This window comes from Bufo gargarizans, chromosome 1 (assembly GCF_014858855.1).
Source record: "Bufo gargarizans isolate SCDJY-AF-19 chromosome 1, ASM1485885v1, whole genome shotgun sequence".
NCBI classification, from domain to species: Eukaryota; Metazoa; Chordata; class Amphibia; order Anura; family Bufonidae; genus Bufo; species Bufo gargarizans.
In genome coordinates this window covers 541,421,929-541,566,107 of record NC_058080.1, presented here as the reverse complement: position 1 = coordinate 541,566,107, position 144,179 = coordinate 541,421,929, and the positions used below count along the sequence as shown (strand labels likewise).

At 44.1% G+C, this 144,179-nt stretch overlaps 3 protein-coding genes across 3 annotated transcripts; 2 read left to right on the top strand and 1 right to left on the bottom strand.

Annotated features, from left to right (window-relative positions):
- Positions 1 to 5,457: 5,457 nt before the first annotated feature.
- Positions 5,458 to 19,556, top strand: C1H22orf15 (chromosome 1 C22orf15 homolog). The gene is made up of 5 exons (XM_044289796.1): positions 5,458 to 5,599; positions 5,883 to 5,969; positions 14,925 to 15,047; positions 17,554 to 17,628; positions 19,228 to 19,556. Exons 1-5 carry the CDS (start codon positions 5,551 to 5,553, stop codon positions 19,371 to 19,373), a joined length of 480 nt encoding a protein of 159 aa, XP_044145731.1. The 5' UTR covers positions 5,458 to 5,550; the 3' UTR covers positions 19,374 to 19,556.
- A 5,028-nt stretch (positions 19,557 to 24,584) lies between these two features.
- On the bottom strand, positions 24,585 to 35,855 carry LOC122934370 (coiled-coil-helix-coiled-coil-helix domain-containing protein 10, mitochondrial-like). The gene is made up of 4 exons (XM_044289785.1): positions 35,656 to 35,855; positions 33,849 to 34,059; positions 25,842 to 26,001; positions 24,585 to 24,745 (listed from the first exon to the last, which is right to left on the bottom strand). Exons 1-4 carry the CDS (start codon positions 35,838 to 35,840, stop codon positions 24,726 to 24,728), a joined length of 576 nt encoding a protein of 191 aa, XP_044145720.1. The 5' UTR covers positions 35,841 to 35,855; the 3' UTR covers positions 24,585 to 24,725.
- A 35,173-nt stretch (positions 35,856 to 71,028) lies between these two features.
- On the top strand, positions 71,029 to 116,136 carry MMP11 (matrix metallopeptidase 11). The gene is made up of 8 exons (XM_044289772.1): positions 71,029 to 71,210; positions 88,947 to 89,152; positions 96,948 to 97,091; positions 100,748 to 100,881; positions 101,013 to 101,257; positions 102,747 to 102,951; positions 106,594 to 106,854; positions 115,997 to 116,136. Exons 1-8 carry the CDS (start codon positions 71,121 to 71,123, stop codon positions 116,134 to 116,136), a joined length of 1,425 nt encoding a protein of 474 aa, XP_044145707.1. The 5' UTR covers positions 71,029 to 71,120.
- Positions 116,137 to 144,179: the final 28,043 nt, after the last annotated feature.

Sequence of the window (144,179 nt, the reverse complement as noted above, 5' to 3'; positions counted from 1 at the left end):
TTCTTCCTGTCTTTCTGCAGCAAACCAATCAGTTCATGACTAAAGGGACCCTAACCCTTTACTTGAATGTGCAGGAAGAGCTTCTTAGAGCAGTCTGCCCCTCCTTGCATCTGCTCAACCCTGTTTTTCCAGCATGTTCAGTAAGGATCCGTACTATGCAAGCTGGAAAAGCAGAGACCATGCAAGCTGAAAAGGGGCTGCTGCACCTTCTGAGTCCCACAAAAATATTCTACACTTTTCAAACCAACACCTGGATGTGAACACTTTTGTAATTGCCTGTAATTAGAAATGCAGTATAGCCACTGAGCTATTCAGTAAAATGTATCTGTATAGCGCCACCTGCTGTTTGTTCTTTTCATTATTTCTCCATCTACCTCAGGCATGTTCAATCTGCGGCCCTCCAGCTGTTGCAAAACTACAACTCCTATCATTCCCAGACAGCCTACAGCTATCAGCCTACAGAAGGGCATGGTGGGAGTTGTAGTTTTACAACAGCTGGAGGGCCGCAGGTTGAGCATCCCTGATCTACCTCATTGAGGTGATCGCATGCGCTCAGTTTAACCACCTCTGGACCGCCGTACGCAGGATTGCGTCCTGCCGGCGGTCCTGCTCTTCTGGGTGGACGCATATACGCGTCCTCCCGCGAGAGCCGAGATTTCCTGTGAACGCGCGCACACAGGCGCGCGCGCTCACAGGAACGGAAGGTAAGCGAGTGGATCTCCAGCCTGCCAGCGGCGTCCGCATGTGTTTTGTGGATCCGATCCATGTATCCATGGATCCGTAAAAATCATGCGGATGTCTGAATGGAGCCTTACAGGGGGGGTGATCAGTGACAGGGGGGTGATCACCCTGATCACCCCCTGTCATTGATAACCCCCCTGTAAGGCTCCATTCAGACGTCCGCATGTGTTTTGCGGATCCGATCCATGGATCCGTAAAAATTATACGGACGTCTGAATGGAGCCTTACAGGGGGGTGATCAATGACAGGGGGGTGATCAGGGAGTCTATATGGGTGATCACCCCCCTTTCATTGATCACCCCCCCCCTGGTAAGGCTCCATTCAGACATTTTTTTTGGCACAAGTTAGCGGAAATTTTTTGTTTGTTTTTGTTTTTTCTTACAAAGTCTCATATTCCACTAACTTGTGTCAAAAAATAAAATCTCACATGGACGCACCATACCCCTCACGGAATCCAAATGCGTAAACATTTTTAGACATTTATATTCCAGACTTCTTCTCACGCTTTAGGGCCCCTAAAAAGCCAGGGCAGTATAAATACCCCACATGTGACCCCATTTCGGAAAGAAGACACCCCAAGGTATTCCGTGAGGGGCATATTGAGTCCATGAAAGATTGAAATTTTTGTCCTAAGTTAGCGGAAAGTGAGACTTTGTGAGAAAAAAAAAAAATCAATATCCGCTAACTTATGCAAAAAAAAAAAAATTCGAGGAACTCGCCATGCCCCTCATTGAATACCTTGGGGTGTCTTCTTTCCAAAGTGGGGTCACATGTGGGGTATTTATACTGCCCTGGCTTTTTAGGGGCCCGAAAGTGTGAGAAGAAGTCTGGGATCCAAATGTCTAAAAATGCCCTCCTAAAAGGAATTTGGGCCCCTTTGCGCATCTAGGCTGCAAAAAAGTGTCACACATGTGGTATCGCCGTACTCAGGAGAAGTTAGGGAATGTGTTTTGGGGTGTCATTTTACATATACCCATGCTGGGTGAGAAAAATATCTTGGTCAAATGCCAACTTTGTATAAAAAAATGGGAGAAGTTGTCTTTTGCCAAGATATTTCTCTCACCCAGCATGGGTATATGTAAAATGACCCCCCAAAACACATTGCCCAACTTCTCCTGAGTACGGCGATACCACATGTGTGACACTTTTTTGCAGCCAAGGTGGGCAAAGGGGCCCACATTCCAAAGTGCACCTTTCGGATTTCGCAGGCCATTTTTTACACATTTTGATTGCAAGGTACTTCTTACACATTTGGGCCCCTAAATTGCCAGGGCAGTATAACTACGTCACAAGTGACCCCATTTTGGAAAGAAGACACCCCAAGGTATTCCGTGAGGGGCACGGCGAGTTCCTAGAGTTTTTTATTTTTTGTCGCAAGTTAGTGGAATATGAGACTTTGTAAGAAAAAATAAAAAAAATAAAATCATCATCATTTTCCGCTAACTTGTGACAAAAAATAAAAAGTTCTATGAACTCACTATGCCCATCAGCGAATACCTTAGGGTGTCTACTTTCCGAAATGGGGTCATTTGTGGGGGTTTTCTACTGTTTGGGCATTGTAGAACCTCAGGAATCATGACAGGTGCTCAGAAAGTCAGAGCTGCTTCAAAAAGCGGAAATTCACATTTTTGTACCATAGTTTGTAAATGCTATAACTTTTACCCAAACCATTTTTTTTTTTTCCCAAACATTTTTTTTTTATCAAAGACATGTAGAACAATAAATTTGGCAAAAAAATTATATATGGATGTCGTTTTTTTTGCAAAATTTTACAGCTGAAAGTGAAAAATGTCATTTTTTTGCAAACAAATCGTTACATTTTGATTAATAACAAAAAAAGTAAAAATGTCAGCAGCAATAAAATACCACCAAATGAAAGCTCCATTAGTGAGAAGAAAAGGAGGTAAAATTCATTTGGGTGGTAAGTTGCATGACCGAGCGATAAACGGTGAAAGTAGTGTAGTGCCGAAGTGTAAAAAGTGCTCTGGTCATGAAGGGGGTTTCACCTAGCGGGGCTGAAGTGGTTAAATCTTCAACTGTCACCAGTCATGTTGAGCAAATGGAGCTTCAGATTCAAGATCAAAAGTCGATTTATTTATTTTTTTCAAAATTTCGTTTTAATGCTGTACGGAGACGCGTCTCCGTACAGCATTCAAATGTATGGCCTCCAGCGAGGTGACATTCATTATCACTGAAGTCTCGTGAGACTTTGTAATTAACTTCGTCTATAGATTTTTAATTAAAAACCTTTTTAAAACTTTGGATCCAAGTTTTAAAATGGTTTTCAAGTTTACAATTCAAAGTCCGAAGTGATTCACCGAAGTCCCGTGAGACTTCGGTGATAACGAATTTCCCTCGCCAGAACATTTGAATGTTGTACAGACACAAATCTCCATACAGCATTCAAACAAAATTTTGAACAAATTAATTTCGGATCTTGGATCTCAACACTAGTCACCAGCCATATCTTCTATTATAAGCTGTGACAGTTACAGGGAAAGAGTACAGCAGAAAGGACACGCCCATGCGCTGTGATAGCACAAGAACTGCAGTAGAAAGGACACGCCCCTGAGCTGTGATAGGAAAAGAGCTGCAGCAGAAAGGGCTTGCTCCCTGAGCTGTGATAAGAATAGAGCTGCAGCAGAAAGTACACACCACCTGATCTTTCAGCTTGATATAAATCTAGCAGAGCAATGAATGGAGAGATCTCTGGCTCCATGTGAGGTACAGGGCTGGTTCTAGCGTTGTTAGAAATAGATTGTCGTATACTATATGATGTCTGATTTGTATTTTGTACATCAATCATGGTGTCAGGAGAAGGCTCTTATTAAAGTGAAGTTTTCATATAAAAAAAGGACAGTGCATACAAACAATAGGGTTATCATAGAAAATATGACATAAAATACACAGACATATACATACAGTGCAAAATAACTGTTTGTAAACTAAAAGGGATAAAAACAGAACTTAATACATTACGTGACGGTAAAAGGGATTCTGTCACCCCGTTTTAGGTTATAGAGCTGCGGACATGCACGGCTAGATCGCCGCTAGCATGTCCGCAATATACCTGTCCCATAGTGCTGTGTGCTTTTATTGTGTTTATAAAATCATTTTTTAGATATGTAAATGAGCCTGTAAGGAGCCCAAGGGGCTGTACTAACCTTCTTAGGGCCCAGCCCCGCCTCCTGTAAAGGAGCCCAGAACCGCCTGCGTCCTCTGACTCTCCTCCTTGCTCACAGTTAGATTGCTGAAATCTCGCGATGCGCGAGCTCACACATGCGCAATGCCGGCATAGTGTTCCTTCCCTTTGCTGGAGCAGGTACGGCGGGCTCTCCTCTAGGACGGAGATGTGAGGAGGCTCCCCAGCGTGAACAAGATTGGGTCCGGGCTGCTGCTAGTCAGGTGGCTAGGTCCAGCAGGCCGTCATCCGCTTCACAGCGGCGGGAAGTTGACTCCGCCCCCTCAGGAACAGTGAACATGGAGAACAGCTTTAGCGTCCCTGGCTTCATGGCAGCTGGGGGACAGTTACAGGCCATTCCTTCCACTTGATCTTCGAGGGCAACGCAGAGGACCAGGCAGCGGGATTCCGGAGTGACGGCTGATGGGGTCACAGCATCCAGGCAGCCAGATGAGATGATGTGAGGACCTTTTTCACTGTTATTTGCAGGATCGGAGATGGGGGGATTGGGCCCCCCTTAGCGGTTTTAGGTAGGGGTTTTGGACTGTTATTGGCAAGCTTGGTGGGCTTATTAGCAGGTGGGGGTACGGAGGGGACGTCACCAGTGCAGGCGTGGGGGGTTAACGGGGGTGCCAGCAGGCCTGCGGGCCAGGGGTGGGCTGCGGTAGGTGGAGGTGGTATAATAGCATCTGTTCGGACGCAGGCGGGGGTTTCGGCGGAGGAAGATATCGTGAGGTTGGATGATAAGGCAAAGGGGGAAGTGTTTGTATGTTTCGAAGACCCTTTAGGGGCGCATTTAAAACAGGAGGTTAGAGAGCGTATTTGGAAAGGGGAGTATGTGAAAAAATAGAAGTAAAAAGGATGAGGGAAAGAGAGATGGCGAGGAAAAGCGCAGATGAAGGCCATTATGGGGGACATTATTACTGCTGGGGTCACTATAGGGGACATTATTACTGTTGGGGTCATTGTGGGGGACATAATTACTGCTGGGGGACCACTATGGGGGTATTATTACTGCTGGGGGCCACATTATGTATACTGCAGGGATTGAGATTTTATTTTAAAAAGTCAATGAAATTCATCTGCCTTTAACGGCCATGAAAAATGGATGCAAAACGGCCATTAAAAAGAGATAGATGGTCAGAAAATAGATACAAACAAAATGCTAGAAAATGGTCATGAAAAACTGACAGTGTGTATGGTGTGAATGTTGCCTTACCCCTGTGTATAGGAGGATACGGAAAACGGCTTCATATCACAATTTGGTAAGTAAAATAATATAGACAGCCATTTTGTTTTGTCATAACTAGTGTTGTTAGGGCAGAGGAAGAAGTGTTGTCATTTGAGCCTCATACATTCCTGGACTAGAAGTCTGTTGGTTGTGATTTGGTGACAGGAGCAACGTCTTCCAGCCACTGTGTCATTGCAAAACTCCACAGGGGATAATTATATGCCTCTTGGCACAAGCTTTTGTTGCCTCTTAGATACCAAGACAAAAGGCCTAACTGTTAACAATGAGCGGGAAGAAGCAGCCCTGTAGTTTTCACACTCTCCCAGAACCTTAGAAGGAGTACGGTGACACAAGAGTCTGGTCACAGAAACATGTCACGGATGTAAAATTAGCATTAATGAAGATTAAAACAGTGTGGAAAATGTTTATTACTGTGAAATTTGGAGGTAAGTCACTTCATTTTAATTTGTGCTTTTTCTTAAGGCATCTTCACAAAGCAATTCTGGCACGATATTGTAGGGCCTTGAGGGAGAGAAGAAGCAAAGAATGGGGACAGAAATGAGTACAGTAAAATAGTTACATGACCATGTGTCCTAGGTTTTATACTTGAGCTTCTCCTCTGGAGCTTATATTAAGGAACTGAAATAATAGCAATCACATCAAAGCCTTTGGAGACCAAAATAATGCAAAATACTGTGTTTAACCCTAAGTTGTTGTTGTTTTTTGTAGCTGATGATCAGATTTTATTGAATCCCAACTGCAAGGTTGTCAATTTAGCAGAAAGCTTGAGGGATAAATGCCAATGTGGACCTGAGGGTGAGTAATGTTACTGTTTATTTCAAAGAAGGATTAGGAGGTTCAGAGTTTGTAGGCTATTCCAAGGAAGCTGCATGACTATCAAGGAACTCAGACATTATACATAAATAGCTATGGAGAATTAGCTAAATAATTTTGCCTCTCAAAAACAGCACCCCATATGACTATGTCTGGTATTGCAGCTTACTAGACAGTTCATGGACAGGCATGGTGCTGATACTGTAAACAGCAGACCCCTTTTTTGATTCTGGACAATACCTTTAAGGGACGTTCACAAGTCCCTTCACGGCGTGGCCGAGGTTATAAGCCGCAGCTCCATGATCTACAGCTTTGCCTCCTGTTCAGTTTTATGGGAGGCAGAAAGGATGTGACAGCCAGTGGCTTTTAGGTGCAATTCCAGCATGGCTGACCGCGCCAAAATTTCACTGAAAAAGCTGTCGTGTGAACGTCCCCTTAGGCTTTAATCTAGGACTGGTTCATAATGAACTGATACTAGTTGTTACAGTGATGACTGTCCCACATATCACTGTCTTCTTCTTTGCGGGTTTGTCCGCAGAGTGCAGCCTGCTTGCTGGCAAGGCGTTTCTTCCTCTGGCTGTAGGGTGTGCATGTGCATGCTCCCTCTGGCTCTTAGAGGGTCAGCGGCACACCCTAACCTTCAACAGCAAATGTCTGGCCATCCTGACAAAAGGCCCCTTCACATGTGGGAGAGTGTTTGAGCAATAAGATGTCTAGCTTGCTAGTTCTCTGCAAAGGTGTGCTGTATTCTGCTGTCTGCCCGTGTTCTGAATTGCTACCCATTTACTGGATTCTGACCCCCTCTGTCTGATGTGACATGTGCCTGACCACCTAACTGACCCTTCGCCGCCTGTCCTGTTTACCGTATAAGCACATAGCCAGCCCTGACATCAGCCTGATTTTGCCTATACACTCTGTCTCTGACCCCCATAGGTCAGGTGTCAATCCACCAGAGGTACTGACCTGGTGGTTCTCCTGCAGCAAAGTCCAGATCCCTGTGCAGGGGTTACAGGGTCAATACCAGGGGACTGACAAGATAACGCCCTTAGGTTTAACCCAATATCAAATCTGTTGGTTGACACAATGGGTCCACACCTATTGCCTCGACACTAATATTAATTCCAACTAGGGATGAGCAAATCGACTTCGGATGCTTCATCCAAAGTCGATTCGCATAAAACTTCATTTGAATACTATACGGAGCAAGCGCTCCATACAGTATTAGAATTTATTGGCTCTGATGAACCGAAGTTGTTACTTCGTGAAGTCTCGCAAGACTTCGGGTAATAACTTCGTAAATTAATTTCTACTGTAAAAAACCTTGGCACCACCTGGAACCGAACCCAAGTTAGATACAAAGGTTTTTTACAGTAGAAATTTATTTCTGAAGTTATTACCCGAAGTCTAACAAGACTTCGCAAAGTAATAGCTTAGGCTCATCGGTTCCTGCTCCGTACTGTATTCAAATTAAGTTTTACTGCGAATCGACTTCGGGTAAAGCACCCGAAGTTGATTCACTCATCCCTCATTCCAACCGTAAAACTACTGTCTCCAATAGATAGGATTCACACTAGGCGTATGCATTTTATACGTATACTGTAGCTGACCAGGAAAATACTGACTTACCCTATTAGGTAGACTCAATCTAGAGCAGGGCTGGCCAACCTGCGGCTCTCCAGCTGTTGTAAAACTGCAATTCCCACCATGTCCTGCTGTAGGCTGATAGCTGTAGGCAGTCTAGGCATGCTGGGAGTTGTAGTTTTGCAACATCTGGAGAGCCGCAGGTTGGCCAGCCCTGATCTAGAGATTTCCTATGTGCTTATACACTGATGGCACTGCCAAATTTGTGAAGCAGTTCAGTAAATATTAGGCAAAGCATGTTCAACAGCATGTACATACACCAACATATCATAAACCCAATGTGCTGAAATCTGACATATATATCCATGGGAACAAAATCACATTACCTTAGGGAATGTGCAAATCACTCCAGCAAAACCGAATTGTTGAACAACAGGCAGCTGCACATTCCTGCCATTAGGGACATTTGTGTTTTATTATTCATTTTATTTCACCATTAATTTAAGTGCATTGCACATATGAAAAAGGTCCACATACATAATATAACACAAAGCAAGTACAATAAACATGGACTAACTTATTGACAGACTGGTACAATAAAAAAGGGATAAGTCTACAATGAAAGGGAGACGGAGGAAGCAGGGTTATTGTAGGTTTTCGTTAAAAGGGTTTGAGGTTGCTTTTAAAAATTTCGTGCCACAGCCTTTGCTGTGTGCGCCGTGACATGGCTGCCACGCATGCTGTTGCCTGTGCTAATGTGTTGCTTGTTGGCTGGTGTGTGCACTGTCTGGTGCTGTAAGGGTTAACGCCCTGACTGGGTGTGGTAACTTGGCTTTTATCTCCTGTGGCTTCCTGGCTAGAGTCAGTTGTACTTCAGCTGTCATTGGTGCTTGAGCTCTGCTCCAGTCCCGGATGTTCTATCTGCCCAGTCCTTGAGGGCCACCTTGTAAGACATCAAAGTCATTCCTTGGTCTCCCTTGTATTATCTATGTACCTTACCTCACTTGTTGTATGTTTGGTGTGGGTTTATGTTCAGGGTTTGTTGTACGTCTTGTTGGTTGTTACATGTCTGGGCTGTTGTTGGTGTTAGTCCCTGCATGTATGCAAGACATTTTCCCTGTGTGTGTTGTACCTCTGTGAGGGGGCTGGTTTCCCAGAGGGGTGAACCATAAGTCTGTATGCAGTGCTGCCTGGTGCTGCCGAGACTCCTTTTCCTCCGTGTTGTGTATGAACAGGTCGTCTCTCCCCTGCTCCTATGTGAGGAATTTCCAGGGCGACTCAGGATATTAGATATCCAGGGTATGAGCCGTCCTACCATCAGGGTCCGCTCATACGGTTAGGAGTTAGGGCGAGGATTAGGGACGCAATAGGAGGTGACCTGCTCCCTTATTCCGGCGTACTGGCTTAGTAGCTACCCTTTTACATTGTACAGTGGAGGGTTTCCCCCACTCCCCACCGTGACATTTGGATGTTGTGGGAAAATCTGATATGCTGGAGTAGTGAGTATGGGAGAGGCACATGAGATATCCTTTAGATTATTGTGTGAGGAGCAAAGAAGGTGGTTTTATGAGGATCAGAGATTACGTGTTTTTCAGAAGAGTAGGTCAGAAGTGTATGAGATTGTAGATGGCCTTGTATGTGGTTGTTAGTGTTTTGAACTGAATTAGTGTTAGGCAATAGGAAGCCAGTGAAGGGATTGGCAGAGGGGAGAGACACAGGAAAAATGAGGGAAGAGGTGGATTTACAGGGCAGGAGAGACGAGGATTGATTGGAGGGCACAAGAGTGTTAAATGGGAGGTCACAAAGTAAAATGTTCCAGTAGTCTAGGAAGGAGATGAGGGCATGCACTAACATTTTAGTTGATTCAGGATTGAGGAAGGAGATGACACAAGAAATTGCTTCGAGTTAGAGGCAGCAAGAAGTGATAAGGGCTTAGATGTGTTATCACAATGCAGCAGACATGTAAGACTGGAGAAAGTGTGGAGCCACTAACTGTGATTGATAGGTCTGGTAGGGGAACTGGTGTCATAACGGTAACATGATGAAGTTGTTTTTTTCCATGTTGATATTTAAAAAGTGGGAGAAGTAGGACATAACTGCTAGACACCATAGGATTCTCAATATCAGGGAAGTGACATCTAGGCCAGAGGGTAGATTTGAGTGCCATCAGCACAGAGGTGGTACTGAAAGCCAAAGGTATACATGGAAAGTAGGGGTCAAAAGACAGAGCCTTGAGGGAAAACAACAGAGAGGGCAGGATCAGGATGTGCTGTGTGATTGGTAGACACAATAGATGATAATGATGGATTTTATAACTGGAGGGTGGTTGACTGTGTGAAAAGCAGAGGAAAGGGCTAGAGGGAGGAGCACAGAGTAATGAAGTTTAGATATGGCAGCTAGCAGATCATTAGTAATTTTGGTTAGGGCGGTTGTAGGGGAGTGATTGGGTCGTAAGCCAGGTTGTAGTTGGTCAAGGTGGACATGTTCTAGTTGTTTTGATGCAGGCTGATTATCCCTAAGCCTTTTCTCCAAGCATATATAAGTGTAACTCTCTTCTGGAAAATAGCCACATTAATGGGTGATGTTAACATTGGAATACCAAATCTTTATTTATTTTATTCAGTTATAGAGGGAGTCATTTATTAAGGCCGGTGTTTTAGACACTAGTAGATCTCCCTAATTTATGTAGAGGCACCAGTTTTCTTGCTGGTTTACATTTAGACCATTTTCTACACCTAAAAGAGACGTAGAAAATGATGAATGAGACGGGCCTGCCAGAACGTCCCTTTCCCCACCCACGCCGTCTTTTATAGACCTTTGTGCCACAATCTGCGTCAGAAATACACCTGATATAGGCATATTTCTGATCGTAAATTACCCCCACAGTGTTTACATATATGCAATGAGCAGGACACGGTACAGTGGGTCAGCTATGCAGTGGGTCAGGATATATGTGTAGTAGTTTGTGACGCCAATTGCAGCTTGCGCAGGTACTGTAACAGGGCCCTTTAAGATGTTATAACTCACGTACCAGGTGAGGAATGCCAGAGGGAGATAATGTCTCTGTGTAGTGTCAACGGTGTCTCCTACTATGGTACGGCTGGAATCCTGGCTCACTTGCAATAAATTGAGTGTTGTTAATAGGAGTAATTGAGGAATGATTGAGATCCAGACAGGAGATATAATCCAACTTATCTTTACTGAATGGCAACAGAAATCCCTACGAGTTACAGCAGTAGTCTTTAGGTCCCAGCAGGTATTGGCAATGTATGGAAGGGATTAATATCTCTTCTGCTCCTATACTATATGCCTGTAGAATCTGGCAGGTATTTACCTTCTGCTCTGTCTGTCTTCTGCTTAGTATGGGCCTGACTAGCTGAGGAGGAATTTGGCTTCTCCTGGACTCTGAAAAAGTACTCACAGGACTGCTCGCAGGGAAGGATTCTTCCTGGAGATCTGTAGTTCTGGAGGTGTTGCTTGGTTGTCCACAGTTGAGGCTGAAGGGCTCAGACTGGGAGAATGGATCATTGTCCTCAGCCGAGGCTGGATCCTAGGTTTGGATCCCTGTAACTGGGAGCTCCTTCTAACACAGCCTACCCCTAGCCGGGGTAGCTGGTACACTAACTAGAACTTTCTTTTCCTCCCCATGAGGCAGGAAGTGGGAACATTTCACACCTCCTCAAAGAGGGGGGGAGCTAGATTGGAATGTACAATTCCAGTCTAGATATGCTAAACTGAACTAAACACATTGCTGTCACCTGCTGGTGTACATGAAAATTACAGAAAATTTATGAAACAGGTATAGAAAATGCACATAATGGAGAATGCAGTGTTAGTTTACACAAGATGACAATAAATATACACCTGACATGTTGTAGCAGGGAAACAGAGTTTAGTAACATACTGTGGGATGTTACATACCCCCTTACTTTAAGTTAAGCCGTCCTCGGCTTACGCTAGGAGGGTGTAGGAATCAGCTCTGGGTACCCAATAAATACAAAGTGCTGCATGAAATACATATAAAGACATACTTAGACAAAACACATAACGGCTTTCCCACGGTTCCTGCCCGCTAGAGTAAGGTTTCCAACACACAGTTTCCTTCTCTTGGTATAACCAGGTAACCTAATACTGCACTAAGCAAACATCACTGACTGTCTTTGTATGTCCTGAGCTCTGTAGACACCAAAGAAAGCATGGGGGTGTCTTTACTCCGTAATCCCACCATTATGTAATGAAATACTGGCAAACGGAAGGGTGGCTTTATCCTGTATTCCCTTCCCTGCACCAAAGCCTGAGAAATTTGGCTTGTAGCATGATCACTATGATGACTGAGGGGAAGCTAAAATATGGCTCTAAGGCTTGAGGTACCATACCTTAGGCAAAAGCTCAGAAGGGGAGGTATTTATCGTCTCCTTAGACTTCTGGCACTGTCACAGGAGGAGGGTAGTATAATCCCGTTGCTCTCCTGGAAATGAGACACCTCAGGATGGGAACAATCCTGAACATTTAACAAGCGGGAAGGAGCAGCCTAGGGCTTCTAACGTTTCCCGAAGCAGCAGGGGTACCTGTGAAGTTACTGGATCTGCCTGGACTTACCACTTGGTCCTACCCTGGGTACCTATGGGTATATATCACCGGGTGTAGGCCATTAGTATACAACGTCCCTATGGAGACAGTCCGTAAAAGGAGGGGAGAGAACAAGAGCTATAAAAAGGCACACTTAAAGTAAGTTGCTACATTTTTGTTAAGTGCAATGGTTAAGTGCAATCATGGCAAACAGTGCATAAATTCACATTGTGGCACCTAGAAGGAGAATACACACAATGGGCAAGTTATCTTGAATGTTACATAACTTGTAAGCTTGAAAAACAAGTGCAAAAACGTTATATAAATATCAGTGTAATAATACGCTCAAACATGACTTGAGTCTTTTTTCTTGAAGTGCTTGACTGTGGACAGGAACAATAATAGTTAATTGTTATCCACACAAGGTAGTGGGTAATTTGCACAATGGGTAGTTTTCCTCACAGGAAAGTCTGGAAATCTTCCTCCTGGATCCCATGTTTGAGGAGGCAAAAGTTCTTCTTTAACCTGGGTGCTCTCTGCAGCTGTAGTGGTGCACCACTGCCCTCTTGTGGTGTCTTTTGGAATTGGCTGAGCAGTAAGCCTGGTGAATGCAGCGGTGACGTGCTGCAAGCCCGGATCCCTTGCCGGTGCAGAGATGGACAAAACCTCTGGCTGAAGTGGCTCTGGTAGGCAAACTGAGGGTGCCTGTGGCAGCTTCCAGGGCAGAATGTAGGGTTGCACTCTGGGATTGAAAGTCAGGACAGAGTTATTTATGTGACCCACCTGTAGAGTTGAAGCCAAAGGGATTTCAGGGCTCACTATGGGGACCTCAGGATTGAGGCGTCCCGCTCTGGCAGTAGTAGCAGCACTGGGCGGCGGAGTGGAAACACCAGCTGCCTCCGCCGCACCAGTAGGTGTCCTTGGTGGAGCAGGCCTAGGCCTGTTTGGGCTATCAGGACGCTCAGGGAGCGGTGCAGGGGCAGGTACGGACCGGGCCTGGGCCTCAGGGAGCGCGTCTGCTCCTACCTGATGTCACGGCCGGGCGGCCAGTTCTGGTGCCTCCTGGTGGTCATCGCAGGGTCCAATCACTGTCAGGCTGGTTCAAAGCCTGGGCGACTGTATCAGCGGCATCCTCCGCGGGAGCAGGCTCAGCATCGGCGGCCATCTTATTTTCCCTCATGGTGCATGCAGGAGGTGAGGGTGGAGCCCAGAGGGAGGAGTCTGTACTGCCTTGGTTCACAATACAAAGTTCATGGTGGGCAGTCTTTAGTTTTCCCGCTTCTAGGGGGGCGTATTCGACATCTTTGCGCTCTTGAGAGGGCGTTCTTATCTTTTCCCGCCTCCGACAAGCATGGAGAGGCGGCGCCATTTTGCGAATATGGCGAATTGACCCTTTGAGTATTCGTGGGCACCGCATGGTGCTTTCTGGCATGGCAATGACACAATAAAGTCAATTTTCAGATCTTCTAGTACTGTGAAACATGCAGTTGGATCCGGTTAAGCACACAATTGGATCCGGTTCTGTTGTCAGGGATAGGCACACAATTCGATCCGATCCTGTTCGTGACGCCACTTAATGCAATGAGCAGGACACGGTACAGTGGGTCAGCTATGCAGTGGGTCAGGATATATGTGTAGTAGTTCGTGACGCCAATTGCAGCTTGCGCAGGTACTGTAACAGGGCCCTTTAAGATGTTATAACTAACGTACCAGGTGAGGAATGCCAGAGGGGGATAATGTCTCTGTGTAGTGTCAACGGTGTCTCCTACCTTGGTACGGCTGGAATCCTGCATCCTGGCTCACTTGCAATAAATTGAGTGTTGTTAATAGGAGTAATTGAGGAATGATTGAGATCCAGACAGGAGATATAATCCAACTTATCTTTACTGAATGGCAACAGAAATCCACACGAGTTACAGCAGTAGTCTTTAGGTCCCAGCAGGTATTGGCAATGTATGGCAGGGATTAATATCTCTTCTGCTCCTATACTATATGCCTGTAGAATCTGGCAGGTATTTATCTTCTGCTCTGTCTGTCTTCTGCTTGATATGGGCCTGACTAGCTGAGGAGGAATTTGGCTTCTCCTGGACTCTGGATAAGTACTCACAGGACTGCTCGCAGGGAAGGATTCTTCCTGGAGATTTGTAGTTCTGGAGGTGTTGCTTGGTTGTCCACAGTTGAGGCTGAAGGGCTCAGACTGGGAGAATAGATCCTTGTCCTTAGCCGAGGCTGGATCCTAGGTTGGGATCCCTGTAACTGGGAGCTCCTACTAACACAGTCTACCCCTAGCCGGGGTAGCTGGTACACTAACTAGAACTTTCTTTTCCTCCCCATGAGGCAGGAAGTGGGAACATTCCACACCTCCTCAAAAAGGGGGGGAGCTAGATTGGAATGTACTATTCCAGTCTAGATATGCTAAACTGAACTAAACACATTGCTGCCACCTGCTGGTGAACATGAAAATTACAGCAAATTTATGAAACAGGTATAGAAAATGTACATAATGGAGAATGTAGTGTTAGATTACACAAGATGACAATAAATATACACCTGACATGTTGTAGCAGGGAAACAGAGTTTAGTAACATACTCTGGGATGTTACATATACTACAGCAGTGTAGGTTTGGAGAGTAAGTTGTCCGCAGTAATTATAATAATTCTTTAACTTGATTAGATTTAATAGAAAAAACTTCCATATATTCAAGCAGGATAGGACACTTGTGTAGATATATCGTTTTGTGTACTGTTCTATATTCTGTAATACATTTTTGCATATGTTTATCTAGTTTCCATTGATCTTCTGGATGAGACTGGAAATCTAATAAATCTCAGTGATCTTGAAGGATCCCAAGACATTGCTACTAACTACCTGAAGGAACGACAGTCCTATATTCTTGTCAAAATTATCCGTAAGTAGAATTTTGCAGAGTATCTCTTCATGTAATTCTCATGTTAAACAGTTCTCATTTAAAATATAATATCAAACTGTTAACATGATAATATAATAAATGATAAATGTATACTTTGATAGGTGCAAAGAAAAGTGGTCTATCCATTATTTTCAGAGTTTATTTCATTTACCATTAGCTGCAAATTTTCTATGCATTTACAATATGAATGGTGAACTGTATGCCCACCAGAGGAAATTATAATTGCGGTCCAACCCCTATATCATCAATAAAGCTTAATTGATTTTGAATAAAAAATAGACCCTGGTCGAAAGTGATTGGTTCCAAAGGCAACTAAATGATTTTTTTTTCCTGTATTTTTGGGGACCACTGTGGTATTAGAGCCTGGGCCCACCAGAGGATCCTCTGGTACTCTGGTGGGCCAGTCCGACCTTGTATGCTTGTGCAAAAGTCCAAAGAATCCAGCAGAGTGAAGAACTTAATGTTAGTGATATATATTCTTAAAAATCTGTAGGATATTACTACACAAAGGCAGCAATGGCAAAGAGGTTTAAAGTGTAACTGCCATTTCACTACCACAAATGAAATTCCTAACATATGTGATGCTGTAGGGAAGGTAATTATGAAGCTTTATTTTTCAGGTAATTTTACCTTTCTGATGTCTGTATTCAGCCCTTAGCAACCCTATTTCTCTGTGCCTCTATTTCAGCATCGTCCTAGGATGGCCTCTGCTGCACTTCCTGTGCTGATCTTTGCCCTGTATTTAAGGCCATCCTGTATTTCCCTCACTTCCCATAACCCCTTGCTCTCCTTACATGAACTAGCAGGACCAATCAGAATGCAGATAACCACCTGCACTACCCCAGAGAAGTGTGTATCCTCTCACATACAGCTAACCAGAGATAGAAAAGACCAATCAGAATGCAGATAACTTCCCCCACTATCCCAGAGCAGTGTGTATCCTCTCACATACAGCTAACCAGAGATAGACAAGACCAATCAGAATGCAGATAACCTCCCCAACTACCCCAGAGCAGTGTGTATCCTCTTGCATACAGCTAACCAGAGACAAGCCCTGCAATTACATGAAATCAGTAAGCATTTGTTTTAAGTATCACATTAAAAGATTTTTTAGGGACCATTTTGGGGTATATATAGTGTATTAAATAACTTTTATTAATGTATTTTTAGGGGGAAAGATTAAAAAAACTGAAATTTTTACATTATTATGTGGAATTTTTTTATGCCGTTCACTGTGTGGTAAAAATTATGCAATTTTATTATGTGTGGGTCACTATATTGATGATAATGTCACACACATTTCCATATATTTTTCTCAACTTCTTCATCCTGTCTGCTCTGCAGCTGCTCCCTCATTCTCCTCCACACTGACAGGGAGGGGGGGACTGCTGCTCATATATATGGTTTGGTACCAGCTAGAGATATGGGATTTCAAACTTTTATACAATACCAGAATTACAGCAATGTGTTCAGTACAGGGGAAGATATCACTGATAGAAATCTGGATGCTGTGAATTAAGTTGAAAATGAAAGTAAAAGCAGGTTTTGCCAGGGATTATTCCCGACTTGATTTTTAATAGTGATTATCCTCTGTTGCTTGGACTAATTCTGTCATTCTGGTTATTGTATGAAAGCCTGGAATGTCAGCTTCAAAACAAGACTAGTTGCATGTTTCTAGCTGCTACCATTCAGGAGATATTACCATCTAAAGCAGCCCTCCCCCTCCACTTTCTACCCGAGCCCAGGCACTCAGGGCTGAGCTCCTCCTACCAGTGCTCTCCCAAGCACCCAGGGCTGTGCTCCTCCTCCCAGTGCTCTTCCCAGCACTCAGGGCTGTGCTCCTCCTCCCAGTGCTCTCCCTAGCACTCAGGGCTGAGCTCCTCTTCCCAGTTCTCTCCCCAGCACTCAGGGCTGTGCTCCTCCTCCCAGTGCTCTGCTCAGCACTCAGGGCTGTGCTCCTCCCAGTGCTGTTCCCAGCACTCATGGCTGTGCTCCTCCTCCCAGTGCTCTCCCCAGTATTCAGGGCTGTGCTCCTCCTCCCAGTGCTCTCCCCAGCATGCAGGGCTGTGCCCCTCCTCCAAGTGCTCTTCCCAGCACGCAGGGCTGTGCCCCTCCTACTAGTGCTCTCCCCAGCACTCAGGGCTGTGCTCCTCCTCCCAGTGCTCTCCCCAGCACTCAGGACTTTGCTCCTCCTCCCAGTGCTCTCCCTAGCACTCAGGGCTAAGCTCCTCCTCCCAGTGCTCTCCCCAGCACTCAGGGCTGAGCTGCAGAATAGGAAAGTAGCAGACATTTGTGGGAGCTATTATCAGGTAAAACTCAAAATGTTTACATTTTAAAGAACAAAAGCATTTATACATCAGGGTGTACTATACCATTAGGGCATAAAAAATGAAATGGCAGTTAAACTTTAAGATCAGTAAATATGAGATGATCAATCCTAGACACATAGCAACTCAGATCTTAACTTTTTTTTCTTACTTTGCAGGTGGTGAGGGATCTGAGGTAGCACGCTACGAGTCTTTGCTGCAGAATCTATGGAAACGTCATCCAGAATTAGCAGGTAAGGAAACATCCACTCCATTAGTTGTACCATTATGCAGGGTTTGGGTGAGGGATAAATGAGTTATCCGCTTTTTTAATACTGATGAGCTATCCTCAGGATAGGTCATCAATATCAGATATTAGCAGGTATAATTACAGCTTATCTGTCCCCACTAACTTCAATGGAATGACTCCTTTCTGTTCAAGTGAGTAGGATGGCGCCGTCGCAACTGGGTAAACAATGAAGAGAAGACAGCGTTCATACCAGTTCTCCGGTCTCTTCAAACAGCTGATTAGTGTGGTTTCCGAAAGTTGATCCTCCTCCAAACTGACATTGATGACCTATCCTTAGGATAGGTCATCAATATAAAAAAAGTGGACAACCCCTTTAAAGCACCACTGCAGAGGAAGTGATACAATTTATAGACTACAAATAATAAAACAATGGGGACATTTGTTAAGACTGCTGTAATCTGTGACCTGCTGGTGTCAGATGTGTCACAATTACTAAGAGGAGCACAAGAGATATGCTACAACTAGTATGCCTCGTAATAATGGTGGTGCATGTCTGGGCTGTCCATACACCAGAACTGAAATTAGGTATAATTTAAAGGACAGCTGATTTGTACCTATGAAATTGGCTGACCTGTTACAAGTTCACTTGGCAGCTGAAGACATCTGTGTTGGTCCCATGTTCACATGTGTCTGCAATGTTGAGAAAAATCATGTATTAATATGTGCAAATGAGCCTCTAGGAGCAATGGGGGCGTTGTCATTACACCTAGAGGCTCTGCTCTCTCTGCAACTGCCACGCCTTCTGCACTTTATTGACAGGGCTAGACAGGCATGATCACATTTACACTGCCTGGCCCTGTCAAGATTTCCTTTAATTTTATTCTCTGTATTCCAGTTATATTAAGTTACCCTCTACACACAAGTTAGGGGCCACATACCCTGTGTTGCCCCCCTGAGATGAATGGTGCCAGTCAGGCATGCGTGCAGTTGCTCTATTCATTTCTATGGGATTTCTGGATGTAGCAGAGTACAGTTCTTGGAGCTCTGGAACTCCTATAGAAACCGGCCGCTCTGTTCATTTCAGGGGGCTCCAAAGTGTATGGGGACCCCGTTCTCATGATCAGTGGGGGTCCCAGAGGTAGGACCCCCACCTAGTCTAGTAGTTATCCCCTATTCTGTGGATAGGGGATAACTTAATATAACTGGAATGCCTCATTAAAGAGTTTGTCCAGTAAATCGGTTGAGTTTCATGAACGTATCCAGTTCACATTAGACAAACCTACCACTTTAATTCATTATCTAGATGTGGAAGTTAATGGGGTTTAATAACTTATCCTTATGTCAATATTCGATCAGTAGGGGTCAAATTCATGGCACGCAGAAGGTCAGCTGATATAAGAAGCGGCGCGCCAGAACTAGAACAGTTCTAAGCACTATGTAGTGGCTGAAGGATGGCTTCTATATAGGGAAACAAGGGTCAGGAAGCAGGATTTTAACTTGTCTAGTCTTATGCGTTTCCTGGTATATTACTAAAATAAGCACACACAATAAAACAACCAAATAGATATACTGAATTAAACATAACAAATATTTTCTCATTTAGAACGTCTGCAGAAGCTCTCTAATCCCCATGTACGAGATAAGTGGCGAAATTCTGTTCCTAAGAAGGTTCGAACCCCCAAAGAAACACCTTTTTCTTCTCCAACCAAAGCAAGAGCAACTTCACAGCAAAAGAACAGGCTGGCCTGAAGAACTGATCCAGCCACGAAATAAATATGAAGCAACAAAGAGTAGATCAAATAGCAAATCTGCACAATGCACTTCTGCTGAGCTATTTATTGTGCAGATCACTTCATACGACCATCAGATTGGAAGTAGAACAGGAACGATTTGTTCTGCAAAATGACTGGAAACCTATTCCTCATTGCTGAACTTCTGTAACACAAGCAAACATTGATTTACTTAACAGATGCATTTTTTTTCATTGCTGTCTTGTAAATCGTCAGTTTGAATAGATAAATTCATTGTCATTACTCAATATCTGTTTGACTCACAAACTTTAAAGCTCATATTTGGTTGCTAACTATAAGGTCATCAAATATAGAATGTAAGCAACAAAAGAAGTTGTAGAAGACATGAGCATACCTATAAAATGCATATACCGTATATTTCATGTACATTATACCGTAGCTCCTGTTTCCATAGTTTAGTTCTTTAGTAGGATATTTATCAGAAATATAATCAGTTGCAATCTGAGACGTTTGGACAGTTGTAACTAACTCATCTGTGAGAACTATCTACTGGATTCGGCCTCATGATATCTTGAAAATTGTGAAAAGTTAAAGCATAACTTTTCATTTATATAATGGTTAAGCTTTAACATTTTGTTACATGCAGATTTGTCACAGATTCTTCTGTCTATTTGCTGTAATTTCCACCTTATTGCAAAGAGAGAAATCCACAGCAAAAACTGACACGCTACGGATTTAAAATCTCTCTTGCAAATTTTTTTCCTCCGCATGAAGATGACATTTTGTAAAATGTCATCCATTTTTGCTATTACTGTTGGTAGAAAATCTGCAGTTTAGCCACCACATTACTTATACATACCCTAAAAGTCACGATACCAATCAAATATCTGTACTGCAGGCAGCTTTAAGAGTCTGACAGACCCACCAAAGTATCAGATGAGTATTCCATGTGCCCAAGCTGTAAGGGCTCATGCCCACGAGCATAAGGGCACGGGCACTGGCCCTGTGCACTCCTTGTACGGATGTGGACCCATTGACTTGAATGAGTCCCCAATTCGCTAGATATGGCAAAATATAGAACATGTTCTATCTTTTTGTGGCGCTGAGGCACGGACCCGAAAGCCCACGAAAGCGCTTTGTTGTACTTCCATGGGCTTCCGATCCGTGCCTCTGCTCCTGCAAAGATAGGACTTTACCTATCTTCGGTTGTATGTTGCAGATAGTGGACCCATTCAAGTTAATGCACCACGGAGTGCACACGGCTGGTGTCTTGTCTGTTTGCAATCCGCAATATGGGCACCACAGCCATACGGTCGTGTGCATGAGCCCTAACACATTAATGGAACCATTATAAACAGGCTCAGACTGGCCCACAGAGGAATAGGTGAATCCCCCGGCCCTCAGTCCTGGAATCATCTTAACCAGCCTATATCCATATAAAAATCTGGGTAGAATAATTAAAAACTACCAAGTTTATTATTATATTGCATCCGGTGGCGGAGATGACTTCTAGATACATAGGCAGGCCAACCTGTATTCTTTTTTCCAAGGGACTTACCTTCTCAACGTTGTTGCAGGGACCCCCATAATCACTTATCCTGAGAGTCTTATTGCTGCCGGCCATTATATGAGCAGGTAGTATTTGCATGTAGCTGTATAGTGGGCCCCCAGAATAAATTTTAATTGTGGGCCCTAGGCACCCCAGTCCGACACGGATTATAAACCAAGGCCCCTAAGGTCTACTAAGGGATAAACTGGAGCTAACATTGGAACCAATAACCACCAGATATCAGATTGAACCTTACTGATGATAAACCCTGAATGTGCAATAATAACAAAGCTTTCTTAAAAGTGAACGTACTGTACATATGCCCTAAATCTTGGTAGATGTACTTAAAGGGAACATGTCACCTGGAATTTGGCAATAGAGCTGAGGACATGGGTTGCTAGATGGCCGCTAGCACGTCCGCAATATCCAGTCCCCATAGCTCTGTGTGTTTTTATTGTGTCCAAAAAACGATTTGATAGATATGCAAATTAACCTGAGATGAGTCCTGTCCCTGAGATGAGCCCAGCTCCGCCCCGCATCATCCGAATCTCCTCCTTGCTGCCCGACGTCACAAAGCTAAAGCCGTAATCTCGCAATGCGCGAGCTAGCACATGCGCAGTTCGTTCCCTGAGGCTGATGCCAGCACAGGGAAGGAACACTATGCTGACACTGCGCATGCGCTAGCTCGCGCATTGTGAGATTACGGCGCTCTAGCTTTGTGACGTCGGGGAGCAAGGAAGAGATTCGGAGGATGCGAGGCAGTACTGGGCTCCTTTGCGCTGGACTCATCTCAGGTTAAATTGCATATCTATCAAATCGTTTTTTGGACACAAGAAAAGCACACAGAGCTATGGGGACTGGGTATTGTGGATGTGCTAGCGGCCATCTAGCAACCCATGTCCTCAGCTCTATTGCCAAATTCCAGGTGATAGGTTTCATTTAAGAAAAATAAATTATATTGTATACTGAATGATTATCATCTGGGAAATCCTACAACGCACTGTATTTTTATTGCAGCAATTTGTAGTAAAAGTGCTGCAGTTTTTTCTAAGTGTTCCTCGGCCATGCAGCTCAAACCGATACACCATATTTTTCGCTTTATAAGACGCACTTTTTTTCCTCAAAAGTGGGGGAAAATTTAATGCACTTTATAGCGCAAATAGAGTGAATCTTGCGGCAGCAACATGGCCGACACATCACAGACCGTGCTGGCTAGGGGTTTGAAGGTGGCATCCTTCTGCAGTCCGGCATACAGCCTGTAGCTGTAGAGGAGGAGAGCTGCAGAGGCCGATTGGAGCAGACCGAATGTGGCAGGAGGACATGCCGAGGAGTGCAGGAGTGTCTGGGAGGCCTGTGTGATTAGGTGTGGTGCCTGTAGCTGGAGACACCCACCGTCCACTTTATACGTGGCCCAGACAGAGCAGCCTGAATGGAGAAAGGTGAAAACTGCACAGGGACAGAAGTGCCACAGCTGAAGTATTGCAGAGCAGTTTGATAAGATTAGAATAGATTAGAACAAGGTATTTCAGCCTGGTGATTATAGGGGTTTTCCAGGTATTTTTCACTGATGACTTATGCTCTGGAGAGGTCATCAGTATCTGATCGGTGTGGGTCCGACAACTGGGACCCCCACTGATTATCTGTTTGAGAAGGCTCCATCACTCGCAGTAGCTTCTCTCATCTTAGCCTAGGCCATGTGATGTTCATCGGTCACATGGCCTAGGCACAGCCCAGCCCCATAGAAGTGAATGGGGCTGAGCTGCGATACCAAGCACAGCCGCTATGCAATGTACAGTGCTGTGCTTTGTGAGCAGGGAGCTGATCAAACAGCTGATCAATGAGGGTCCTGGGCGTCGGACCCCCACCAATCAGATGCTGATTTTTTTGTTTTTCGAAAGCCCAAAGTACGTGCTTATATCACCCGTATCGTGCAGCGTGCCACACAAAAAATGTGCACTAAGTTGCTGTCCATCGCAGGCCCTCTCCATAAGAGAAGAGCCCCCCATAAACCATTCCCTATCCCTCCGGGCCTATGGCTCCTGCAAGGGACTGGGGCAAGTGGCAACCCTCAGCCGAAGTCAAGGGTACGCACACCTATGCTCCTGGCTTTCGCCTCGGCTGCCACCCAAGGTGTCAGCCAGGAGCTCAACAAGGTCTGGACTCTCCCCGGAGGGAGAGCCCAAGGGGTTTGGCAGAGGGGTGCGGAACCAGGATGCCCCCCCTAGACCTCAGTGACAAATAACGTGTAAAGTGCATACACAGTGAAAACATACAAATAAATAAAGTGAATGTGTGCCATTACAGCCCGGACATTCGACCAGAATTATAAAAATTCCTCATCTTGTCATGGCCGAAGCTGGACAAAGAGGTGTGTGCCCTAAAAATATGAGAAAGAAAGTTCTGTGACAATGTGCCGTCTATTAGTGGGATCCCACACCCAGTGAGTTCAGGCACCCCAGGGTCACTACTCCGGAGGCACTTGCACAACTCAGCCTAATGGCTTTGATCCAGCAGCCCAGGCCACCTCACACAGGACATCTCTGCCCTGATGCTGTACACCCTTCGTGGGTCACTGTGTGGTTCTCTGTTCTCCTCACATCCCATGGCTCAGCCTGCCGCTGAGTATCTGCATGGATTCTCTTAAAGGGCTTCTGTCACCCCACTAAACGCATTATTTTTTTTTGTCTACTTAGAATCCCTATCCTGCCATATTGCTATACATTATGTTATTAATAATTTTCGTTCAGTAGATTTAGCCAAAAACTTACTTTTATGATATGCTAATTACCTTTCTACCAGCAAGTAGGGCATCTACTTGCTGGTAGCAGCCGCAGAAAACCGCCCCCTCCTTGTGTTGATTGACAGGGCCAGTCGCGATCTCCTCCTCCGGCCGGCCCTGTCAGCATTTCAAAAATAGCGCACCTGTGTTGATTCGGCGCAGGCGCTCTGAGATAAGGAGGCTCGCCTCCTCAGCACTCCCTCAGTGCGCCTGCGCCGATGAAGTCTTCTCTTTCGGTGACGTCATCGCTACCAAAACCAGATTTATAATTTACTAGTAAGGATCCATTCACACGTCCGCAAAACACGGACGCCTTTTCTTGTTTGAGTCTGCGGACAAAAAAATCCCCTTGTGCTGCAATCTGCGACTTCTCCCAGCTCTCGCCAGGTGTAAAAAAGTGGGAGAGGTGCCGGCGGGACTGGCCGGTAGGCCCGTCTTATTTACCATTTTCTATGCCTGGTTTAGATGTAAAAAATGGTCTAAATGTAAGACAGCTAGGAAGCGCCTCTTCATAACTCCAGTGGCGCCTAATCTGGAAAATAATATGCATTATGCTTCATGCAAACGGCCATACCTGCATTTCGGTCCATAGACAACAAGTCCACAAAATATGGATACCTCCCATCAATAGAAATGGCTCTTCTCATCTGCAATCTGGACAGTTATATGATTTGTTCTATAATTTGCAGAACAGCCACATGGATCTGTGAAAATAATGGATCTGTGTATGGCTCCATAGAAATGAATGGGTCAAAAAATGCAGATAGCACACAGATGAAAAACACGGTCATGTGCCTAAGGCCTAATATATACAGTAATATACTAAATATATTGTGTTGCTAAAAACAGGTCAAATGTTAAAACAAGACACAAACACAGTATTGCAGGAAAATATAAATACATCTAGATTTATTATTTTAATCAATTTTAAGATATAACATGAAAAGCAGATAACAGAAATGCATTATGATGAAAAAGTGGCTTCTCCTGGGTATGCTCGCCAGCTGGGCAACTGACAGATATCACAAAAGAGCGGTGACACCTGCAAAAGACAAAAAACTACAGTTACAATGTATCAAATATTTAACACTCTAAGGCAGGCATCCTCAAACTGCGGCCCTCCAGCTGTTGTAAAACTACAACTCCCACAATGCCCTACTGTAGACTGATACCTGTAGGCTGTTCGGGCATGCTGGGAGTTGTAGTTTTGCAACAGCTGGAGGGCCGCAGTTTGAGGATGCCTGCTCTAAGGGCTCATACAAAAGGCCGTATGCTCTCCGCAAAAATGCGGATCCGTTTTTTGGGCGGATTAGAAGCCCTTTTTTTCCGTTCTACGGCTACAGAAAACAAATAAAACAAACATGTCCTATACTTGTCAGTCAAAATCAGTACGTAGCCCCCATTGAAGTCTATGGGTCCGCAAAAATGCGGAATGCAATCTGTTTTTTTGCGGACATACTGAACTGTCCGCACAAAAACAGGTCCACGTTTTTTAAGACAGCATACGGCCGTCCGAATGAGCCCTAAAGCAGAAGTCCATCTATAGGGATTACATAAATAGCAGAACACCTAAGCCCTGGAGCTTCAGGAGGTCCAAAGACCCCATAATCACATAGGCAGACATCAGTGTTGGCCCAGGGTAAGTGGGGGTTCTGTCACACATTTTACACTGGGGCCCAGAAGCTAAAAGTTACAACTCTATATTGGAAGGACTTAAAAGGGTATTCTCATGAGGATATTTATGGAATAACCACTGGACCAGATAAGTGCGGGTCCCACCTATCACCTTGAGAACAGAGGCCCCTGTCTCGCACTCGCTGTGAATGAAGAAGTGGCCGTGCGTGAGTGGCTCCTCATTTCGATTAAGTCAATTCAATGAAGTGAATGGAGAGAAATGTGCATGTGTGCCCACCTCTCCATTCCCAGAGACTGCAGGACATCCCCCCCCCCCCCCAATGGACTGCTGATGACCCAGCAATGTGGTAATGTATAAAGCCACTCCAATGGTCAGTGAGACCTGGGCCCACATTTGTAGTAGCAGTTACATGGAGTAATGACCCTTATAGCAGACGTGTAGTTCACCTTGTGGAAAGTCCTTCAGACCGGTGGCCCTAGACCACATTGTATCATGCACTCACCATAGTTGTGTTTGCACTGCTTTAACACTTCACTGAACCCTTCACACAGAAGAAGGTCAGTCTGGGTGGTAGCGCAGTCCAAGAATTGCTTCATTTCATAGTGACAGGGACCATATTGTGACTGAGGCTGCGGGGAGACAGCAGGGGGCTTTGGAGTCTCCTACAGGAAAAACATAGATATTATTATTAGAAAAAAAACTGAACTAAAAAGTAATAGTTAATAAGAATTAAAGGGGTTGTCTCATCATGGACAATGGGGGCATATCGCTAGGATATGCCCCCATTGTCTTATAGGTGTGGGTCCCACCGCTGGGACCGGCACCTATATCGAGAACGGGCCCTGCAAGTGAAGGAGGGCGCACTGCGCATGCGCAGCTGCCCTCCATTCATTTTCTATGGGGCCGGTGAAAATAGCCGAGCTCTGGCTTGACTATTTCCGTCGGCCCCATAGAAATGAATGGGAGCGGGGGCTGCACATCCCATTCACTTCTATGGGGAGCCGGCTTGGTGGTGGCCGGACCGGAGTCCTCCAGCCACCACCTTGCCGATCTCCGTTCTCGATATAGGTGTGGGTCCCAGCGGTGGGACCCGCACCTATAAGACATTGTCCATGATGAGGCAACCCCTTTAAGAACAGAATGAAACGCGTACTGTATGACTGGCTGGTTTCTCCTGACATGTCTGTTTTACCAACTCCCCATGTAGAATTTCTGAAGCATCTTTTTATATAGCATTATGTTGTGCCATCCCTCTGTAATTCCTACTAGAAGTTTATGAATTAACTGCAAGCAGTCTGCAATAAAGGTCCAACTGGGAGTAACCAGTCAGGGGGTGTCCCTGCACAGACTGCCAACGATTAGATAGTCCTAGACTGTGATGGGCCAACTCCCAAATGGTAACACCCAGATGGCCTTTTATTCATCGACTTCTGTAGTAATAATAAAGGAATGGCACATCAGAGAGTTATAATAATAGATGCTACAGAATTGTTATTACATGGGGAATGCAAGTAATTATTAAACCTGACATGTCAGGAGTGTGAAAGGTCCTCTTTAACCCCTTAGCGCCATCTAATACACATTTACTGTGTTATACAAAGTAGCTAGTGCCAAGTGCCATAAAATTACACTGCGGTACTAGGGCGGGGACAGGAGCTGTGCCTGCACCATATGCAGCCGGCATGCACTGTATATTACAGCTGACACTTACTAACTGCAGACTGCTGAAACACCCAACACTAATTCTGGCCCATTGACTCCTCAGATGCCGCAGTCAATTGACTTGGCATCTAAGCAGTTAGACAGATGTGGGGACATACTCTGTCACCTATCAGAATCCATCTTTACACTGATGGGCATAGTGCACAATGCATTGAATTATTAAAGCAATCAAGTGACTGCATATACAAGCTCCCTAGAGGGACCGAAAAAGTAAACAAAAAAATAAATAAATTGTGCAACAAAAAGTACAAGAATAGAACAGTGCCTTTTTTATATTTTAATACTTTTGCACGGTAAAGGTAGAACATTCAAGGGTGCTATAAAAAAAAAAAAAATGCTATTTATTTAGTTTTATAAGTTCTTTTTATCCTGCATGGTGAAATACTTGATTTCAACAGATGTATGATCACAGAGGTATTAAAAAAGGCAACACACTAATAACACTTGTCTAGTGGGTGCAACCGTACTGATTGGAGGCTATGGAAGCGCCTACATCTCTTTTATATGACACACAATCACCTGGCAGGCTCCATGGCACCTATCCTGAGAAGAACCCCTCTAAGGACCTCTCAGAAGATCTTTGAACCATATCAGGTTCCTATTATAGGTCATCCAGTAAGTCCGTCACGAGTCAATCTATTCACTTGTCACTTGTTTGATACCAGGCTAATATTTAACTGTTGTAGAATTGGACACCATGTTACTGGCACTTTCTGCACAGTTGCTCAACTGACATTTTAATAGGGGAGCACAACTTTTGCAACCAATTATTTTATTGCTGTGATGCATCTCAAATAAAATAATAAAGCAACTCTAAAAACTGTGTTGACTGGTCTCCGTGGTAACAGACTACAAACCACGTGTAGTCTCATCCGGCAGTCACATGTCACTCTATTCCATCTGTCAGCACTGCTGACCTTGGGTGAAAAGAGGATGGATAGATGAAAGACGGGTGTCTGGTAGCTAGAGGTGGACGGCCATCACCAAAGTCAATGTCCTCGATGTCACAAGCATAGCCTGAGCTTCTAGAGCAGGGATCAGCAACCTTCGTCACGCCAGCTGCTGTCAGACTACAACTCCCAGAATGCAAACATGCTTGGCTGTTCTTCTAACACCCACAGAAGTGAATGAAGCATTCTGGGAGTTGTAGTTTCTGAACAGCTGGAGGTTGCTGGTCCCTGTTCTAGCTTGTGATGAAATGCTAGATAACAGATACAGCACGTGACAAGATAATGTCTATATGAATGAATGAACAAACTGCCATATTTGACAAATATCTTTATGTTGAAAAATACTACTCACAAACTAAAAGAGCATTAACGCCCCACTAGTGACCCAACCTTCTTCTGATGAGCTATTAAAATGCATACTTTTATTTCATCATTTAAAATAATATTTGTCAGAGTCAAAAATGTGACTTTAACCTCTTCACGATATGCGCCATACATGTAAGGTGGATGTCAGGGACTAAATGTTTGAGATCGGCAAAAATTGTCAATTGTGACCATGGCGGCATCTATTGAGGCTTTCCCTGGGAGCGCTGTGCTGCTGGGGCCAAAACAGCTTGATCGGTGCATGTGGGAGCCGCTAGTGTGGGTCTCTATGAAGAAACCCAGTTGTAGATCTTACAGAGGCCTGAACATGGCAAACTCATCCTTCATTGCAATGAGAATTCAGGCAAATGAGAAGAAATATAGATGATAGGCATCACCGCATCCCTAAATGCTTGAATCATTAAAATATTAATGTAATTATCCTGTAACATTATGAAAGGTTATTTTTGATGATTTTACATTTTCCATGTCAATATCTATATAAAAAAATTAATAATTAAATCCTGCAGTTTTTACACCGGCCACTAGGCCTAATAATAAGCTCTACTTCTCTGTACGGACCACTTTTCAGCATTATCTCCTTATCATCACAGGCAGAGTTACAATGGCAGATATCATCTCTATACAGAGAAAACACAGGATTCACACTGAGAAACTGTCTTATCGGCTGCTTGCTTGTACAATGACCTCTGCACAGAGCACGCCTAGAAAACTCTCCCATAGAAGCCAATGACCTCCCCCCAGACCAGTGTGTCTAGGGTTCATGGTGGCCGCTGTAAAGCATATCTCTAAATGCTGCTAATCCTTTCAAGACCGGTGATTTTTCCAGTTTTTGTTTCCATTTTTTACTCCCAGCTCTCCCAAAGCCATAGCTTTTTATATTTTCATTCACATACAGACGTGGACAAAATTGTTGGTACCCTTTGGTCAATGAAAGAAAAAGTCACAATGGTCACAGAAATAACTTTAATCTGACAAAAGTAATAATAAATTAAAATTCTATAAATGTTAACCAATGAAAGTCAGACATTGTTTTTCAACCATGCTTCAACAGAATTATGTAAAAAAATAAACTCATGAAACAGGCATGGACAAAAATGATGGTACCCCTAGAAAACACAGAACATAATGTGACCAAAGGGACATGTTAATTCAAGGTGTGTCCACTAATTAGCATCACAGGTGTCTACAACCTTGTAATCAGCCATTGGGCCTATATATATGGCTCCAGGTAATCACTGTGTTGTTTGGTGATATGGTGTGTACCACACTCGACATGGACCAGAGGAAGCAAAGGAAAGAGCTGTCTCAAGAGATCAGAAAGAAAATTATAGACAAGCATGTTAAAGGTAAAGGCTATAAGACCATCTCCAAGCAACTAGATGTTCCTGTGAGTACAGTTGCACATATTATTCATAAGTTTAAGATCCATGGGACTGTAGCCAACCTCCCTGGACGTGGCCGCAGGAGGAAAATTGATGACAAATCTAAGAGACGGATAATCCGAATGGTAACAAAAGAGCCTAGAAAGACTTCTAAAGAGATTCAAGGTGAACTTCATGCTCAAGGAACATCAGTGTCAGATCGCACCATCCGTCGTTGTTTGAGCCAAAGTGGACTACATGGGAGACGACCAAGGAGGACACCATTGTTGAAAACGAATCATAAAAAAGCAAGACTGGAATATGCCAAACTACATGTTGACAAGCCACAAAGCTTCTGGGAGAATGTCCTGTGGACAGATGAGACAAAAATCGAAGTTTTTGCCAAGGCACATCAGCTGTATGTTCACAGACGAAAAAATGAAGCATATCAAGAAAAGAACACTGTCCCTACTGTGAAACATGGAGGAGGCTCTGTTATGTTCTGGGGCTGCTTTGCTGCGTCTGGCACAGGGTGTCTTGAATCTGTGCAGGGTACAATGAAATCTCAAGACTATCAAGGAATTCTAGAGAGAAATGTACTAGCCAGTGTCAGAAAGCTTGGTCTCAGTCGCAGGTCATGGGTCTTGCAACAGGACAATGACCCAAAACACACCGCTAAAAACACCCAAGAATGGCTAAGAGGAAAAAATTGGACTATTCTAAAGTGGCCTTCTATGAGCCCTGACCTCAATCCTATTGAGCATCTTTGGAAGGAGCTGAAACATGCAGTCTGGAAAAGGCACCCTTCAAACCGGACACAACTGGAGCAGTTTGCTCATGAGGAGTGGGCCAAAATACCTGCTGAGAGGTGCAGATGTCTCATTGACAGTTACAGGAAGCGTTTGATTGCAGTGATTGCCTCAAAAGGTTGCGCAACAAAATATTAAGTTAGGGGTACCATCATTTTTGTCCATGCCTGTTTCATGAGTTTATTTTTTTACATAATTCTGTTGAAGCATGGTTGAAAAACAATGTCTGACTTTCATTGGTTAACATTTATAGAATTTTAATTTATTATTACTTTTGTCAGATTAAAGTTATTTCTGTGACCATTGTGACTTTTTCTTTCATTGACCAAAGGGTACCAACAATTTTGTCCACGTCTGTAGCTGTATAAGGGCTTGTTTTTTTTTGAGGGGCAAGATTAACTTTCTAATGGCACTATTTACGGTGCCAGAGGCAGGCTCTCCATAGGAACTAGTGTGCGGCAGCCATGTACTAGTCCTGACTACAGAAGCTGCGGCACACTGCATCCAGCTCCCCCCCGATCCTCGCTCAAGGGAGCCAGAGCACGGCATGGAGCGTGCGCTCCCCGTCTTTAAAGGGGTTGTCTCACTTCAGTAAGTGCCATTTATCATGTAGTGAGTTAATACAAGGCACTTACTAATGTATTGTTATTATCCATATTGCTTCCTTTGCTGGCTGGATTAATTTTACCATCACATTATACACTTCTCGTTTCCATGGTTACAGACCACCAGTGGCGGTCCTGCTTGAAGAATGTAGGAAAAAGCACCAGCCTAAGGCCTCATGCACACGGACGTTTTTTTTCACGGTCCGCAAAACGGGGTTCCGTTGGTCCGTGATCCGTGACCGTTTTTCCGTCCGTGGGTCTTCCTTGATTTTTGGAGGATCCACGGACATGAAAAAAAAGTCATTTTGGTGTCCGCCTGGCCGTGCGGAGCCAAACGGATCCGTCCTGAATTACAATGCAAGTCAATGGGGACGGATCCGTTTGATGTTGACACAATATGGTGCCATTTCAAACGGATCCGTCCCCATTGACTTTCAATGTAAAGTCTGGAGTTCTGTTATACCATCGGATTGGAGTTTTCTCCAATCCGATGGTATATTTTAACTTGTAGCGTCCCCATCACCATGGGAACGCCTCTATGTTAGAATATACTGTCGGATATGAGCTACATCGTGAAACTCATTTCCGACAGTATATTCTAACACAGAGGCGTTCCCATGGTGATGGAGACGCTTCAGGTTAGAATATACAAAAAAACTGTGTACATGACTGTCCCCTGCTGCCTGGCAGGTGCTGCCAGGCAGCAGGGGGCAGACCCCCCCCCCCCCCTGTTTTTAACTCATTGGTGGCCAGTGGGCCCCCCCTCCCCTGTTGTTAACTCGTTGGTGGCCAGTGTGCGCACCCCCTCCCTCCCTCCCTCCCTCTATTGTTTTAATACATTGGGGCCAGTGTGCGCGCCCCCCCAACCCCCCCTCCCTCCCTCTATTGTTTTAATACATTGGGGCCAGTGTGCGCGCGCCCCCCCAACCCCCCCTCCCTCCCTCTATTGTTTTAATACATTGGGGCCAGTGTGCGCGCGCCCCCCCAACCCCCCCCCCCCCCCCCCCCCTCCCTCCCTCTATTGTAATCATCATCGGTGGCAGCGGAGTGGAAGATTTTCATACTTACCTGGCTGCTGGCTGCTGCGATCTCTGTGTCCGGCCGGGAGCTCCTCCTACTGGTAAGTGACAGGTCTGTGCGGCGCATTGCTGTCACTTACCAGTAGGAGGAGCTCCCGGCCGGACGCAGACATCGCAGCAGCCAGCAGCCAGGTAAGTATGAAAATCTTCCACTCCGCTGCCACCGATGATGATTACAATAGAGGGAGGGAGGGGGGGGGGGGGGGGGGGGGTTGGGGGGGCGCGCGCACACTGGCCCCAATGTATTAAAACAATAGAGGGAGGGAGGGAGGGCGCGCGCACACTGGCCCCAATGTATTCAAACAATAGAGGGAGGGAGGGAGGGGGTGCGCACACTGGCCACCAACGAGTTAACAACAGGGGGAGGGGGCCGCACAATGATATTCAAACTGGGGAGGGGGGGGGGGGGGTCTGCCCCCTGCTGCCTGGCAGCCCTGATCTCTTACAGGGGGATATGATGGGGTTAATTGTACTATCATATCCCCCTGTAAGAGATCGGGTGCTGCCAGGCAGCAGGGGGCAGTCTTGTACAAAGTTTGCAGTGTATTCTAACTAGAAGCGTCCCCATCACCATGGGAACGCTTCTGTGTTAGAATATACTGTCGGAAATGAGTTTTCACGAAGTGAAAACTTAGATCAGAAAAAGCTTTTATGCAGACGGATCTTCGGATCCGTCTGTATAAAAAGCAACCTACGGCCACGGATCACGGACACGGATGCCAATCTTGTGTGCATCCGTGTTCTTTCACGGACCCATTGACTTGAATGGGCCCGTGAACCGTTGGCCGTGAAAAAAATAGGACAGGTCATATTTTTTTCACGGCCAGGAAACACGGCTCACGGATGCGGCTGCCAAACGGTGCATTTTCCGATTTTTCCACGGACCCATTGAAAGTCAATGGGTCCGTGAAAAAAAACGGAAAACGGCACAACGGCCACGGATGCACACAACGGTCGTGTGCATGAGGCCTAAGTGAGCTCCTATGGTCCCGGCCACCAGAGAGGTTAACGCTTTTTCCTTTAGTGTGCAAGCACGACCACCACTGATGGATTGCAGGGTGGTCTGTAACCACAGTGTATAATGTGATAGAAAAATGAATCCAGCCAGCAAAGGAAGCAATATGGATACTCACAATACATTAGTAAGTGCCTTGTAATAACTTTCTCTACATGATAAATGCCACTTACTGAAGTGAGACAGCCCCGTTAACGTCTCAGATGCTGTGGTCACATTTGACCAAGGCATCTTAGGGGTTACATTTGTGCGACTGCCGTTATCATCAATTGCATACATTAGTCCCGGGTGCCTGCTGTTCAAAACAGCAGGTACCCAGCGACGATGGAGCCCACTCCGCGTGCGCCATTCTTAAATGCTCGACCGATGACGTAAATTTACCTTGGGCCATGGGAAAAGGGGTTAAGAACAGCTCAGGCAAGAAGGCAGCCTCAATAATAATGTTCAGGAAACAGAATTAAAAAAATAAAAATAAAAACAGATTAGAAAAAAAGCTGTGTGTTCCTATCTAGTTATAACTGGCAGAAAACATTATAGATGACCCCCTTCTCTTTAGTGCATATATCTATGCTGATACTGACCTGTACAGGAGCTGGCTTTGCAGGCTCAGAGCTGCCACCGCTAAAGGCACCAGTCAGTGCTCCACCAAGGACATGTCCAACCGCTGACCCCACCGCCACACCAGCTGCTGTAGTAGCCATCTGAGCCATTAATCCGGGCCCCTGGGAAGGGGCCGTGGATACAGCAGAAGGGGGTGGATGGGCAGGAGCTGGGACATTAGAGGGAGCAGGGCTGCCAAAACAAAGGAAACAGAAATTAACATATTTTACAAAAATTCTAATAAACTGCAAGCATATTGAGTATTGTTTGGTATGTGACATCAGATGTCGTATGTACTGCGGACACATGGCACCACGTGCACGCCATATGCATGAGTCCTCAGGTTTCACTCTCACAACGCATCTTGTGGGGCAGATTTACTAAACCTAGAAATGGTGTAAGCTCAGACCGCTTATCCAGACCTGCACCTGATGTACCAAATTCCCCAAATTCCTGACAGGTTCCGATACCTTTTTTGGCATAATATATAAGCCAATCACAGTAAATCTAGCATTTTAAGTTACAACATGGCAAGTCACTAGAGTGAAAGTTCAATCTGCTGATGGGCAATTTCCATATAAGACAAAAGAGAACGAAACAGGATCTGTAGTAAAACCTTTCATCCTCCATTACCCATCATATAAAAGAGAAATATGGCTCCATCAGAGGAATAATCACTCGTGGGTGAAACACCGCCAGATCAACTTCCACAGATTTACTCACTTTTACCTGCTGCAGTATACAATATATGTCTCACTGGATAGGACGCATGATCTGAATGATATTATCAGGCTTTACAAAAAAACATAAGTGAATTAATGAGGTTTTCCCACTTTTCTATTGGTCCCAGTGCATACATGGTGGCATATGGGTGGTCACTCTCCTTCAATGGGAAATGACCTCCAGGGGGTACAAGGGGGAAGGCTATAGAAAATGACCTTTAGGAGGAACAGCAGGGAAGTTTATGGAAAATGGCCTCTAGGAGGTACAAGAGGGGGGGGGGGTCTATGGAAGATGGCCTCTAGGAGGTACGGGGGGGAAGTCTATGGAAAATGGCCTCTGGGGGGGAAGTCTATGGAAAATGGCCTCTGGGGGGGGAGTCTATGGAAAATGGCCTCTGGGGGGGGAGTCTATGGAAAATGGCCTCTGGGGGGGGGGGGGAGTCTATGGAAAATGGCCTCTGGGGGGGGAAGTCTATGGAAAATGGCCTCTGGGGGGGAAGTCTATGGAAAATGGCCTCTGGGGGGGGAGTCTATGGAAAATGGCCTCTGGGGGGGGGGGGGGGGGGAGTCTATGGAAAATGGCCTCTGGGGGGGGGGGGGGGAGTCTATGGAAAATGGCCTCTGGGGGGGGGAGTCTATGGAAAATGGCCTCTAGGGGGGACAGGGAAATAACCTCTAGGATGTACAGGGGGAAATTCTATGGGAAATATCATATGGGGTAGAGGGAAATAACCTCTAGGAGATACAGGTGGAATTGTATTGGAAATAACCTCTAGAAAGTACAGGTCAATAGTCTCTATGGGGGGGATATGTGACAGATCACTTACTTGCACAGACCACTACTCCTATAATGCTGTGTGCATGAGCTGAAAGGTCTGTAGGACCTGTCCCATGGGACATCAGAGTCTACAAGATCACATAGGAATGTACAAAATACACAGAAATGTTCTCCAATATCCCATTTTTAGCAGGAGCCCTGCACGTTCTCAGCGGTCACACACGTCTACAGTTACACCATGACTTTATCCAAAGGGTATGCGGTGACCTTGTCTGTAGATCCTCTTACCTGGGCGCAGTGCGGGAAGTGCTGCGGCTACCTCGCGGCATGATGACCTCCAGGAGTCCCACTCTGCTGGCCACAATGACAGCTCTCGTCCAGATCTCGGGAAACTTCGCACTTGTCAGTCCCAGAATCCTCCAATCGGCGCTTCCTAGTGACGTCACGACCTGCAAGTGCTCTATCTCCAGCATGACTGGTTATATAAGCCGCTGCAGGCTGTCCGTAAATGTACAGGATGGAGTCCGTGCAACTGCTGGTTATGGTCTCCACTACTACCTGCAGATCTGGCCCATTGTCTCATTATCCTTGTACCTATCTATATGTCCTATATGATATCTATATGCTTCCCGTACATTTCCAATATATATGTCATGTATGGTACCTATTGATATGTATCCGGTATGTTCCCTATGTAAAACCTATATGCGCTTTCATGTATGTTTCCTATATGGTATATATATGCGCTTTCATGTATGTTTCCTATATGGTATATATATGCGCTTTCATGTATGTTTCCTATATGGTACTTATATGCGCCCAATATGTTTCCTATATCACACGCTTATTCACTCTATTTATTTATTGATTTGTCCCCTATGTGTGTGGCAAGTGACTGTTTAGTCATGTATCCTGTATGGCGTGTGCCGCTATGTGTCTGGGTATCTTCTCTGACATATAGTATGTGCTTGTGTATACACGTGACAATGTATATATGTAGCGTTGGTGAGCACCGGTAAGTGTGTAATACGTATATGCCTGTGGGAGCGTATCTGCGACTACCCGACCTTTCATGGGACCTTTTACATATTAACCCCTTAGTGAGTCTTAGTAACAAAGCTATTTTTTTTCCAAGCGCTATAACTTCTGTTTCTGCCTATATAGCCGTAGGAAAGCTTGTTTTTATGTGGGACAAGTTGTAGTTTTTAAGGGCATTATTTTTCAGTGTAAATAACATTCTCTGGGTCATTACAATGATAGCAATACCAAATACATATCATTCTTTTTTTAAAGATTACTATTTTTGCTAAATAAAAACCCATTAAAAAAATGTTTTTGCATCACCACATCCCAACACCCATAACTTTTTACATTTTCCTTCAGGAGCTATGTGAGGGCTTGATTTTTGCCGGAAGACTTCTAGTGTCGGGGTGCCGATGCCTGAGAGAGGGAGCCTCCGCCCTCCAAGCTACTTAGATGCCATGGTCGCTATTGACTGCAGTATCTAAGGAGTTAATTAACCCGGATTGGCACTTCTTTACGAAGGAGTTAATTAACAATCAGCAGCAGGAAATAGGAGGCAAGAGTCAGCCATTCCTAAAGGCGTCTTTACGCTGCTCAATGGAACAGATGATTGTTAGGAAGGAAATGTTCCTTCCCGTCAATCACCTGCTCGTCAGAGGAGAAGACCACTACATTTACATGCAGAGAACTCCTCCATGGTATGGGGAGGAGCAATCACTAATGCCATCGCTCTTTCCCATACAGAATTATTATTTGCCGGCAGCAGATGCTGTTTAGGCGGCACGATCTGCTGCCGGCAAATTATGATTTAGGTGTCTGCACCAACGATCTTATTTACCTGATGAATGAGCATTTTGCACGTTCATTGGGTAATCGGTGGCATCTTTACGAACATTCGTTAGTGATTATCTGGCTCATGCTTGGCCAGTGTAAGGTTCTTTTAAGTGGAAACGTGTGTGTCTGTATATGTATGTGATTGTGTAAACATGTATGTGCGCCTGTATATATACACCGATCTGCTGCCTAATATTACGTAAATCCACGTAGTGCTGCCAAAACTACTTTGACTTATTAAGGTGTAGACTTAAAGGGGTTGTGCATATATATTGATGACCTATTGTCAGGATAAGGGTACTTTCACACTAGCATTATTCTTTTCCGGCACTGATTTTCGTCACAGGGGCTTAATATCGGAAAATAACTGATTAGTTTCATACCCATGCATTCTGAATGGAGAGAAATCCGTTCAGGATGTCTTCAGTTCAGTCACCAATAGGCGTTTTGGACGGAAGAAATACAGCAGTATGCTATAGTATTATCTCCGTCCAAAATTCCGGATCAGATGCCATTCATTTACATTGAAATGTATTAGTGTCGGATGTGGCATTAAAAATACTGGAATGCCGGATCCGTCCTATGCGCAGACCGGTAAAAATATGAAAAAAAAAATATAGAAACAGATCCGTTTGTCCATATGACAAACGGAGAGACGGATCCGTTCTTGCAATGCATTTGTGAGAAGAGCCACATCTGGATCCGTCTACAAATGCTGTCCGTTTGCATGCAGATTGCCTGATCCGGCAGGCAGTTCCGGCGATGGAACTGCTTGCCGGATCACTCCACCGCAAGTGTGAAAGTAGCCTAAGTCATCAATATCTGATTGGCAGGGTTCTGATCAGCTGTTTGAAGAGGAGGCGATGCTCCATGCAAACGCTGCTTCCTGGTCCTAACGCTACAAGTCGTCTTCTGTAGAGCGGCGGCAAAGTGTAATTACAAGTACTCGGTCAATTCAAGTGGATGGAGCCAATACTCGTCCAAACTGCACTTCTGAGACGAAGGGCAGTGTAATGAAGAGGAAGCAGCGCTCGCATGGAGCACTGCTGATTAGACCCCTGCCGATCAGATATTGACAACCTATCCTGACGATAGGTCATCAATATATATGGCTAGAGATGAGCGAACTTCATGTTATGAAATTAGTTTACTCTTAATTTGGTGGTAAAAGCAGAATTGCGTTATGGATTCCGGTACCACGGATCATAACGCAATTCTGTGATGGAATGCATAACGGAATGCCTTTAGAGGCATTCCGTTATTCATTCCGTCATAATAGAAGTCTATGGGCTGCAAAACGGATCCGTCCCATTTCCGTTATGCAGGAGAGGACTCCCCTGCATAACGGAAACGGGAAGGATCCGTTTTGCAACCCATAGACTCATATTATGATGGAATGAATAACGGAATACCTCTAAAGGCATTCCGTTATGCATTCCATCAGAGAATTGCGTTATGGTTATGGTATAATCCATAACGCAATTCTGCTTTTACCACCAAACGAAGCATGAACGAATTTCGAAATATGAAATTCGCTCATCTCTATATATGGCCTGCACAACCCCTTTAAGAAAGCCTCTAAATTTGTCCTGTGGTATCAGTAGGGTACGACTATATGGTCAGGTGTCTGCATGCAGGTTTGGAAGCCGAAACCAGGAGTGAATAAAAAAAAAAGAGGTCATTTCTCTCCTTCTATGATCCACTCCTGATTCTGGCTTCCAAAACTGTATCTGGAAACCTGAATGTGTGGCCATACCCTTAGGCCCCTTTGCAGACGAGCGTGTCCGGATTATGTCCGGATGCGTTCAGTGAAAACTGTGCGATTTTGCAAACAAAACCATTTGGTTTTGTTTGCGATCGCGTTCAGTTTTTATCGCGCGGGTGCAATGCGATTTACTGTGTTTTGCACGCGCGTGATAAAAAACTGAATGTTTACAAACAACATCTCTTAGCAACCATCTGTGAAAATCGCATCAGCACTTGCTTGCGGATGCGATTTTCACGCAGCCCCATTCACTTCTATGAAAATCGCAGAATATAGAACATGCTGCGATTTTCACGGAACGCAAAAAAGTGTGAAAACCACCGCTGATGTACACAGACCCATTTGGTCCGGATTCCGTGCGGGCGCAATGCGTTCACATCATGCATTTCACCCGCACGGAATTCTCGCTCTTGTGAAAGGGGCCTTAGGGCTAGCTCCCACAAAGTTTTTTTACCCACAATATTTGGTGCCAGTTATGCACCAAAGTCTGGGGGGCACAAATCGGGTCCGGATTCCGTGCGGGCGCAATGCGTTCACATCGCGCATTGCACCCGCGCGGAATTCTCGCTCGTGTGAAAGGGGCCTTAGCGCTAGCTCCCACAAAGTTTTTTGCCCACAATATTTGGTGCCAATTACGCACCAAATTCTGGGGGCACAAATCCACTCCTCTCTTGAGACTAGAAGTGGCCTCAGTGGTCATGTGTGTAAGAATGGCACATCAGTAGTGGTATCTTTTGTGGCAGTTCAGTGGAATCGGAACAGATGAGCTAGCCTTTATTCCCATTGGGTGCACATAACCCTGCCATGTTGCTGGATCATTGGTGTGATCTCCCTCAAGCACTCGTGTTAGGTACTAAACACTGCATACCACAAACAATCCACGAGACATGCCAGTTTAATACCATCAGTTATGGCTAGGGCTTCACGGCAAAATGTCTTGCACAACATGAAGAATGTCATGTCCACTGAGACATCGTGGCTAATGATCATTAATGGGGTTGTATTGACACCCAGTAATCCAACTCCTGGATTTTTGGTTGAAGGTCACAAGTCGCACATGATGCTGCACTCGACTGTCACCCCCATGGAGCTTGATTGGAGCAGCAGCTCGCATTGTTGCCCAGAACTTCATTCAATGTCCTCTTCCAGTAGATATGTAATAAATGTTTGTGGCTGAAGTATCCCTTTAAAGGGATTGTCTCGGGATACACATTGGTGGCATGTTGTTAGGATTTCCCAGTAATATCTAATCGATAGACGTCCACCACTTTGTCTCTTTTTGGCACCACTTTTGGTGGCAGCATGGACATCATCAGCTGTAGGTGACAACAGTCCCCAGCATCAGCCATGATCAGAGTTACCTCCGATCCCAGCAGTCTAAATTAGTAGACGCTACAACGGCATCAGAAGATTTTGTGAGCCCGTCAGCACCACACAATGCGATTACAGTGTGCAGATGGGTTTACATGGCAGTCGGGGCTTGACGAAGGCTCCCATGTCTGCCAGAGGCGTCTGACTATTAGGCCGTGTCTAGTGGAACAAAAGTAAAAAAAAAAAAAAGCTAAATTAAAGGGGTTGTCCAAGATAAGTAAAAATCGTGGCCAACCCTTTGCCCTATATCCAGTGGCGTTCTCTGTGGTGCTGGTCCGCTCATTCTGCTATTGTATATTTGCAAGTAGCAACGGTGATGTGCAGATATATAGCATGCGGCTGCTGCAGCCAATTACTGTCCTCAGCAAAAAATATTTTAAAAAAAGATGGTTTCATTTACCATGTAAAATAAATGTAACAAAAGGGAAACAATGAAGAATGTGTACCGTACACAAAAATCAGTCTTTAGCATGTCACTTCACCATATTTACCAGCAGATGGCGGTGTGATATAGTCTCTGGTCAGTGCAACATGCAGAAATGGTGTCGAAACAGCTATTTTAGTCATACTTCTGTATGGACAAGTATTTTGACTGTCATTTGGAGAATAACCAGGATATTTTCATAGCTTAAAGAAAGAAGAGGCACTGTTGGCATGCCAAGGCCTCCTTCTGTTAGCAGAGCCATATGCAATGTTGTGTCCAGCAGACCCCTCAGCATGCCATTGATATTCCGTAGACATAAATAAATGTACACGTATGTATTTATATTGGCTTTACCACAACATACCAAACTGATACATCACAAAGACCTCCCTGCTGCGGCCTGAACATCTGCATGTTCAAAGAGAGCCCCCCACATAAAAGACCCTCGCTCACATACATATACTAGGGATGTATACACATGTATCTGTAGGCCATGACCTGCGTTTCTAAAAGTGACCTCAAAAAGCCTCCAGAAACCACATCTGAGAAAATGGCAGCTCTGTGCATGCGTTCTCACTGCCGCGCAGCTGTGGCGTATTCATTCACTGTGGTTTGCTCTGCTAGATATATCCTTCTCTTACATATTTTTATGCAGAGCTGGGGGTTTGATTAATATAGACAGATACATGGCATTATCAGATACAGACCCCAAAAACCACAGCGTTGACAAGAAGAAAGGAACATTAAACTATATATAACTTTAAGGCACATGATACAGGACTGTAAATGGCATTTATTCCCAAACCATTCTTAAAGAGGTTCTCCGCTCTGCATCACCATCCTTTAAGGCTACATTCACACTAGCGTTTTTGCTAGTAACGCTTCTGTTACTGATAATACAACTATCTGCATCTGTTATGAACGGATCCGGTTGTATTATCTTTGTCATAGCCAAGACGGATCCGTCATGAACTCTACAGAAAGTCAGTGGGGGACATCCGTTTTCGATTGTGTCAGAGAAAACGGATCTGTTTTTTCCCGGTATTGAGACCCTATGACGGATCTCAATACCGGAAAATATTAACGCTAGTGTGAAAGTAGCCTAAAATAATCATTTATGAAGCTAGCTGTAATTATGTAATGTATTTATTTTATCTTTATTGCTCCTATCTTATGTTCTGGGCTGTGGTCCCATGACCGTGTCCATGTAGCTCTTTCCTGTGATGTTATGTCCATGGGCGTGTCAGTGCTAGGGGGAGTGTCTATGTAACTAGCTGGGTGGGAGTTAGCTATAAGCTGGGTGTTGTTAGGGGCGGTACTGGAGCTATGACAGAGAAAGGAGAAGTGCATCATGGGTTTGGTTGGATACAGCAACAGGAAGTGCCACATATAGGATGTAATAAACCAAAGGGATTTGTCTACATGGTGAAAACTGGTCAGGAGAATCCATACTGAAAAAGCATGGGGAAGATATACATGAGGTAAGCAATTACATGAGGATATCTGTAGTAATACCGGAAAACCCTTTAAGATTTTTGCTGTACCTCCAATTTAACAAATGGTGAGAAGTATTGAATGCTGTGTCTTCCCCATAAATGTGTCTGTTTGGCTTATTTCACTTTGATGTGTGAGATAAGCTGCTGTCATACACCTTTCGTGCCGATCCCCCTCCCTTTAAAACAAAAGGAAGGACAGTTTTGAACCCAACACATTAGACCTTTGCTTCTTCCAGTAGGGGATCCAATACACATAAGGAATCATGCACACTGCCGTGTTTTGTGGTCTGCAAATCGCGGATCCGAAAAACACAGATGCCAAGCGAGTGCATGCTGCCATTTATTTTTTTACTTCTGTAGAAATGTCCTATCCTTGTCCGCAAAATGGACAAGAAGAGGACATGTTCTAATTTTTTTGCAGGGCTGCGGAATGGACGTGCGATTAGCACAGGATGTGCTCTCTGCATCTTTTGCGGCCCCATAGAAAACAATGGTTCCGCATCTGATCCGAAAAAATGTGGATCGGATGCGGACAGAAACTAGTAGGGTTATGTGCTTGAGGCCTAAGAATGAAGATTTCAGTGGAACCTGCAGACATGCCTATAGATATGTGTGGCCTATATAAAGTTAGGTCCATATATATTTGGACACTGACACAGATTTTGTTTGTATTACCCGTTTACTAAAACATATTCAAGTTCTAGTTATATAATGGACATAAAGTCCAGACTTTTAGCTTTCATTTGAGGGTATCCACATTCAAATTGGAGGAAGGGTTTAGGAGTTTCAGCTCCTTTACATGTGGCACCATGTTTTTAAAGGGACCAAAAGTAATTGGGCAATTGACTCAAATGCTGTTTCATGGGCAGGTGTGGGCAATTCCTTCATTTTTTCATTCTCAATTAAGCACATAAAAGGCCTGGAGTTGATGTGAGGTTTGCTGAGAAGTAAACATGTGGTCAAATGAGCTCTCCATGAAGGTAAAACAAGTCATCCTTTATCTGCAAAAACAGAAAAAAACCATCCGAGAAATTGCTACACTATTAGGAGTGGCAAAATTTACAGTTTGGTACATCCTGAAAAAGAAAGAAAGCAATGGTGACCTCAACAATGCAAAAAGACCTGGACGCCCCCGGAAGACAACAGTGGTGGATGATCGCAGAATAATTACCATGATGAAGAGAAACCCCTTCACAACAGCCAAACAAGTGAACACCACTCTCCAGGATATAGGCGTATGAATATCCAAATCTACCATAAAGAGAAGACTGCATGAAAGTAAATACAGAGGGTTCACTGCACGGTGCAAGCCACTATAAGCCTCAAGAATAAGAAGGCTAGATTGTACTTTGCTAAAAAAAAATCTTAAAAAAACAGCACATTTCTGGAAGAACATTCTTTGGACAGATGAAATCAAGATCAACCTCTAAAAGAAGGATGGAAAGAAAAAAGTATGGCGAAGGCATGGAACAGCTCATGATCCAAAGCATACCACGTCAACTATAAAACACTGCGGAGGCAGTGTGATGGTTCGGGCATGTATGGCTGCCAGTGGCACTGGGTCCCTAGTGTTTATTGATGATGTGACACAGGATAGAAGCAGCCGGAAGAATTCTGGGGTTTTTAGAGACATAATGTGTGCTCACATCCAGCCAAACTGGTCGGCGTTTCAGAATACAGATGGACAATGACTCAAAACATGAAGCCAAAGCAACCCAGGAGTTTATTAAAGCAAAGAAGTGGAATATTCTTCAATTGCCAAGTCGGTCACCTGATCTGAACCCAATAGAGCATTTCACTTGTTAAAGACAACTTCAGACAGAAAGGCCCACAAACAAACAGCAACTGAAAACCGCTGCAGTAAAGGCCGGCAGAGCATTAAAAACGGAGGAAACGCAGCGTCTGGTGATGTCCAGGAGTTCAAGACTTCAGGCAGTCATTTCCAATCAAAGTATTAGAAATTAACATTTTATTTACAATTATTTAATTTGTCCAATTACTTTTGAGCCCCTGAAATGAAGGAATTTTTATGCAATCATTTTGTTCAACCCATTGAATTAAAGCTGAAAGTCTGAACTGAATCTGAATTAGGGTTGTTGCGATACCAAAATTTGTATTCGATTTCGATACCATAAAAAACGATTGCGATACTCTATACCATTCGATACCACGCGAAACAAATAAAGCACCAAAAAAGCAGCGTGCATTCCTTTTTTTTGGAACGTCCGGCCCATAATCGAACAGTCCGAGCCTATTTTTTGGGGGGACAAGGTCACAAAAAAATGGCGAATTGCGTGTTTTTTTATATATTTAGTTTCTGTTCACTGCATAGGAGATATTGTTCTATATTTTAACAGTTCACACTTTTTTGGCTGTGGCGTTATGTTTATTTATTTATTGTTTATATATTTTATATGTAAAATTGGGAAAGGGGGTGATGTATACTTAATATTTTGTTGTTGTTTTTTCAACTTTTTTTCAACTTTTTATTTAATAACTATTTCCCCCCTTAGGGACTAGAACCTAGGATATTTTTCATCCCTTGTCCTATTCACCCTGATAGAGCTCTATTAGGGTGAATAAGACTTCACACTCTCCCTGCTGCCCTGTGCTTTGTACACACAGAAGCAGGGAGATTACCATGGCAGCCAGGGCTTCAGTAGCGTCCTGGCTGCCATGGTAACTGATCGGAGCCCCAGGATTACACTGCTGGGGCTCCGATCAGAAGCTGCAACTGCACCAAAAATGAATGAAGAGGAGGGGAGGGGACCCTGTGGCCACTGCCACCAAGGATTATAATACTGGGGGGGTTGGGGGGAATTTTCTACCAATGACTTTAATACTGAGGGGGAGGGAGGGTGCACTGCGCCACCAATGTTTTTAGTATAGGGGGGGGGGGGGGGGGCGCAGTGCACCACCAATAAAGATAATTAACGTTTTAATACAAATACAGGAGGCGGGTGCTGGCGGCAGATTCACATAGCCAGCACCCGACCTCTATGACAGGGTGCTGTGATCCGTGGCAGTTAACCCCTCAGGTGCCGGAGTAGTGAGTAATACTAGTGCTAGCAGTGCTATACTATGCTGCTCTTGTGTACTAATGAGCACTCCCATGGGTCCACACTGCAATACGGCGTGCACATGGTCAGTATCTGCGTTTTTTGGATCCATGGTTTGCAGTCCGTAAAACAGACACAGTTGTGTTAACGGACTCTTAGATATAATGGGGGTCATTTACTAAATACTTGCGTTTCACACTTCAGTCTTAGTAAAAAGCCCATTGGTGAAAGATGCAACCAGTTCATTAAAGGGTTTCTGTCACCAGATTTAACCCTATTAAACTGGCTGACATTAGCGATGTGCTAAGGTCAGCAGACCCTAACTCTCCTAATCTCATGCATATAGATGCCCCCATTACTGCACAATTTTAACTTTTATAATATGCTAATTAGCCTCTAGGAGTGGGGGGGGGGGACATTGCTCCTGCTCCTAGAAGCTCAGTTCGCCCATCTCAAGTCACGCCTTGCCGTCCTTGATTGACAGGGCCAGCATTAGTCTTCTGAGGTCAGCCCTGTATGCTGGATAAATCTTGTGCATGTGCAGTCCCAGCACACAGGGCCGGCCGGAGAAGACGAGCGCTGCCTGGCCCTGTCAATCAAGGACAGCAGGGCGTGACTTGAGGTGGGCGAACAGAGCCTCTAGGAGCAGGAGCAATCCCCCCCCCCCCCCCCCCCCCTGCTCCTAGAGGCTAATTAGAATATTATAAAAGTTAAAATTGTGCAGTAATGGGGCATCCATAAGCATAAGTTTAGGATCTGCTGACATTAGCAGATCGCTAATGTCAGCCAGTTTAATAGGGTTAAATCTGGTTACAGAGACCCTTTAAGAGGTGTAGACTTCTTAATAAATTTGTTGCATCTATTATTAGGTCTATGCATTTTCACCAAACTTTGCCGCTTTTTATGACATAAAACAGGCGTAAAGCCTTTGTAAATGAATCCCAATGCTTTAAGTGGAGAATACCTTCATACACGCATAGCCTAGTGGAGTAGTCGTGATTTTTTTATGTCTTCTTATGAATTGGAGGTGTACTATGGTTGTAGACAATACAGCAGTGCACATTAGACCTAAATCTGTATCTACTCCAGCTTTAGCCTCACAAACAACATGTTTTATTTGGTCATCAAGGCTACTTCTAAATTGTGCAACTTTCTGATTGGGGTGTAGTAAGTGGGCACATGATTTTGGATCATTGATTTCCATTCCAGTTTACTTTTATAGGTTCAATGTCTATAACTTCAACTAGACACTATGGGGCACATTTATTAAGACCTGCGTTTTAGATGCCGGTCTTAATAAACCCTTGAGCTGGCGGTGGATCGCCTAAGTTGTGTAGAGCTGCCAGCCTCTCCATAACTTTGGCGGGTCCTCCGCTGCTTCCAAATGTCAGACAACCTTCGAGCTGTCTTACATTTAGACCATGATGAATGAGACGGTCCTGCCGACGCATCCCGAGTCACCTGGAGAGTAATGTAGACTTTCATTCCAGAACAGCTTGCAAGACCCTGAATGGTCCCCAAATCCCCTTGACTCTGCTGCTGGAAAAAAAAAACGTGAGATACAGTCCCATCATTCATGACCGTACTTCAGATACACAATGGGACAGTATTTCCCTCTTATAACGTTCCCTTCTGCTCACATTAAAAGCGACATATAATTCCATGAAGAATGGTAATTCTGCCTTATGGCCAAAGTGCGGTCATTTTTTTTTTTTCATATATATATATGTGTATGTGAAAAATGTAATCTACACCAAATCTAAAGTGTAAGGAAACACTGGGAGACCTGTATGGACATCAGTTTAGAGACAGCGGTGTAGAATGGGTTGTCTTATTGTTAGCATTGCCGCCTTGCAGTGCACTGATGCTATACACCAGCAGGGGTCACTCCGCCACACAAGAGGATCTGGGCTGGGGGACTGAACTACTGGCCATTTGGTGGCCACCAGCACTGGACACGCTAGATGGATGTTCTGAGTGGGAATCAAAATAACACCAGGGGGCGCAATAACACTAGGAGCTTTTTTATTTATACTGTCAGATCTGAAGCTAGCATAAACTGGTGACAGAGGCACTGGGCAAATCACTGGGTAACTTACTTCAACTTAGTTATGTTTTGCAGAAATTAGTATTGAGGAGCCCTAGCACAAAACAGTTGCTGGAGTGCAGGCGCCAAATACTTATAGTCGCAGCTTCTGGGCAGGGCCGGTTCTACGTGAAATGGGTCCCTGGGGCGAAAAACAATAAGGGGGTCCCCGCCGCCACACTGTCCTGTCCGTCCCAATCCCACACAGAAAAGAATTATAGAATAGTAGATGCGTAGGGTGGCGTCACCCCAGAAAGCCGGACCTCTCTGACCACGCCCCCCAAACCGATAAACCACGCCAACTTCCATGAAGCCACACCCTCATTCAGTGAAGGGGGGAATGCTGGGGTTAATAAATACTGTGACTGGGGGACTGCTGAAAGGAGTTAATAACTACTGTGAAGGGCCTTCACAGTAGTTATTCCCCCCTTTCAGCAGTCCCCCAGTCACAGTATTTATTAACCCCTTTTAGTCCCCTCTTCAGTGCAGTTATTTATTCCCCCCCCTTTTGCTCCCACAGTATTTATAATTAACCCCTTCAGTAGCCATTCACAGACTGTCTTTCCCCCCTTTCAACTTGAGGTTTCACAGCAGACTTCCCCCCCTCTCAGTTTCTGCAATCCATTTCCATTCCCTCCACGGCCCGACCACAGTAACAGCACAGTCTTCGCCAGTAAGATACGACTACCTGCGCAGCTGCGGTCGCATTCGGCTGGCAGTGGCAGGGCTCCTCAGAAGCTGTCTTCCACTTCCCTTCCCGCTGTGCCTGAAGTTACTGGCGCGAATCTGCAGGGCAGCGCTGCGTGTGACGTCAGTACGCTGAGCGCTCTGCGCTATTGGCAGTGATCCGGATCATGTGACATAGACTGTGAGTGATTTAAAGTGCCCCTCACCACGGAGTCGCCAATAACCGCAAAAAAGGAGGACTTCTGGTCGTCCGTTCTGGTCTTGAGCCGGACGGAGGACCAGGAGTCTAAAAACCGGACGTCTTGCTGGCCACCCTAAGTTGGGGGCCCCTAAGGAATCGGGGGCCCGGGGGCAATTGCCCCCCTTGCCTCTATGGATGCGCCGGCCCTGCTTCTGGGTCTATCCCTCTCTCTCCACCGCTGATTGCTGTAGTGGGGTTGGGGGGGGGGGGGAATAGGACAGCATAAACCTGGTGACATTGCCTTTGAGGGGACGGCCCATTTAACATAGGAAACTTTGACGATGCATTTTTGGCAGATGGTGACGCGGAAGACACTTCATGGGCATGTCAAAGCAGATACAGTGATAGGGGAGTGTCTATGTAACTGGGTGGGAGGAGCTATAAACTAGCTGGGTGTTAGGGGCAGTGATAGGGAAGTGTCTATGTAACTGGGTGGGAGGAGCTATAAACTAGCTGGGTGTTAGGGGCAGTGATAGGGGAGTGTCTATGTAACTAGCTGGTGGGAGGAGCTATAAACTAGCTGTGTGTTGTTAGGGGCAGTGATAGGGGAGTGGCTATGTAACTGTGTGGGAGGAGCTATAAACTAGCTGGGTGATAGGGGAGTGTCTATGTTACAAGCTGGTGGGAGGAGCTATAAACTAGCTGGGTGTTATGGGAAGTAATAGGGGAGTGTCTATGTTACAAGCTGGTGGGAGGAGCTATAAACTAGCTGGATGTTAGGGGCAATGATAGGGGATTGTCTATGTAACTGGGTGGGAGGAGCTATAAACTAGCTGGGTGATAGGGGAGTGTCTATGTAACTAGCTGGTGGGAGGAGCTATAAACTAGCTGGGTGTTATGGGCAGTAATAGGGGAGTGTCTATGTAACTAGCTGGTGAGAGGAGCTATAAACTAGTTGGGTTTTAGAGGCAGTGATAGGGGAGTGTCTATTTAACTAGCTAGTGGGAGGAGCTATAAACTAGCTGGGTGATAGGGGAGTGTCTATGTAACTAGCTGGTGGATGGGAAGAGCTATAAACTAGCTGGGTGTTGTTATGGGCAGTGATAGGGGAGTGTCTAACTAGCTGGTGAGAGGAGCTATAAACTAGTTGGGTTTTAGGGGAAGTGATAGGTGAGTGTCTATCTAACTAGCTGGTGAGAGGAGCTATAAACTAGTTGGGTTTTAGGGGCAGTGATAGGGGAGTGTCTATCTAACTAGCTAGTGGGAGGAGCTATAAACTAGTTGGGTTTTAGGGGCAGTGATAGGGGAGTGTCTATCTAACTAGCTAGTGGGAGGAGCTATAAACTAGCTTAGTGTTAGGGGCAGTGATAGGGGAGTGTCTATCTAACTAGCTGGTGGGAGGACGGTGCTCGAGCTGTGGTGGAGAAAGAAGAAGTGCATTATGGGTTTGGTTGAAAAAAGAAAGCATAGGGAAGATGTACACAAGCATATCTGTTAAATGCCACAGTTATCCCAGAAAACCCCTTTTAATGTCTGCTCTGGGCGATTCTGTTCTTTTTCAGTTGCATTAGTTTTTATAACTCTCATTGCTTGTAAAAAATGAGAACGTTAAAGAAAAAATATGGTATAATAGAGGTTAAGGCACCGTAGACAGACTTCCTCCTACACTTGCAATTAATCTACCACTTATCTATATCCGAGACAAGACTAAATCGCTCTCATGACTCTTGTGTCTACTACGGTGCCATTCACTAGAGATCCTGCAAGTAATCATGTCTGTGGCATCACATCTAAATCTACATATAGAATATATTTATTCATATATGTTGCGCTCTACGGCGTTCTAGTGACTACGGCCAGCATAAAATCTATCTCGCTCCCTAATTTTTATTTGCTTTTTTGTTTTTTATAAGCCTATTTGTTAGGGTGCTGTCTGATGCAGCTTTTGAAGCCAAAACTAGGAGTGGATAAAAAAAAAAAAGGAGAAGTCTATCCTTTATATTTACTCTCCTTTTATGATTCACTCCAGATTTAGGCTTCAAAAACTATTAAAAAAAATAAAATAAAAAAACACAAATTTTGACAGAGCCAAGCAATAGGCAGGGTGAGATTGTTGCTTGTAATGTGCGGGTCAAGTGCTGCTACTCTCTGTAATAATTCCCCCTTCTGTCAAAGGTCTGCTGAGTCTGCAGAAGTAAGTGCATGCAAGTTATTAGTCCTGAGCTTCCCGCCTCCCACCCCCTCTACAAGGCCATCATTCACCTCCTTTTTACCCTGAGGCACGGTCCGGATAGATGAAGTGACCCTTTCTTTGCTGGAACTGACTTTTATTGTATTACATTAGTAAAGTGCACACCAGATAGCATTTTTAGTGATAACTATTTATTAACTATTGATTTACATAGTTTATTGCTTGTTTTATATTTCGTTAAAAACTTTAGTAAAATAAATAATCCAGCGGGACATGATCTTCACTTGATCCCTGAGCTTTATTGTACATAGATTTATTTTCTTACCATGTGCCATAATAAACTCCTTTGTCCTTCTGTATATATTAATGCTAGAATTCCATCCGTCTTCAGCCTACCCCAAGTGCAACATGGTAAATTTCTTCATGCCAAAAATGATACCTCCAATTTAACAAACCGATCATTGTTTGCATCAAGGGAGTGATTCCGTTGAATGGTAGAGAAGGCTTGAGGGTATACTAAAGCGAAAAGAAACCCAAGTGTACGTTTTCAGCAATGTCAGGGCCTGGGGCAGAATTCCCAGCCAGTGTGTTAAATAAACTCTGCCCTGGCAATGATTAATCCACACTGAATCCAAAGGATTCATTCACACTCACTTTTTCTGTAGCTCTAATAGACTTTAAGGGCTCACGCACACAAACGTAGTTTTGTTCTACATCCAATCTGCATATTGTGTGGGTCGGATGCGGACCCGTTCATTTTAATGGGGACGCAAAAGATACGGACAGCACACTGTGTCCTTTCCGTGACACCTGCAAAAAAATAGAACATATCCATTTTACGGACAAGGATAGGACTGTTCTATAGAGGGCAGGACGTTCCGTTCTGCAAAATGCAGAACGCACACACCGTTACCTGTGTTCTGAATATCCGCAATCTGAAGACCACAAAACAGGCTACGGTTTTGTGCATAAGCCCTATTAGAGAAACTGAATGAAACTGATTTTCAGTCGTGGAAAATTCTGCAATAAAATCTACAGCGTCTGAAGGTACCCTAAGGCCTCTTTCACACGGGCGTGTGCGCCCTGTTGCCGTATTGTGGACCGCATTTGCGGATCCGCAATATATGGGTGCCGTTCCGTGGGCACTACGGAGTGCTTCCGTGGGGTTTCCCGTACTTCTGTTCCGCAAAAAGATAGAACATGTCCTATCTTTTTGCGGAACAGCCGGATGGTGGACCCATTAAAGTGAATAGGTCCACTATCCACTGTGGCCGCCCCACGGATTGTGCTCGTGCATTGCGGCCCGCAGCACGACCACGGGGCGCACAAGCCTGTGTGAAAGAGGCCTAAGGAAAAAACTGCAGTGGAAATCGATTGCATAAATTGACCTGCTAAGGATGTGAAATCTGCATCACAGGTCAGTTTCTGTGATGATTCCACTTGGATTTCATTTCATCCACTTTGCTGGTACTTTAGCATATACACTGTGAATCCTTCCCCTTCATGCTCAGTTTTACTGTAGGACCTTGACACACAAGGACAAACTTTAGCCAGTGTTTAGAAAAAAATTACATTTTTACAATACTAAAATATTAGAAAAGGAAAAAAAAATAATTTGTATGCTCAGTCAACTTATCAGTCCTTTATAATATGACCTGTTAAGGCATAAGCGGTTTATAGAGGGTGTTCTATCGCCTAAGGCTACAGCCACATCTTCAGGTTTTTTAATGCAGTTCAGAATCACCTGTGGATCATAAAAGAAGAGAAAGAGTAGGTTGACACAACGGTTTTAGCACAGGTTTCAGAGCAGATTTGTGCCGAAGACAGCGCCAAATCTGCACTGAACCAACCTCTCATTGTTTTCAGTGGAAGAATGTACATGCCCATTCTTGGTTCAGTTATGGCATGGAGACCTTGGAAAGCCGCAACCTTGAATAGCACATAGTTTAGCACCATTCTGTGAAAACCCATGTCGGAAACCAAAGAGGTTTCTGCCGTGGGATACGCAGTGGATTTTGATGCGGCCATGTGAACCTACCCACAGTATAAAGTTCAGATATTATTTCTCCTTTTTTAATTCATTCCTTGTTTTGGTTTCAAAAACTGAATTAAGAAAACCCCAACATGTGGACAAACCCAAAGGTGTGCAGAAAATGATCTTTTTGAGTATCCAAAATCTCAAGAGTATGGCCAGCTTTATGCAGTCATAGCTGAGCCTACAACCAACAGTTCAGCCATTCAGCCCAAGATAGGTGTCAACAATCACTTTTCAACAAATGGTGGAAATAGTTGCAAGAACGGTGAATCATCAAGGAGCAATCGTGTTATTAAAAAGCATCTTCAAAGCTCACAAAAATGTTGCCTGGCCTCAAGAGTACTATCTTTGGTTTCCAGATGCAGAGTACAGATGCAGCCCGGCATTTAGAAGTAACCATGGTATGGTATTCGCAGCTCAAGCTGCATATTTAATGGTACCCTTAAGCAAAAGCATGTGGTGCGTAGCTTCATAGGGGCTTCCAAACCTGGTAAGTGTGTTACCAATTATGTAGCTATGAATGGGCATAGATGGATCTATGTGGCATAGACCAAGAAAAATGTCTATCCATTGCTCTCTGAAATCACATCCTTGCCATGACCATTAGTCTTCATACACATAAATATAAGCCATTGGTGTGATTTATTGGTGGGTCCAGATGCATTTAGTTCCCTGAAAATGGAAACAAATATGCAGCCATTTCCCTTAAATGTATATTCCTAAATGTTTTTGTTCCCATATTGCTATATTTAGTGCTAAAAAATGAGACAGCTTAAAATGAGGATTTCGGAAGTTTATACAAAAGGAGCAATGCTTTATGGTCCTTGCTGGCAGGGTAGAGGTTAAGGCAGGTCTCAAGTGCTCTTAGAATAATACTGTCTAGACAACCCCCGCCTAGCCTAGGCTGAGGTGTTAGGACCCTTCTGATTCTCAGAAATTTACAGGCTCCAAGCTGATAGCGATCTTTGGGGCATTGAGGTTGCTGTCATGTGGGTGGGTGCTGGGATTGTCGGCCTGTCTGCAAGGAGACTTTCTGGCTGTACTTAGAAACCAAGGGAACGTAATGTGGATGAAGAAGAGACAACAGCAGTATCAGATTGCTCTGAGCTCAATGGTGGTCTGTAGACTGAAGATGGTTCTTAATTCATTTTATCTGTCGCACTCAATCATCACTATCATCCTTCTGTATTTGTAACCTACAGATAGGACAGAACACTAAACATACAAACCCATACTAAATCACAAGTGGTCATGTCTAGATATGTCAACAAAGAAGAGCAAGTGATCAGACCCATATCCTGATCATTTTTTAGCAAGAGCTCTGGAATGACATGAAGACTGGGGTAGATGACACTAGGCTGTCATGTTTTGCAAAGAGAAATTTATGGAATCGCCCAGCAGATTTGTCATGATGCTCATTTTTTTCTAATTACCATAAAACATTAAATCATGAATGATATGTGTAACATAGAAATTTGAACTCATTGCTCAAGGTCCTTTTACACGGGCCAGTGATCGGGATAATTATCGGGATGGAGCATTCCTAGGAATGGTCATTCCCAGTAAGTGCCCTGTCTGAAGATGCCGCTGATAACCCAATGAATAAGCAAACGCTCCTGCATCGAGTGAATGCATCATTAATGCGGACACCAAAATCATCAGTTCTGGACAGAACATTGCCCTGTGTAATCAGGGATCTGCTGCCAGAAATAATGATTCTTTGAAGGATTAGTCATACAAGATATTTGCTACATGCAAATATAGCTTTCACTTCCTCTAACGAGCAGGCAATTAAGGGCTGTATTACAGCAACAGATTGTTTGGCAAATTTCCATCCAATCAGACCAATAGTTTGTGTGTATAACAAAAGATCTGTGTGTGTAAACGGCTATCTGACCAATGATTGGTCAGATAATCTGTTGGTGTAATGCAGCCCCAGGGGCGGATTGGCCATAGACACTACAGGGAAATTTCCTGGTGGGCTGATGCACCAGGACACCACCCAAGTCCTTCTCTCTGCCGCTGACTGGGTATATAATGAGCTCTCAACAGTAATTAGCGGTGTGAGAATCAGTTACTCAAGAGCCTAGCCACTGACCCGACATGCTCTCCTGAATTCAACTGCTATGGCTCACATCACACCTCCTAAGCCCCCTGCTCCATTGACAACTGGAGGAGGAGGACAGAAGATGGTAGCTATTGATGGCCACCACAGAGGGCCAGCTTTTGGGCAGTATATTGTGCTACACTGTGGTGTTTGTTTCTACTGGGATGGTATTTTGCATTATGGTATTGTTGTCCATGCCTACTTTTGTTGCCTAGCCTTCTGTTAATTTGGACCTTTCCCTGCAAAATGGGGCCACTTACTTTTTTTTTTTCCAGGACCACTTAAGCTCCCAGTCCACCCCTGTACAGCCCTAAAGGGTATTTTCTTTCTTGTCTGCTGATTAGTGGAGTGTTTAGACAGGTTGATTGGCCAAATGAATGTTCCTACCAACATTCATTCCTAGTCATCAACCCATGTAAAATGCTGCACTATTATCATGAGTTTTCGCAGCAGAGTCTTTCTTTCAGAGTCATATTGCAATTCCCTGCATAGCATGTAGATAAAAGTTCTACTGGGCAGATAGAAGTACTACTGTGCAGGGGAGGAAAAAAAAGCAGGTGGTTCTGCCTCTTTATTCAGGAGATTGACGGGGTACCAGAGGCTGAACTTTATTTCATCTTCTCAAGTTCCTTCCATCTACAGCAGGAAATGTGTGGAGGTTTGGTTAACTCAAGGGGTCTTTGTGTTATAGCATACTGCTTCACAACCATCAGCTCCCTGCTTCACCATCCATTCTGAAACCAGTGGTTTGGCGCAGGCACGAAGAAGTCACGTCATCAGTGTACCTGCTTCGCCTGTCTACTGGACAAACTGGAGCAGATCTGCTGCATTCATTGTGGGTTAGGTGAGTATGCCCTATGTGGGGACACAACAGGGGGCCCAGGGCTTTATACTGTATTAGAGGCACATGTAGGGGATATTATAGAGTATGAGGGACACATGGAATGGGCATTATACTGTATGAGGGGTAAATTTAGGGGGCATTATACTGTAGGCGGGACACATGTAGGGGGCATTATACTGTATGAGGAATTGTAGGGGCATTATACTGTATGAGGAGGACATGTAGGGCATTATACTGTATGAAGAGGACATGTAAGCGGCATTATATTGTATGAGGAGGACATGTTAGCAGCATACTGTATGAGGAGCACACGTAGGGAGCATTATACTGTTTGAGGAACACATGTAGGGGGCATTATACTGTATGAGGGACACATGTAGGGGGCATTATACTGTTTAAGGACAATTACAGAGAATTATACTGTATGAAGAGGACATGTAGGGCATTATACTGTATGAGGAACACAGGTATTGTAGGCATTATACTTATATATAAGGGATCACCATATTAGCAGTGTCATGTGGCAGAGCTTATTAGTGTTACTGGGGCCCCTAGATACAACTTTTTTTGGGGCCCCAGAAAATCAATCCCTAAGGGCCCAGTGCCACTTTAAAAGACGCTAGCCACTTACATTGCAAATATTGTGAATTTCATAGTGCACAATTACGGGTAGATAGAAATAAGGGGCGTCTCCTTAATGATCTTTTAGAGAGCAAGGGACCCATATGCTCAACCTGGACAGGGGTTTATTGTTGTGTTTGTCCACCCCTGAATGAAGCTTTAATATAAATATAGTTCATGTTAATTTCGCTTACTTTCTACATATTACAGCTGCCAATCTAATACTCGTTCCCTGCTCTATTTGAGCTAGCTTTCTCCAAACAATCTATTTCCTAAATATCCTCCAATCTAATTGTGAGAAATAGAATTGAGAACCATAATGGAGGATATTTAGGAAATAGATTGTTTGGAGAAAGCTAACTCAAATTGAGCAGGTAACGAGTATTAGAACGAGGGAACTAGTGTCAGCTGTGATATCTAGAAAGTAAGTGAAATTAAGTGAGCCGAACAGTGTAACAAACTATCTTACTAATAATAAATAATGTTGCCAACAGAGAGCAACTGATTAGTAGAGCTTTTCAGTACACTCAGGAAATAAGCAGAACGTTTAGATAATACATAAAAGGTGTTCTAACAAAGCAGCTGCTAATAACTGATAAAAAAAAGACATCTCCTTATTATTGTGGCAGTGGTGTGTGAAAGCTAACCATAATATATCTATACCTAAATAATTATACCATTAAAACATACAGAAGATTTGAAAAAAAAAACACACTAATGTTTTTTTTATTATTATTATTATTACTAAAGTCTTTTGAAAAAATATAACACAAGACAATATAAAGATATATTGTCTTGTCTTGTGTTTATTTTAAAAGAATATAATAAAGGTTATTATTATTTTTTTTTAAAGAAAGAGAATAAATAATTAGGCCTAAAAAAATAGAATTGGTATAGCCCGCGGCTATTGGTTTACTTGCACAACTCCAACAGGTGAGGAGATCTAAACTTGTAAGACACCTCCAAACCTTCCATGATCATCCTATGAGCGTCATCTTTTCTTTTGCCATTTGCACAAAATTGAAATTGAAGAAATTGAAGCTTGATTTAGTCGGCAGTCTATACCTGAAGCCCACAAACTTTAGAAGAAACCATGTACAATGTGACAGACTCCTTTTAAACATCATCTACAGTTATCAGTAGTATTGGGATTGCAGACCTTATTAAAATAGTTCTGGCTGTGATGCAAGTTGCAAAATATATAATCTTGGCCTAGATAAAGGACTGACATGGTTTCTACTAGGGCTGCAGCAAAGATTATTTAAATAATCGATTAGTTGCCGATAATTTCATCGATTAATCGGGAAAAACACCAAAATGAAAAAAAATGGGGTTTATATGATTTTACTTAAAAAATTATGTTCAAAGGCCATATTAAAACAAATTGTGGATGGCATGTTTTGGGGGGATCTGTGGATGGCGCTGTTATAGGGGATCTGTGGATGGCGCTGTTATAGGGGATCTGTGGATGGCGCTGTTATGGGGGGATCTGTGGATGGCGCTGTTATTGGGGGATCTGTGGATGGCACTGTTATGGAGGGGATCTGTGGATGACACTGTTATGAGGGGGATCTGTGGATGGCGCTGTTATGGGGGGATCTGTGGATGGCGCTGTTATGGGGGGATCTGTGGATGGCGCTGTTATGGGGGATCTGTGGATGGCACTGTTATGAGCAGGGCTGTGGAGTCGGTAGATAAATGCTCCGACTCCGACTCCGACTCCTCAGTATTTTGTACTTCCGACTCCGACTCCGACTCCCCGACTCCGACTCCTCTGTATTTAATATGCGAATGTATTTTATACATTCCTTGAAGGAAAGAAAGAAGTTCTTCTAAGCTCTTCTAGCACAGAGAGGTAGTTGGGCAGAAGCTGCTACCTTCTCCTTTGTGTGCTGATCTTCTGCTGAAGATAGGGCAGTGGGAGGATCCAGGAAGGGACATTTATTTTAAAACATGATTTCCCTAGAATAATCCCATAGTCATGTTTAAAGTTTAAGATAACATTCTGAGTTTACACGTTTTATAGCCTTAGGCCCCATGCACACGGCCGTGTGCGGGCCGTGGAACCGCGGCCTGGATCCCTCCTGAGAGCAGGAGCGCACGGCGTCACTGGTTGCTATGACGCCGTGCGCTCCCTGCTGCCGGCACAGTACAGTAATACACTGGTATAGATCATACCAGTGTATTACTGTACTGTGCCGGCAGCAGGGAGCGCACGGCGTCATAGCAACCAGTGACGCCGTGCGCTCCTGCTCTCAGGAGGGATCCAGGCCGCGGTTCCACGGCCCGCACACGGCCGTGAAACACGGCCCGCACACGGCCGTGAAACACGGCCGTGTGCATGGGGCCTTAGCTGAATGACAGCAGTTTTTCCAATGGTTTACAGCTTCAGTCTTGAACTATTGACCCTCCATTCCCTTCACTTATACAAGTGTCTCTAGTCCTGCAAAACACATATTTACTTAATCCCTTATCAGTGAGAGGCGAGGTAAACCATGGGCATTGTGTTCCCTGTAACATCAGAACACAACACAATGGAAAGTATATGTATTGCCACTCCAAATTGTGCATTGCGTGCCATATAGTGAAGCATATGAAAAGCATGCTTCTTCACATCACTGAACACGTTTGTTTTGCGGTTACATGAGGCATGCATTGGCCTTTATTCTTACAGTAGAGAAGTCATTAATTATAACTGTTTATGAATTCGGACATTTAAACTTGCTTTTTTTTTTTTTTTATTCCAATTTAAATTTAGTAGGAGTCGGAGTCGGAGTCGGTTCATTTTTTGCCGACTCCGACTCCGACTCCAGGTACCCAAAATTGACTCCGACTCCGACTCCTCGACTCCGACTCCGACTCCGACTCCACAGCCCTGGTTATGAGGGGGATCTGTGGATGGCGCTATTATGGGGGGGGATCTGTGGATGGCACTGTTATGGAGGGGATCTGTGGATGACACTGTTATGGAGGGGATCTAATGATGGCACTGTTATGAAGGGGATCTGTGGATGGCACTGTTATGGGGATCTGTGGATGGCACTGTTATGGGGATCTGTGGATGGCACTGTTATAGGGGGGATCTGTGGATTGCGCTGTTATGGGGGGGATCTGCGGATGGCACTGTTATGGGGGAATCTGTGGATGGCACTGTTATGGAAGAGATCTGTGGATAACACTGTTATGGGGGGGTCTGTGGATGGCACTGTTATGGAGGGGATCTATGGATGGCGCTGTTATGGAGGGGATCTGTGGATGGCACTGTTATGGAGGGATCTGTGGATGGCACTGTTATGGAGGGGATCTGTGGATGGCACTGTTATGGAGTAGATCTGTGGATGGCACTGTTATGGGGGGATCTGTGGATGGCACTGTTATGGAGGGGATCTGTGGATGGCACTGTTATGGGGAGGGGGATCTGTGCACTGTTACCTTACAATGAAGCTCCGGTAACAGGCAGAGCGGGCGGCGGCGTAACGTCAGTCACTCACGTGACGCGCCTGCTTCGCCCACTTTATAAATGAAGCAGGCGGAGCAGGCGTGTCACGTGAGTAAGTGACTTTACGCTGCCACCTGCTCTGCCTGTTACTGCAGCTTTGAGGTAAGGTAATAATGATGCGCTGATTTAAAGTTCAAGGGCCCGCAGGCATAGCGCCTGACCGCCCTCTCCCACCCGCATAGCAACGAATCGGCCGATTATTCGATAACGGGATTTGTCAACAACGAATCCCGTTATCGAATATTATCGATAACTTCGATTAATCGTTGCAGCCCTAGTTTCTACCCTGGTGACATATTTGAAATTAAATTCAACATGCTTAATTATTGTTTGTCCTCAAGCAAATGTCAGGAAAGTCAGGCGTCCTAGTCAGTTATGAATTTTACTGAACAAACAATGGCTGACACAGGACCACGGCAAGTGGTAGAAGAGGAAAATCATTGGACGCAGTATAGAGGAGGTGCTGTTAGTATACAAAACCAGCCAAACAATAATTGATATTTCCACACACTCCAAACCAGTGTGGAATATGTTTTTATTGGTTTCTCATCTTTGAAGGGTCAAATATTATATGCAACGAATGTTATCAGTCAGCAGACCTTCTTCAGGCCTTCTGATTGCCCAGACATGAGTAAAGACATGACATGAGGAACACATGGTGATGTTATCAGCTCACCACAGCTGAAAATAGGAACTGGGCACGGACTCAAACATATCCAATACAACAGCAAAGAGTAGCCCCTATGAATACAGCCAGTCCGCTGTTGTAACTCAACACGTTCCAGTAAACTGTTCAGCATCATTCTATCAGTATAGCCAAAGGCCATCCAGACCTGCACTAACCCACAGACTTTCGTCAGAAGTAGTTTCAACCAAGACAAAATTCTTTGTTGTTTTATTAGACTAATTTCATCCTATTCAGATGGGGTCCTGTGTACAAACAGGCACCTTTACTGGAGAATTTATGGAGCTGACTCAGCCGCTTTGGAGAGATCTTTAGCCTCAGAGTTGGTGGCTCTACTATGTAATGAATTTACACTAAGCAATTACAGTGTCTACAGTGGAAAATATATACTCAGCATTTTATAAATATATATGAAAAAGAAAACCAGTTCAGCACATAGTGAGTAGGGAAGTCATATGACATTGTTGTGAACTACAACATCCTAATGCGCAGGTGCATGCTGCCATGGCTAGAAACACGAAGAAAAAAATGTAAGTGTGGGCTTAGCATGCATGTTGGTACCTGCATTCCCTGGATTTAATGGAGGCCATTATGGCACCAAAAATGGTCAAAGGCAGAGTGGACCCAGCATGCATGTGGAACCTGCAATCCCTGAATTTTATGGCGGCCAGTATGGCACATACCAGGCAGTATTTAGTGTTAGGTCCCCGTCTTATAGAGATCGCTTTGACGTTTGGCAGACGGCCCAAATAATTTTGTACAAAATGTATTTGCCAAGAATCTCAAATGTACAAAATATCCGTAGCATTAGCACCAGAATGTTTTCTATAACTATGGCATTATTGTATGCCATTTGTGTTTGCAGAGTGCTGCTGCACTGTTGTGAACTACACACAACCACAGACGGTATGTGCTTTCTATGACTGGGCTTCTTAGTACATAAGGCTAGTTGCACACTAGTGTCAGAGATCCGGCAGGCTGTTCCTGGAGGGAGATCAGGAGCTGTTCTGTGATAAATCTGACCTTTGGCCATTTCTGTCACTGTTTTGTCCAATCTGTGATTTTTATTCTTAAAAGGCTGATCAAAGTCTATTATGATTTCGGCATGATACATTTTTATGTATAATAATCACCGGTCAGCACTGCGGTTCTAATGGTAGCATGGTGGTGCACGTGTCCAAGGGCTGGCGTCCCGGATAACAGTCATGAAGAAAGGACCGGCACTCACATGAAGTAGCTTTTAAGATGCTTGATTTATTTGTCACGTATCAGTGACGCGTTTCGGCACCGAACACGCCTTCATCAGACTGCACTCTGATGAAGGCACACTGTGCCAAAACGCTTCACTAATATGTGACAAATAAATCAAGCATCTTAAAAGCTACTTCATGTGAGTGCCGGTCCTTTCTTCATTACATTTTTTATGTAGTCTTCAGACATACGGTACTGTTTTAGGCTACTTTCACAATTGCGATTTGGGTGGATCCATCATGGATCTGCAAAAACGGATCCGTTACAATAATACAACTGCATGCATCCGTCATGAACGTATCCGTTTGTATTATCTGTAACATAGCCAAAACGGATCCGTCATGAACTCCATTGTAAGTCAATGGGAGACGGATCCGTTTTCAATTGTGCCAGATTGTGTCAGAGAAAAAGGATCCATACCCATTGACTTACATTGTGTGTCAGGACGGATCCATTTGGCTCAGTTTCGTTAAGTGGACACTAAAACACTGCAGGCAGCGTTTTGGTGTCCGCCTCCAGAGCGGAATGGAGACGGATCAGAGGCAAACTGATGCATTCTGAGCGGATCCTTTTCCATTCAGAATGCATTAGGGCAAAACTGATCCGTTTTGGACCGCTTGTGAGAGCCCTGAACGGATCTCACAAACTGAAAGCCAAAACGCTAGTGTGGAAGTAGCCTTATACAGTGTTCCTAACTTTATGGAATACATTTTAGACATATCTTTGGAATGCGTTTCTCTAATTACAGGTAGAAGTCTGCCTATATGATAATTCTTATCTGATGCAGCAGTTGAGAATGCTATAATTGTAAATTATGGACAAAAAGACTTGACATTTCAGTGTTGGCACCTTTCTGTGTATCTGATATCAGAATCTGAGAACTCAAGTCGATATAAGATTCTTAATGCAAGAATTAAGCCTAGGCGAACATTCTTCTTTCTCAGTGATCAGTTTAACCGTATAATTTAATTATTATGGCATGTGAGTGGCAATCTGGCACCTACTTGGTGAAAAACACGGATCCGCAAAATACTTAGTTGTGTGTATATGCCCTTGAACTGTATTTTAAAATCTATAGAGCAGATCTACCAAGTAAGAAGATGGAGCTTAAACTTTGTAATATGCATATGTACGGTGCCTTGAAAAAGTATTCATTCCCCTTGAACTTTTGCACTTTATTTTTTTACGATCTGAATGTCTGGTAGAGACAAACCCCAAAAGACTTGCAGCTGTAATTACAGCAAACAGTGGCCCTACAGGGGAGATTGAATACAAACGCACACCACACTATTTAGATTATTATTTATTAAAACTTTTGAAAACCATATATAATTTTCTTCTCACTTCACACATACTTGCGACTTTGTGTTGGTCTATCACATAAAATCCCAATAAAATACATTTAAGGGCTCTTGCACATGACCGTATGTATTTTGCGGTCCGCAAAAAACAGATCTGGAAAAAATACGTATGACGTCCGTGTGCGTTTCGTATTTTGCGGAACGGAACAGCTGTCCCCTAATAGAACACTATTATCCTCGTCCGTAATGCAGACAATAATAGGAAATGTTCTATTTTTTTGCGGAAATACGGACATACGGAAATGCACACGGAGTAACTTCAGTTTTTTTTGTGGACCCCTTGAAATGAATGGTTCCGCATACTGTCCGCAAAAGAAAACGGAACGGACACGGAAAGAAAATATGTTCATGTGCATGAGCCCTAAGTTTGTGAATGTAACGTGAAAAAATTTGGAAGTCCAACGGATATGAAAACTTTTTCAAGACACTAGTTTTGCTATAGGAAGTGGCTACAAACGAGAGGATGCAAGGACGTGTTCACTGGCACCAACAATTCTGCTGTAACGTGCAAATTTGACTGCTCTCAAATATGTGCAGAATTTTTTTATGGCGTCTATCCTTGCTGGTAGTTTTTTTTTATAATTATTATTAAAATAGGCGGTAGACCTGTTTAATTCAGGAATAATGAATGAATAAAATAAATGAAGCAGCTTGCCTGTTCCATCAGTTCACTCGCTCATAGAATGCAGGCGAAGAAGAGAACTGACAAAAGCTTATCTCAAGCCTAATATATCAATTTCTAATGACCTAATAGAACAAAAATAAATGTCTAATCATTATTACTACCTTTTTATAATTTAAACAACATATCAGGCCCTCTTTAAACTGCAGATTATAGGGGTTCTCTGGGAACAATCTTAAAAAAAGAGGTAGGCAGAAACCGTTAAAAATCAAAAACCTTCGACTTGATTACGCAAATTACTGGTCTCCAAGTGACCCCATCTCCCACCGGCTTTCTCAGAGGTGATTCAAGTCCTGAACGCTACGTGTAGATATGAGAAACTCCTCCCTGACTCAGTGTTGAACTTGACCCTTAGGGATAAAACTTGGTCCCCTTGGACATTGCATTCTCAATACAAGCCATGAATAAACACTATACTCATGAGTTTGGTTAGGATGCTGTGTTGCTCAATTGACCTCCCACTTCTCTTCCCCTTCCCCTTGAATTTTATGTTTTATACCCTAATAATGGAACATAAGTTCATTGTTATTCCGGTTACTGCTCCGCAACCTGACTGATTGTTACTTCTTTGAGGCTCGCTGAGGGTCCTGTGCCTCACCCTCATATAATCATATAGTTTATAGTGTAATAACAGTTCTTTATCCTTCAGTACGCTTTGTGCTGTAATTTCTGTTACTGTACCATTTATACGCTTTATTATTAAATTAATAAAAATGATTATTCATAAAAATCTAAACGATTACTTCTTTCCACCGATCACCCGCTGCTGCTGATCTAACTCCGCTCTTGTCCCTGCTGTCCTCTACTTCCCTTTCCTGGCTTGAAAAATGCCCACTCAGACTGGGAAACCCCTTTGAATATTGTGCAGTACAGATTGGCTACTTATCAACGTCTCTAAGGCTGGGTTCACACGGGCGAGATTTCCGCGCGGGTGCAATGCGTGAAGTGAACACATTGCACCCGCACTGAATCCGGACCCATTCACTTCTATGGGGCTGTGCAAATGAGCTGTGATTTTCACGCATTACTTGTGCGTTGCGTGACAATCGCAGCATGCTCTTTATTGTGCGTTTATCACGCAACGCAGGCCCCATAGAAGTGAATGGGGTTGCGTGAAAATCGCAAGCAAGTGCGGATGCGGTGCGATTTTCACGCATGGTTGCTAAGATGACAGTCTATTCACTGTATTATTTTCCCTTATAACATGGTTATAAGGGAAAATAATAGCATTCTTTAATACAGAATGCTTAGTAGAAGGTCAAATGAGGGTGAAAAAAAATATATATATTAACTCACCTCCTCCTCTTGATCGCGTAGTTGCTGATCTCTTCTTACTTGTTTAATCATGAGCTGCCGGCTAAAGGACCTGTGGTGACGTCACATCACTTATCACATGGTCCAATCACATGATCCATCACCATGATGATGGACCATGTGATTAGACCATGTGATGAGCTCAGTGACGTCACCACAGGTCCTTTGACAGGTCCTGAAGAAAGAACAGGAGACCAGCAGCTACGCTATTAATTGGAGGAGGTGAGTTCATTTTTATTTTATTTTTTAACCCTCAATTGACCTTGTACTAAGCATTCTGTATTAAACAATGCTATTATTTTCCCTTATAACCAGGTTATAAGGGAAAATAATTACATCTACACAACACCGAACCCAAACCTGAACTTCAGTGAAGAAGTTCGGGTCTGGGTACCACATTCAGTTTTTTATCACGCACGTGCAAAACGCATTGCACCCGCGCAATAAAAACGGACTGCAATTGGGTACCTACTCGCGCAGGTTTGCCGCAATGCATCCGGGACGCATCCTGAGCCAAAACGTGACGCCGGTGTGAACCCAGCCTAATAGGTACAACCTCTGTTCTAATGGCCAATTTATAACAACATTCACCAAGCATAAGCAACAGAAGTCCCTGTAACCACATAAGGGTGTATTCATAGATTGTGGTTGAGAGTGCTTAAAACCACACCAAAACTACATCTGAAAAACTACACACAGTTTTGCTGCAGTTTTTTGACATGGTAACTTGCTTTTACAGTTGAGCATGTAAAACATTTTACAGCTACTAGTGTTTTTCTTTTTTTTTTGGGGGGGGGGGATTCTTTTTCGATAATTAAAACAAATTCAATAGTTTACTGCCTAAAAAAGATTGCACATGGAGTTTGACCTAATTATGGATTCTGTGCATTTATGCTGTCCTATAAACACAGGCAGTTTTATGCTGCTGAGAGTGGCAGCCTGTATTCTGCTGAAGGATGTGATGGGCAGGAATTTTTTATTCAATGCAGCCTTCTATGCTTCCTGTAATGCCCCTACTAATTCCAAAAAGAACGTTAGGGAATTTCTGTTTAAGCAATATCCTGTTGTGTTAGCTTAGGTTTAGTGAAGATGAAAATGTTTTCGGGACATCTGTTTGTGATGGATGTATTTATGTTATAGTGAAACCCACGTGTCCGGAGAATGACACACACATAGACCTGCACATAGGCATGGTGGTCTGTAAACACGTGCACAAGCAGGTGTCAGGTGAATGGACACCTGGTGTTTGAATCTGCGCTATGTTTTCTTTCAGGCCGGATTCTTTTTATGGACCTCAAAAGGATACGTTTTAGTCTGTCTCCTTCAGGAACATGTATCAGTCTGAATGAATTCCTACAGCTAGGTGTGAGTCTGTTTGTTTGTACATAGGATGCAGCTGAGTGTCTGCAGTGATGGATGAACCTTCTGAACTTCTCTTAGGGCACTTTCACACTTGCGTTTTGGCTTTCCGTTTCTGAGATCCGCCATTGCCTCTCACAAGCGGTCCAAAACGGATCAGCTTTGCCCTAATGCATTCTGAATGGAAAAGGATCTGCTCAGAATCCATAAGTTTGCCTCCGTTCAGTCTCCATTCCACCCTGGAGGAAGGCACCAAAAGGCTGACTGCAGCGTTTTGCTGTCCGCTTGACTAAACTGAGCCAAACACATCCGTCCTGGCACACAATGTAAGTCAATGGGGAAGGATCTGTTTTCTCTGACACAATCTGGCACAATAGAAAAGGGATCCGTCTCCCATTGACTTTCAATGGAGTTCATGACGGATCCGTCTTGGCTATGTTACAGATATTACAAACGGATCCGTTCATGACAGCTGCATGCGGTTGTATTGTTGTAACAGATCCGTTTTTGCAGATCCATGACGGATCCGCCCAAAACGCGTAAGATGCATGATCTTAAATCGGACCCGTCACCTCTTCTGATATGCCCATTTTAGTAAATAACTATTCAATGTGTTATAGTTCTGGAGGATTTATTCTTATGCCTCTGTGTTGGGCATTCCTCTCTTGTTCCTGCTAGAACAGGCATGCTCAACCTGCAACATGACGGATCGGCCCAAAACGCGAGTGCGAAAGTAGCCTTACCTGTGAGGATATATTCACACATAGCAGATTTGTTGCGGCGGAAAATTAAATCTCTGCATCACACTGGCTTCTGCAGCATGAGCATGGATTTCTGCAAACCCCTTCAGATGAATGGGACAATCGCAGAACTTTCACAAATAAATCCAAGGGTTCTCATACACAGGGAGATTTTTTTGCACCTGCTTTATTTCTGTAAAACACCAGGAGCAGATTTTAGCCAGTAGGGTGGCGAAACGCGCGTTGGGGCATAGGCATCACTTTTGCCTCGGGTACTTCGCTCATCATGGGTAATTAACAATGTTATTTACAGCAATGGTTGTGTGGTTTGTGGGTTTACCATTGGGCCATAATATAGGATCTGGTGACTGGATATTTGTCTGACAGACCACTTGTTGCCCCAAACCACCTGCATGCAGTTGTATTTTCTCTGTATGTTCATTGACATATTCACTGCGGCCACATGTTGTTGTATTTTGCACTAGTGTTTATTGCAGCTCCCTTTTTATACACACTTTGACATGCGGACCCTTTGATCTATTTTGTGCCATTTTTTGACTGGACATGGTTCCGGCCTGATATTGGTCCCCATTCATCATGTGTATATTTCAGTTGTACCATCAATTATTATCCTTTTGCACAGACATAGGGCCAGATTTATCATTAGCTCAGGTCAGAATAATGGAGTGAAAAAGTCCCCAAAAAGTCCCAAACGCTAAAACTGCGCACAAATTTGCGACTTTTTTCTGCTCTGCACTATGCTCGCCAGTTTTCTGAAAGTGGGCGTGTTTTCTTATGTAAATGAATCTCTAGACAGATTTACTATTGGGACTATTTAAAAAGTCGCAAAAAAGTCTCAATTTCACTCCAGTGAGGACCATGCTTATCTTATGAGACTTTTTAATAGAACATGCGACTTTCTCATAAAAACGTGCGACTTTTTCGTAAAGATGTGCGACTTTTGTAAAGCTGCTTACTGACGGATGAACTGCTACTGTGAAACCACTTTTATTACAGTCTTAAAGGGCCGATCATAAATCTGACTTGGCTAAAACTGACTTTAGACATATGTGAAAGTGGAGTGAGCTGTCAGAGTCATGATAAATCTGGCCCATAGTGTTTCGCATTCACACTGTGCATTGTGGGAGCGATCTATACATGTTTTACCCGGGATATTTTACATCATTATTATATTCAGCTAAGTACCTGTGCGATTCCCTCTATCAGGGGTATCAGGAGTGAGGAGATCTAGTTATCTCCTTCCCCTTTTTCTTCTGTTTTCACCTTGTCCATAATTTTTTTGTAATAATAAAGATTTATGCTATAGTACATGAGCATATTTTGGTTATATTCATGGGGGCTATTGGGTTGGTTTGGGTAGGCGTTGCATATTGTATGTCTAGGCCCCTCTGTTATTTACATTGATTTATCTGAGGTACATGTCGGTTGTAGTATTCTTATCTCAGACATTGATGGCATATTGCTAGGAAGTGAGGGAGAGTGCACGACGCAACCACGGCCGCCCTTCATTCTTTGCTATGGGAGTTCCAAAAGTCGCATAGCAGTAAATGGAGAGGTGGCCGTGCATGTGTGGTGCACGCCAGGCAAAATTTGTGTGTAGGGACCCTAAAAAAGGCTAGGGCTGAGGTGCAGCTCTTTCCTGGTGTAAAATAATCTTCATGTAAAAAAATCGGGAATAGATTAATTGTACATTATTATATTACTCAATTTTGAAATATGACACAACATTCGGAGTACAAAGTATAGCTTCTGCTTCGGCAGAGATTCGTGCCTACCGGCCTTGGTGTTATGTATCTAGTCCTGCTCTCAGGACAGGATATTGGGTAGCGTTCAACTTTATGGCAAGAGCAGTCAAGTTGGTCATTCATGGCTCCAAATTTGCAGCTTCAAGGGTAAATCTTGCCACTGTATGATGCTTCTTTTTTCCTATTTCTCACAGTGCCTGCTGGAAGAGAAGAAGAAAGATTCTGGCTACCTGCAGCCCCTGTTAGGTGGAGCTCGCCGCATATGGATATCTACAGTTATTATTGGTGTCAATGAATTTATGCCATTGTAAATTATAGCTCTAAAACTGGCTTATGCGCAAAAAGAAGCCAAGGCAGAACTCAAGTATCCGTGTTATTAACCCATGTGATACCAGCAACGTTTCAGCTCACTCCATGGAGCCTTTATCAAGCCATAATCAAGCGCATAGACTGCTAGAAGATGTGCTAAATTTATTACAGGGCGTGAGCCTCTTAATACATTTGGTGCATTTTAATCCAGCATACTTACAGTGGCGTCGGAGATGCCAGTCTCAGTAAATCTGCTCAAATCTGACAGTCCTCTCCTAGTGGCAGTCCCAACCAAATGCTATGTGTAACTACATGCCGTTCAGCTAGGGGCCAACTCTCACCACAGGCTCCATAGCACTCAGGTATGCTGGTATTATCATATTACACTGTACATGGTAATCTTTGTCTGTGTGATAATTCTAAGTTATGGGAGTACTGTATACAGCACAGTCCATTTGTTGCGAAAATGTCTGCTACTGAAAATCAGTTCTGTTCATCTGAATGGGCTTGATTACTTCTGTAATATAAATGGAACAGCTGCATATATTTCTGCAGTAAATCTGCTGTGTGAATATACACTAAAAGGACTGCTTGCTGCTTGACTTATTTCAATGAGGCACCTCTCCAACATACTCAGGTTCTGCGGGGGAAGGGGATGTCTAATCAGGGCCATAACTATAATTCATAGTGTTCCATAGTAAAATAAGATGGGGCCCCCACCACCTAGTGGAAGAAAATTAAAACTGCAGCATAAGTAGCAATAATTATAACCATGTATAATAGCACCACATATCAGAAAACCCACATTATAGCAAAATAAGGCTACTTTCACATCTGCGTCTTTATTGGATCCTTCATGGATCAGCAAAACCACTTCCATTAGGATAATGCAACAAACTGCATCCGTTATGAATGGATCCGGTTGTATTATCTCTAAAATAGCCATGACGCATCCATCGCTAAAACCATTGTAAGTCAATGGATACCAGATCCGTTTCCTTTTGTGCTCCGTATCCCATGATGCACTCAAAAACGCTGTGTGCATCATGGGAACGCAACATTCTGGTGCACTCCGTTCTGTTCATTTCCGTTTTGTCCCCATTGACAATGAACGGGGACAAAACTAAAGCGTTTTCCTCAAGTATTAAAATCCTATGACGGGTCTCAATACCGGAAAGGAAAAGCGAAGATGTGAAAGTAGCCTTAGACGCCATGCTGTTATTCCCCACAAAAAGGTACCTTGTTCTTGCACCTGATTGGGCCCCCTCAACCTCTGGGCTATAGTTATGCCCATGGATCTAAACATGATAGTCAGTCCATGGAAAGCCCTGACAATAAATCAATGTCTTGTTACACGCAGTGTTTCTTGTATTTCCCTATGCTAACTTTCAAACTACTGGTTGGGAGAAGTTACTTGTTGGAATAAAGAGTCCATAATGACAAGAGGTGATTTCCTCCTGTGGCCAACCGGTTTTATAAATATACAATTGGACGTACTGTATATATTCTGTAGCTGTTAAGTAAATCCATAAATATTCTTGGTGTTGATAGCAAATTCAGTGGTCCAATATCTAGTGAGTATCTTGATAGTTCCTGAAATTCCATCAAAGATTTCTGTGCTACCCTTGTGTTATTAAGTATCTGGAGCCCCCACGTTACAGGAACACATCACAGTGTAAACTTTCAGTAAGTCTTTAAGACTTCTTTCTTCATTTATATTTTTTGTTTATTGGAAGGAGATTATGCATCTGCCTCCTCCTCTCCAAATGAACCCCTCTCCTTAGTCAACCCCTCTGTCTCCCTCTCCTTCCCAAACATTTAGCACGTGATGCTGTTCAGATGTGTCACTTCAGGCCATAAAAGTGAAGAGAGAGAACAAAAGGCACCGAGGAGTATAAATCCCCGGCAGGGATTCTCTGCTCACTGACACAGGCACCAGGCAGCTCCTCCACACAGAGGAGAGAACCAGCCAAAGAAGAAAAGAAAGACAAAGAAAGGACAAAGGGTCTGCTGCACATACAGAAGCACTACCTCCAGCAGACCACCTGTGCCCTACCCTGAGGATGCATCTCCTCATTATCCTACCTGCCCTGTGCCTACTAGGGGCACAAACAGCACCTTTACCTCAGAGGAACTCCAAGCAGAAAAGCCAGGTGAGCTACAGATCTACAAGTTACTTTCTCCACTTTTATGTCCTTCAGTCTTTATTCCCTCATGTGCTCAGTATGGGAGCGAATGCATTGGCACAATTCACGTCTGTAGGATGAGTTAATCCTTGGTGCTATGTGCTGAGACAGCAGTTTATTTGCATGAGTTGTCTTCTTGCCCTTGTACGTTTTGTTCTAGATTATCTTGGTATAGTAGGCATTCTCACATATCCAAATCTATCCAGAAATATTATGTCAGCACTGTCTCGGGCATCTGTTGCACTTCATGTTTGTACTGGCAGATTCTCCTGAATGGATGGCATGGGGGATTAGTAGTTGGCAGAGCTGTACCTTTCCTGAAAATGCCCTGCAATATCTGCAATATTTACCACGCCACCCATAGTACAGTCCGACACCCTATGTAGGTGGCAATAGGTGCCAAGGGTGCTCCGTTGTGCAACTTTGATTATAGAAAGGTGTACGTCTGTCCTGCACATGTTTCCACCTGGGAAGAATGTGCTGCAGGCCTTTAGCAGTTCAAGGGGGAGGATTTTCTGATTGGGTGAGTGTGACAGCCACAGGATGACTCTGGCAGACCCTGTTTGTATAAGGGACGTCGTGTTTCTGTGCTGTCAGCTGCCTGGGATTTGGAATCTGCAGGCTGGCGGTTTTTCTATATCAGGGTAAAGCACATTTATGTAATGACGGCTTGTAGCACGTACAGAAAGTAGTATTTCAGCTGTACATCTTTATGCCACCATATAACTTGGCCATGTGATGAATGTTGTCACCAAGCCGGTTGACTTGTATAATGTATCAGCCCATACTTAAAGAATATGAAAGATTATTTGAAGCTTACACAGCAGGAGTCGGAGCATTTAATATTGCCTACCGTCATTACATTACATGTGGTTGTGTGTGCCAAGGCTCTGTCTAGAACAAAGGACGGCACCTTGATGCCTATGAAGTCCAGTAAGCAGAGAAGTAGCCGTGGGAGGAGACACAACACCAGCCTGATGGAATGGGCTGGACCAATTGCCAGGACAAAGAGAATAGTCCTCTGCTAAAGTGCGGTATAGCGGTACCCAGGACTGCTGTGTCACCGCCTGCAAGTCCTTGACATTTCTGTCACTGCCTAGAAAGTAGAACACCAGTTGGCAATGTGGTGCCGGCAAGAGGAGCCAAAGCAGAACTTAGCCAGATGGATTCTGCTTCTTGTTCAGAGTTATTTCCGATCTTTTGAAATGTTTATCCCCTGTATAAACAGGATCTAAAAACATTGCACAGATTGAACGCTCAGTGCCGAGGATTAGAAAGGCGAGGGTGACGGCGAGAGGACAAAGTTATGTTAAAGGGTACAGCTCTAATATAAAAGAAAAAAAATGGCTGCAAACAAAGCTAGAAGATTTTAATGACTTTGTGGTCTGCTGGAATAACTAGTATTAGTAGAGGTATGCAATAGTGAATGGTAATGTAGTTAAATTGTCAGAAAATTCACAGATAAACCAGACACAAAGCCTTGTAGGGCTAGCTCAGCAGAATGTAATGATACCTTTCACTAAGCTATCTGTTACATCATTCTGGAGAAAGTGAACTTTAATCTATATGCAAATGAGCAGTTAAGTGCACTGTGGGCAGGTCCAAGCTACTGATTGCACCCTTGCTCCTCTTTCTTCCTCTGCCTGCCCCTCCCTCTCCTTCTTCCCTGCACAGTCATCTCCCTGGCCCTGTCAACCTGGCCACCCATATACATGGATGATCAGCTTGGCCGAGCATGCATGTGTTTCTCAATGGGGAAAGTGGAATAAGCAGCTTCCGGGCATTAGCTCTACCAGGAGGTTATCTCCTGTAAGAACAAAGAATCAGGTCCCTGCCGGATTATTACAGAATGAGAAGGAAAGGAATGAGACTGAACTACATAAGTTTTATCAACCAGTTGGAGAACACAGCTAATTTGGGGAAAGTAAGATATCTACTGTTAAGGTGAATTTACACGGCACGATTTTGGGACAGATTATTGGGAACGAACGCTCTTTCACGACCATCTGTCCATCTAAATGTGCAGCTGATCAACAGATGAACGAGTGAAACGCTCATTCATCAGGTGATCCTGTCATTCATGCAGGTATGTCATTCATCATTTCTGGACAGCAGATTGTGCGGTCTAAGCATCAATCTGTTGTCCAGAAACAGTGATTCTGTGTGGGGACAAGGGATCACTATAGCAATCCCTCGTCCTTATACTCTGAAGGAGAGGTAAATGCATCGGTCTCCTTCACTCAACGAGCAGCTGACTGTCAGAAAAGAACGCTTCCTTCCTGACAATTGGCTGTAACATCGGGACGTGTAAACCCGCTTCTAGTTTGATCTATTGTCGCACCTGCATGTATTTGTCTGTGAGGTAGTATTACTGGTAGTGGCAGGGGCCGTGACTCTGTTTATTATTCCTATTATGTTGTTTAGAGTATTTAAAGGGCACCCTTAAAGCGTCCAGTTCCGATATTGATGACTAGAGATGAGCGAATTTCACGGACCATAAAGAGACATTCCATTATTCATGCAGTCATAATAGAAGTCTATGGCCTACATAACGGATTTGTCCCATTTCCGTTATGCAGGGGAGTCCTCAGAATTCATAATGCAATTCTACTTTTACCACAGAACTAAGCGCAAACGAATTTCATAACATGAAATTCGCTCATCCCTATTGAGGACCTATCCCCGCCGTCAGCATTGCAGTGGCGAGCAGGTGTGATTACAACTCCTCCGTTCCTTTCACCTGAATGGGAAGGAGCAGTTGTACTTACACGCTGTAAATACACCTGCTCGCCTCTGCATTGTTGACAGCGTGCACCTGAACAGTGAAGAGAAACCAGCACTCTCACGAGCGCCGCGTTCTCTTCATACAGCTGTGGGGGTGTCGGGAGTTGAACCCCTCCTGATCTGATATTGATGACCTATCCCAAGAATAGGGGTAATCCTCACTATATTAGGGATAGGATAACAGTATGAGGTCTCTGGTGTTCTCATGATAGGCCTAGATAGAGAGGCCACAGAAGACCAATGTACTTATCAATGTCACTCATCCCCTACCCTCTCTGGTCGGAGTGAATGGTCTGATGTAGAAAGTCAAGCGAGGCTGTTTGCTGTGCTAAAAGTCCAAACAAAGGAAGAGGTTCAAGAGCTAGGACGGGAGGTAGATTACATGTAGTGACTTCCAAAAATTATATCCAGAAAATTAATCACCCTTCTATTGTAAAAAAAAGAAAAGAAAAACATGGCATATTCACATATAGGCTGTTGATATGTGTTTAAAAAAATGATGGTAGAGTCCCTTTAAAGAGCAGTTTCTTGGTTATATCTATACAAATGAAGGCATATCTGGGCAAAGTATGACACTATTTAGACACTATTTTCACTATGTGGGCGCCATTATACTGTAGGCACATAGAGAAAAAAAAGAGACAATGCAACAGCACCCTGCATACCAGATAAAGTACAATAATGCCATAGTCACAAAAAATATTCAAGTGCTAATGCTACGCTTATTTACAAAGTGAGATGCTTGGCAAATGCATTTTGTACAAAACTATCTGAGCCCGTCTGCCAAACGTCAAGGCGATCTCTGTAAGACGGGTCCTAACACTAAATACCTATTATGTGCCATAATGGCCGCCATAAAGTTCAGGAAGTGTTGGATCCACATGCATGCTGGGTCCACTCTGCCTTTTACCATTTTTGGTGCCATAATGGCCTCCATTACTTACATGACTAACCCCCTATTTATTTGCATTATACAGTAGGCACAGTATGGCACTATGTGAGTGCAGCGACCAGGCCACAGGGGACAGTGAGTGTAACGATGGTGTGCCGAATGGGGGTAGTAGTTGTACTCACGTTTAGCAGAGCTTCCCTGGTCCGGCTTGCAGTGAAGGGGGAAGACAGCACTAAATCCTCTGGGGCACTCTCTAATGCAGGGAACACCAGCCAGATGGAAGTTGAGGTGCCCTTGATGGTAATGGGTATTTAAGGTGCTTTGGTGGCTGGGCCCCTGTGTTATTCGTGACGCCAGCACCGTAAGGTGCAAATGTTGAGAGTAGTAGAAAGGATGAGGAGTCAGTTGTATAAAATAGTTGAATGTTTACTGAATCAAATGTCTCAGGGCAGTTGGTACAGTTCATTTACACATCAAAGGTAATAATCCAGATGTTGGTTGCACTGGAATTCCTTAATACAGGTCTGGCAATAGTCAGTCAAGGAGTTCTCTTAATACTTTGGCTTTAACAGGCAGAATTACAAATCTTGCTTAAGTAGTTTTGCACTAAGTCCACTTTCTAGCACTCAAGTACTGAATATGATGGTTTACTACTTATGTTGAGAAACCCAATAAGGGTGTTCTCCCTCGTGGCAGGCATCAATCTTCTGCTACATTATTTTATGCAGGATGCTCTCCTGAAATATTCAGGTTCACTATGTCCCGGAAGGCATTTAGTGAAAAAGAATAATTCTGCGCATTAATCATCCAGTTGTGTCCAGGTACCTTTTAAGTTCCTTCTGGTCACTGGTGCTTGTGAAGTCCCTTGGCTAGACTCTGCTCTAATCTTCACTAGAGTTTCTCCATATTCGTACATTGACTTACTTGTCTGTGCTAGGCTGCTGTGACTACTTGGTCTGTCATCTCCAGGCTTGATCAGGGCCCAGAGGAAAGAAAGGCAGCTACATCTTGAACTGAGCCTGCTCTGCTCCTCCATAGACTTCCTTCTCCTCTCTCTGACTCTCAACTACTTCCTTCCATGCAGTTCCTATATATTGCTATACAGTATCCATAATGCCATGTAGTTCCTATATATACCCATCCGTATGTATGATGTCATGCAAATGACTTAATTTACAGCTAAGAATCTCCTCTACTGTATTGGGATGAGCGATGTTTACTGCCATTGCTTGTTCTCATGCTGATTCATTGTTTCTGTGAAGCAGACCCATTCTATGGAGCTCACTGTCCTGGTCCATCAGACTTGCATTCATTGTGCCATCAAAACGCAATTCTTCACAGAAGCCTATATCAAATTACTTTATTTACAACCATAGCCCATGATCCATAGACAACTTTACCTATCAGCTAGGTCCACTTCTGCTGACTACATCTGCTGCTTCAGCGAGTCAATAAACATCAAAGAAATGTAAAGAATCCACCTAAGTAAATTAAAGAGTAAAGAAATGTAGAGAGTAGGTGTGCGTGACTTTTTATAAGAGAAGTTTATTGGTCTATAAGATGGTAATCCAAGCAATATCTCCAGGGATATATCCATATGCATGTGATAGCAGAGATGTAACTTGAAGCTTCTGGACCTAATGCAAAATTTGTATATAATATTGGAGTCTTGTTATGTGATACAAGGGCATTTAGGCCTCTCTCTGGAACCAGGGCTGTGACTGCTACCTATGTACCCCATGTGTGACAGGAAACACATAAAAGGTTTAGTTTGTTTTGAGTGGCCAAATGTCTACACCATGTAATGCCTTTTCTACCCTTTGGTGGCGCTGCACAGGAATTTAGGTTCTGCTGACAGGTTTCCTTATAGATTACAGCTGATCACTGGGAGATCCAGCAATGGGATCATCCCCTGATTAGCTTGTCATCAGGGAGCAAAAGGAATTGTTCATAACAGACACCACCCAACTTATGGGGGTTGTTCAAGTGTTTAATACTGAAGATCTCTCTTCCCAGTACCCCTGCCTATCAGACTGCAGTGCCCCAGTGATTGCTGTGACCCCCTCTCAGCTTACCAAGCACAGCGTCGCCCATTGGATTGCAGCAGTGCTTGGTATTACAGCTCAGCCATAATCACTTGAATGGGACTGATCTGCACCTAGGCCATGTGACGGATTAATTTGACCTCATTGGCCTAAAACGCAGCACTTATGGAGCGCTGTGGCCTTTTCACACATCTGATGGTTGGCAGTGCCACTAATCTGGACATCATGGACAATTGATTCTTGCAGTAGGAGTTAAAAGATGGAAATCGTTTGAGGTTTCTTCCAGAGACCCAAATGTGGCCTTAATTAAAATTATATATTCAGAATAGAATGACTAAAGCAAAAACAATAAAAGAAAAGCTCAAACTAAAACGTCTGGAGGCAAAACTAAAGTTTATTCATCCATGAATCTATTTGTCAAAAGGCAGATGACCTATCTAGACACATCGATGTCTGTAGATTAAAGGCATGTTTCTTCTGTCATTTGGTTGTTTCAGTTCTGCATCGTCCTCCATTACCCTAACCAGCCCATTGGTCCTCCTCCTTGGCAGAAGTTCTCGATTCTCCATTTCCATTCCTTTTATCTATGTGATGTCCATCTTCTCATCTACAACCTCATGATAATTGTGACTCTTCAGTAAGTCATGTCATGAAATGAGACCTAATAAAGAAATATAAAAAAAATTTAAAAATCACAAATAGACCCAAATTTACCCTAGGACCATAATTAGAGATGAACAAATCTATGAAATTTGGCTCCACCAATGGATGTATTTCCAATTACAGAGCAGTATCTCAATCCTGATCTTATACATAGAAAATACGGCTCCGTAATGGGAAATTTACCTGTAGAGAAGACAGTAGAGAAACAAAGTTTTTAAGATTCAGTCATCTGTAGTTGTGCTGTCAGTGGTGTCCTCAGAGAACAGAAGATTGATAAGAAATGACATGGTGCATCTGTTAGAGCATATTAATGTCATACCTTGTCTGGGGGTACCAAGGGTGATCCCCATCTATCCATTTATACAGGATCATTTTCTCACTCTCCATATAGATGATGGTGATTCCAGTCAAACTCCACTTCCAAGAACCCAAAGGTCAGATCCATGGTCGTCAGCTCTACCTCAGCCCTTTCATAAATTGATTTCTCAACTCTGTACTTTATTATTCACTACTTATCCATCCTCCATTTTTTGTCTCCCCCCCCCCCCCCTCCACTTCCTGCTTTTTGTCCTCCGCTATGTGATGTTGCCATGGTCTTCACTAGGAAAGGGGCAATATCCACCTGAAGAAGAAGAAAAATAAATGAGAAAATAAAAATGCAAACATGGAGGAGATACAGAACAGCGAGCAGCATTAGTTTTCGTCTTTCACACCAGTGGAGGGGTCTCAGTGTTGACTTGAGATCTTCCTAATTTCTAACAAACTGTCTTTGTTGCCCATAGCAACCAATCACAGTGCAGCTTTCATTTTGTATCCTGCTCTAGACAAATGAAAGCTACTCTGGGATTGGACAACACAAGCAGCTTTTAGACAGTTTTGTAAATCTGCCCCAATATTTTTTACAAAATCCTGTCCTGTACACACAGATAACAGCTGAAATTACATTCTCACCACTCCTTACACTTCTCCCCTCCTCCTATTCTTCCTGTTCCCCATTTCCCATACCTCCTTAATTTCTCATCCATGTCTCCTCCGGTATCTTCTGTATGGATGAATCCGTGCAATATCCAGTCTTGGTAAGACCACACGGAGCTGACGTCCCCCATAGATAAGCCTGTTCGGTATCACAGGGTTTGCGCTGGTGCGGCCGCTGAATTATCAACACGTCCTATAGGAAAGGGACAATACAATAAATACAGTAAATGTGGACACCTATAGAGGTATACAGACAAGATGTACATGATAATCCCGCAGTAATCTGGCTTTAGTCTCTGACCTGACATTATGAAATATCCGTCTGATACACAGTAAATCTCCGATACAAGAGCTGATACCAAAAACTAGCTACTTCACCGTCGTCACTTTGTCTGAGGCTCGGGTTCTCCATGCATTCTTTTTAAGATTCTGTACCCATGGCAATGATTGTGATGTCATAAGATTCAGGATGACATCATGTTAAAGGGGAAGCCCTCGCATTTTTCATCTGTGTTGTAGCTCCACCTAAATCTTCCCATTTCCTTATATTATCCTATTGTTGAGACCACCACAAAAATAAAGCACTCTCCCTGGCACAATAAACCTTCGGTACCCATCCACCATATTTACCCATAGCCTATTATTACGGTGTCTCCTATGCAAAACGGAGTCGAAGGTCCAGAGTTCTTGTAGTGTGCCACAGCCGCTTCATTCTTGAGATCAGAGTGGATCCCGCAAAGTTTGATCCCCACTGATACCATGTTTATGGTGGACAACCCCCCCCCCCCCCCCCACCCCCCCACCCTACTCAGCACCATGTTATCTTCCAAGCTGCCAACTGGAAACACAGTGGCAGTTGGAGAAAGGTTCAAACCAAGTAAGAGAGAGTGCGGGGGAGTCACAAATCAGTTGCAGATTGTATGATAGTGTAGATGTGTTATTTGTTGTAGCACTTGGAGACACATTATTATACATATTAGGGACTTAATTCATACCTATAAGGCTCTATGTCTGACATATACAGTATATTTAACACATAAACTCAACATGTGGCTGCATACAGTGTGACACTCATTGACTCCCATAATGCACAGATTAGATTAGGCTAATCTAATCAGTTAAGAATCTGTCACTAGTTTTGACCATGCTAAACTGCTGCCAGCACTAGTTCAAAGCTGGGGGACAAACATATCTTTTCTCATCAGGATACACTGTGGATTGTATGGCGCTCTGGCAGTATATGGGGATTGTAAGGAGACAGTGTATTGTTTCCCATCTCAGAAGTTGTCTCGGAAAGTGGAAAAGTTAGTGTGTAGCAGAGGTTTTCTAGCACGTTACAAAATGAATCCAGAACTTTAGTGAAACTACAATTCACAAAAATTCATTTTTAAACCACACTGAAGAAGTACACAGCCAATAATGATCAATTAAAGTGGGCAAGGCAATGGACTATTGTTCCCGCTAAGCTACGTTTGTGCAGCTTAATGGGAATGTGTCATCAGAAAATTACCTTTTGTTTAAATAATGTTTTTATGTTAAATGGAACCTGTCATCAGGATTGACATATAGAGATAATTATATCTTCTTACTGTGCATCCTCCAGTCATTCCTGCCTATGCTCAAAAGTATTGTATTTATGTAAAAAAAAAAAAACATGACCAGGTACCTTATGGAGTCATCGGGGCATTGTTCTGCCATCTCCCCGCTTTCACACCTATCTCGTTGTGCCCTCTGCCTCTCCTGCACCACCCACAGCACCCAAAGAGTGAAATCTCACACTAGCGCAGAAGACTTCCATGCACTGCTGCTATACAGCCATTCGCAGTGAGCGCCAAGGTGTATACACCTCTGCTCATTGTGCAGGAGGTGCATGAAAGTAGTTTGCACTGGTTCAAGATTCGGCTCGGCTGGCACTGATGTCAGGAAGCAAAGAGGTAGTGCGGAAGAGGATACGTTTTTATTTTTTATTTTATTTTTACCTTGAATACAATACTTTTCAGCATAGGCAGTTAAGGGATGATTGGAGGATGCACAGAAAGAATATTTAATTAATCTCTATTCTCCTCAACTGGTTTGTCCTATTGACAAAGGTTTTAATGGCCACAGGACTTTGAAATGATTGCCCGGGATCAGAAAAATACGTCTGCTTTCTTCCAAAAACAGCACCACTCCTGTCCACAGGTTGTGTTTGGCATTGCAACTAAGCCCCATTCACTTCAAAGAAAATGAGCACTACTACCAGACACAACCCATGGACAGGTGTGCATGAAAGCAGACATATTTTTATAATCCTGGGAACTCCTTTAGGGTATGACCACAAAGCACAGTCATGCCATGGTTGCAACACAGCTGTTGTCAAATACTGCAATGGCACTACGTTATTACAGGCCCAGCAGGCTCTAATAAAAATAATAAAGAACGCTCTGTTTAGTGGTTCTGCATTGTTAATGGCCACATGGAACCTTCAATACTACATTGCATTAACAATGCAGACCAACTTAAGTTGTATCTTCATTAGTCATTAGAGATCGCTAGACCCATATGGCTGCGCAGCACTCGACTTCAGTGCGGAGAGTGCCGTTTGGTCGTACCCTTAAGAGCACTAGCATTTACTAAAACAGAGAAAACCTGTATTTTGGGATTTCAACTAAATCCAGATTTTTAGTATATTGCAAACAACTTACATCAAAGGTATAGAAATGTTTTTAGCTAGAACCCCAGATACTGGTAATCTATGTACATTAGGCATAATACTGCCAGGTCTGCTCTTGGGAGAAAGAAGAACATGGCATCAGGGGTGGACTGGACACCCTACAGGAAAACTTCCCGGTGGGCTAATGCCCAGGGGACCGTCTGAACCTTCCTCATGCCAAGCAGCCTGTTAAGTAATGATCTGACGCTCCCCTCCTGAATCCAGCAGGTATTTCTATCCAGAGTCAACTAGAGTAGGAGAACAGAACGTGGAAGCTAGTGCTTACCACCACAGAGGGGCATCTTCTGGGGAGGTATTTTGTGCTGCTGGGGCAGTACTTTGTGATGCACTGTTGTATTTGGCTCTGCTGGGGTGGTATTTTCTACCGCAATATGGTATTTATCTACTTGTGTTGGTCCTGCCTTCTGTCAATTTGGACCCAGCTACAACATTGGGGCCACTTTTAGTTTTTTCCAGGGCCACTTTACGTTCCCAGTCTACCCCTACATGGCACTTTGGATTTTAGTATTGTCTTATTAATTTGCAAACAGCAGGCTTCTGGAGATGGCATCCCCTCTCTAAAGTGGTAGGCATGTACACTGGGGAACAGACAGCTGTGTGATCTCTGTTGCGCAGAATGATTTATGTGACCTAAAGACGCAGAGGCCTAAAGAGCTAGGGGACAGTCTGCTAGTCATCCTGTCTAGCTTTTGTACATGTAAGGTTAATTAGCCCTTACCTGTCTCCAGATGACTTTGAATTTGAGTCACTGATATCTTCAGACACTAAGTCATGATGTCACAAGAGGAGGGAGAGTTAAGAGCTTAAAGTGTTTAATGGTCTGGATCCTGAGGCAAAATGAAAGCCTCTGGGTCAATAGTACAAGTACAAACTCTGTCCACAGTCAGCCTGTAAACTCCAGAGAATAGGAAGGAAAGTGAAGCGTGGCAAACCATTCATTCAAAACGGGCAATATCCCTACAAAAAAGTGTTTGCCTTTCCGGTGGAGAAACCCAACTAGTAACTGTGCAACTAAAGCAGCTCAAATTATCAGGCAGATATGTGATTTCTGCCTCAGCATTGAATGACCAGGATCTGTGGTCACCATAACTGTTGTGGGGTCATTACTTGGCTATACTGTCTTCAAAAAAAGATTAATGGCATTCAATTGTGTAGAAAGTATGAAGGTTATTCTGGATGGACATAGAGGTAGAGTGTGATTTCTAATAAACAGTTCATGTTGATAGCTAGATAGATAGATATGGTTATAAGATTCGGGGCCGATGCTCCTCTGTATGAATAGATTGACAGACACACATGTGTGCTGCCACTTTATTCAACTATATGGGACTGCCAGAGGTAGTGCTTGTACTCCGCTATCTCTAGCAGTGCCAGAGAGTGAAATGGACATGCATGCTGCCGTGTCCATCGCTACATTCAAACAGAGGAACATAGTCCCCTATTCTTGTGATTGGCGAGGGCTCCAGCAGTCTGACCACTACTGATTAGACACATCCCCTGTCCTATGAAAAGGTTCTTGTAACGGCCTTCAAAAATGTTTTCCAAGTCAGAACACACTAATGGATGCAGTAAATAGAGCTAGGATCTGAGGAGACTTCTTCCCTAAACTCCAGATCGCCCAGCTGTCTACTGTGATCTGCAATACTTTGTGCTGGGCTCTATTAGCTGCTAAGTTGTTTTAGGAAACTGAAGGTTCCAGGTTTGTGCACCTACAGCTCTATTTCAGCTCTCTGGGTCCCTGACTCCCTTTTGCGGTCATACAGTCCCCAAATAGTAAACTTCAGGACTGATGGGATTGCATGACCCTTGGAGATATATCACCGCTGAGGCCAGTCATTGGCTGCGGCAAAACCCATTACCCTGTTCTTCCGTAAGATTACAGGATTGGGACTAGAAAACTGCAGAAGAAGAGAGCAAGGGACCCAGGAAGCTGAAATGAAGGCTTGAAATTTTAAAATGTTCAATTTGCACACGTGAGATTAAAGTTGTGTGAACCCACTGATTTCGGCAGGACCGGCCAACCATGTATTGTGTATGGGGGCCTTTAAGGTACCTGGCAACAACTTTGTTCCTGTCTTTTACAGAACACATGCATGTTTATGGGAGTAGGGGAGTGTCAGAAAAGTCTCATGACTAAGATTTACAGCATTTGTCAACACTGTTGCCATTTATAATTTTCATTATAGTCTATGAGATGTGACCCTTTGTGTTGGTAGGCTGGTAGCCTAGCATCACAAATACTATCAACCTTTCAAGACTCGTTGCAGTCATTTCAACTTTTTACAAGATGTGAAAATGTGTAATGGTGTAACGCTTCATCCCATCACATGGCACTTGTCACCCTGTAGCCCCAGTCTTAGGATGAACCAATATGAGGGGAATGTACACCTTCACAAACCATTTTTTATTCCCCCAATTCATTACATGTAACATTTTCCCTTAGAATCTTCTTGTCCAAGACAATTTGTGAGTAAAAAAAAAAAAGGAATAATGAAGAAAAAATAAATGTACAAAAAAAGTCTGCACTGAAAAACCATTGCAAACAGTCAACATGAAAAATTCTCTTGGTTTTTCTCCTAATAGCCTTTTTATAAATATATAGCTACTGCGGTGGTATGCTGAGCCTCTCGTCTGTTTTTATACTGTAAGTATTTCAAATAGCAACTCTAAATATTATAGTTAGAAAGGATTAAAATGTTGAGGCATTCACAATGCACGCTTTTTTTTTCTAATAGGAAGATATGCTGTTGAAGAGGTCTGGGGTCCAGTTAAAAGTATATTAGGTCATTGCAGGTCATTGTATTCCATAAAAATAAGAAACTTCACAGATCGGTTGCTTGTAACAATCTAGACTGTAAATAATATAGTGAATTATGTGTGTGTGTGTGTGTGTATATATATATATATATATATATATATACATCAAGAGTTCTTCACACGTGAGGGTCTGTCCCCACAGGTGAATAGGCACCCACCTGCCTGTTAACTGACATCACACCTGGCCCGGCCCTGACCATCTGGGCCTTGCGTCTCAGTTGATGAAGGTCTCCCTATCCTTCCACGGCTTAAGCAAATTAACATGGTAGATCTGTTCTGGCTTTCACCGCCCTGGCTGGTGTACCTTGTAGTTCACATCTCCTTGCCACCTAGCCAGGAACTTACTGTCCACGGTCGGTACCAAAACCCGATCACCCGGGTTAAAAATCCGGACCCGGTGTCTATCCGTTCTTGCATCTGGGTAACGTACTCAATAACACTTTTATACGGAGTGGGTTGTTGTTCCCACGCCTTTTTGGCTACATCCAAGAGACCGCGAGGGTGTCTGCCATATAGCAGTTCGAAAGGAGAGAACCCAGTAGAGGCCTGGAGTACCTCTCGCACTGCGAACATGAGATAGGGCAGAAGAAGGTCCCAGTCCTTCCCATCTTTAGCCACCACCCTTTTCAACATATTTTTTAATGTTTGGTTAAACCTTTCTACCAGACCGTCCGTTTGCGGATGGTAAACTGACGCCCATAGCTGTTTTATGTGCAGCAACTTACAGAGTTCCCTCATCACCTTTGACATAAAAGGGGTCCACTGATCGGTCAAAACCTCTTTAGGTAGTCCTACTCAGGAAAGCATCTCCATTAACTCCTTAGCTATGAGTTTGACCAATGTATGTCCGGGTACCGAGTGGCGTAGTCTAGGATGACTAACATGTGTCGGTGCCCTCTGGCGGACTTCGGTATGGGGCCTATGAAATCCATAGCTATTCTGTCAAACGGTGCCTCGATAATCGGGAGAGGAACTAGGGAACTAGGGAAATGTGGCTGGGGGCTAGTTATCTGGCAGGTCGGGCAAGACTTACAAAACTCTTTTACCTCTCTAAATATGCTGGGTCAGTAAAACCGCTGTAGTATATGATCCTGTGTTTTCTGCAACCCCAGGTGACCCCCGAGAACGTGCTGGTGGGCTAGATCTAAGATGAGTTTGCAATAAGCCTTGGGGACCACCAACTGTTCAATATGCTCAGCCCGTAGTTGGTTTACCCGATACAGCATACCCTGATGAACCACAAAACAGGGAAACACGACTCTGCCCCAGGTTGTTGTGGTTCACCATATACTATTAACACATTCTCCTATGTTCGAGATAGGGTTGGGTCCCGGTGTTGTGCAGAACCAAAATTATCCCCGGAGACATTGAGGTCTGCCAATTCAGGACCCGGCGAAAAGTCCTCCACGTCTCCCACCATTACACTCAGCGGGGTTGTCTCCCCCTCTTCCACCAAAGTGGCGGTCACCCTTACCGCTGGCCCTTCAGCCTCGGGTTCCTAGGGTTGTGGTCTCCCCCCTGAGCAAGGCTGCTCTGCTGGGGTTACCCCTGTCTCATGGGTATCGGTAACTCTCGTAATATGCCACAGTGCCGGGAAGCTCGGGAAGTCTCTCCCTATTTTGAATTCATAATGCAGATTTGTGGCAGCAGCCACCTCATGGGTCCACCTACTGGCCACCGTGGTTAGAGACACCAGCGCAGTGGGGTAGTCTTTTAAGTCTCAGTGGATGCACATCACCCCGACTTTCCAGCCAGTATACTCAGTGGACCACACCAGGGTAGCCCTTACTATGGTCACCAGACTCCCTGAGTCCAGCAGAGCCTCCGCTGGAGTGTCTCCCACTTCCACCTGGCACAAGTGATCTAGAGACTCTAGGGTACCTGTTGCACACAGCCTCCTGGCATATAGCGACTGACGGTAGCCATAGTTAGTGTCCATGAGCTCAACCCGATGGGGACAGTCAGCCCTTACATGGCCAGGCTCCTGACACCGCCAGCAGACTATTGGAGCCAGGTCCATCGTGGGTACATCCTAGACGGGTTTTATCGGCTCAAATCTCCGGGCCTGGGGTGGAGATTTCCTGGGTTTGCCACCCCCCCCCCCTCCCCACAAAACCTTCCTTTAGATTCCTGGTAGCTTCATAGCGTTCCACCAGGTCCACCATCTCAAGGGCATTGCCAGGAGACACCTGACCGATCCAGTGCTTGAGGGTATGGCAAAGCCCTCCAGAACATTTCAGCTAACTGACGATCCAGCATAGCAGTGGGATTCAGCACGTCAGGCTGTAGCCATTTTTGCAAGAGGTGAAGTAAGTTATAATACTGGGGTCTTGCAGGCTCAGCCGGGTTGAGCCCCCACTGATGCACCTGCTGGGTCCGGACCAACACATTCACCCCCAGTCTTGTCAGAATCTCACCCTTGAGTTTCTGGTAGTCGGCCGCTTGATCGTCCGGCAAGTCGAAATAGACCCGCTTAATAGATGCCAGGAGCGGAGCGATGACCTCAGCCCACTGGTCTCGGGGTAGCTTCTCCCTTGTGGCCACCTTATCGTACATCGCCAGGTAGGTTTCAATGTCAACTGCAGGTGTCATCTTGGGGATTGCCGCACCGACCACTTTCCGGGCATCGTGGACACTCGGGGTTGCTCCTGCCATCTGCAAAGCCATCATGTGTTGTAGCAGCAGCTGGTTTGTTTCTTGCTGCTGCCTGTTAGCCTCCTGCTGTTGCAGATTTGTTTCTTGCTGCTGTTTGTTAGCCTCCACGAGGGACTTCATTACCGCCTCCATTTTGTCAAGGGTCATGGGTTGAAATTTAGCGGGTTTAATGCAAGACATACAACTGTGCCCGGCGGGGAAAAAAATATAAAAAACAACAACAATATTTCGGCGCTTACGCCTGCCTCTCTGCACTTGTACGCATCCTCCAATTGTGGGGATTTGCTTTGGTAGTTAGGATAAGCAAGTGCAGTACAGAGGCAAAATAAAAGTTCGTAATTCAAACTTCAGTGTTTATTCACACATGGTGCCAAAAACAAAACGTCACTTTTGGTGTTACTTCACACCCAATGGCAAGTTAATATAACAAAAAGTCACCTTGGTGGCAGTTCTGCTTCAGAAAGTCCAAATACAGGCTTTAGGCGGCCTGTTCTCTTGACACATGGGTCTCAGTCTCCAGCCCAGCACAGGCCTTAGATCCCAGCACACAGACATGGCTTCTGAGCCCAGCTGCCTATTTAAGGACGGCCAGGTGCTTTCAAAACCCAGACTGGCACTTAAAATCCGGTCCGGTATTTGACCTCACCTGGCTGTAAATCAGCCCAGCAACACATGCTGGGAGGAAAATACCTGTTTTCCCAGACCAAGCCTATGACTGTGTTACAATGGGTACAGGAAAGGCCTCCTGAATGTCAGCTGCAACCCTTTCTTTGGTTCAGATACCTCAGAGAAGTAGCTGGATCTTGACATTGTGAGAGCCATTTTGCACCAATCATTTCCAGATGAGTGCTATCTGCAACTTTTATTTTATTATGGTATGCAATGGAATGCAATGTTACTTGGTGATGACAGCATATGCCATCATAGATCATGTAATTCTAGCTTTATGGTGGTCATACCACTTCACTAGTACAACTTAATATAAAATGGCATGCCTAATAATCATCACATTATCCAGTAATGTGTGTATCTGCTTACTAGTGTGTGAAAATTACAATGAAATTTCTTTGAGAAAACCATCCAATACTTCATTGAAATGTCTTCTTGACGGGTGGCTCTCTTAAAGAAGATGGACAGTATGCATAGTATATCATGGCACAGAAAATCTGGTCTGGATAAAGAATAAGGTGGTTCTCAGAGTGTTGTTTTATTAAAAGGTTATACTGTGTATGTTAGTCTTTATTTGCTGGGTCATCTGTAGACACTGTAAACCTGGATGCACTTGTTACAAAAATCTCAGCCTAAAAGCATATGTCTAAAGTTAATGGAAAATAAAAATTATATCAATGGTTTGAATGCAGGAAATGCTGATGTTCTCTACTCTATCAGTATATTTTATAAAGGGGTTGTCTCACTTCAGCAAATGGCATTTATCATGTAGGCAATGTTGAAGGGGTTAATCCTCATTCACATGTTCGTGTCAATGCTCAAATCCATGAGCAGGTGGTCAGTGATGCATCCGTGAAGCTGTCCGTTAAGGATCTGTGTTGGGTCCGTGTGTCCGTGCAAGACGGATGCAGCACGGATAGTATCTGTGGTTTTCACGGACCCATAGACTATAATGGGTGTGATGGATTCATGAACATGGACAAAAAAGAGCATGCATCCGTGCGAAAAACACAAATCCACGGACCGTGCTAAAACACTGATGTGTGAATACACACATTAAAATTACTGGGGAAGTGTGCTGTCCGTGGAGAACACGTACAGCACACGTCCGAGAAACACTGACGTGTGAATTAGGCTTTATCCAGGAATTGATAATGATGACTTATCCTCAGGATAGGTCATCATTATCACATCAGCTGTTTCAGAGAGCCGCCTTGCTCACTGGAGCTCTGGTGAGCGCAGCTGGTTCCTGACAGCTTTCCAAGCACAGCGCCGTACATTGTATGCGGCTGTGCTTGGTAATGCAGCTTAGCTCCATTTACTTCAATGGATCCGAGATGCAACTAGGCCATGTGATCCATGTACAGTGACGTCACATGGCCTAGAAAGAGCCTGTGGCGCACATGGAGCACTGGCCTCTTCCTGGGTGTTGGACCCCAGCCTATCTGATATTGTTGACCTATCGTGAAGATTATATCTTTTATCTACAGGAGCAGGTTGATCCCTCCTTGAAGTCACGCTTATGGATGCAACAGCCTCATACAAAGGGAATTCTTGGACCTCATAATTCTTGGAACCCTCCTCGCTGTGGAGTACCTGATATTCCTGTGCCTGCAGACACTTTAAATGGTCGCAATAGACAGAAACGGTTTGTGCTCTCTGGAGGGCGATGGGACAAGACGAACCTTACATACAAGTAAGATCACACTTGATATAATAACTGGTAAATAAATGTACAAAAGAGATGTTGTACTGGCGAGATAAGTTTTTCATTGGTTCAAGCCCACTGTGAAAATCAGGGAGTGAATGGAAGGAGTGGAAAAAAGTAGGGTCCATAAAAGATCATCTAAATTAAACTTTAGTCATGTTATAATCAACATTTTGAAAAGAGCTGTGCCTTTACAATACACTGTGTGCCTGATCACTGCTTTCATTTTCAAGTCTACTTTAAAAATATAAATGCTGAAGCTTGATCAGGTGCAATGGTGCTATATTAAGAAAGGTAGATAAAGGTATGAGATGCACATGGATGGCAATGACATGCTCAGGTGCAGTGAAGCAACAAAGAGGAGCGTCAACACCTGTACGCTAAAAAACTGGCATTAAAAAGTTGCAAAGATTGGCACATGCCATGCTTGCACAAAACTGTGCAACTTTTGGGGGAATGAGATCCCCATTAATCAGTCTTCCAAAAAAGTAGGCAGAATAGGGTGGTGAATGAGCAGAGTGGGGGCGGCTATAGCTAGCATGGCACATTTATTAGAATCGATGCTAGAAAACTGGTGTAGATTACACCAGAAAGCTTTACCATCTCCCTTGGTGGCATGGATTTCCGTTCTGATGCAAGGACCTGAACCTGTTAATAATTGTGGCACATCTAATGTTAGCGGGGATAGCTTAAGACCCCAAAGTCTTTACTGAATAATGTCACTATACCTGCATAGTGGAGTGGTCCCACAGGGATGCAAGACAGTCTTCTCAATGAGAGATATAGTTTTACACAACTAATGTACATGTTGACACTGCTCTACTAACTGATTGGAGGGGTGGATCTGCCTCCAGATTTGATGCCTGGTAATCTTTCTGATGCAGGGGGATATCATGGTTGCAGCTTGCACTGCCATTTAGCTCTGGGTCCACGCAGAGCCTTCCCACACAGTTTTCAGACAGGCTCCTACCTCCTTCTGCCTCTCAAACATTCACACTTCCTCTTCCTGCAGTCACAGCCAGGTGAGGAGGCACATTGTCCTCCTGCCTCAATGGTGGTGCTTCCCCAGCACAACTTAATTTGTTTCACAGAGGCACTCAATCACTAACCGGTATATGCCCTTCTCCAGATAGTGGAAAGGGCAGCCCTTTTTAAATACGAATTGCTCTGCCTACACAAGCAATGTGGCATCCCTACGTCAACGTGTTTCTACACTTCATCTACTGCTTCACAACAGTCTTGGCACCTCGGGCCACACGTGCCTGCTCTAATCTTGGGTTGGGCAAATTACACTGATGAGCAAAAGAGTAACAATATTTTGATATCTCCATATCTCACCATCCACTGCAGCTTCCAACGTGAGACTACCATCATTTTATAGACAATCATCTTGGCTATTTTATACATAAGTTGGACATATGCAACTATTTAGCATATGATTATTTATGCAGATTCTTGTCATTTAATTGCATTGTTACTGTTTTGCTCCTAAAATGCAAAATTTTTATTATTTTGTAAATCCACCTTTGGCTTTCAACACTGCCTGAATCCTTCTGGGCATGCTCTCGATCAGATTCAAGCATCTCTCGACCGAAATCTGTTCCCAGGTCTCTTCTACACGTTCCCAATGTTGATGCATACTGGTCGACTTACTTGGGTATGAACACAGCTTTTCCTTCAACTCTACCCACAAGTGTTTAATTGGGTTGAGGTCTGGGGACTGTGGGGGCCAATCGAGCACCTCTACTTAATTATCATAGAACCATTTCTTTGCGAATATCGACGTATGCTTCAGGTTGTTGTCCTTCTGGAACACTATGTCGTCCTTTTCATACCCATAATACTTGAGTATTCGAAGTAACTCGTCTTGTAGGATACGCACCTATAGCTCATCACTGAGACCACCACCCATCCTGGTCAAGTATCCAACGCCTTTGGCTGTGAAAACAACCCCATATCATCAGGCTTCCTCCACCGAACTTGACAGTTACTTATTTTTCCTTGTTTTTTCCAGACCCAGAGCCCAGTCTATTGACTTTCATCTCATCACTTCAAATCACCCGCTTCCCATCTTCTACTGTCCACTGTTTGTACTTTTTTGCAAACTCGAGCCGACGCTTCTTACGACAACATTGAAGTCGAGGCTTCTTCACCTCTTTTTTCGGGCCACCTTTCCATACTTGTGTAATGCATGTCGCATGGTGCTTGCATGGACTTGTTGACTCGGAAATTTTGCCTGGACGTCCATCTCTTGGCTTTGGAATGGATGGACGGACTTCATTTCGTATTCTTCCAACTGTCATGGCACTCACATGATGCAGTTTGGCAATCTTCTTGGCTGAGATAACGCTATCAATGAGCTGGATGATGCTGTTTCTCTTTTCTTGGGAAATCTTCTTCATGGCTACTGCTGGATTAAAACCAGTGACCTTTTGCTTGGGAGTCAACCTAATCTCACATTCCCTAATATCTCAGTGTGTTAACAGGTTTTAATTTGTAGTATTCAAGAAGACAAAGATTGTTCCACCACCAGGAGCAAAACAGTAACAATGCAGTTACATGACAAAAATCTGCATAACTAATCATATGCTATATACAGTAGTTGCAAGTCCAATGTATGTATGAAATAGCCAAGATGATTGTCTATAAAATTATGGTAATCTCACATTCGAAGCTGTAGTGGATGGTGAGATATGGAGCCTGAAAGTCAAAAGTTCCAAACATTTTTACCCATTTGCTTGTCAGTGTACATCTACTTCAAAAGAGCCACAGAACCTGTACAATAAGAATAGGAATAGTAGTAAAAAACACACACCAAAACCATAAAAGATATGAACTATATATTTAGGCACAGTTCAAAATATGGCAGCCTTTCATTTCAAAGGGCAGTCTTTAAAGGAACAATTGAACATATAGTAATAGTCCCTGAACAGGGATGGATTGGGAACTTAAAGTGCCTCTGATTGTAGATGAGTCTAAATTGACAGAAGGCAAGACAACACAAGTAGGCAGGGCCAACACAAGTAGGCAGGGACCACAGAGATAGGTGGGGATAGCAATACCATAGGGCAGCACAAAATACTGCCCTATCACCATACTGAGGACGGTGATACAGTTGAATTCAGGAGGGCACCTGTAGCTACTGGCCAGGTACCTGATGTTCCTAGCAAAAAATTCATGTTGAAAGCATCAGATCGTTATGTGCCTGGCCAGCGACCACAAGAAGGGCTTAAGTGGCCCCATGGGCATAGACCCACCTAAAAATTTTCCTGTAGGGTATATGGCCAGTTCGCCCCTGTCCCCAAACTTGTCCAGGAGGGGGGTGTCACTCCACCGTCTTACACTATGTGAAACCATACTTGTGTACACTAGTCCTCATACAGTAAGCCCTGTGGGTTTCAGTTCCACACAAAGTTCAAGATATGTTTGCTATTATTTAATACCTACCTCCCAACATTTGAATGCCAAATTGCAGGAGGCTGGGGCTACAAGCGCCCGACAGTATGTCTCATGAAAGCCACGGGACTGAAAACATTAGTGTGACTAGTCTACAACTTAATGTCCCACAACTATTTTAGAGCTGTGATTGTGAAAACAGAAAAGAGCCGATTGCAACTTGCATTTTGGTCTATGATGGCAAAGGCACTAGCACATACAGTGTATTTGCCTACAGGAAGCTGAGTGATGTGCCTGGTCACATGTCTCTCCATCAATAGCTCTCTTATAGACAGGACCTCTGGGTGGATAGCACAAAAGGCTTGGTGAACAAGAGGACATACCTTATGAAATATAGAAAATGGCACAGAATTTCAACAAAGGCTGGATTAGTAAGTACCATACATTTATCTTACATACAGTGGAAATAAAAAGTCTACACACCCCTGTTAAAATGTCAGGTTTCTATGCTGTAATAAAATGAGACAAAGATAAATCATTTCAGAACTTTTTCCACCTTTAATGTGCCCTATAAACAGTACCACTCAATTGAAAAACAAACTGAAATCTTTTAGTGGGAGGGAAGAAAACAAAAAAAACTAAAATAATCTGGTTGCATAAGTGTCCACACCCTAATAACTGGGGATGTAGCTGTGTTCAGAATTAAGCAATCACATTCAAAATCATGTTAAATAGGAGTCAGCATACACCTGCCATCATTTAAAGTGCCTCTGATTAACCCCAAATAAAGTTCAGCTGCTCTAGTTGGTCTTTCCTGAAATGTTCTTAGTTGCATCCCACAGCAAAAGCCATGGTCCACAGAAAGCTTCCAGGCTTCTGCTAGAAAGCTGAACATGAAGAGGAACTTCATCTTTCAGCATGACAACGACCCAAAGCATACATCCAAATCAACAAAGGAATGGCTTCACCAGAAGAAGATTAAAGTTTTGGAATGGCCCAGCCAGAGCCCAGACCTGAATCCGATTGAAAATCTGTGGGGTGATCTGAAGAGGGCTGTGCACAGGAGATGCCCTCGCAATCTGACAGATTTGGACTGTTTTTGCAAAGAAGAGTGGGCAAATCTTGCCAAGTCAAAATGTGCCATGCTGACAGACTCATACCCAAAAAGACTGAGTGCTGTAATAAAATCAAAAGGTGCTTCAACAAAGTATTAGTTTAAGCGTGTGCACACTTTTGCAACCATATTATTTTATTTTTATATTTTTTCTTCCCTCTGTTTTTCAATTGAGTCGTACAGTTTATAGGTCACATTAAATGTGGAAAAAGTTCTGAAATTATTTATCTTTGTCTCATTTCTTTTCATCACAGAAACCTGACATTTTAAACAGGGGTGTGTAGACTTTTTATATCGACTGTACAGTTTGGTCAACAGTAATCAGAAAGTGGCCAATCCCATCAAGCCCTGCTCCCTTTACATCCAGGAATGTCATACAAAGCTACATAGTGTACATTTTTAAAATATCTGCCATTATAAAATCTTGTACATGGAACTGATGATGGATATGGTGGATGTATTTATGTCCAGAGAATGAACACCCCCTCCTAAACTGGATAGATATCATAGCTAAGAGTCTGCCACATCTGTATCCAGGGCTTTGTAGTACATAGAACGGGAAGATCTGCTTTGGGCTTTGTTTGCATTTTGTTTTGTGGTTTCTCTTTATAACATAAACCATGACTCATTCAGGGAACCACCACAGAATGGATACCATTGGCACCGGATTCCTTTTGATTACAATGTGGTCTATAAGGTTTATTTTATTTTACTCACCTTCATAGCGCTGACATATTTCGTAGCACTTTACAAAGATTATCATCACACTGTCCCCAGTGGGGTTCACAATCCAAGTTCCCTATCGGTATGTCTTGTGAGGGAGGAAACCAGAGTACCCGGAGGAAACCCACGCAAACACAAGGAGAACATACAAACTCCAAGCAGATGTCCTTGGTCAGATTCAAGCCTAGGACCCCACTCCTGCAAGGCACATGTGCTGCATATAGCACTATTTCTGCTGTCAAATAGGACAGAATATGCAACAGAGGCTCCGAACAGAGCTTCCAAAGCTAATGTTAATCTAGCCTTACTTGTGTATTATATTTTGTTCACAGAGGATTGCCTAGTGTGGTTACATCTAGGTGCAGCAATGGTCAGTCATGATAAGTATTGGGCCTCCACAGCTTTTGATGGAACTGTCTGATCTCACCTTGCTTTTTATAGTGTTTTACACAGCGGATGTATGTGGAGAGAGAGAGGAAGCATCCAAGACGGCAGTACACACGGGTATAAATAGAAGGGAAGCAAACACAAGGTAGTTTACAAGGGGAGAATCCCATAGGCTCTGTACAAGTGTAAAGAGAAAGCAGAGTACTCAGGTAAACTCTGCAGTGGGAATCACATTCTTCTCGGCATCAGCGGTTGTCAGTAAAAGTGGGAGCAAATCCCCTATGACCTGCAGAGGGGGAAATCAGTTTGGGAATTAAAGGGGTTATCCAATTTCAAGAAAACTCCCCCCCCCCCCCCCATGTGCTGGCCCTCACCGGTAATATACTTAGCCCGCTCCCCGCGCTGCTTCTGGTTCCCCCATCGCCGCCGCCGCTGCTGCTGCTTCTCCCTGCACACGGATGACAACATCCAGTGTCGGGGGGGGAGCAGCCAATGGCAGGCGGGGACGGAGATGAGCTTCCCTAGCATAGCAGGTGATGCTAGGGAGGCTAGCCTCAGTCCCCACCTGCCATTGGCTGCTCCTCCCTGACATCAGATATTTTCATCTGTGTAGAGGGAGAAACAGCAGCAGTGATGCGGCGCTAGGAGCGGGTGTAACACCACAGAGTGGTACCACTACTGCATCCTGCTACTGTCTTTATTGGGCTAACACAATGTCATCTATGTATTCTGTTCCAGATTCACCACAATGTGCATCTATAATTTTGTTATGTAACTGTTTATTACATGTAATGCGCCTGGTTCACCAGCAGGTAGCAGCAAATATGGCAGAGCTATCCTTAGATAGAATGGAACTCACCATTCCATTCTCCTCCCTTTGGGCAGAAGTGGGCCAGTCCTGCTTGCTACCAGAAGGAAGTGTGGCAGTTCTAGATTATTCCGGTTCAGACTCTATGTTGGAGCTGACAGGAGACTAACCTATTCCTTGGCTGAAACTAAGTCAGACTAAAGAGTGGAGTGCAGCATAAAGAAGGAATCAAAGTTACTAAGCTAGCCTGTCAGTACAACAGAGAAAGAGATAAAGCAGAATTGAGTTTGCCTGCCAGTTCATGCTAAAGCCTGCTGGAACCAAGACAAAGCCTGAAAACGTTTATTCAAGTAAAGCTGTAATTGCACTTCATCTCAAGGTCTGGACTCAAGTTATTTTTTCAAATCCCTCAATTATTCCCCATATTTATTGCTTTGGAGCCAAAGCCTGGGGTCCAGCCGTATCCAGATAGGAGCACCGTGACACACATATAGAGAAATTTAGGCCGCACTAAACCACTCGGCATTCCTACTAAATCTGGGACGGGAAATAGAGGGCCCTGGGTGGAGGCAGCCCGTTGCACGAGGAGTGGGGTAAGTATATTACAGGTGAGGGGCACGGCACATGTGGGGGGGGGGTTTCTTGAAATTGGATAGCCCCTTTAAGCTATGCTGATACATTAGACTTAGTGAGGGCAACAGCATCCTAGACATACAGACCATACATCCAGTATGTATTACTGAGAGGGACATGTCCACATGAGAAAAGTCTGAAACTAGGGGCAGTGTTGAAAATTGAATATTGGGACTCTGTAAATGAATGAAGCAATGAATTAAACTTATGTATTGTTTCCATGTCAAAGGTGTCCATAGCCTTGAAACAAAGTAGATATAAAGATCTTATGAGTTTGTTTGTTTTTTACATCAAGATTTATTGCCAATGAAGCATTTATGGCCCAGCTGGGACACCAGCTTTGGCAACCTACAAGTGTGCAGGATCTACAGAACCTGTATACCACCATGTGCAACCTTACCTCATCATGTATAAAGGCTAGAGGAGGCCCAACAGTGTACTAGAGCCTTCTTTCAATTGTACAGTTTTCCTCAATAAGTGTATCCTTTTTCTCTAATCGTAATAACTTACATCCATACAACTCCTTCTTGGTGCTTTATATTTTTTTGTCAATAAGTGTACATAGCTAAAACTGCAACAGAATTTGCATGCTACACATACTGATTTGTCAAACATTTACTGGCCATTCCATAAAACAACATATACATGTGAACAGTAAAATAAAGATGAATCTAAGTGTGGATATTAGTGTCAATTTCTAACACTCCCTCATTGTGTTTTAGGTTTATCCGCTTTCCATGGCAGCTCAGCAAGGTAAAGGTGAGAAGAACTCTTGCCGAAGCACTTAGAGTATGGAGTGAGGTTACTCCTCTAACATTCACTGAGGTACATGAAGGACGTGCAGACATCAATATTGACTTTACCAGGTAAGTGGCATAAGAAAGAGATGGTAGTACAAGAAAGAAGTGGGCCATGTGATGTATAGGGCTTACATTTGGAATGGCTGGCTAGTTCTTTAAAATGCCCTTGTTCCTGTGTACAGAGTAAATAATACTGGTCAGTTTCTTCTTGATCTACTATGTGCCTTTGATTTTATTATTAAAGCAGCTCTGTTAGGTCTCCTATGATACAGTACTGGAGGGCAGCTTGGGACAAAGGGAGAAATTATGAGTTTGGAGATATATAGTTTTTTATGATTTTATACAGTATTATTATGTAAAAAGCCGTTTAAATGCAGAAGGACTCATAGAGAAAACCAAGTCCTACTTCCATCCCCACATAGTGATTGACAGCTTTTTCTGAGTTGGTATACAGGAAAGGCTGTTAAAGAGGTTATTCCAGGAAGCAAAATGTAATTAACATGTCACACAATGTATTATTATATAATATTCTTTTTTTTTTATTGACACCCTATTAGAAACATAATTCTGTATCAGCTTATTCCACTTGTATGTTATAGCGCCCCCTAGTGTTTCAGCTAATCCTTTTACATGGCGTCCACCCTTTTTTGTCTTCAATCGTGGACACACATGGGCTGTTTGAGTCCAAGCATCCTGCATTCTAAGCAAAGGTTGGTGAGCAGGCTATCCACTCAGTGAAAGCTTCTTCTCTGCTTGTCTGAAAATCCATGCATGTACAGTGGCATTGTCACAGCCTATGGTGTGCGTAGTGACATTTTCCTTCACTTGGTTGCCCGTGACTACGTTTGGTGTTGTTTGCATGTGGTGGCAGTGTCTCAGCCTTCTGGCTGGGCACATGCTGCACCCTCTTTCGAAGGTGATGCCACGTGAGGAGCCATTGTGGTCATAGGTTCATGTATGGTGTTGTGAAGATGTTGCTTTGCTCTCTTTATTTATTGCAGCGTGTGGTTTCCTGGGTTCCCGTGTGATGTGTGGTGTGTGCTGTGTCCTTTGTGTTGTTGTGGACAGCAGCACTTGTACATGGGTTCCAGGCTGTGTGTCAGTGGCAGGTAGGTGTTGTTCTAGTTTCACTTACCTGCCATTGCCATATGTCTGTTTATGTTTCCCCTTTCTTTATAGCTTGGCCAGTGAGACTCCTGTTCGTCCGTATCCAGGAGGAACAGGTAGTCTTACCCTGCTCCTAGTCCAGGGCCACCCTGAGGGCGAGTAGGAATATTAAGTTCCGGAGTATGAGCCCTCCTACCATCAGGGTCGGCTCATACGGCTAGGAGACAGGGTCAGAATTAGGGATGGATAGGATGTGACCTGCTCCCTGATTCCTGTCCCGGCCTTGCATCGACTTTCCATCTTTTGGCATCGCACGGATGAGGGTTTTCCCCATCCTCAGCCGTGACAGGCATCTTTAGCTTCTCTGACAAGCAGAGAATCCGTCACTCTACTACTGTATTATATATTAGAAGGAAAGCTGTTTGGGAGCAGTAGTGTGCTAGAATCGACTACTCTGCGTGCTTCATAGGGGGACAGGATTGCACATGTGTGCTTTAAGGGGTAGGCTAAAGATAGCAGCCACTCAGAGAGAAAGGGAGGAAAAAACCTGCTGGAACAATATAAACAAATTAACCTTGAATTATAAGAATAGTAAAACCACAATACACCCTTCATGTAGCAGTTTGTACTCATGGGTGCCTTCAGTCAATTTTGTAAAAATTCATATTTGTGCCTAAAGGTGTGATGCAAGCAGACACATAACACACCACAAGAAAAACTTCATGTCTACATACACATACATTATTTCTCCAAAATCATCAGAACTGAAGAGACTAAAATTTTTCATGACCCAGATACAGCAAACAATAGAGTAAGTAGAATAAATGTGATTCCTGAACATACAGTATATTTCTACTGGTAAGGGAGGAAGCCGATAATGTGATGAAAACTTCCTGACAGTGCTTTAATATACAATAGGTATTCAGACACATAAAACTATAAAAAAAATAGTGGTTTTCTTTACAGTTTCTTGGGGAGAAGGAATACATTACAGCAACTGCTTCAAGCTTCTTTTCACTATATTCTTATCTCCCTATTCTACCAACCAGAGACATTCCGGTAGGGGTACTTCACTAACATTTTCACTGCTTGGTCGACTGCCAAAATGTTCAGAATCTCCTCCTGAGATGAAAGCCTAAAGCCTAATCATTTAAAAACATAACTGTCAAGTCTCATAATGCAAGGGTTTTACAAAGAACCTTGTATCTCTAGTTCTTTTCATACTTGCAGCTTTGTCATGGATACAACTGTGCATCCACATGTACTGTGCTACTGATATGACTGAACAGCAAAACAACATATACACAAAGGGGCAGACTTACTGTACTTAGACTGGCATTTCTGACAATTCTTAATAAATGTATTCCAATTTTCCCAGACTATGTGCCAGAAAATCAAATCTACAGCAGATACGAGCGGACTACAGATGGTCTGTCTTTAGGATAGGTCCTTAATATCAGATTGGTGGAGGGTCTGAAAGCCAGATACCTGTGATGGCTAACCTCCGGCACTCCAGCTGTTGTAAAACTACAGCTCCCAAGATGCACAGTTCCTTGGCTGTTCTCAGAATGCCATAGAAATGAATAAAGCATGCTGGGAGTCGTAGTTTCACCACAGCTGGAGTGCCGGAGGTTAGCCATCACTGATGTCCTATCCTAAGGATAGCTCATCATTATTTGTAGCTCAAACAACTCCTTTAAAGGGGTTGTCCACTTTTTACTATTGATGACCTATCTTCAGGATAGGTCATCAATATCAGATCAGCGGGGGTATGACTCCTGGCAACCCCGCCAATCAGAAAAGAAGGCAGCGCTCATAGGAGCACTGCCTTCTCTATTCTGTTTACTGGCTTGCCGCAGCAATTGCAGTGGTGAGCAGTGTAATTACAAGTATGGCATCCCCATTCACTTCTATGGGACAGATCCGTCCTATTCACTTGAACACCCAGAGACGTCCCATAGAAGTGAATGGGGACGCTATACATCTGCTCACCACTGCAATTGCTGTGGCGAAAAAAGGTAAACCGTGCAGAGAAAGCAGTGCTCGTATGGGCGCTGCCTTCTCTTCAAACTGATTGTCGGGGGTTCTGGGAGTTGGACCCTCACCGATCGTATATTGATTACCTATCCTGAGGATAGGTCATCAATAGTAAAAAGCAGACAACCCCTTTAAGTGCATGAACTGAACTCTGCGGATTCAATGTCTCTTTGTGTTGGGCTTATTTATACCTCTGCATTGTGATATTCCACTGTTATTTCTTCTGAATAAACTGATAACAGGAAAATCTTTCCCCTGTTGAAATAAAGTATTTGGCCGATCCTAATGTGCATGTTTATGAGGGCTGACAATAAAGACATCTAATGCATGTCTATGGTCGGCCTGAAGCCTCAGTCGCACATAGTTTAGAATTAGGGTGAATGGTACAGTTAAGAACCTGCAACGGAGCCCAGGCTACAGTAAATGGTGTAGTTTGTCTACTTGTTTACCTTTACTTTTGAGTCAGATACATGGACAAGTGGAAGCGCATCCTCAGATCATAGACAGTATGTGCAGAGTCAGCTCTGCAAAAGGAGTGAAACATCAATATATTAAATTACACTGCTATGCTTTTACAGGTACTGGCATGGAGACAACTTGCCGTTCGATGGTCCTGGAGGCATTCTTGCTCATGCTTTTTTTCCAAAAACACATCGAGAAGGGGATGTGCATTTTGACTATGATGAAGCTTGGACCATTGGTAATACTTTAGGTAGGTACTACTGGCCATTACCCTCTACATGGCACTAATGTCTTTATCTTATCCTAGTATCTATCTATCTATCCTTTTACTATAGAAGCTGATGTCCAGCATTTCATTATATTTGCTTTCATCTATTGTAGGAACAGACCTTTTGCAAGTAGCTGCTCATGAGTTTGGCCATGTGCTTGGCTTACAACATTCCTCAGTCTCCAAGTCTTTGATGTCTCCATTTTATACCTTCCGCTATCCACTCAGCCTTAGCACAGATGATAAACAGGGAATCCAATACTTGTACGGGGCTCCACAAGCTCCAACATCAGCTCCAACCATAACGCCAGAAAGCCACCAGTTTGAGTCTGAGAGCAATGAGATTCCTTATTCTGAGGTTTGTTTAATAATGCTGTCGGATAATGCAAATTGTGTTCCCTTATAGTAGAGTGTAAAGGGGGTTGTCTAACCTTGACCTCTTCTTTTCAAATGTTTTCTTAAAGTATTATTACACAATAGAGACAACATGTCTTATGTTTCCTTGTCCAAAGCTTTTCTCTGCCGCCACATATCAATTTGTGACTTCTTGATCTTGATTTTGAATGAAAGGAAGAAAACAGAGAAAGGTCAAGGTCTCAAAATCCATGGAAAAAAGAAAACTGCACCAAAAAAGCAGCTGCATTATTTTCCAAGGTGTCTTTCATTCTAGGAGATGATCCTAAAAGTTTCTAAGGAAAGCCTTACTGTAGTGCTGAATTTTAAAAATGTGACTCCTATTTTTATATGCTTTTTGCTTGCCCATATATTTTCTTCCTTATAAAGGTAAGAAGATAAAAGAGCCACAAGAGTCACACTGTAAAAGCATAACACCTCTTTTGATCTTTGAAATCTACAGGATCATCTCCATATAATATATAGACAACCACAGTCCTTCAGCTACTCATATCTGTGTTTTTAAATCCAGCATGCTATTTCGGCAGAAGAACAGCTTGCCAAATTTACCATATTCGGCACAGTCGGATACTGCCGTTCACTGCCGGACCCCTTTGACTACAATGGGAACCAATGGGGACCTTTACTGATAGAGATCACTATTTTTGCTGTAAAGACATAGCATCAAAGAGGACCTGTCACCACTCCTAAAATGTATGTTTTAGTAACAAGTGATGCCAGGGTCAAACTGTTTAGGGACAAACCCCAAGCTGGTAGCACCCAGTTGTATATTTATTCCCACATTTCTAGTAGGAATAATGACACCATAGAGTTATAAGTCTAGTTGCTCCAGAATTGGTATCACATGATGAATGCAAGTAGTTGCGAAAACAACCACGTCAGGAGAGGTGGTACATCCTGTTTAAGGGCCCTTGCACAAGACCGTATGCCCTCCGAGACATACGGTCGGTGAGCGGCCCATATGTCCCAGAGCAGCATTGATCATGCGTGCGGAAGCACACAGCATCATAGGTTACTGTGATGCTGTGCACATCGGATCGTCCGTGGGACTATTGTCCCGTGCTCATATGATCTCACGAGTGCAGGACAATAGTCCCACGGGCGGCCTGACGTGCACAGCATCATTGTAATCTATAATGCTGAGTGCTCCCATGCGCACGATCAGTGCTGCTTCGGGACATTTCGCCCGCTCATGGACCGTATATCTCGAAGGGCATACAATCATGTGCAAAGGCCCTAAGTGATAAAATTCTTATTGTAACAATAGTTGAAATTACATTGCCTTTAACTAAAAGGGAATTATTCCAATAGTAGAAATATATTAAGGAATCATACCTAGTAGTTCCCTGATATATAAGTGCAGTTTAATACACACCTTGCTTGTTGAACTAATAGCCTTGTATTGATATCAGTTTATCTAACTTTTTTTTTAGCCAGATGCCTGTGCAACAGATTTTGATGCTGTATCCACAATCCGTGGAGAGCTGTTCTTCTTTAGATCTGGATATGTTTGGCGTCTGAGAGGGGGAAAACTTCAGAGTGGGTATCCAGCATTAGCTTCCCGACACTGGAAAGGTATCCCTGAGTCTGTGGATGCTGCATTTGAAGATTCTGTCGGGAACATCTGGTTCTTCCACGGTAAATAGCTTTTAGGGGAACTACTAGTAGTGATATAGAAAATTCATTTGTGTTCGGATCGGCTATCAGAAAGGTGTCCCTAACCTATCTAACCCTATCTTGCAACAAGCAGTAGAATTGTGCCATAACTGCTGCTGTAGGGCAGCCTAAAGGGGGCCACCCCTATATGAAGTGACTGTAAGATGGCGTGGGTGGGTGGGTGAAATCAGCTGAATCGTCATCAGCCTAGGCCTACAGGAGCCTATAAATAGCCTAGTACCCAACCAGCCTGGCCTCACAGGTGCAAGTAAGTAGCCGTGTAATCAGCCTCTCCTCTCACAAATACAGCAAAATACTTTTGCTTAACACTTAGAAAAGATTTTATAGTGTCATTGTTCTTTTTAATCTCTCATTTCTACGCATGGTTAGGGTTAGTTTACATTGGCAGATAATTACCCGCAATAACGCTGATTGATGATAGTGTTGCTGATCACGAAGGGGGTCATTTATTAAGACCGGCATTTTAGACGCCGGTTTTAATAAACCCCTGTGCCGGCGGTGGATCTGCTGAAGTTATGAAGAGGCACAGACCTCTACAAAACTATGGCATATCCAGCGCCGGTCTAAATGTAAGAGAGTTTCCTAGCTGTCTTACATTTAGACCATTTTCTACGCATAAAACGGGCGTAGAAAATAATGAACAAGACGGCCTGCAGGCCGTCCCCTTCTCTGCCCAATTTTTAAGACCTGCCTTGAGCGGGGAAAAGTCAACTTTTGCACCGCTGTCTGCACCAGAAATATAGGCGTATTTCTAATTGTAAATGACCCCCAAAGTCTTTTACACAGGGCAATGACCAAGAATAAACATTTGACTGGAAAATGTAAAAATATCCATGTTTTGGTAAATCAGTAGTTGGAGTAATACCCAAATTCTGGTAAGTGTGTCTGTTTTTCTTAGAGAGATACTGCCATTTCTATATTGAGGAGCGCCAGACATTTTAATGCAGTGGCAAAAGGAAGTGCATACAAATTTGGTGTTACTCTTGAAGGGTTTGTGCAGCTAGTAAGTATTGATGACCTTTCTTGAGCATAGGTTATCAATATGTACTCACTGCACAACCCTTTTAATTAATTGCTCTTCACCAATGGCTGCACAGTGACCCGGTGGCCAGCAACCAAGGACAACATCTGCATGGAGTTTGTATGTTCTCCCAGTGTTTGTGTGCGATTCCTCACGGTACTCTGGTTTCCCCCCACACTCCAAAGACATACTCATAAGGAACTTACATTGCCCAGATTTCCACAGGTTGGAGGTGTGCAGTGGCTCGGAGTTCTCAGGGCTGGGCTACCAAAATTAAGTTTCGTTGTATAACTACAATGACGATATTATTTTTATTAAAATTTGGGGTGTAAATCCTCTTTTACTAATTGAAGTAGAATAAAGCCTCATGCAGACCTCCATGGAACACGGTCCGTGAGATACCGGACTGGCATTGCAGGAGCGCACAGCGTCATTGGTTGCTATGACGCCATGCGCTCGTGCAATGCCAGTCCGGTATCTCACGGACCGTGTCCCACGGACGTCTGCATGAGGCTTAAACTTTGGAACAAGTTTACAGGGGTTGTCTCATTAAACAGGTGCTCCAGTAATTTGATATTGATGGCCTATCCTCAGGATGGGTCATCAATATCAGATTAGCGAGGGTCTGACTCTTGGGACCCACGCCGATTAGCACATAGGCCTTTTCCCGGGCCAGTCACATCACCGTAGTATATCTTAGGCCTCTTTCACATCATGTGTTTGTTTCAGGTACAGAATAAATTTTTGGGGGAGAAATTCAATTCTTTCCAAAAACTCAGTTTCCATCCATTTTTTCGAAGAAAAAAAAATAATAATGATCCACTTTACCATTTTTACCTGGTAACAAGGCAAGTGACCTGTGATTGGTTTAATTTTTGGAAAAGGAGTGTGTCAGTGGAAGGACAGTCATGTTTCTTCAATAAACTGCTAAAAATAAAATAAAATTATACCATTGTCTGCAATCAATTTACCCGATCCTTATATTACTTTCAATTGATTTTTTTTTTTTTCAAATTGCAACTGAAAGCGCACCATCAGTTATTTGTGTCTGCATTTTTTGCAGACCCATTGACTTCAGTAGCTTTGTGGTCTGTATTTTGCAGCCAAGTGTAGGACATGTTCCATCTTTTTGCGGAACGTACATTAGGATGTGGAAAGCGTATGGCTCATACATGTGCTTTCAGCATCCATATGTCCACAATATACAGACCAGGGACCCATTTCAATCAATGGGTCCGCCCCCCAAAAAAAGAAGATGGCACACGGACAGCATCCGTATTTTGCGGACCATAAAATGGACATGTGACGTACTGATCAGTTTTAACAGAACCAAAAGAGTATAGTGTGAGGGAGACCATACAATCAACAGCAATCATTGTGCTTAAAACTTAGGTCGACAAAGTATCTGATGGTACAAATGAAGGTCTAACAAAGTATCTGATGGTACAAGTGAAAGTCTAACAAAGTATCTGATGGTACAAGTAAAGCTCTAACAAAGTATCTGATGGTACAAGTAAAGGTCTAACAAAGTGTCTGATGGGACAAGTGAAGGTCTAACAAAGTATCTGATGGGACAAGTGAAGGTCTAACAAAGTTTCTGATGGTACAGGTTAAGGTCTAACAGAGTATCTGATGGTACAAGTGAAGGTCTAACAAAGTATCTAATAGAACAAGTGAAGGTCTAACAAAGTACCTGATGGTAGAAATAAAGGGCCTAACAAAGTACCTGATGGTACAAATGCATGTCTAACAAAGTATCTGATGGTAGAAATGCATGTCTAATAAAGTACCTGATGGTAGAAATGCATGTCTAATAAAGTACCTGATGGTAGAAATGCATGTCTAATAAAGTACCTGATGGTAGAAATGCATGTCTAACAAATACTTTGGCTTATGGAACCACAGAAATGATTATTTTACAAAGTAAATTTAGATAGATGAGTTTATGTAGCCAAATAACAAAACAGTAATGTATAAATCTAGTGAACACAGAGCTCACTATGAAGTAATTGAATGCGTTTTGGCTGCGTACATGCCAAACAGTGCTGTATTGAAAAATTAGATTTAATAGCGCGAAGAGCAGATGCAGATCTTACCATACATAGAGCTGCTTGTTAGCCTATTATAGCTAGCAGTGTGCATTTAGACTGTAGGTGCAAGCTAGGGCAGGTCCACGGATCATCTCACATTCTTAGGCCTTTGTTATGTGTCTGCACACTGAAGCCGCAGCTTGTCCTATTAACCCTGAGGCACAGCAGATAATCAAGCTTCTGCCAGCTCAACTGCCCCATGAAGCTACAGACCCCAGGGCACAATATTTCAAAAGATGCAAGAGAGGGGCATTGACAGACAGGTAGCAGACACAGAGAGCATAAGGTTCATATGGATAGGCATATTTTTGTATAACAAAGTAAAACTAATACTTCTATAGTATCCCTCAGGTCAGAACTTAGCAGTGTTTTTGGCATCTTAATGTATCCTGCAATAACATTCCTCGCAAATCATGTAGTGTTCATACAGTGACAAAGTGGGAAGTAAAAGATTTCACTACAAATTTAATATTTCTGTTATTACTTTCATAGGCTCAAAGTACTGGATATTTGATGGAAAGTTACAAGCCACAGGTCCTTTCCAGATATCCAAACTTGGATTGTCTGTATCTAATGTTCAAGCTGCGTTTTTGTGGGGCACTAACAAGAGTAAGAAAACCTACTTATTTCGAGGAGCAGAATACTGGCGATTTAATACTGACACACGACGAATAGAAAAAAGACATTCCAGGAGCATGAGTGATTGGAGAGGGGTGCCCACAAGCATAGATGCTGCCTTCCAGGATGAACATGGTGAGAAGATGTTATTTTTTTAAATAAAATGTCTACAGCCTTATGCACTGGGATAGATAATCCATCTTAAAACCAGGACCTGGCACATCAACATAGCATAAAATAACCCCACCTTTTATCTCACAAGTACAGGGATTCACATGAAGCTTATAAGACTCTTACTATATGGGACAATTCAGCAGGCGATTGTTGGGAAAGAAGCGTTCCTTCTTGGCAAGCGCCTGCTCGTCAGTGAAGGAGACTGCTGCATTTACATGCAAGAATCTCCTCCACAGTATGGAGTGACCACTAATGCCATTGCTCATCACCATATAGAGGCTTTTTAGACAGCACGATCTGCTGCCATAAAATGATGATTTACGTGCCTACACAAACTAACACATTACCCAATGAACGAGAGTTTCACTCATTCATTGGGTAATAGCCTTTACACCAGCAGATAGTCGATAACGAGCATTGCTGGCGTAGATTTAGATAATTTTCTATGCCAAAAACTGGCGCATAAAATGATCAATGAAATGGGCCTGCCGTCCCAACCTCTTACCCACACACACCACACATATTTTTTTTCTTTTTTTTAGAACTATCGTACGTGGTATAGAAGGGGAAAATGTGTCCCAAGTGCCCAGTTGAAAATGAAAGTTAAAAGAGCTTTCACCCATTTCTAACAGCTATATCTTCTGATATAGTGGATATAATGCTGTGATGCTGGTATTGTTTGAAAGCTTAGAATGTCAGCTTTCAAACAAGGTCATAATATAAGCTTCTACCAATCCCAAGATATAAGCAGCTAAAGCAGCCCTCCCCTCCTCAGTTTGGTTTTCTTTGGGTACTTGGGAGATATTTTCCAGCAGAATAAAAGTGCCTTTCCTGCAGATGGAATAAAGACACAAAGTACACACAGGTGCTGTATGTATGGAAAGTGTGTGCAATCTCCTGTGGGGCAGTGTTGTTACTTATGCTGATGAAAATGACGTGACAAACTAGACTTCTTTTAAGTTAGAGAGTTAGAGATGAACAAGCGAAACATTCAGAGGCGGCTCTAGACTTTGTGAGGCCTTAGGCGAAACTCGAACATGAGGCCCCTACGAAGATCGTTGGGATGCTCGTGATCTCCCGTACAGCCCCTCCATGTACCTCTATGGAAGACTCGGAGATACACAAGTGCTGTATCTGCGGCTCTCCCATAGATACATAGAGGGGGAGTGTTGACCACCACTCCGGGCACAAGGAGATCCGGAGTACCATACAGGAGATCGTGTGGGATCCCATCGGCCAGACCCCTGATCAGACACTTTGGATAGGGGATTTATTTTCCTATCCCGGAGTACCCCTTTAATATGGAGTGACATCACAGTAAAAGGTTAATATGCACAGTGACAACACAGTACAGGGCTTATATTCAAAGTGCATATTAACACTTTGCATTAACCCTGGCAATACTGAGATGTCACAGTGCATATTAACCCTGTACTGTGATGTCACATTGCATTAACCCTGGCTGTACTGTATGTGACATCACTGTGCATATTAACCCTGTACTGTGACTAACAGTACAGGGTTAACATGCAGAGTGAGTGACATCACAGTACAGGGTATACACAGTGATGTCACAGTCAGGGTTAAGCAGCTGCATGCTTGCAGCACATAGTACAGGGTGATCTTGTACCTTGGGCTTATATTCACTGGTCGGGCAGCAGTCTCTGTCTGTGGGTGGCAGCCAGACACGGACTTAGGTGAGGGCCCTGGCTCCTTCTTATTCTCCCCTGCGTGGCTGCGCAGCGCTCTGGGGGCAGAGATGGCAACGTTCAGAAGACGTGCCTGTGCAGCGGCACGCTCCGAGCCCAAGCAGCCACTGCTTTCTTAAAGAGGCAGAGAGGGTCTCAGAGCGGCAGTGGGCCCCTCTGCAGCTCTTCCATTCCATTAGTCCGCCTAGGCCACCCGCCGGGCGTCCGCGGAAGCCAATAATTGTACTCAGGGGCGTTGCTAGAGTCTCACAAGATCCGGGGCCCAAGCCCCAATGAATATGGCCCAGTTCTCTAAATCGACCCTCCGCCAGCACACCGCATTTTGCTGTACTTGCTATAGAGCAGCACATCCAGGGCCTCAGGGTGACGTCTCCTCCGATGTAGATCTTCTCTGTCATCATCTTCTCCATTTGGTCCGGACACTTCTCAGCCGCCTCGTCTCTGCAGAGTGTGACACACAGACATCTTAGTGTCCTCACTTTTCTATCATCATCCCCCAACCTGGAGTCCCCACAGTGTTATCCTGCTGCTCACTGTGCCCTGGCCCCAATACCACAAATACTATCCTGAAGAAATAATAGTGCCCTCGAAGTAATAGTGCTCCTCATAGTCCCACCAATAGTAATTCCCTTCTAGAATGCCCTCATTAGTAATACTGCCCCATTATGTAATTTGCCCCACACTGCCCCACATTATGTAATTTGCCCCCACATTATGTAATTTGCCCCCACATTATGTAATTTGCCCCCACATTGCCCCACATTATGTAATTTGCCCCCACACTGCCTCACATTATGTAAATTGCCCCCCACACTGCCCCACATTATGTAATTTGCCCCCAACACTGCCCCACATTATGTGATTTGCCCATACACTGCCTCACATTATGTAATTTGCCCTCACATTGCGCTCCGAAGTGACTGAATTCATGACCGCGCAGCCCGCAAGAAGCGGAACAAGTACAAGGGGGGTGGGGAATATCATTCAGAGTACTGGACAAACATCTGGGGCTCAAGCCCCGAATGTTTTTTCCTAACGACGCCCCTGATTGTACTTGCGGCGGTGTCGGAAGGGAGCCAGAGCGAGACCACCACCAGCGCGAGGCCTTAGGCGGCAACCTAAGTGGCCTAATGGAAGAGCCGCATCTGGAAACATTCGTTCATTGGGTGAAACAATAGTTTATGTGAACACCTCACTTATCATTTCTGGGCAGTGGATTATCCTGTCTAAGCAGCACTCTGCTGCCCAGAAATGTTTCATCTGGATAAGGACAAGTGATTGCAGTAGCCATCGCCATTCTCATACTGTGGAGGTCATCACTGCATGTAAATGCAGCGCTTCACCTCCACTAAATGAGCAGCAGATTGTCGGAAAAGGAACGATTCCTTCAGACCTCTAAACAGCTGATGACTGTTGTGATTATATAATTGGTAAAGACAGATATATATATATTTGTGTTTTATTAGCACTGTATAACATCAATTTCACAATGCTGATGGATGTGTTCAATGACGTTACATTAAAGAGGACCTGTCACCTCTCCTAACCTGTCTGTTTTAGTATTTTGACTATTTTGTACAATTACTTAATTATCCCTGCTAGAAGTTATGAATTAATTACTAACAGTTAGCAATAAAGGTCCAGATGGGAATTACCACTTGGAAGTGTGTCTGTCACAACCAGACAGCTGAGAAGCTCTGACAGAAGCCTTTCAGAACCTCCTCCTTGAGTTTCTTTGTTGTGATGTTCAGTTCCTCATCTCGTTAGCCTCTCTCAGCTGTCATATAGTTGGACTGATTGCATCCCTTTAAATTCCACCCCATAATGCATCACTGGACGGCTTATACTACTTCCTGGAGTGTGTGTGCATGCTGGTCCTGTTTTGCAGTCTGCTACAAAGTTAAGTACTGAACATTTATCTGTTATTTTCTGTTTGCTGGATCCCAGGTGACCCTGACTCCCTCCGTGTCTGGTGTAGGGAGCCGGTGGTCGTGTCCCCTCACTATTGTAGGGTGTTCAGGGGTTATACAGTCGAGGTACGTGGATATGCAACCATCCACCTCTGGGATCTTTGCATAGGCTGAGCAGCCAGGGAAAGTCTCAGGTCTTGTGCAGGGGTCTCCCTTTTGGTTCCTTAGCTTTGGATCCAGTGAGTCTTATATGCATGTTGCTTTGTCTTGTTTTCTGTACACCGTCCGTGACATTATAAGCCGCCAAAACCGTCTCAAGCATGGATCGGTTTCACTTTTGGCTGAACGCCTTCAGGGTCTTTCCTTAGAGGTAGCTGATCTCCGCAGGACTTTTTCTCAGCTTCAAGTGACCGGTTCAGTAGGCGTTCATGGAGTTTGTTCTGAGCCTAAGATCTCGCTCCCGGATACGTTCTCCGGGGGTAGTGAGAATTTTGTGCGTTTTAGAGAGGCTTGCAAACTCCATTTTCGCCTTCTTCCCCATTCCTCTGGTGATGAGGAACGGAGGATGGGGATCATTATATCGCTGCTCAGGGGTAACGCTCAGTCCTGGGCCTATTCGCTGCCGGAGGTGGCACGGCCTCTCCGTTCAGTGGATGAATTCTTTTTAGCCCTGGGTCAGATATATGATGATCCGGATCGTGTTGCTCTGGCTGGGTCTAGACTACGTCTATTATGCCAGGGTAAACAATCCGCAGAGATATACTGCTCAGAATTTCGGAGATGGGCAGCTGATACTGGTTGGAATGATGCTGCACTCCGAAGTCAATTTTGCCATGGTCTTTCAGAGGGATTGAAAGATGCATTTTCCTTTCATGAAAGGCCTATTTCCTTGGACTCTGCTATGTCTCAGGCCGTTCGTATTGACAGGCGTCTTAGAGAGAGAGGAGAGATCTCTCCTTCCTTTCATACTCAGTCCCAGGACACTGCAGCGGTCCCATTCTGTGTGCAGGGGTCTCAGTCGCTGTCAGCCCCTTCTGAGCAGGAGCCCATGCAGCTGGGGTTGATTGCTTCTGACAATAGAAGATTCAGCCCGCATGGGAGGGTTTGTTTTTGTTGTGGAGGTATAAATCATTTGGCAAATGTCTGCCCCTCTAGGAGATTCAGGCAGTTCTCTGGGAGTAATAAAGAAACAAAGAGGAAAAAATCTTTTAAAAATGTTCCGTCTGTTACTATTGGCAGGGTTGAGGCGGAAATTGAAGCTTTTCCGTTTGCTTGTAGTTCCCGTTTTGTCCTGCCTGCTAGAGTGGCGCTAGAGAGCAAGAACATTTTTTGTGAGATTTTTGTGGATAGTGGAGCAGCGGTCAATCTCATTGATAATCAATTTGCAATAACTCATGGTTTCCAGGTGTGCACTTTGGGAAAGGATATTCCTGTTTTTGCTATTGATTCCGCTCCACTTTCTCAGAAATCATTAAAGGGCATAGTTCACAATATCCGTTTAATTGTGAGCGATGCTCATGTTGAGGATGTGTCATGTTTCGTCCTTAGCGGTTTGCCTACTCCTCTAGTGTTGGGGCTACCCTGGCTCACTAAACATAATCCCACCATTGATTGGCAAGCGAGGCAAATAAATGGTTGGAGTGACTTTTGCAGAGAGAATTGCCTCACGACATCTGTTTCTGAGGTTGCTACTAAGACTGTACCATCTTTTCTCTCTGAATTTTCGGATGTCTTCTCTGAGAGTGGAGTTCAGTATTTGCCCCCGCACCGGGAGTACGATTGCCCTATTAATCTCATCCCAGGCGCCAAGCTGCCTAAATCTCGTTTATACAATCTTTCCCAACCTGAAAGGATCGCTATTAGTGCTTATATCTCTGAGAGTCTGAGGAAAGGACACATACGTCACCTGTTGCCGCTGTTTTTTTCTTTGTTAAGAAAAAAGATGGTTCTTTAAGACCTTGTCTGGATTTCAGGGAGCTGAACAGTATCACTATTCGTGACCCTTATCCGCTTCCTCTGATCCCGGACCTGTTTAACCAGGTTGTTGGGGCTAAAGTATTTTCCAAATTAGATCTCAGAGGGGCATATAACCTGGTCAGGGTCAGAGAAGGAGACAAATGGAAGACGGCTTTCAATACCCCTGAGGGCCATTTTGAAAATTTGGTTATGCCTTTTGGTTTGATGAATGCCCCAGCCGTTTTTCAGCATTTCGTGAACAGCATTTTTTATCATTTGATGGGAAAATTTGTATTAGTGTATTTGGATGACATTTTGATTTTTTCTCCTGATTTCAAAACTCATAAGGAACATTTACGTCAGGTCTTGCTCATTCTGCGGGAGAATAAATTATATGCGAAACTGGAAAAATGTGTGTTTGCGGTTCCAGAAATTCAATTTCTGGGGTTTCTTCTCTCCGCTTCTGGTTTTCGCATGGACCCCGAGAAGGTCCGCGCTGTGCTTGAGTGGGAGCTTCCTGAGAATCAGAAGGCGCTGATGCGTTTTTTGGGCTTTGCCAATTATTACAGGAAGTTTATTTTGAATTATTCCTCTATTGTTAAACCACTCACTGATTTGACCAGAAAGGGGGTAGATTTTTCTTCTTGGTCGGTAGAGGCGCGTAAGGCTTTTTCTAATATCAAGGAGAGTTTTGCTTCCGCTCCCATCTTGGTGCAACCTGATATTTCTTTACCCTTCATAGTTGAGGTTGATGCTTCTGAGGTGGGTGTGGGTGCGGTCTTGTCTCAGGGTTCCTCTCCTGCCAAATGGCGACCGTGTGCCTTTTTCTCGAAAAAACTCTCCTCCGCAGAGAGAAATTACGATGTGGGAGATAGGGAATTGTTGGCCATCAAGTTGGCTTATGAGGAATGGCGCCATTGGCTAGAGGGAGCCAGACACCCTATTACCGTGTTTACTGACCATAAAAATCTGGCCTACTTGGAGTCAGCCAAGCGTCTGAACCTGAGACAGGCCAGATGGTCTTTGTTCTTTTCAAGATTTAATTTTGTTGTCACGTTCCGCCCTGGGGTTAAGAATGTGAAGGCAGATGCCCTGTCACGTTGTTTTCCGGGAGGCGGGAATTTTGAAGACCCGCGTCCCATTTTGGCCGAAGGTGTGGTGGTCTCTGCTCTTTTTTCTGAATTGGAGGCAGAGGTGCAGGCAGCCCAGTCAGAGGCTCCTGATCTTTGTCCTCCTGGGAGGTTGTTTGTGCCTCTCGCTTTAAGACACAAGATTTTTAAGGAACACCACGATACGGTCCTTGCTGGGCACCCGGGGGAAGAACCACACTGGATCTCATCGCTCGGAGATTCTGGTGGCCTGCGCTTCGTAAGTCGGTAGAGGGTTTTGTGGCAGCCTGCGAGACTTGCGCTCGTGCCAAAGTCCCTCATTCACGGCCGTCAGGTCCTCTCCTTCCCTTACCCATTCCTTCCCGTCCTTGGACACATCTGTCCATGGACTTCATAACGGACCTGCCTCGTTACTCGGGGAAGACTGTGATTCTGGTGGTGGTGGACCGTTTTAGCAAAATGGTGCATTTCATCCCTTTTCCTGGTTTGCCCAATGCTAAGACGCTGGCGCAGGCATTTATTGATCACATTGTCAAATTGCATGGTATTCCTTCAGACATAGTCTCTGATAGGGGCACGCAGTTTGTTTCCAGATTCTGGAAGGCCTTCTGTTCTCGCTTGGGGGTTCGGTTGTCATTCTCTTCTGCTTTCCACCCGCAGTCGAATGGCCAGACGGAGCGAGTCAATCAGAATCTGGAGACATATCTGCGCTGTTTTGTGGCGGAGAATCAGGAGGATTGGTGTTCTTTTTTGTCCCTTGCTGAGTTTGCTTTAAATAACCGTCGTCAGGAGTCCTCTGATAAGTCACCATTTTTTGGTGCATATGGGTTTCATCCGCAGTTTGGGACTTTCTCGGGAGAGGGGTCTTCTGGTTTACCTGATGAGGACAGATTCTCCTCGTCTTTGTCATCTATTTGGCAAAAGATTCAGGATAATCTAAAGAGCATGAGTGAGAGATATAAGCGTGTGGCAGATAAGAGACGTGTGCTTGGTCCGGACCTGAATGTTGGCGATCTGGTGTGGTTGTCTACCAAGAATATCAAATTGAAGGTTCCCTCCTGGAAGTTGGGTCCTAGGTTTATTGGGCCTTACAAAATCCTGTCTGTCATCAATCCTGTTGCCTACCGTCTTGATCTTCCTCAGACTTGGAAGATCCATAATGTTTTTCATAAGTCCTTATTGAAACCTTATGTTCAACCCATTGTACCCTCGCCTTTGCCTCCTCCTCCGATTATGGTTGATGGGAATCTTGAATTTCAGGTCTCTAGGATTGTGGATTCTCGGCTTGTCCGCGGTTCTCTCCAGTACCTTGTTCATTGGGAGGGTTATGGTCCTGAGGAGAGGATGTCGGTCCCAGTGACGGACATTAAGGCCTCTCGTCTTATCAGGGCTTTCCATAGGTCCCATCCTGAGAAGGTGGGCTCTGAGTGTCCGGAGTCCACTCGTAGAGGGAGGGGTACTGTCACAACCAGACAGCTGAGAAGCTCTGACAGAAGCCTTTCAGAACCTCCTCCTTGAGTTTCTTTGTTGTGATGTTCAGTTCCTCATCTCGTTAGCCTCTCTCAGCTGTCATGTAGTTGGACTGATTGCATCCCTTTAAATTCCACCCCATAATGCATCACTGGGCGGCTTATACTACTTCCTGGAGTGTGTGTGCATGCTGGTCCTGTTTTGCAGTCTGCTACAAAGTTAAGTGCTGAACATTTATCTGTTATTTTCTGTTTGCTGGATCCCAGGTGACCCTGACTCCCTCCGTGTCTGGTGTAGGGAGCCGATATGCAACCATCCACCTCTGGGATCTTTGCATAGGCTGAGCAGCCAGGGAAAGTCTCAGGTCTTGTGCAGGGGTCTCCCTTTTGGTTCCTTAGCTTTGGATCCAGTGAGTCTTATATGCATGTTGCTTTGTCTTGTTTTCTGTACACCGTCCGTGACAGTGTCCCTCCACAGTCTGACACTGACAGCACTGATTGGAGTGTCTCAGACTGTGCAAGGACATGCTCCAACTGGTTGGACTTTATCACAAACGTCAGCAATTCATTCATAGCTTCTAGTAGGAATAATAAAGGAATGGCACAACATAGAGTTATAAGAATAGATGCTCCAGAAGTGTTATTTCGTGGGGAATGCAAGTAGTTACTAAAAACAGTCCTGCAACATAACATTGTTCACAGATGTCCTATGACAATAAGCCTCCTTGCCTCAATGTTTGGTATATGATCAAATTCAGATCTAATTTATTATTGATTTTAGCAGAGATTTTCGCTCATAATCCAACTCGAATGATGCTGAATCATAGTAATAACCAGTATTTTGAGTATTCTATCGATTCTATAATCATTTGATCGAAAAAGAAAAAAAACATCCATTCTAGCAAAATACTCAGAAATATTTGCTCAACGTTACTATCTTTTGCTTGTAGGTTTTGCTTACTTCCTGCGGGGGCGATATTACTGGAAGTTTGATCCTGTACAAGTTCGGGTACTAGAAGGTTATCCACGCCTAGTCAGCCAGGATTTTTTCAACTGCCCAGTGGCATCATCATCTGCCAACTCATTATGATGAAACCAACTTCACAGAGCTTCTTCTAATCCGTACATGCATTCCTGGAGAGCACTGAGGTAATGCAGGCTGCAGAGAGTAATGCAAAGAACAGTGTGTTCGGTTGCATCACTTTTTGACTTATAAAGCAAGGTAGTTTACCTCCAGGTACCTACTGTAGTAAAGGGACACAACCGTACCACGTGCTGGTATGGCTAAAATATCATAACCTTGCTTCAAGTCACGTGATTGCCCAAAAGCCTAGAATCTGTGACAGAAATTGTCTCAACAAGTCAGTTTTAAGGGACACAGGAAACATTGCCTACAGCTGAAGATTATAATCAGTTTATAATAAGTTTATAATCATGAGCTTCATTCATCTTTTCTTAAGAAATGTAAGGAACAAGTAAGGACAAAGTATGGTTATGTGCAGCTAGGTCTCATTTCACAGGGTGGGTGCTACCAACATCAAGAAGTATCACTTTTATTGAGACACTGAGAACAATGGCCCAGATTTACTAATCGATCTGCACCGGCCTCTACATAACTTTGGCAGGTCCGCTGCCGCTTCTAAATCTATGCCAGCTCCCTTGCTGGCATAGATTTAGACCATTTTCTACACCTAAAACAGGCATAGAAAATGCTGAATCAGACGGGCATACCGGCCCTTTTCCCACGCCCACTTTTGTAGACCTGGCGTAAGCGGGGAAGAACCTTTGCACCACAATCTGCACCAGAAATATGCCTAATATAAACATATTGCTGTTAGTAAATAATTCCCTATGTTTTTCAGTCCTAACTATACATTAAAGGGAAAAAGGAAATTCCCCGGCACTTCCCAAAAATAGATACGTGTTTATTTCACCAGATGCAACGTTTCGGTTCTCTCTTTGGAACCTTTTTCAAGCCCATTAAAGGGGTTATCTGAGATCTATAATGCCCCCCCCCCCATATGTCTGGCCCCTCACACAGATAGTACTTACCTTGTCGTCGCTTCTTATACTGGCACGGCCACCATAGATCTCGGATAACCCCTTCAACGTATACTTTTTTTCCCAATGGAACTCTATGGTGACGGATGCCAATGTGTGCGATCTGTCTGATGCACCTGTTAACATATACTTTTTTTTTTTTTTACATGTTAATGTATTACAAAAACATGATGTGAACACAGCCTAAGGCTACATTCACACAACATAACATGAACGTTTTTAGAACCAATTGAAGTCAATGGCGTTAGTCACATGGCAGTTTTTTTAAAGGCCAGTGAATAGCGGCCATCAAAAAATAGGAAATGTCCTATTTTTGGCTGTTTTTACGGCCAGATGGACCCCAGTGAAATCAATGGGACCGTTTTTAACAGCCTTTAGACAAGAGTGTACCCTTTTAACGGAGTGAAAAATTGCCTTTTAGGGGTTAAAAAAATACAGTACGTTATCCACTTGCATGCGCAGAGGCAGTCACTCCTCTTTTGATGCTGAAGGACATCGGCCATGCTGTTAGAGCAGGTCCTTCTGTATCAAGAGAGGAGCCACTGCCTTGAAAAACTGACAGTGTGTGCTTTTTTCATAGCCATTTTATCAATGCTGTGTGAATGTAGCCTAAGGTTAAAACATCTATAGGATTAGTAAATCTGGGCCATATTTGTTTATGAGTTAGTGAAGGATCACAAGAAGCAGATCTGCAAGACTCTGAACTGTCCAATGACATTGGACATGACATTGACAGTAACACAATTGGCAACACTTACCAAGACACATACTGTAGGTTTCTTTATATTTAATGTACACTGACAGTGCTGGACACTGACCGAGAAGGAGTTCTGGTACAGGATTGCTAGTTCACGTTACTGTCTGGAGACGAAGACTCACCACATTTGTACCGATAATGCTTTGTATCCATAACCTGAAAAGGCCTTATGACATTTTTTGTAGTGTAAATCCATGTTATGCTATCTCACAAGCTGTGTATTTTACATATTACCACTTCACAGATAATCATGATGATATCCCAGTGCCTTAAAGGGAATATGTCTGCAGTTTTGGTAGGTAGGGGTCCATCACAGGAGGTAATAAATACATGAATAAACAAGATGTGCTTTAACTGTGGACTGTCAGCTTTAATTTGAGGGTATTTACATCCAAATCAGGTGAACGGTGTAGGAATTACAACAGTTTGAATATGTGCCTCCCACTTGTTAAGGGACCAAAAGTAATGAGACAGAATAATTATCATAAATCAAACTTTCACTTTTTAATACTTGGTTGCAAATCCTTTGCAGTCAATTACAGCCTGAAATCTGGAACTCACCAGACATCACCAGACGCTGGGTTTCTCCCTGGTGATGCTCTGCCAGGCCTCTACTGCAACCGTCTTCAGTTCCTGCTTGTTCTTGGGGCATTTTCCCTTCAGTTTTGTCTTCAGCAAGTGAAGTGCATGCTCAATCGGATTCAGGTCAGGTGATTGACTTGGCCATTGCATAACATTCCACTTCTTTCCCTTAAAAAAACTCTTTGGTTGCTTTTGCAGTATGCTTTGGGTCATTGTCCATCTGCACTGTGAAGTACCATCCAATGAGTTCTGAAGCATTTGGCTGAATATGAGCAGATAATATTGCCCAAAACACTTCAGAATTCATCCTGCTGCTTTTGTCAGCAGTCACATCATCAATAAATACAAGAGAACCAGTTTAATTGGCAGCCATACATGCCCACGCCATGACACTACCACCACCATGCTTCACTGATGAGGTGGTATGCTTAGGATCATGAGCAGTTCCTTTCCTTCTCCATACTCTTCTCTTCCCATCACTCTGGTACAAGTTAATTTTGGTCTCATCTGTCCATAGGATGTTGTTCCAGAACTGTGAAGGCGTTTTTAGATGTCGTTTGGCAAACTCTAATCTGGCCTTCCTGTTTTTGAGGCTCACCAATGGTTTACATCTTGTGGTGAACCCTCTGTATTTACTCTGGTGAAGTCTTCTCTTGATTGTTGACTTTGACACACATACACCTACCTCCTGGAGAGTGTTCTTGATCTGGCCAACTGTTGTGAAGGGTGTTTTCTTCACCAGGGAAATAATTCTTCGGTCATCCACCACAGTTGTTTTCCGTGGTCTTCCGAGTCTTTTGGTGTTGCTGAGCTCACCGGTGCGTTCCTTCTTTTTAAGAATGTTCCAAACAGTTGTTTTGGCCACGCCTAATGTTTTTTCTATCTCTCTGATGGGTTTGTTTAGTTTTTTCAGCCTAATGATGGCTTGCTTCACTGATAGTGACAGCTCTTTGGATCTCATCTTGAGAGTTGACAGGAACAGATTCCAAATGCAAATAGCGCACTTGAAATGAACTCTGGACCTTTTATCTGCTCATTATAATTGGGATAATGAGGGAATAACACACACCTGGCCATGGAACAGCTGAGAGGCCAATTGTCCCATTACTTTTGGTCCCTTAACAAGTGGGAGGCACATATGCAAACTGTTGTAATTCCTACACCGTTCACCTGATTTGGATGTAAATACCCTCAAATTAAAGCTGACAGTCTGCCGTTAAAGCACATCTTGTTCGTTTCATTTCAAATCCATTGTGGTGGTGTATAGAGCCAAAAATGTTAGAATTGTTTCGATGTCCCAATATTTATGGAGCTGACTGTACCTCTGCCCTTCCTTTTAATCACAGTAGTGCTGAAAAGATGAACTTTGAACTCTGTAGGCAACACTACTGCAAGTGCACTGGAAGTGTAGAAGCTGCAGCACTGCTCCTCGCCTCTGCTATGTCAGTGATGGCTACAACAGCCGTCACTCACAGCAGAGGGGAAGAACTGAGCCCGAAGCACTGCGGCCAGCAGGCCCGTCCCTGATGTATTTGAGGAAGCGGTGCCCACAGAGTTCAAACTTCATTTATTTTCTTCTGCACTACAGTGATTAAAGGGGTATTCCGGTTACCATAATGTTTTAGACTAATTCATCATCAATAATTACCTAATATAATGTAAATTTCACATATTTACCATTCAGTAGTTATAAAAGTAATTATTTTCTTCCTCTGCTACCCACTGTGTTTCCTCATAAATTACCATTTGGTAGGTCGAGCATGCTCAGTTTGTTGCTATCAATTCTGTAGCTAAATGTCTTGTGAAACAAAGGTTGTGTTAGTGTGCTGCTAATTACTGAGTAGAGGGGGCGCGACTGGACTGTATATCAGGCAGCCAATCAGTAAACATCAACATTCACAGCAGGAAAGCTAGGGATTGTGGGGATTGTAGTTTTGTGAGGGAAGATCAGATGCCATGATACTCTCAGTGTGTTGTAGGCTCACACAGAAGCTAGACAAATGGATTGCAAGGTATATTGAAACTCTGGTTATATGTATAGGCAGGGGCATAACCACCATAGTGGCAGACCATGCAACTGCTATGGGGCCCAGGGCGAGAGAGGGCCCAGTTGGGATTGTCCCCTCTTCTACTGGGGTGAAAACTTGGTCAGGACTCTACCCTCTGAAACAAAATTTAGCAAATGAGGTAGTGAAAAAAAATGGCCCACTGGTCATTAAAAAAGGCTTTAGGCAGAAACCCTTCTGTCTTGTGTGGGGATCCTGGTTTGATCCTTGCTATGGGGCCCTTACTTCTCTATGTACACCCCTGTGATGGGTTCTGGTTGGGTCACAGCTTGCAGCCTTAATGCAGTTTTTCAAAAATTAAGTTACTTTACCAGAATATCCGTTTAATCCCCTACCCATATCTGACCTGTTTTGCATCCACTAAACTGCTAACTGGCTCTATTTAACATTGATCATTGACCCTTCATCTGCGACCACAGTGTTGGGAGATCACTATATGTCAAACAACGCTCAACACAATAAGTAAAGGACACTGACTGTACATCATTCGGATATTTTCCTATTTACTCATAGTTGGCCAAAGAGACCCCACAGTGGTAATAAAATAGAATAAAAACATAAAAAGCACAAGGGGGCACACCTGATATCCCTGCCAGTCAGCTATTTGAAAAGTGAATGGAGCAAGTACTTTCAATTACACTGCATCGCTGGGACTTCTGAGACGACGGGCGTCGTAATGAAGAGGAAGTAGTACTTGTATGGAGCACTGTTTCCTCTTCAAACAGCTGACCGACAGGGTTGTCGGACCCCCACCAATCAGATATTGATGACATATCCTGAAGATAGGTGATTAATATACAAGTGAAACTTGAAAAATTAGAATATCGTGTAAGAGTTCATTCATTTCAGTAATACAAATTAAAAGGAATTGCATTAATGCAGCTTAAAATTAGAATTTTGTTAAAAGGTTCAATATTCTAGGCTCAAAGTCTCACACTCTAGTCAGCTAAGTAATCCATATCCCCTGAGCAAAGGGGACCTCAAAATAGTGACTTTGGGGTTTCATAAGCTGTAAGCCATAATCATCCAAATTATACCAAATAAAGGCTTGAAATATCTCGCTTTGCATGTAATGAGCTTATCTTATTTATTAGTTTCACATTTTAAGTTGCATTACTGAAATAAATTAACTTTGCACGATATTCTAATTTTTTGATTTTCACCTGTATACTTCCTGCATAACTCCTTAACGGTCAAAGGTGCTGTGGCCCTTGTTCTAGGGATTGCCAAGGGTTCCAGTAGGGACAAATTGTTGTCACCACAAAATGCAATGCAGCCTGCAGGCAGCATGTTATACAGCAGGAGGAGCTGAGTAGGTTTATGTATAGTTTTGTGGGAAAAGAATCTGCAAAACTTGAACAATATCAATTTGAACCTCTGCTCTTTCTGAACTTAAGACTTAGGCCTCATGCACTGACCGTGGAGCCACTGTGCCTGTTCTATGGATCACAAGCCGCAGGTCCGCAAAACACGAGCACTGGCTGTGTGCACTCCTCATCACGGTGCAGCCCCTATGACTTTAATGGGCCTATGATCCGTAAGAGGCGGCAAAAGACAGGACATAGCCTATCTCTTGCCGTGCGAAGCCACAGACCCAGAAGCCCACGGAAGTTCTCGTGTGGGCTTTCGGGTCCGTGTCTCTGCATGACCTATCTTTCTCCGCATCTTGCGTATCGTTGACCAATTGAAGTCAGTGGGTCTGTACCACGGTGCAGAGTGCACACGGCCAGTGCCCATATTTTGCAGACCCGCGATTTGCGGTCTGCAACATGGGCACGGAAGCATCACGGTCATGTGCATGAAGCCTTATGGCTAGGAAAACAGACATTCAGAATCTTTGGCAAAATCAAGGGCTTCTGATCCCTGTCTGTAAATTTCCAGATGAACAGGTTCATGTGCTCCGCTATAACCAATGACTGGTCTCAGCAGTGACATGTCCCAAGCATCACCTCACTGCTGAGTTACAGTACATGCCACTTGGGGGGTCACTTCACTCCTGAGGACAGTCATTAGCTGCAGCAATGAATGTGACCCCATCATCTGAAGGTTCACAGAGTGAGACGAGTATAGTTTTTTTTCATAGGTATTGCAAGCTGGGGTGGAACAAAAAAAAAGGTGTAAAATTGGAGAAGTATAGAAAGACAGATAATAAATAATGTTCAGTGGAATATTAGGGCACTTTAGAACCTGGTTATGGGTTCTCTGAAGATAGCTTATACTCTTACAGTAGGCATAGGATAGTTGCTGGGGTTTGCAGGGTGGATAAAAATTTGTAGGGGTTCCCACATATTAAAGAGGACCTGTCACTACAAAATGCAATGCATTCTGTAGGCAGCATGTGATAGAGAAGGAGAAGCCGGGCAGATCTAAGTGGTTTTGTAGAAAAGGATTCAGCATAACTTGTAATTTATACATTTAAATGACAGGATCAGAAGAAAGAGTGGTAGGGCACACCAATATTCGGAATCACAAGGATAATAACAATATTTTATTATTAGGTGACATACACTGTTGAATAGCACACGTAAAAATTATAAAACTATAAAATACAATAAAATAATAAAACAATAGCATACAAATCAATAATCTTATATATATAAATATGCTGATATTTGCCCTAAAGTCTATTTAAATAGTGGTTGTTGTCCTTCCAAGTGGGTTATTTAACCCAATCAGTGCCCCAATAAATGAAGTGGGGAGTAAATCCGCTGTTTGGATAAAGTCTTTTCTTATTTAGTCACTTGTAACAGATATTGCGACTCAATAGTCGCTGCGCCTATGTGAGCGCTACACTGTTGCTGCCTGCTAATAAAGAGAGCCGAAGCTGTTGTACTCACAATTTGTAGTGAAATAAAGTCGGCTTGCTGCGTCACAGGTGGCGTCCCACGTGTGGTCAGCAGTGATGATACAGGTTACAGCAAATAAAACTGACGCGGCTTCGGGATCTTCAGTGTTTTTATATGGACGTGCTGTCTCGGAGATCAGTCGATGAGCATTTAAGCAGATCTTTTTCCAAGAGTGGATTTGACCACAAAGTCGACTCTCCCAATACGCCAATTTCCTACTTATCTTTACTTTTTTAAGATAGAGGAAGTCACCGATCCCTTGCGTCTTTACTTTCCTTTAGCGCTTCCAGTCCTCCGGTATTGTGTTCTGTTCCATAGGATAGTTACCAAACGCGTTTCGGAGTTAACTGCGACTCCTTCTTCAGTGGCTAACCAGAAAAAGACGGGAGGACAACGCATGACATTTCGGCAAGTTAACATCAGTGTGGCTCCAACCCCAACATACGTCTTCCAGGGATCCCTGGAAGACGTATGTTGGGGTTGGAGCCACACTGATGTTAACTTGCCGAAATGTCATGCGTTGTCCTCCCGTCTTTTTCTGGTTAGCCACTGAAGAAGGAGTCGCAGTTAACTCCGAAACGCGTTTGGTAACTATCCTATGGAACAGAACACAATACCGGAGGACTGGAAGCGCTAAAGGAAAGTAAAGACGCAAGGGATCGGTGACTTCCTCTATCTTAAAAAAGTAAAGATAAGTAGGAAATTGGCGTATTGGGAGAGTCGACTTTGTGGTCAAATCCACTCTTGGAAAAAGATCTGCTTAAATGCTCATCGACTGATCTCCGAGACAGCACGTCCATATAAAAACACTGAAGATCCCGAAGCCGCGTCAGTTTTATTTGCTGTAACCTGTATCATCACTGCTGACCACACGTGGGACGCCACCTGTGACGCAGCAAGCCGACTTTATTTCACTACAAATTGTGAGTACAACAGCTTCGGCTCTCTTTATTAGCAGGCAGCAACAGTGTAGCGCTCACATAGGCGCAGCGACTATTGAGTCGCAATATCTGTTACAAGTGACTAAATAAGAAAAGACTTTATCCAAACAGCGGATTTACTCCCCACTTCATTTATTGGGGCACTGATTGGGTTAAATAACCCACTTGGAAGGACAACAACCACTATTTAAATAGACTTTAGGGCAAATATCAGCATATTTATATATATAAGATTATTGATTTGTATGCTATTGTTTTATTATTTTATTGTATTTTATAGTTTTATAATTTTTACGTGTGCTATTCAACAGTGTATGTCACCTAATAATAAAATATTGTTATTATCCTTGTGATTCCGAATATTGGTGTGCCCTACCACTCTTTCTTCTGATCCTGTCATTTTTTACCTTAGAGGATTGGGTGAATCCTCTTGGTAGGTGCACCCACTTCCACTCTTGATTATACAGGTGAGCCCTCTCTGAATATTTATATTTATACATTTAAATCTCTTGTTCTTTTTCAGACTTCAGTTGTAAACGGCGAAGGTGTTATTAGTGATTGATAGCATTCTCTGTGTAAGTATGTATACAGAGATAGCCGTCAGTCACTGATAGTTGTACACAGGGGATGTGTTAGCATTGATAGCATTCTCTGTGTAAGTGTGTATACCTAGATAGCTGTCAGTCACTGATAGCTGTACACACGGTAGGAGAAATCAGTGATTGATAGCATTCTCTGTGTAACTGTGTATACATAGATAGCTGTTAGTCACTGATAGCTGTACACAGGGGGGGGGGGGTTATCAGTGATTGATAGCATTCTCTGTGTAAAGGTCCATTCACACGTCCGTTGTTTCTTTCCTGATCTGTTCCGTTTTTTGCGGAACAGATCTGGACCAGATCTGGACCCATTCATTTTCAATGGGTCCTGAAAAAAATCGGACAGCACAATGTCTGATTTTTTTTCAGGACCCATTGAAAATGAATGGGTCCAGATCTGGTCCAGATCTGTTCCGCAAAAAACGGAACAGATCAGGAAAGAAACAACGGACATGTGAATGGGGCTTAAGTGTGTATACAGAGATAGCTGTCCGTCACTAAAAGCTGTACACGAGGTGATCTTAAGTTCAGAAATAGCAAAGGTTGAAATGTATAAATTACAGGTTTTACAAAATCTTCCCCTACAAAACTATATTTCAGTTTGCTTTGCTCCTCCTGCTTTATAACATGCTGCCTACAGCTTAGGGTACTAGTGTTTTTCTTTTCCAGCACTGAGTTCTGTCATAGGGGCTCAATGCCAGAAAAGAACTGATCAGTTTCATCCCCATGCATTCTGAAAGGAGAGAAATCCATTCAGGATGCATCACTATGCGCAGACCGGTAAAAATGTGAAAAAAAATATATAACGGATACGTTTCTTGCAATGCATTTGTAAGACGGGTCCGGATCCGTCTCCAAATGCTGTCCATTTGCATGCATATTGCCGGATCTCGCAGGCAGTTCCGGCGACAGAACTGCTTGCCGTAGCATTAGACACTGTGGGGGGCATTTACTAAGACTGGTCTTAGTCCCTTTCCGCTGCAGCTTGATACTTCTAAGTTATATAGAGGTGCTGGCCTCTATATAACTTAGGCACATGATTGAGCAGCCGTTCAGCAAGATTAAATCTACGCCTGCTCCCTTGCTGGCATAGATTTAAGTCATTTACTACTCCAAAAATAGGCATAGAAAATTATGAATAAGACGGTCCTGCTAGCTCGCCCTTTCGTGCTGACGCCTTGACCCCTTTTCCCAGGGAGTAAGTGGCGTACACAGGCAAAAAAGTGCAGATTTTGCTGCAAAACATGTATGCAACAAAATCTGCGCCTTAAATATGCCAAATAGTCTCCCTCTAGCCCCCTATGTTCAACGTGACAGGTTCCCTTTAAGGAGATTGGGATATACTAGCCAGTTGAAAGTATTAACAGGTTTTAGCATTGAAGGTCAAACATTAGGGACACTGTAGAGGCACCAAATATTTCAGGTGAAGGGATTGTTCTGATATTGGTGCTTCTGAAGTCATTTTAGACCTTGTTATTTCATATTCCTGAAGTACTTGGCTTTAACTGATTCTTTACTGGTATCAATAATATATTTTGAAAGGTCCCTGTACATATTATTGCCACTCACAAATTAAGCCATGTTGCAGTGCTCTTATTGTATGCTGTTATTTAAATAACTATTGTGTTATTTTTTATTGTTGTATATAAACTTTTTATATGATCTGTAATAAACTGTGTTTTTATAGAATGGTTTTGTGCCTGTTTTATTGTAAATTGTTGCCAGTATGGTCTGTGGGTGCTGCTGCTATATATCACACAACTAAAGTATGGATCAACTCTAAAAATGATTTATGATAATGCATAATTCTAGCTTCACTTATTATAGTTGATCTTAGGTCTTGAATGACTTTTGAAATATATACAGTGGATATAAAAAGTCTACACACCTCTGTTAAAATGTCAGGTTTCTGTGATGTAAACAAATTAGGCAAAGATAAATCATTTCAGAACTTTTTCCAACTTTAATGTGACTTATAAACTGTACCACTCAATTGAAAAACAAACTGAAATCTTTTAGGTGAAGGGAAGAAAACAAAAAAAACGTGGTTGCATAATGTGGTTGCATAGGTTTGCACGCCCTCTTATAACTGGGGATGTAGCTGTGTTCAGAATTAAGCAATAACATTCAAAATCATGTTAAATAGGAGTCAGCATACACCTGCCATCATTTAAAGTGCCTCTGATTAACCCCAAATAAAGTTCAGCTGCTCTAGTTGGTCTTTCCTGAAATTTTCTTAGTCGCATCCCACAGCAAAAGCCATGGTCCACAGAGAGCTTCCAAAGCATCAAAGGGATCTCATTGTTAAAAGGTATCAGTCAGGAGAAGGGTACAAAAGAATTTCCAACGCATTAGACATGGAACACAGTGAAGACAGTCCATCATCAAGTGGAGAAAATATGGCACAACAGTGACATTACCAAGAACTGGACGTCCCTCCAAAATTTATGAAAAGACGAGATGTTAACTGGTCTGGGAGGCTACCAAGAGGCCTACAGCAACATTAAAGGAGCTGCAGGAATATCTGGCAAGTACTGGCTGTGTGGTACACGTGACAACAATCTCACATATTCTTCAAAAGTCTGGGCTATGGGGTAAAGTGGCAAGACGAAAGAAAAACATCCAAGCCAGGCTACATTTTGCAAAAACACATCTTAAGTCTCCCAAAAGCATGTGGGAAAAGGTGTTATAGTCTGATGAAACCAAGGTTGAACTTTTTGGCCATAATTCCAAAAGATATGTTTGGCCCAAAAACAACAATGCACATCACCAAAAGAATACCATACCTACAGTGAAGCATGGTGGTGGCAGCATCATGCTTTGGGGCTGATTTTCTTCAGCTGGAACTGGCACCTTAGTTAACCTCCTCCCGACCGCTGTACGCACCGATGCGTCCGGGAGGTGGTTGATTTGTTCCTCCTGGACGCATCGACGCGTCATCTCGCGAGACGCGAGATTACGTCACAGCCGGCCCGCGCATGCGCATCGCGTGCCGGCTTTTCGCAGCACAGTATTTCGTCAGCAGCCTGCCGGCCACGATCATTGGCTGGCAGGTTGCTGATTTTTAAAAAATCCAATCAGCAGCCATTTAACCCCACATATTAGTAAATATGATGGGGTTATATGGCTGCTGTGCTCCTCTGCTCCTTCTTTTGGTCGGTTGGTTCCAGCAGAGGAGCAGAGGAGCACACATCACTGTGAGTACCCACTACACCACACTTAGCCCCCAGATCACCCCAATTAACCCTTTGATCACCCCTTTGATCGCCCCTGTCAATCACTAGTGAAAGGAAAAAAGTGATCAGTGCAAACTGTCACTTTTTTTTTTCACTGGTATTGACCGTTAGGTTTCAGTATAGTTTAGGCCCCTTGGTTAGGTAGTTTAGGGATCGGTTAGCGCCCAGCCCACCGCACCGCAGTCCGTTATTCACTGATTAGCGTATCGCTAATCAGCATTTGTACTTTTATAGTATCTGGAAGTGATCAAAACTGATCACGGTCAGATCTATAATAGTACTAGTGTCACTTTAGTTCTCCCTCCACCCAAAACGCAGTGTTTGCCCGATCAGGTCTGATCGGTCGCCCACACGTGCGTACACCCACGCCCGCCCCACCGCAGTGACAAAAAAAATTTTTTTTTTGATCGCTGCACATTCACTTTACACGCACTGCGGCGATAAAAAAATCAGTTTTGATATTTTTTATCAACCGCAGCAGCCTCCGGTACTTCGCTAGCCTCCCATTTGTAAGACAGGCTTGCTTTTTTTTTCTTGGGTAGTCTCAGGGAATACCCCTAAATTTAGTTGCCCACATGTCTAACGGGGTATTCCTCTGAAGAGGCCTACAGGCTTCTGACCCAGTCGGATGAGGAGTGGGAACCCTCATCTGATGAATCCAGCGGGTCAGAATACGAACCTGTAGAAAGCAGTGGCTCTCTGACCCAAAGTTCGGACGAGGAGGCTGAGGTCCCTGATACCACCAGGCGTACCCGGCCCTGTGTCGCTAGACCGCAGGTTGCGCAGGATCCGCTTCAAGAGCAGCAGAGTGGGGCTGGTGCTGTCGGATTACGTGGTGAGGCATACACCAGCAGCCCAGCCCTTCCTGGACCTAGTACCAGCACTGCCGTACAACCTGGTGAAGTAGCGAGCACCAGAAGGGCAGTTGAAGCTGGTACGGTGGCACGTGCAGTAGTGACCCTGTCGCAGCCACCGCAAAGACGTGCCCGTAGAGCCCCTAGAGTCCCTGAGGTGCTGGCAAATCCTGATTGGCAGTCCCCAACTTCAGCCGCACCTGTAGTTTTCCCTTTCAACGCCCAGTCTGGAGTTCGGGTTGAGACAGCTCAGATCGATTCGGCCCTGGGATTTTTTGAGCTGTTCTTGACTGCGGAGCTCTTAGACTTAGTTGTGGCAGAGACAAACCGGTATGCCACACAATTTATCACCGCTAACCCGGGAAGCTTTTATGCCCAGCCTTTCCGGTGGAAACCAGTCCAAGTTTCCGAACTTAAAACTTTTCTGGGCCTCCTCCTCAACATGGGCCTGACAAAAAAGCATGAATTGCGGTCATATTGGTCCACGAACCCGATTCATCACATGCCCATGTTCTCTGCTGCTATGTCCAGGACACGATTTGAGACCATCCTGCGTTTCCTGCACTTTAGTGACAACACCGCCTCCCGTCCCAGAGGCCACCCTGCTTTTGACCGGCTCCACAAAATTCGGCCCCTCATAGACCATTTCAACCTGAAATTTGCAGATTTGTATACCCCTGAGCAAAACATCTGCGTAGACGAGTCCCTGATACATTTTACCGGGCGCCTTGGCTTCAAACAATACATCCCAAGCAAGCGCGCCCGGTATGGGGTCAAATTGTATAAGCTCTGTGAAAGGGCCACAGGCTATACCCACAAATTTCGGATCTATGAGGGAAAAGATCAGACCCTGGAGCCGGTCGGTTGCCCTGACTACCTGGGGAGCAGTGGGAAGACAGTTTGGGACTTGGTGTCACCCTTATTCGGCAAGGGGTACCATCTTTATGTGGACAATTTCTACACAAGTGTGGCCCTCTTTAGGCATTTGTTTCTAGAACGGATTGGCGCCTGTGGTACCGCGCGAACTAGTCGCGCGGGCTTCCCCCAACGGCTCGTTAGCACCCGTCTTGCAAGGGGGCAGAGGGCCGCACTGTGTAACGAAGAACTGCTCGCGGTGAAATGGAGAGACAAGCGTGACGTTTACATGCTCTCCTCCATTCACGCAGACACGACAATACAAATTGAGCGAGCAACCCGTGTCATTGAAAAGCCCCTCTCAGTCCACGACTATAACCTCCACATGGGAGGGGTGGACTTCAATGACCAGATGTTGTCTCCGTATTTAGTTTCCCGCAGAACCAGACGCTGGTATAAGAAGGTGTCTGTATATTTGATTCAATTGGCTCTGTACAATAGTTTTGTTCTCTACAGTAAGGCTGGGAGAACTGGATCCTTCCTCAAATTTCAGGAAGAGATCATCGCGAACCTCCTGTATCCAGGAGGTTCCGTGGCCCCATCCACCAGTGTAGTTAGCCGTCTACACGAGCGACACTTCCCCAGTGTCGTTGCTGGTACCTCAAACCGACCGCCACCCCGAAAAAAATGTTGTGTCTGTAGCAGGAGTGGAATAAGGCGTGACACCCGCTATTTCTGTCCTGACTGTCCTGACCACCCTGCCCTATGCTTAGGGGAGTGTTTCCGAAAGTACCACACACAGGTACACCTAGCATAGGGATCATCTCACCAGGATAGGCACACAGGGCTATTAGGGCCCATTCACTCACAGCTGCTGCAAACGTCTCCTTTCACATGGGACAAAGTGCATAACGCACTTCGCCACATCTTTGGGCGATTTGCGCTTTGCACATTGACCCATGGGGAAGGAGAGGTTTGTTCTATAAAGGTAAAAAAAAAAAAAAAAAAAACACCAGTAAGCAAACAGGTTAATGTTTAGTTCCAAAAGTTAAAGTTTACATGCTCTGTTCCAAAGTTAATAAAATTATTGCGTTGTGGCCTGGTTTTTTCTTTTTTTTTTTTTTTCTTTTTTTACCTTCCAGGTGGACCAACCGATCTACTAGCTGCAGCACCGATGTGCATTCTGACAGAAGCATTGCGCTGCTGTCAGATTACACGCAAGTCGGTGTATGCGGCGCTGCAAGACGGGATTTTCTCCTCTGCAGTGACAGATACGTTTGCCAAGGCATACGAGCTGAGGAGGAGGCGGCGTTCCTATGCTTTGGCAAACACTTTGTATATATATATATATATATATATATATATAAAAAAAAAATCCCGGCAATGATTTATTCATCCACATCGATTGATGCGAATGGAGAAATCTGGTTTGCCAGGGCATACGAGCTAAGTGGGTATGGATGTAGGGCGGAGCTCCTATGTCCTGGCAGACGCCTTTCCCCTCCATTTTTTTTTTTTGGCAGAGATTTTTTCATCCACATTGATCGATGCGAATGAAGAAATCTGTGCCGTTCATTTTTTTCTTTCAGCCCAGAGGCTGAACGGAAAAAAAAATCTCATTACCTGTATGCTCAATATAAGGAGAATAGCAGAAACTCCTAATGCTGGCCATACATGTAATGATTGCGGAGACCCTCAAATGCCAGGGCAGTACAAACACCCCACAACTGACCCCATTTTGGAAAGAAGACACCCCAAGGTATTTGCTGAGGGGCATATTGAGTCCATGAAAGATTTAAATTTTTGTCCTAAGTTAGCGGAAAGTGAGACTTTGTGAGAAAAAACAAAAAAAAATCAATTTCCGCTAACTTATGCGAAAAAAAAAATATTTCTATGAACTTGCCAGGCCCCTCATTGGATACCTTGGGGTGTCTTCTTTCCAAAGTGGGGTCACATGTGGGGTATTTATACTGCCCTGGCTTTTTAGGGGCCCTAAAGCGTGAGAAGAAGTCTGGGATCCAAATGTCTAAAAATGCCCTCCTAAAAGGAATTTGGGCACCTTTGCGCATCTAGGCTGCAAAAAAGTGTGACACATCTGGTATCGCCGTACTCAGAAGAAGTTGGGGAATGTGTTTTGGGGTGTCATTTTACATATACCCATGCTGGGTGAGATGAATATCTTGGTCAAATGCCAACTTTGTATAAAAAAAATGGGAAAAGTTGTCGTTTGCCAACATATTTCTCTCACCCAGCATGGGTATATGTAAAATGGCACCCCAAAACACATTCCCCAACTTCTCCTGAGTACGGTGATACCAGATGTGTGACACTTTTTTGATGCCAAGGTGGGCAAAGGGGCGCATATTCCAAAGTGCACCTTTCGGATTTCACCGGTCATTTTTTACACATTTTGATTGCAAAGTTCTTCTCACACATTTGGGCCCCTAAATTGCCAGGGCAGTATAACTACCCCACAAGTGACCCCATTTTGGAAAGAAGACACCCCAAGGTATTCTGTGAGGGGCATGGTGAGTTCCTAGAATTTTTTATTTTTTGTCGCAAGTTAGTGCAATATGAGACTTTGTAAGAAAAAAAATAAAAAAATAAATCATCATCATTTTCCGCTAACTTGTGACAAAAAATAAAAAGTTCTATGAACTCACTATGCCCATCAGCGAATACCTTAGGGTGTCTACTTTCCGAAATGGGGTCATTTGTGGGGTTTTTCTACTGTTTGGGCATTGTAGAACCTCAGGAAACATGACAGGTGCTCAGAAAATCAGAGCCGTTTCAAAAAGCGGAAATTCACATTTTTGTACCATAGTTTGTAAACGCTATAACTTTTACCCAAACCATTTTTTTTTTGCCCAAACATTTTTTTTTATCAAAGACATGTAGAACTATAAATTTAGCGAAAAATTTATATATGGATGTCGTTTTTTTTGCAAAATTTCACAGCTGAAAGTGAAAAATGTCATTTTTTTTGCAAAAAAATCGTTACATTTTGATTAATAACAAAAAAGTAAAAATGTCAGCAGCAATAAAATACCACCAAATGAAAGCTCTATTAGTGAGAAGAAAAGGAGGTAAAATTCATTTGGGTGGTAAGTTGCATGACCGAGCGATAAACGGTGAAAGGAGTGTAGTGCCGAAGTGTAAAAAGTGGCCTGGTCATGAAGGGGGTTTCACCTAGCGGGGCTGAAGTGGTTAAGCTAGAGGGAATTATGAACAGTTCCAAATACAGTCCTGATCAAAAGTTTAAGACCACTTGAAAAATTGCAAAAAATCATATTTAGCATGGCTGGATCTCAGGCCGTCTTTAATATTGATTGGACCCTGGGCAAAAATTTACTTGGGCCCCCTGGATCCCGCCTTCCCACACCTTAGCAGGCAATCAAGCCCTCCACCACAACACACACAAAAAATCCACACATCTGGTAGAGTACAGTGAATGACTGTAAATATTTCCAGTTCTGAAGACTCCAGCGGCTCAGGATCAGTGTTCTGGGCAGCTGGGCTCAGGCTGGAAGTGGGCACCACTCTGCAGGAAGGAGACCAGGGCTCGGCTCACCCTAGTGTTACAGTGCACCCCAGCACCCCACAGTATGCAGTATAGCACCCCACACTATACAGTACCCCACAGTATATAGTAGAGCAGTATAGCAGCCCACAGTGTACAGCACCTCACAGTATACAACACCTCACAGTATACAACACCTCACTGTATACAGCACCCCAAACTATACACGATACAGTCCCCAACACTATACAGTACAGCAGTGTAGCACTCCACACTATACCGCACCCACAGTATACAGACCCCCACAGTATACAGTACAGCAGTATAGCACTCCACAATATACAGCCCTCACACTATACAGCCCCCCCCCACACTATACAGGCCCCCCCACACTATACAGGCCCCCACAGTATACAGACCCCCACACAGTATACAGCCCCCCACACAGTATACAGCCCCCCTCACAGTATACAGCCCCCCACACAGTATACAGCCCCCCACACAGTATATAGCCCCCCACACAGTATACAGCCCCCCCACACAGTATACACCCCCCCACACACAGTATACAGCCCCCCCACACAGTATACAGACCACCACACAGTATACAGCCCACCACAGTATACAGGCCCCCACACAGTATACAGACCCCCACAGTATACAGCCCCCCCACACAGTATACATCCCACCACACAGTATACAGCCCACCACACAGTATACAGGCCCCCACACACAGTATACAGCCCCCCCACACAGTATACAGCCCACCACACAGTATACAGCCCACTACAGTATACAGGCCCCCACACAGTATACAGCCCCCCACAGTATACAGCCCCCCACACAGTATACAGCCCCCCACACAGTATACAGCCCACCACACAGTATACAGCCCACCACACAGTATACAGGCCCCCATGCAGTATACAGCCCCCCACACAGTATACATCCCACCACACAGTATACAGCCCCCACAGTATACAGGCCCCCCACAGTATACAGCCCCACACAGTATACAGCCCACCACACAGTATACAGTCCCACACAATATACAGCCCCCACAGTATACAGGCCCCCACACAATATACAGCACCCCACTATACAGTAGTTTACAGTATATTAACATAACAGCCCCTGTCACCTTTTTCTGTTGTAATCTTCACACAAAAAAGCTCCACAGTTAACTTCTGCAACACTCCTGGTGGGACCTGTGATGACCTCATAGCCATGTGACTAGTAATTGCTAGGTTACTGGTCACATTTTTATTATTATTATTATTATTTATTATTAAAGCGCCAATCATTCCATAGCGCTGTACATATGATAAGGGGTGCACATACATGATACAGACAATTGCACTAATCATAAACAAAATTAGTTACAAACTGGTACAGAAGGAGAGAGGGCCCTGCCCGTGAGGGCTTACAATCTACATGGTATGGGAGAAGGACACAGTAGGTGCGGGTTAAGTTGGTCATGGCGGTATAGAGGCAGCAGGGTCATTGGTTGTAGGCTTGTCTGAAATGGTGGGTTTTCAGGTTTCTTTTGAAGGATTCCACTGTAGGTGAGAGTCTGATATGTTGGGGTAGCTAGTTCCAGAGTATGGGGGATGCACGGGAGAAATCCTGGAGTCGATTGTGGGAAGAGGCAATAAGAGGAGAGGAGAGAAGGAGGTCTTGTGAGGATCGGAGAGTGCGTGTGGGGGTGTATCGGGAAATTAGCTCAGAGATGTAGGGAGGGGACAGGTTATGGACGGCCTTGTATGTATTTGTAAGTATTTTGAAGTGAATTCTTTGGGCAATGGGGAGCCAGTGAAGGGATTGACAAAGGGGAGAGGCAGAGGAATAATAGGGTGAGAGGTGGATTAGTCAGGCAGCAGAGTTGAGGATAGATTGGAGGGGTGCGAGAGTGCTAGATGGAAGGCCACAGAGGAGAATGTTGCAGTAGTCTAGGCGGGAGATAATGAGGGCATGTACAAGTATTTTCGCAGATTCAAAGTTAAGGAAAGCGCAGATGCGGGAGATGTTTTTGAGTTGGAGACGGCAGGTGGTGGAAAGGGCTTGGATATGCGGTCGGAAGGAAAGGGAAGAATCCAAGATCACTCCAAGGCAGCAGGCTTTGTTGACTGGGGATAATGTGCAGCCATTGATCGTGATAGATAGGTCTGTTGGGGGGGTTGAACAAGATGGGGGAAAGATTATGAATTCTGTCTTATCCATGTTAAGTTTAAGAAAGCGAGAGGCGAAGAAGGATGATATAGAAGATAGACATTGTGGGATTCTAGATAGTAAGGTGGTGATGTCTGGACCAGAGAGGTAGATTTGTGTGTCGTCAGCGTAGGAGTGATACTGAAAGCCATAGGACTCTATGAGCTGTCCCAGGCCAAAAGTGTAGATAGAGAAGAGCAGGGGTCCTAGGACAGAGCCTTGCGGGACACCAACAGAGAGGGAATGAGACGAGGAGGTGGTGCGGGAGTGGGAGACGCTAAACGTCCGGTCTGTGAGGTATGATGTGATCCAGGAGAGGGCCAGGTCAGTGATGCCAAGAGATGAGAGAGTTTGCAACAGAAGGGAGTGGTCAACAGTGTCGAAGGCAGAGGACAGGTCAAGGAGAAGGAGGACAGAGTATTGTTTCTTGGTTTTGGCTGTGAGTAGGTCATTGGTGACTTTGGTAAGGGCAGTCTCGGTCGAGTGGTGGGGTCGGAAGCCAGATTGTAAGCGGTCAAAGAGGGAGCAGGAGGAGAGGTGGGAGGACAGTTCTGAATGGACATGTTGTTCAAGTAGCTTTGAGGCATACGGAAGAAGTGATATGGGGCGATAACTGGAAAAGGAAGATGGGTCAAGTGAAGGCTTTTTGAGGATGGGTGTAATGGTAGCATGTTTAAAAGCAGAGGGGAAGACACCAGAGTTTAGTGATAGGTTGAAGAGATGAGTTAGGGCTGGGATAAACACTGCAGTGAGGTTAGGGATGAGTTGGGATGGGATAGGGTCAAGTGCACAGGTGGTCAGATGAGATTTGGAGAGTAGAGTGGAGAGTTTACCTTCTGTAATGGTAGAGAAGTGGGTTTTGGGAGAAGAGGACCGAGCAGTTGTGTAGAGGGTCTGTGGGGACTGTGTAGTAAAGCTTTCTCTGATGTGGACTATCTTTTGTTTGAAATATTTGGCAAAGTCCTCAGCTGAGAAGAGAGGAGAGGGTGGGGGCGCTGGGGGACGGAGAAGGGAATTAAAAGTGCTAAAAAGTTGTTTAGGGCTGTGTGACAGGGAAGATATGAGAGATGAGAAGTAAGCCTGTTTTGCATCAGCGAGTGAGGATTTGAATATGAGGAGGGATTGCTTGTATGCGGTGAAATGATCTTTAGAATGGGATTTCTTCCATCGCCGCTCAGCAGCCCTGGAAGCTTGTCTGAGTTTTTTGGTCAGGTTGGTGTGCCAGGGTTGTCTGTTGATTTTCCAGATTTTGTTGTGTGTGAGGGGGGCAACAGTGTCCAGAGCTGTACTTATTGTGGTGTTATATAGGGTGGTAGCAGCTTCTGGGTCTTGGAGGCAACAGATGGTTGAGAGTGGGAGAAGAGAGTCAGAAAGCAAGCGAAAGTCAAGCTGTTTGAGGTTCCTGCGGGGGTGTGCTAGTGTGTGGACCGGGGGAGCTGCAGAAGAGACCAATGAAGAGAAGGTGAGTAGGTTGTGGTCGGATAGGGGGAGAGGCAAATTAGAAAGGTTAGATAGGGAGCAGAGGCGGGAAAAGATCAGATCCAGAGTGTGACCATCTCTGTGGGTGGGAGCTGAAGACCACTGTGATAAGCCGAAGGAGGAAGAGAGTGACAGGAGTTTAGAGGCGGCCGAGTGGCATGTGTCAATAGGGATGTTGAAGTCACCCATGATGATAGTGGGGATGTCGGCAGAAAGAAAGTGTAGTAGCCATGTGTTAAAGTGGTCAAGAAATATGGTGGCTGGGCCTGGGGGGCGGTAAATGACTGCTACTTGAAGGTTGGAGGGAGAGTAGATGCGAACAGAGTGTACTTCAAATGAGGTGAGCGTAATGGAGGGTGGCAGTGGAGTTGGGCTGTAGGAGCAGGTGTCTGATAGGAGAAGACCAACTCCTCCACCATGTTTGCAGCCAGGGCGGGGGGTGTGAGTGAATTGAAACCCACTATAAGAGAGTGCAGCAGGGGATGTGGTGTCTGAGGGTGTCAGCCATGTCTCTGTGAGACCCAGAAAGGAAAGTTTTTGAGAGATGAACAGTTCATGGATGTACGACGATTGTTACAGACGGAGTGCGCATTCCATAATGCTCCTGCAAGAGGAACTAAAGGCGCAGGGGTCAGAGGAATGGTAATTAGGTTTATGGGGTTGTAGAAATTTGTAGACGGAGATTTGCAGTGGGACATGGAGGTGATAGTGGGGATTTGCTGAGGGGGTCCTGGATTTGGAGAGATATCACCAGCAGTAAGGAGAAGCAGAGAAAGTGTTAATAGATGAGAATAGGAGAGGGCATGAGGTGTCTGTGTGTGTTTGGGAAGGAAGTGTTTTATGTTGGCAAACAGGTTTGTGCAAGCGATCAGATGAGAAGGTAAGATGGACGAAGAGATGAATAGTTCCTTGCTGGGTGAATGGATGTGGGGGTATTTCAGGAGGTTATGGACAAGTAGGAGGAGTAAGAGGAAAAATGTAAACATTGTTTGCATTGACTATGTCTGTAATTACCTGTGGTCCCCTTCTGGTCCAATTCTGGTATAATTCAGTCTGTGCACTTAAGAGTTGCACTTGAGAGATGTTGCATGTGGTGATGATGTCATTAAGGTCCTAGATCACAACGTTAAAGTACACAGACAGCTTGACACCCGGGGCAGTAGCTAGCAGGGCTCAAGAGGCAGCTGCCTTGAGCCCGCCAGGAGCAACTGGGCCCGGGGCAGCTGCCCCTTTTGCCCCTTGGTAAAGATGGCCCTGCTGGATCTTAACAAGGTTCCAAGTAGAGCTTCAACATGCAACAAGAAGAAATGGGAGTGAGACAAAACATGTTTTGAGCATTCAATTTAATAAAAACAACGAATCTGAAACAGGCTGTTTTTTAGCTGATCAAAAGTTAAAGACCACACCTCCCAAAAAAAAACTAAACCCCCACAAAACAGAAATCCAACTTCCAAACATGAACTCAGTAATGAGTAGCTCCGCCATTATTGTTTATTTCAGTTTGTTTTCAGTTTGTTTTTCAATTGAGTGGTACAGTTTATAGGTCACATTAAAGGTGGAAAAAGTTCTGAAATGATTTATCTTTGTCTCATTTTTTTACATCACAGAAACCTGACATTTTAACAGGGGTGTGTAGACTTTTTATATCCACTATATATAATATATATATATATATATATATATATATTTATATATATATATATATATAGCGTAAAATCCAAGTAAAGGCTTTATTCACCAGACAGTGATGTTTCGGTCCACTTACTGGGACCTTTCTCAAGCACTGCTTGAGAAAGGTCCCAGCAAGTGGACCGAAACGTCGCTGTCTGGTGAATAAAGCCTTTACTTGGATTTTACGCCTTGGATGTGCCGTGGAATTTTTTCTTTATTTGGATTATTTTGGGGGTGGATCGTCCCTACAGCCGCTGGCACTCTATACACACGAGCAGGACTGCGATGCTGCCCAGACTTTGTTTTTCACTGTGTGTGTGTGTATATATACAGTACAGACCAAAAGTTTGGACACACCTTCTCATTCAAAGAGTTTTCTTTATTTTCATGACTATGAAAATTGTAGGTTCACACTGAAGGCATCAAAACTAAGAATTAACACATGTGGAATTATATACATAACAAAAAAGTGTGAAACAACTGAAAATATGTCATATTCTAGGTTCTTCAAAGTAGCCACCTTTTGCTTTGATTACTGCTTTGCACACTCTTGGCATTCTCTTGATAAGCTTCAAGTGGTAGTCACCTGAAATGATTTTCACTTCACAGGTGTGCCCTGTCAGGTTTAATAAGTGGGATTTCCTGCCTCATAAATGGGGTTGGGACCATCAGTTGCATTGTGGAGAAGTCAGGTGGATACACAGCTGATAGTCCTACTGAATAGACTGTTAGAATGTGTATTATGGCAAGAAAAAAGCAGCTAAGTAAAGAAAAACGAGTGGCCATCATTACTTTAAGAAATGAAGGTCAGTCAGTCCGAAAAATTGGGAAAACTTTGAAAGTGTCCTCAAGTGCAGTCACAAAAATCATCAAGCGCTACAAAGAAACTGGCTCACATGCGGACCGCCCCAGGAAAGGAAGACCTAGAGTCACCTCTGCTGCGGAGGATAAGTTAATCCGAGTCACCAGCCTCAGAAATCGCAGGTTAACAGCAGCTCAGATTAGAGACCAGGTCAATGCCACACAGAGTTCTAGCAGCAGACACATCTCTAGAACAACTGTTAAGAGAAGACTGTGTGAATCAGGCCTTCATGGTAGAATATCTGCTAGGAAACCACTGCTAAGGACAGGCAACAAGCAGAAGAGACTTGTTTGGGCTAAAGAACACAAGGAATGGACATTAGACCAGTGGAAATCTGTGCTTTGGTCTGGTGAGTCCAAATTTGAGATCTTTGGTTCCAACCACCGTGTCTTTGTGCGACGCAGAAAAGGTGAACGGATGGACTCTACATGCCTGGTTCCCACCGTCAAGCATGGAGGAGGAGGTGTGATGGTGTGGGGGTGCTTTGCTGGTGACACTGTTGGGGATTTATTCAAAATTGAAGGCATACTGAACCAGCATGGCTACCACAGCATCTTGCAGCGGCATGCTATTCCATCCGGTTTGCGTTTAGTTGGACCATCATTTATTTTTCAACAGGACAATGACCCCAAACACACTTCCAGGTTGTGTAAGGGCTATTTGACCATGAAGGAGAGTGATGGGGTACTGCGCCAGATGACCTGGGCTTCACAGTCACCGGACCTGAACCCAATCGAGATGGTTTGGGGTGAGCTGGACCGCAGAGTGAAGGCAAAAGGGCCAACAAGTGCTAAGCATCTCTGGGAAATCCTTCAAGCCAAGAGTGTGCAAAACAGTAATCAAAGCAAAAGGTGGCTACTTTGAAGAACCTAGAATATGACATATTTTCAGTTGTTTCACACTTTTTTGTTATGTATATAATTCCACATGTGTTAATTCATAGTTTTGATGCCTTCAGTGTGAATCTACAATTTTCATAGTCATGAAAATAAAGAAAACATTTTGAATGAGAAGGTGTGTCCAAACTTTTGGTCTGTACTGTGTATATACACTCACCTAAAGAATTATTAGGAACACCTGTTCTATTTCTCATTGATGCGATTATCTAGTCAAGCAATCACATGGCAGTTGCTTCAATGCATGTAGGGTTGTGGTCCTGGTCAAGACAATCTCCTGAACTCCAAACTGAATGTCAGAATGGGAAAGAAAGGTGATTTAAGCAATTTTGAGCGTGGCATGGTTGTTGGTGCCAGACGGGCCGGTCTGAGTATTTCACAATCTGCTCAGTTACTGGGATTTTCACGCACAAACATTTCTAGGGTTTCCAAAAAATGGTGTGAAAAGGGAAAAACATCCAGTATGCGGCAGTCCTGTGTGCGAAAATGCCTTGTTGATGCTAGAGGTCAGAGGAGAATGGGCCGACTGATTCAAGCTGATAGAAGAGTAACGTTGACTGAAATAACCACTCGTTACAACTGAGGTATGCAGCAAAGCATTTGTGAAGCCACAACACGCACAAGCTTGAGGCGGATGGGCTACAACAGCAGAAGACCCCACCGGGTACAACTCATCTCCACTACAAATAGGAAAAAGAGGCTACAATTTGCACAAGCTCACCAAAATTGGACTGTTAAAGACTGGAAAAATGGTTTCTTGAACATGACAATGAGTTCACTGTACTAAAATGGCCCCCACAGTCACCAGATCTCAACCCAATAGAGCATCTTTGGGATGTGGTGGAACGTGAGCTTCGTGCCCGGGATGTGCATCCCTCAAATCTCCATCAACTGCAAGATGCTATCCTATCAATATGGGCCAACATTTCTAAAGAATGCTATTAGCACCTTGTTGAATCAATGCCACGTAGAATTAAGGCAGTTCTGAAGGCAAAAGGGGGTCCAACACCGTATTAGTATGGTGTTCTTAATAATTCTTTAGGTGAGTGTATGTATATATATATATATATATATATATATATATATATTAGTTTTGGATCATCACATATATTAAACGAGTTGTCAGCGATTTTGATAATGATGGCCTATCAGGATAGATCATCAATATCTAATCGGTGGGGGTCCAACTCCTGGCATCCCCACCGATCAGCTGTTTCAAGAGGTATACACACCAAGCACAGTGCTGTACATCGTATAGCGGATGTGCTTGATATTGCAGCTCATTCTCATTCACTTGAATGCAAATGAGCTGCGTTTAGGCCATGTGTTGTAATGACCGGCGTCACGCACAGGGAGGGAAAAGGGAAAGCCCTGCCCAAGGGAGAGGGAAAGGTGGTGACCCCTGACTCACCTTGCGGCTGGCACCTGACTGCCCTGACGTCCCTAGACGGGTTCCTCACCCGTGCGGCGATCACGTGCCTAAACCCTGGCTTTCCCTAAAATAAGCCCTAGATAGTGAACGGGCCGGTGGGATCGCTAGTCCGCACCACTGACACTAAGAGGGAAACACCAGGGAGAGGACAGACAATACAGACAAACACATAACCCAGGTGGGCGACCACAGCAGACCACAAAGTCCAACAGGGATCCGGAGGGAAACGTTCTGGACCAACAACCAGAGAACGCAGCAACACAGCTCCAGTGGGTCAGTATAGAAGTCCAGGCAGGAAGCTCTATATCTGGCAACTAGAGAAGTGTGATAGGGGAATATAAGGAGGTTGGGAGTGCTGGACAAGGAACAGCTGAGGAGAAGGAGCTACGGATCCCTGAGTGAGCCAAAAAGGGTTGCAAAGCAAACCCAGAAAGCTACCATAAGGAAACAGCCCTATCTTACATAGAGCGCGCAGCCAACCGCTGCGACTTCCTGACCCCGGGTATAACGGAGTCAGGCGTGGTTCTTGACACCCTTGTGACATGTGTCCAATGAACATGACGTCACTGACCTCATCGGACCACAGCAGCCTCTTCAAATAGCTTATAGACAGGGATGCTAGTAATCGGACCCCAGCAATCAGATATTGATGACCTCTTCTGAGGATAGCTCATCAAAATCTCAGACAACCCCTTTAAATTATTGCCTTTATTCTTTCAAGAAATGGTGGTTTAGAAAAAATTTGCCTTACATCACTACATGGGGAAGCGGTCAACATCATTACAGTGACTTCATGCTACAACTTTTCTTGGCATTTGGAGCAAAAAAAAGCCACAACCCGATGTCATGCTAACCAATAGGAAATAATAAAATGCCATATAAACGCAGTATTTTTTATTTTTTTTGTAGTTGCTTTTTAAGACTGTTGCTTGTGTTTTTGTGTTTTTGCATTTTTTTTTATTGCAGCATGCTCTGCTGTGACTTTTTTTATTTATTTTTTTAGAAGTCTTCCCGTAGATTTCCCTATCGAAAGAAATGTCATGGTGTTTTTTACAAGCCAAAAGAACACCCATAAGAATTAGGGGCACATTTATTAAAACCTGTGTTTTAGACGCCAGTTTTAATAAGGCCCAGTGCTGATGGTGGATCCCCCGAAGTTATGAAGAGATACCGGACTCTACATAACTTCGGCAGATCCACCGCCGCTTCTAAATGTAAGGGCTCTTTCTCACTTGCGTTCTTTTCTTCCGGCATAGAGTTCCGTCGTCGGGGCTCTATGCCGGAAGAATCCTGATCAGTTTTATCCTAATGCATTCTGAATGGAGAGAAATCCGTTCAGGATGCATCAGGATGTCTTCAGTTCCGGACCGGAACGTTTTATGGCCGGAGAAAATACCGCAGCATGCTGTGCTTTTTGCTCCGGCCAAGAATCCTGAAGACTTGCCGCAAGGCCGGATCCAGAATTAATGCCCATTGACAGACATTAATCCGGATCCGGCCATAAGCTAAACGTCGTTTCGGCGCATTGCCATATCCGACGTTTAGCTTTTTCTGAATGGTTACCATGGCTGCCTGGGATGCTAAAGTCCTGGCAGCCATGGTTAAGTGTAGTGGGGAGCGGGGGAGCAGTATACTTACCGTCCGTGCGGCTCCCGGGGCGCTCCAGAGTGATGTCAGGGCGCCCACGCGCATGGATGACGTGATTGCATGGCACGTCATCCATGCGCATGGGGCGCTCTGACGTCATTCTGGAGCGCCCCGGGAGCCGCACGGACTGTAAGTATACCGCTCCCCCGCTCCCCACTACTACTATGGCAACCAGGACTTTAATAGCGTCCTGGCTGCCATAGTAACACTGAACGCATTTTGAAGACGGATCAATGCTTTCAGTTCACTTGCGTTTTTCCAGATCCGGCGTGTAATTCCGGCAAGTGGAGTACACGCCGGATCCGGACAACGCAAGTGTGAAAGAGCCCAAAGACAGCTTCCTAGCTTTCTTACATTAAAACCATTCTCTACACCTAAAACAGGTGTAGAAAATGGTAAATGAGACTGGCCTTCTGGCCCATCCCCGCCCACTTTTTTAGACCACTTATTTCTGTTTAATAAATGACCCGCATAGTGTAGCAGCAGCCTTAGGGGTACATTTATTAAGACCGGCTGTCACGAACCAGCGGGTGTGAACCCACTGTGCCACATGTCCTACCTCCTCTAAGGGCATTGTCTAAGTGAAGCCCTCGATCTTCACAGTACCCCTGATGGTGGGGA

Excerpts from the sequence above, each read along its gene's own strand:
- LOC122934370 (XM_044289785.1), bottom strand. The coding sequence starts at position 35,840 with ATGCTGGAGATAGAGCACTTGCAGGTCGTGACGTCACTAGGAAGCGCC. Across the intron at positions 26,002-33,848 it reads CAAAGCCAGCTCCTGTACAG|GAGACTCCAAAGCCCCCTGC; the intron begins GTCAGTATCAGC and ends TTTTTCCTGTAG. Across the intron at positions 24,746-25,841 it reads GCAGTGCAAACACAACTATG|GTGTCACCGCTCTTTTGTGA; the intron begins GTGAGTGCATGA and ends TGTCTTTTGCAG.
- MMP11 (XM_044289772.1), top strand. The coding sequence starts at position 71,121 with ATGCATCTCCTCATTATCCTACCTGCCCTGTGCCTACTAGGGGCACAA. Across the intron at positions 71,211-88,946 it reads ACTCCAAGCAGAAAAGCCAG|GAGCAGGTTGATCCCTCCTT; the intron begins GTGAGCTACAGA and ends TTTTATCTACAG. Across the intron at positions 101,258-102,746 it reads ATGAGATTCCTTATTCTGAG|CCAGATGCCTGTGCAACAGA; the intron begins GTTTGTTTAATA and ends CTTTTTTTTTAG.
- C1H22orf15 (XM_044289796.1), top strand. The coding sequence starts at position 5,551 with ATGAAGATTAAAACAGTGTGGAAAATGTTTATTACTGTGAAATTTGGA. Across the intron at positions 5,970-14,924 it reads ATGCCAATGTGGACCTGAGG|TTTCCATTGATCTTCTGGAT; the intron begins GTGAGTAATGTT and ends ATGTTTATCTAG. Across the intron at positions 17,629-19,227 it reads ACGTCATCCAGAATTAGCAG|AACGTCTGCAGAAGCTCTCT; the intron begins GTAAGGAAACAT and ends TTTCTCATTTAG.